Source organism: Aulostomus chinensis, chromosome 11, assembly GCF_037954235.1.
Source record: "Aulostomus chinensis isolate RoL2024-O1b breed Wild chromosome 11, RoL_Achi_v1.0, whole genome shotgun sequence".
NCBI lineage: Eukaryota > Metazoa > Chordata > Actinopteri > Syngnathiformes > Aulostomidae > Aulostomus > Aulostomus chinensis.
Window position 1 is genome coordinate 4,968,887 of NC_141330.1, and position 141,242 is coordinate 5,110,128.

General features: G+C 42.8%; 10 protein-coding genes and 1 long non-coding RNA gene across 15 annotated transcripts in view; 8 read left to right on the plus strand and 3 right to left on the minus strand.

Moving 5' to 3' along the window:
• Window positions 1–8,112: 8,112 nt before the first annotated feature.
• On the plus strand, window positions 8,113–12,916 carry rpz5 (rapunzel 5). Its single transcript, XM_086217857.1, has 2 exons — window positions 8,113–8,265; window positions 9,985–12,916. The coding sequence occupies exon 2, from the start codon at window positions 10,046–10,048 to the stop codon at window positions 11,225–11,227; it is 1,182 nt and encodes a 393-aa protein (XP_086073983.1). The 5' UTR covers window positions 8,113–8,265; window positions 9,985–10,045; the 3' UTR covers window positions 11,228–12,916.
• A 302-nt stretch (window positions 12,917–13,218) lies between these two features.
• LOC147252930 (protein rapunzel-like) lies at window positions 13,219–18,016 on the plus strand. The gene is made up of 3 exons (XM_086217856.1): window positions 13,219–13,354; window positions 15,006–15,074; window positions 15,182–18,016. Exon 3 carries the CDS (start codon window positions 15,199–15,201, stop codon window positions 16,387–16,389), a length of 1,191 nt encoding a protein of 396 aa, XP_086073982.1. The 5' UTR covers window positions 13,219–13,354; window positions 15,006–15,074; window positions 15,182–15,198; the 3' UTR covers window positions 16,390–18,016.
• A 287-nt stretch (window positions 18,017–18,303) lies between these two features.
• On the plus strand, window positions 18,304–23,996 carry LOC147252931 (protein rapunzel-like). Its single transcript, XM_086217858.1, has 3 exons — window positions 18,304–18,445; window positions 21,220–21,288; window positions 21,394–23,996. The coding sequence occupies exon 3, from the start codon at window positions 21,411–21,413 to the stop codon at window positions 22,584–22,586; it is 1,176 nt and encodes a 391-aa protein (XP_086073984.1). The 5' UTR covers window positions 18,304–18,445; window positions 21,220–21,288; window positions 21,394–21,410; the 3' UTR covers window positions 22,587–23,996.
• Window positions 23,997–29,969: 5,973 nt separating this feature from the next.
• On the minus strand, window positions 29,970–40,151 carry LOC147252932 (uncharacterized). Its single transcript, XM_086218662.1, has 14 exons — window positions 39,209–40,151; window positions 38,222–38,381; window positions 38,035–38,145; window positions 37,353–37,409; window positions 37,087–37,245; window positions 36,008–36,130; window positions 35,757–35,820; window positions 33,671–33,729; window positions 32,327–32,503; window positions 31,697–31,807; window positions 31,540–31,596; window positions 31,295–31,462; window positions 30,803–30,919; window positions 29,970–30,619 (listed from the first exon to the last, which is right to left on the minus strand). Exons 2-14 carry the CDS (start codon window positions 38,327–38,329, stop codon window positions 30,554–30,556), a joined length of 1,377 nt encoding a protein of 458 aa, XP_086074788.1. The 5' UTR covers window positions 38,330–38,381; window positions 39,209–40,151; the 3' UTR covers window positions 29,970–30,553.
• A 147-nt stretch (window positions 40,152–40,298) lies between these two features.
• LOC147252933 (transmembrane protein 176A-like) lies at window positions 40,299–46,005 on the minus strand. Its single transcript, XM_086217859.1, has 7 exons — window positions 45,863–46,005; window positions 43,935–44,118; window positions 43,299–43,418; window positions 42,969–43,025; window positions 41,208–41,420; window positions 40,570–40,692; window positions 40,299–40,366 (listed from the first exon to the last, which is right to left on the minus strand). Exons 2-7 carry the CDS (start codon window positions 44,109–44,111, stop codon window positions 40,310–40,312), a joined length of 747 nt encoding a protein of 248 aa, XP_086073985.1. The 5' UTR covers window positions 44,112–44,118; window positions 45,863–46,005; the 3' UTR covers window positions 40,299–40,309.
• A 3,498-nt stretch (window positions 46,006–49,503) lies between these two features.
• On the plus strand, window positions 49,504–52,730 carry lamtor2 (late endosomal/lysosomal adaptor, MAPK and MTOR activator 2). The gene is made up of 4 exons (XM_086217861.1): window positions 49,504–49,703; window positions 50,472–50,634; window positions 50,739–50,828; window positions 51,995–52,730. Exons 1-4 carry the CDS (start codon window positions 49,636–49,638, stop codon window positions 52,049–52,051), a joined length of 378 nt encoding a protein of 125 aa, XP_086073987.1. The 5' UTR covers window positions 49,504–49,635; the 3' UTR covers window positions 52,052–52,730.
• Window positions 52,731–53,647: 917 nt separating this feature from the next.
• On the plus strand, window positions 53,648–66,440 carry LOC147252935 (ras-related protein Rab-25-like). Its single transcript, XM_086217860.1, has 5 exons — window positions 53,648–53,969; window positions 60,347–60,542; window positions 63,423–63,616; window positions 63,887–63,967; window positions 65,204–66,440. The coding sequence occupies exons 1-5, from the start codon at window positions 53,933–53,935 to the stop codon at window positions 65,320–65,322; spliced, it is 627 nt and encodes a 208-aa protein (XP_086073986.1). The 5' UTR covers window positions 53,648–53,932; the 3' UTR covers window positions 65,323–66,440.
• Window positions 66,441–69,022: 2,582 nt separating this feature from the next.
• Window positions 69,023–82,525, plus strand: rab11al (RAB11a, member RAS oncogene family, like). The gene is made up of 5 exons (XM_086217864.1): window positions 69,023–69,340; window positions 73,884–74,079; window positions 74,702–74,895; window positions 77,771–77,851; window positions 80,371–82,525. Exons 1-5 carry the CDS (start codon window positions 69,301–69,303, stop codon window positions 80,508–80,510), a joined length of 651 nt encoding a protein of 216 aa, XP_086073990.1. The 5' UTR covers window positions 69,023–69,300; the 3' UTR covers window positions 80,511–82,525.
• On the plus strand, window positions 70,386–71,392 carry LOC147252937 (uncharacterized). Of its 2 annotated transcripts, XR_015118512.1 has the most exons (4): window positions 70,386–70,479; window positions 70,567–70,755; window positions 70,851–70,955; window positions 71,046–71,392. It is a non-coding gene; the product is annotated as an uncharacterized LOC147252937 (long non-coding RNA). The 2 variants fall into 2 exon arrangements; XR_015118511.1 differs by having other exon boundaries at window positions 70,851–71,392.
• On the minus strand, window positions 82,471–95,010 carry mex3a (mex-3 RNA binding family member A). The gene is made up of 2 exons (XM_086217863.1): window positions 94,568–95,010; window positions 82,471–91,523 (listed from the first exon to the last, which is right to left on the minus strand). The coding sequence occupies exons 1-2, from the start codon at window positions 94,986–94,988 to the stop codon at window positions 90,376–90,378; spliced, it is 1,569 nt and encodes a 522-aa protein (XP_086073989.1). The 5' UTR covers window positions 94,989–95,010; the 3' UTR covers window positions 82,471–90,375.
• Window positions 95,011–103,767: 8,757 nt separating this feature from the next.
• LOC147252939 (lamin-A-like) overlaps window positions 103,768–141,242 on the plus strand; it is a 40,994-nt gene continuing 3,519 nt past the window's right edge. The window contains exons 1-12 of one of the 4 annotated variants that reach the window (XM_086217866.1): window positions 103,768–103,937; window positions 110,033–110,261; window positions 112,150–112,527; window positions 135,336–135,492; window positions 136,727–136,852; window positions 137,465–137,635; window positions 138,125–138,250; window positions 138,538–138,758; window positions 139,992–140,286; window positions 140,630–140,737; window positions 140,878–140,997; window positions 141,096–141,152. In XM_086217866.1, the coding sequence (XP_086073992.1) occupies window positions 112,193–112,527; window positions 135,336–135,492; window positions 136,727–136,852; window positions 137,465–137,635; window positions 138,125–138,250; window positions 138,538–138,758; window positions 139,992–140,286; window positions 140,630–140,737; window positions 140,878–140,997; window positions 141,096–141,152 (1,716 nt within the window). In that variant the 5' untranslated portion in view covers window positions 103,768–103,937; window positions 110,033–110,261; window positions 112,150–112,192. Of the gene's footprint in view, window positions 103,938–109,354; window positions 109,472–110,032; window positions 110,262–112,149; window positions 112,528–135,335; window positions 135,493–136,726; window positions 136,853–137,464; window positions 137,636–138,124; window positions 138,251–138,537; window positions 138,759–139,991; window positions 140,287–140,629; window positions 140,738–140,877; window positions 140,998–141,095; window positions 141,153–141,242 lie in introns of those variants that run through there. The other 3 variants (XM_086217865.1, XM_086217867.1, XM_086217868.1) reach the window with 3 other exon arrangements.

Sequence of the window (141,242 nt, forward strand, 5' to 3'; positions counted from 1 at the left end):
ACTCATTCATCCGATGTTTTTTTGAGTTCGATTTAAACACAACACTCATGTCCCAGGAATTTAATGTTGTAGCTCTATTTTTTTCTTCTAATTTTACATTACAACCAGGTGTGTGAATTATTCCTGAGGTTTTGCTCCTGTGGATATGGAGAGCAGCAGCCTCCTGTTTTCAGTGGATTCATTAGTGGTTGTGCGGGCTTTGCCTAGGTAACAACTATTGATCCAAGAAGCTCTTCCCCTGCATAAAAGGCTCCGGCTGTGGTAGCCCGTCAATCCCCACGGTCATTATGGCAGGACTAAAGCATCTTGTATTCTGACAAGATCTACCGCACCCTTCTCAAGCTACAGGAGTGACCATCTTCTGTGGTCGAGGGAAGGTTAAAAGGAAGATTTTGTGATTGAAAGATTGAAATGTGAAGAGAAAATGGTACCAGAGGTCATTTGCAGACAGAGGGCGCTATCAACATACAGATGTTCAAAGTCATAGTTAACAAAACCAGGAAAGGGTTTTTGAGTCGTCTTGCAGTGTGACTTGAAAAAAGACACCTTTGCATCACAACTGCTCCATATTTTCCCATCCATCTATGAATTATTTTAGGTGCAAAGGAGATTGTTGGTCCTGCCTCTGATTTTTTTCAACCACTGTACAAAGACAGAAACTTGACAAGAAGCAGATACAGACCCTGCATCAGTGGGATGTGGCTCCATACAAACTAATTACAAAGGAAGAAAATGACACGAAGAGCTGCACCGAACACAAAAAGCACCATAAAACCTTTTTTTTTTTCTTCCCAGCATCCCTAAACACTCCTCTCAATCCAACCTCATGTCCAAGAGGAGATAGCAGCCAATATCAATATTTCATAAACAAATGAAAAACTGGATGGAGGCGAGCATCAGAGTGGCCCTGGAGGGGAGAGGCGATCAATGCTAGGATAGCTCTGCCCGCCAGTGTCTGCCAATCCCAGCTCAGGATAATGTCATTACCCATCAGTCCGAGAAGACCATCGACCAGCCTGCTGCTCTGTCAGTCGACTAATCCAATAAAAAGCTTTAAAACATTTGTTCAGTGACACACTGGCTGCAGGTTCGAGTCCAGAACTCAAGAGACTGGGTTTTAAAAGGCCCGGTTGCTCTGATGTTGAAATATTCTGCTGGGAATAATAACGCAGAACTTTGTGAAGTTGTAATTTTTGATTTATTTTACATAAAAACAGGAAGAGATTTGCAGACAGGTTAGGTCGGGGATGGCCTGCACAACTATTAGCAATCAAAAGTCACCATGTAGAATGACCTAAATGTATGTTGTTTACTTCAAGATGTTTAAAAGATTGTCTTTTTTTTATTATCATTATTAGGAATTCCAATGTTTTTCCTGCAGACACTAGTATGTGTAGTCTGAAGCTCTATAAAACAGCAACATTAGCAGAGCTTGGCTAAATAGTTGATTGTTCAGGGGATCAGATAACACAATAATGATCCAAATCCAGAAATCCAGATATGGATGTAAGGAGGAATAAGGAGGGTTGACTTATTCTAAGCTTCGTGGGAGGAGGGGGGCACCATCTCAAACCCCTGGTGTAGGTTATGGATTTCAGCCTAACAGCAGGAGTAGAGTTTGTGCTCCTTAAAGTGACCAAACGTCTGGAGAATCCTCCCGTCAATAAAGCCCTTAAGTGGACGTTGAGCGGGTGGTAAATGTGTGTGTCAGGCATCTGAAGAGCCTCAATATTCCCCTCCTGCTTTCCAACACTTCCTTTAATTCTCGGACTCTGTCAAGCACCCCCCACCACCACCCATGGTCCCGTGTTGCTCCACGGAGACCCCCCACCCCCACGCTGTTAAAACATACACACATGAACAAAGCTATCTTTGTGAGGACAATCATGATGCAACTCCTAACTCCCCAAACAAAAATGAATCCGTTTCGAACCTTTGTTTTATCCTTTCAACTCAAATGAGAAATGCAGCGCTGATCCAGTGCTGGAGAATCTCAGAACATCTCCCCCTCCCACCTCTCTGGGTATCTGCTGCGGACCCATCCGTCGCTCCTCGTTCATCGTCTGCAGCTCTGAACCTGCCTGTGTGTCTTCTCTCATCGTGTCCTTATTTGTTTTGAGGTTGTTGTTGTTTTTGTAAGGTCAAATTCCTACTTAATGTTCTTCAACTCACTTCTAATACTGTAATAATCAGTGAACTGGAGCTCATCTCAGATTATATATCTGCTTTTAATCTGATGTTGCAATACTTTTATATGACAAAAACAAATATTCCCTGTCGTGTGTGTGTGTGTCCCCTTGTTTTGTGAGACGATTTAATAGAAAAAATAACCCATCCAGTCAGCAAGGTGAGTCTGATGGTGACACTCACGGGGGAAGTGTTGCGCAGAGTGATCCAGAGGGAGTGGGAGGGGTGAGTAAAAGCATGGGAAAGAGGAAATGAAAGAGAGTCAGGAAATGCCACGTCACAGAGTGGCGGGTTAAGTCCTCATAGATGACGCCAACGAATTCAGAAGGACAGGATGCAAGAGCAGAATTCAGGATTCAGGACCCGGGGCACATGCAAGTGTGGGACCCCCAAAGTCTCAACTTTCAGCCAAGCTGAGCAACATGTAGGGCCGGTACTCCGGGAGAAAACATCCTCCTGTGACTCACAAGTCATGAACTCAGGATAATTTCCCACTTCTTGAAAACCCCTGCGTAGTAGAACCGATCCAAAGTCTACAGGGTGGAACCTCTGTGATGCGCAGCAGTCGTGTACCTGTTAACGCCGTCCTACCAGCAACACGGGCCCTGCAGAACCCCCCTTCCTGGAAATGATGCTCACCCGCAGTACTCTTCCACGAGAAAAACCACTGACATAACGTAACATGACCTCTGCGTGTCACTGCGCCCACTTGAAGTGCCACCCTACAGACTTTGGTTCTGCTGACTATTCTTAACATTTTACATTATTATTCCATGAATTATTTTCCTCCCAGCAACAACATATATATTCACGGTGGCCCCGAAAGGTCAAAAACACAACAGCATTTCACAAAACACTATGAGATTTCAGATTACGGAATTGCGTTACAGATTATGTTGTTGTGTTTTGTGAAATATAGTGTTTGTCGTAAATGTCCCAGTATTTTGTTTTTACCCTCCGCCACCGTGACACGTTGCTGAGAGAGGAACAGGAAGTGAGTTGGAATGGTTAAATTAGTATTGAGGGATTAACTAATTTTTAGGTTGAATTTTGGTCCTTGTCTGTAAATAGCTCAGTGCGGTTTCTCAAAGCAGCTGTATAATTTCCGGAGTCAGTCTGGGGGATGATGATGCATAACCTCAGCCTTCATGCAGCTTCAGGGAGTCGCCCCCCTCCCAGAGAGAGAATAAATAAGCTTATTTTCCTGTCCTGAAAATCATTAGTGAATTAAAGGTTTAATTGCTGTATTGATTTGCTCTGTAAAACAGGTTTATTCCAACCCCCATCTTTTTTTTCTTTTTTTTTTAGTTCCAGGAGTCTTTACACACAATTACACATTCCATTTAACCCATCTCCCTCGAGGATTCACTCAAGTTATCTCCCCTGACCCGGTTCACCAATCTACATTTATGCAGTCAGAGTTTTATGTTTATTTATGTTGGAGAATAACAGCAGGTCAGCCATAAAATCCAGTGGTAAACTGTAAACAAACCCGCTGAGACACAACTTTCATACGGGGCCCTTTTTGAGGCTTTTGGTGAATCAGGAGAACGTGGATGTAAAATGACTGACAGAGCAACTGGATTTCTGATTTTCCTGGAGGTTGAAGGCGGCTGGTGTCAGTTGTGAGAAGGGAAAGATGAAGTCGGGGATAAATTGACTCGAAATCAATAAACTGCCCTCTCCCAGCCTCTGAACCTTTATCTGTTTCCTCAGATCTTATACCCGAGTTTGTATTGATCAGCAAGTGACAGATAGACCCGGCAAACTCTTGCCCTTTCGCTGCTGTTGAGGATAGTTCATCATCAGTGTGTGACTCAGACCAGTCAAACTTCACTTGTCTTATGGGTCACAAGCAAACTGTAAACAGAAACTCAATAAAATAGAGTTTCGGGAAATGAAAGGGTTGGCACTGCAAATGTAACCAGAAAGATACCTTATCTGGTAATAATGATGCAAGCCTCAGTCTATTGGGATGATGTGACTAAAACAAGATAAAGTCACGGTAAAAGTAGAAATAACTTTCGCACTTGCAATGATATGATATCATAATTAAAATGTACGAAAATCGATTTTGTTTTACATATAAAAAAGTCTCAACGGTGTTTTGTTTTTTTCAAATCCCAACGTGTTAAAAGACAGACTCGCCTTAAAACCTGACGTCATGCCGCAGTGAGACTGGTGAGCTACGCAGAGGTTAAAGGCCTGATTCTACAGTTTAGCTGTAACGGTAAACAGCCTGTCCTAGCTTTGTGCGTGAGTTGTAGGAGTACAAGTTTATTCAAAGGTTTTCTTCTAATTAAAAAAAAAAAGAGCGGAGAAAGAGCAGGACATGGACATGGGGTCTGGGGTCCCCCCCCCCCCCCCCCCCCCCCCGGGGTCTCAACGTGCTCAGCTCAGCTCATGGGAGGATAAAACAACCCAGCATCTCTTAGTGTGTGAAAGTAGTGAAGTGAATTTTAAACATCAAAATATTTTCAATTCATTCTTGATTAAAACTGAGTGAACTGAATTTCCCTGCATGTTCGAACGACCAGAAAAACATCCCAGAAAAATAATGTTTCTGGCCCTTAGATGTGACAAAAGAAGATACGAGAACAAGAAAGTGGTCGGTGGTGTGAGTCCAAATTATGAGGAAAACAAATCCAAATTATGACGTAGTAAGTCAGAAATATAAAAAGTAAAATTGGAGGAAGTGAGATTTTGACTGTTTAAAAAAAACAGGCTTTTGCCCCCAGGAGTGTCTCCTTTAAATCAGAAGGGTTGGGTTATTTCACAAACTGCAAATATGTTTTCTTTGCAAGGTCAGTGCTTCAGTTGTTACACAAGATTATGTAACAACTGTACCGTGACCTGGAAACATCTGGAGAGGGACGAGTCAGACTGGAAACACCACCTCCAAACCGAAAGCAAGGAGGCATTTCTCTTGAAACGCAATAAATAACGGTGACTCTCTGGCTTGTGTGACGTAACATCGCTAAAGTATAATTATGTTTGCGCGTCATTTGTGTATTTGTAGCCAAGTTAAAGGAAGTTTTCAGGGGATGGTAGTGTCCGTCCCAGATGAGTGTCATTGTGGGCTTGTTCGCGTGGTGCAGCAGGTTTTAGTCACTTCATGAGACGTGAAGTAAAAGCGAAGTTTGACAATTTGTGTATCAAAATATGCCAAAGTTAGCATTGGCTTGCTAGATAGCCATCACATAGGAACAGTAACAGCCACAGATATGCTGTATCAGTGCTACAGTTTTGTCTTGATGTCTAAACCTTATGTATTCTAGTCTTATTAGGAATGGAGGAGGAGAGGACATTCCTGAACCCGAGGCTAATATGAGATCCTGCTGCCACAGGGAGTCAGCTACAGCAACCAAGAACATTGGGATCTGTGTTGAAAACCTTTACATTTTCAAGGGATTTCAGTCAATAGATCATTGAGGCAGTACACAAAAACAGCACAAAAAAAAATGAATATCCAGGAAACAAGTTCCAGCAGGTCCAACTAAACAATCTCCAAAACGGATATCTTTGTTTTGAATGCATCGAGCGCGTGTGAACACATCCTGCTGTTAGAACCAGCGCTTTCATGAGGAAAATGTTACAGTTGATCATCTGGACTTATCTCTTTGTTTTAGGGACTTTTTTTTTTTTTTTTGTCTTTTCAAGCCTGTGGCGATATTCCACAATTAATCATCCCTCACACCAGGAAAACACGTTCAGTTCAACAACTCAGCAACTTGTCAGCCCCGCCCACATTTGTTTTCCCAGGGGAGCCAACCGAATCCGGCAGGACTGGTTACCAAGTCCGCTAATAACTTTCTATTTTTTGAGGCAATCTTTCTGTACACTGATGTAGAACTGCAAATTGTTCATGGTTAGTTTTGCCCTTTTTTTTTTTTCTTTCTATCAGGTTTTGATTATTATGTGATTTTGTGCTTACAGCCAAGATGGTTTGGAAAACCTCTCACAAACTTGGCACCGTATGTAAAGTTCCTGGTCTTGAAAGATAATCAAGATTGTTCCTTCATGGCTTTCTTCTAAGAATTGCCAAAATAAAGCAGGGTAAGAATCATTATCTTGGTATTTTCTGAGCGTGTGCTTGTGGCCTTTTTGCGTGAATATACATTCTATTGTATTTTTGTTCTGGGTAAATGATACACAAATCTCCCCTTATGTACAAGTGCACTCCAGACAGCACAGCACATATGTCCAGCCATGGGATGAGCCACCGGGGGTTTTCCTGTGAGCTGAAGAGACATCTTGTGGTCAGTAGGAAACATTAGCCATTGGCCAAGGTCAAAAAAATAAAACGTGGTCAATAGCATCCTCGGACAAGGAAGTCATTCATCATTCCAGCAAACAGGCCCAGACAAAGACAACAACACACCCTATGTGACTGGGTTTTGTTATTAGGTTTATTGTCAAGAGAAAATAGACCCCGATGCTCATAAATATAAGATGATTTGTCATGGAGATTTGAGATGGAACAGCAACTTAAACTCTCCTGTCTTTTATTTGTACATTCTGCAATTTGTTTTTTATTATGCAATCTTCTTACATTCTCGGGGGCTCAAGGTTGCGCAATAATGCACTAAACATGGACTTCACAATCAAAATCATGCTGAGTGAAGCATGCGAAGGAGGAGAACAAAGCTGTGAGGCCGTGTCTCCCCAGCTGGCTTTCATTAACACACATTTAACACGTTTCCACCTGAAGCCACTCACAACAAAGGCAAAGCTTTTCTACATTCATTTTCCACCGTTGCAGAGGCCAAAGCTTTTTAATTAATTAAGGTTGATCCATCAGTTCACTTACACGCTTCAAAAGTTGGAACAGCCAATTCAAAAGAGCTTCAGATTCCTTTTCACAGCACAACAGCCATGGAAAGCAAATGAGGTCTCCTGGCTGAGTGACGTCACACTGCGGCTCCTCCAGAGTGTGTTTACCAGCACTGGCCTGTACCTCCCATCACACCACATACTGTTGGGTCCCTGCGAAAGCTGGTCTCCGCTTTTTGATTGTTCCAACAAAGTGCTGTGTGAGATGTGACAGTAGGACGACACAGGAACAAGGCGGTGGCGGGCGTGCCCTGTACGGCCAGCTGACCAGCATCTGTTTCCTGTGCTCTGCTCTTCCAGTTCTCACCTCTTTCTGATCCATTAACCGCACGGCTGAATGCACTGTGTGTGTTATAGACTTCTTCATCAAGCACAAAGGCCATGGGGAGCTCTGACTGTCATGGTATTTATACCAAAAACACAGACCGTCTTTCTCTGAGCCGCGCTGTGACTGACTGATTCTGAACACACTCCCTACAGGGCAAAGGAATGAGTCCAGTGACCAATAGCCTTCCATTGCTAATCAGTTTCAAAGTGAGGAGGATCATCTAAAAGGGCTCGTTCTCATCACGGAACAAGTTTGCATGACACGCCAACATTTGCTAGTTATTCACAGAACCTAAGTAGCTGTTAATCCCAACTGTTTGCAGACAGGAGGAGCGGAGTCGGCTTTCCAGCATGCACCGTGTCGCAGAAGTTGAGGGAACCAGTGCAGTGACCATGGCAACCTTGTTCGAGGCACAACAAGGGGGGTTTTGTCTTGAAGGGCTTACCCCCACTGCGGCTGGCCTCCTTTTTACTCTCTTTCTTGTTGTTTATACTCTCCCATCATCTTTCTTTCTGACACTCTCTGTCTCTCCCTCTCTCTCTCCCTCTCTTTCTCACACACACACAGACTTTTATTTAGATTTTTCCAGTGTGCGTTGTGTCCCAGCTTGAGGAGTGTTTACAGGATGTTATCTGTGTCAGTGCTGTCTCTCATCCATCTGAGTGGGTCTCTGTGGAATGCTGGAACAGGATGGAGGAGTTCCAAAGGGGGAGTGACAACAAGGGAGAGCTGGGAGACAGAGAGACAGAGAGAGAGAGCTGGGAAAAAGAGAGAGAGAGAGAGAGAGAGAGAGAGAGAGAGAGAGAGAGAGAGAGAGAGAGTATATATACATCCTAAGGAGGCTGGTGCTCACAGGCACAGCTGGACTAGAGGATAACTGGACTGTAGCCCATTGGACTAAATATTTACCTTGAAAGGTGAGTTCTTCTTATTCTGCTTTAATTCTTTTTTCAGCATCTGCAGCATTTCTTTCCCACTTAATCACATTTTTTCTTTCTCATAACACGTACAAACAAAAGAAACAACATCTCAAGGTTGTGTAATCAGCTTTCCTCACCATTACTGAGGCTGATCCTCTCTTGAAAGCTTTGTGGAGCTGTTGTGTTGATGATTTTGATTGTTTTTCCACATTAAAAATGGCCCACATTTGATTGGAATGATAGCAAAACATGTAGATAGGAGGGATGTAAAAGTATATAAGAATAAAGGTGCATAAAATGGAAATACTCAGGTGAAGCAGAAGTACCAGAAAATTTTACCCATCCTCCTCTGTATTTTATTGGATACTGGTGGAAATATGAGAGAATCTTTGAGTTTTATGCTTGGCAGTACCCTTATCCGAGCTCTCTGTCCCTGAGATATGATTCTGTGAGTCACTTATAGTTTGAGTCAGCTGCGTGAAGGTGTTTTACATGCACTCAGAACGCATTTTGTGCTCCAGGCAACTGTCTATGTCGCCTGTGTTACAGGACCCAGTAGGGATGAGTCCTCGGGGGGACGTGGTTTTGTTAAGCTCCATTACAGCTCTGCAGCTCTAAAGCATACTGACAGAGGAGAAAGGTGTTTGATGAAACGCTTTGTGGGACTCACCTTATTTTTTTCCTTTCCATAAAAATTATTTCACACGGAAAGGAGACAAAGTTTTTACTGCTTTTTTTTTTTTTTTAAGAAGGGAAGATCTTTTAAAGCAAAAAAAAAAAAAAAAAACCTTACACAGTTTGTGCTTGTATTCACTGTTCTTCACTATAGAATAGAACGGAATCTAATTCTTTAAGAACATGTTATTTCCATCATCTGGTTCACATAGAAATGTAGAAAAATGAACAAACTTGTGACTGAATAGTCAATCTAATTAGTAGAGTGAGAGGAAAGACTGTAAAATGACACCTCTGATGTCATCACTGCAGCAATTATTGGAACCATGTTCTGTTGTTCTACATATAAACCTGCGTTTGTCTTTTTTTTTTTCTCACAAGCCCTGAAAACACAGGGTATTTATAATGGGTTTCATTTATATCCGAGGCAGTGATGAGGAGGGAAATGTGATTGCATGGTTGAACAAGTGCAGTGGTGGGGGTTTTCTTCTCCCAGACTTGGGTGTGCCTTTCTTCAGAATTGGATAGGAACTCCAGGGAACTGAGTTAGATCATCTCTCTTGTGTATTTAAAAATGAAAAACCATTAAAACATTGCCAAATACCCCCCTTTCTCCCGTGTTGTGAACTTCCGTGTTTAATCTGGGTTTGGTTATTGTTAGAACAGTAAAAATGGCATCCCAGAGGTCCAGTGCTGCAATGTTGCACAATAACTCACATCATAATTCATGAGCACACATACTATGTTTGATATTTGTTCTGAATTGCCATCCATCTGTGCCTATGTGTACTTTCTTGAGCTTTATTGAATGCCACCAAGCTTTAAATGGAGTCCCTGTCATTTGTTGAGGCAATGAGGGTGCGGCATGAAACTGGATGCCTACAAGTGTAGACATGACCTGCCATTTGCTCTATTGTGTGGGTTTGTCAGGAAAATGTCCTGTGAGAGGAATGACTTCATGCCTCCTGATTACCTGAGCATCACAAAATGGAACTAAATCACACGGTTATGAACTTCACAAGGTTTCTCTTTTCCTTTCAGGTGCCAGCAAACTCCTTTCCAGGGGAATTTCTTTGATAAGTGTGCATTTGATAACGTAAAGATGAATAGTGTGGCGGACTGGCTCGTGCAGAACAAGGACAAGATCGAGAAGGGTGTGGAGATCATGGGGCAGGCCTCTGAAGTGCTTGCTTCCACAGTGGGCCAGCTTCATCCTATCTTGGAGGCTGTCTTCATGGCCTCAGCTGAGTTACTCAGCAACCCAGAAGGTAAAGAGGCTCGTTACCTGTGTAAACAGTTCGACCTGGTCAACAAACAACTCGAGGGGATCCAAAATGATATTGATAAAATTGCCCTGGAGCTCCAGAGGACATCGCTGAACAAGCAGAACTTCGATCGAGAGGTTCAGATGATCAGCCAGTATGAAAAGTTCCAAGAATTTGTCAACGCCAAGCCAACGTTCAAGGAGAAGAAGAGGGAGAAGTTTCTGAATCACTACGAAAACACGGATGGTGACTTGAACTTGGATGCCCTCTACAACGCTGTCACTGGAGACAACACCTCAGGAGATCCTATGCTGGAAACGATCGTCATCACGGAGCAGAGAGGCAGGAGGGCAGTTGAGGATTTCTGTGCCCAGCTGAAAAAGCTTTTCGTGATGGGCATTATCGCTGTCATGGGCCATGCCGCCCTCAAGGAAGGGGTCGTCGGGGAGGAGATGGTGAAGAAGTGGCAGAACCGAATGGAGGATGTGGAGAAACGAATGAAAGCGGCGGTGGATGACTGCGCAGAGAACTTTGCCGATCAAGCCAAGAAGGACACGGAGCAACTGCTTCAGGAGAATCCCGGCACAGTTGACTCGGAGTTTACGAAAACCCTTCTGGAGTCACTTGTTAAGAAGTATGACTGGGTGAGCTGGTCCATCAGAGCTTTCGCCGACAGGGAGCGCATCTTCTTTTTCAACTGGTTGGCAGGAAAGAAGTATCACGGAAGTGATGGAACCAACTGGTTTGACATTTTGACCAAGAACAAGATCAAAGTGGTGGTGTCTTTTTGTGTGAACCCGACGCCCATTAACAAGAGCCAGATCCAAGAGCAGATTGAGCAGCAGAAGCTGAAAGGAGACATGATGGCAGTGGCTCTGTCTTTGCGCAAGAACTTTCCTGACTGCTTGGTCCATGCTGTCAGCCATTACAAGGACGTGGTGGAGGCCAACAACTTTCAGCCCGATTGTTACTACTATGGCAAACACAAAAAAGCTTTCCTGTGTATTCACCCTGAATAGGCTCGAAGGTTATTGCAAGGTAGCTGCACATGAGAAGAAATCAGTTACAGCTGCCGATGAACATCTGTATCCTGGAATGATTTACAATTTCTCATAGATATTGTCGGTGTGGATATATAATCTCTTATGCCTGGGTCCTTGTATCTCAATCATTGTGTGACTTCAATTAATTTGTATACTCTCTCTTTTGCCTGTGGGTGAAATATAGAATTCATCAACAAACAAACAAACAAACAAACAAACAAAAACAATTGTGACTGGAAAAAAAAATTCAGAGCCATTAACATGTTCATCTCCATGCCACCTTCAACTCAATGCGTCAAAACACAGTGGCTGGCCATGACTGGGCTTGGGCGAAATGCAAAGCCCTCATGTATTGTTCTCCAAAGGTGACAAATGTTAAAAACATTTACAGAAATTTGGTGACGTCCTCAAAACACACCATTTGCATCATTAACATCCTTTGGTTCGATGTTTTCTGTATGACATAAGGAAAACATCTCGTTACGGGTATTTTAAGGTCTCATTGCCACATTCAAAAGACTTGGGATGGAGGATCCCATACGATTTCTATAGATTTAATCAAAGTATTTCCTTTGAGACCCTTTGAAGGGAAAATATTCCCCAGCTAGAAATTGTACAGAGGATGTAGTAAAAGACAATGCCTTGCAAGAATCCTTCCGTTCTTTAAAGGGTTGGGGGACATGAATTTTTTTTTAACACAAGGAGATTATTCAGGAAGTTATGGGAATGTTTAGGTGTTAAACCGGCAATCTTTGGTCGGGTTCACATTCCGTTTTTATTAGGAGGTTGAGATACAGGAACTCTCTATTGGAGACTCAAAAGGAATGTTCTGACTATTGCCCCTTGAAAGTCTCTCCAAAGAACCTTCCTCTAATCTTTGAAGACCGTTCAGATGTTCACATCATGAATATCTTGGAATGTTCAAGGACGGTTACAAGATAATGTTCTTTACACCAATAGAGATGTTCTCAAAATGTCTTACAAACAGTTTCTGGCTGGGGCTCCCCATATCCCAACAATCGTCCATGACTTTTTGCAATAATATGAGGTGGTAGAGATCTTTTTTCAACAGTATCAGCTATTTTTGGCTTAAATCTTCTTTGTTATTGTTGAAATGTTTCAATAAAACTACATAGTCTGTTTATTTTTTTCATTTTTAGGAGGGATTGGAGGATAAGATTTAATATGTTAGCAGGGGGCTTCGGTCGCAATTGGCACTCAAGCTAGCAGTTTACCATGCAAAATTAAGCAGGGAACAATTTAAAAAGCAAATAAGTGCATCTCTGCACAATCCCTGTTTGTCAATCCTGACAAGTCTGACAGAGAAAGTGAAAATAATGGAAAATTCAATTCACCATTTCAAGATGAATATTTTGCGAAATGGTGAAATGTTTCAGAGCAGGCAGGCAATCAGACTTCTGAATGTGGAGATCAGAAGAAGAAAACCTGTTTTTCAACTCCTTTTCCCAGACACCTAGTGGGTATATCTCTTCTCTTCTAGTGTGAAAGAATGAATTTGTGCTTAAGAATGTTCATGAGTGACATGATTCTTTTTCCCCACTCCTGAAAACGTATAAATCTCACATTTGTCCTGTTCTGGCTGCAAGACAAGCCTTTTGAATGTATAGGCCAAAATATTCATTGAAATAATTATGTATATTCTACTTTTATTTTGTAATAAACAAGAAGCGGACATTTCTGCCAACATAAGTCTTTATTACGTCTTTATTAAACCTGTTATTCTAATGAAACAGCAGCTTTAAAGCTCTTTGATTTTATTGATATCATAAATATCAATAAAATCAAAGGGCCACATGGCTAAAACGAAGAAAATTTAGTGTGCATTTCTTCCACAAGTGGGTGGTGCAGTGGTCAGCACCATCGCGTCACAACAAGAAGGTTCAGACAAGAAGGTTCAGAGTTCAAGTCCCGGCTCCAGCACGGGATCTTTCCTTGTGAGTCTCCATGTTCTCCCTGTTCCTGTGTGGGTTCTCTCTGGTACTCCAGCTTCCTCCACAGTCCAAAGACATCAAGAGGGGACGAGGCTGATTGATACTCTGATACTGATATGGATGGATGGATTTCTTCCACCGACTTTTCAAGGTGATTCCATTTCTATGGAGAAAGCGTTCAGACTTTACAGGAAAATACAGGTTCACTTGATCAGACACTTTGATGTTGGATTCCCTTTTCCTCTTCTACACACCCTGTTTAGTGTCAACTCAGCTCAGCTCTGTTGGTGACTCAGCTTTGGGTGTGAATTTGAGGCAGGCGATGAGTTAAATCTATGAATTTTAATGTCAATAATCTTGTAAATGTTAATAAAACTCTTGGTCCGAACTTTTCTGGGCGTTGGTTAGCAGCTCTGACGCCTCCGCTTCCAGGAAGTGTTCAACTTTTCATCCACTCGTGTTGCGCCGTAACAAACCCTCACGTTTGGTGTTTGTTTGGCTCTCTGTCATTCGGCTGTAACCCAATACAATTAGGGCCCTTGTACGCGCACGGATCGATGTAGTTTCCATTATGAGGACGCATTAACAGGCCGTTTAGTTTCTCTCTGCGTCGGTGGGCAGACCGAGTGGGGCAGGGAGGGTTTGGTTGATCTCTCCAGTCGCAGGAGGCGCACTGCCACTGACATACATGAATATACGGGGATTAAAATCACATGGTCAGATGACTTGAGTTTCAGCTTTGAGATCAAATATAAACCTTCCAAATACAGCTTCAGAGCTGCTCCCAGAGCCCTCCACTTCTCCGTATACATCAAGAACATCAGCAGATGGCGGTAACTCAGTTATCATGGAGGTGAAGCTCTTGTCATGTGAGCTCAGTCATGAGGTCATCCACTTTAAAGGCTCTTCATGAAAGTTAAAGTATTATTTTTTTTCTTTCTGGTGGCTATCATGCTGCTACTGCTGCTACTACAGACGATGCTGCTACTCTCCATGATGTCACTGCCACAGATACAATACTTTCAATCTTCCTGTTTTTACTACAGATAATATCGCTATTTTGCCACTGCTGCTGATACAAATAACACGTCCACTGTTCCCACTTTTATAACAAATTATACTCGCTGTTCAGTGGAAGGGTGCAGCTAGTACACTTAGTTTATCTCAGTTCAGCGAAACTCTGGAAACTGAGGGAAACAGCTACTAGCCTAGCTTTGTGTAAAAGGAAACAGCTACTACAAAACAAGAAACTATGTGAAGTCACTGATCAGGTCTAGAAAAGGTCCAGCTCATAACCTTGAACATGATCCCATTGTAATATTTCTAAACTGGGCTTGTATGGATTTGAATACACACACACACACACACACATATATACATACATACATACATACATTTTATATATATATATATATATATATATATATATATATATATATATATATATATATATATATACACACATAGAAAGTTACACCATATATATATATATATGGTGTAACTTTCTATTTCAAACCAATAAATACAGCAGTAATCCACTAAATATATGTGTTCAACTCAAGCTGGTCCTCCATCAGTGATGGCTTTTTTTGTTTTTGTTTTTTACAAAATAAATGACCTTCATACTACAAAAGTTAATCGGGCACATATTTGAATAGGAGATATGCAGGTTTGATATTAAGATTGATTAATTATTACTCAAAAAGGAGTGGGCAGAAGTAAACTCATTTATTACCACCCACTGCTAAATGGGCGTGGCCAACACTGAAGCTCACCTGGCTGTTTGTCTTCTTCCTAATCAGTTGCTTTGCTGCTGTGTGGCGAGAGGAGCAACAGAGCAGGCGATCGTCCAACATCACCAGGACAGAGACGTGAGTAGATCACACAGTTGCTCTTTTTTGTTTCGTGTGTGTTTGACGTTTTTTTCCTCCAAGGCGTTGCTTTAATGTCACGTTGGCTGTGTCTTTTCTCTTGTTAGAATCAGATTGAGTCAAGATGGCAAACCAGCTGCAAAAGCTTGTAGCAGAGAAGAAGGACATGGTGGAGACTGTGATGGAAGTCTTTGAACAGGGAGCTGAAATGGTTGCCAGTATTGCTGGTGATCTCTTCCCTGTTTTCTCCATCGCTGCCCCTATTGTGAAGCTGGCTCTGGACAATGTGGAGAGCAAAGAGGCTACGTACATGAAGGAGCAGTTCCAGAAGGTGCAAAAGCATCTGGAGGTGGTCTCAGAGGAGATTCATCGGATTAACGACGAGATCAAGAAAAGCGGAGTTGATGCTGCGTATTTCTCAGTTGAGGAAAACATCACTAACCAGTTCAGGAAGTACATGGAGATCCTCAATGCCAGACCTAAGTTTCGGGAAGTGAAGAAGTCGGATTTCCTGAAGCACTTTACCATTACTGGTGGTGAAAAGAACCTGAACGTCCTCTACAATGCGGTGACAGGAGATAACTTCTCTGGGGAGTCTGTGCTGGAGATCATTCTGAACTATGAGGAGAAAAGTCGGCGGGTGATGGAAGACTTCTGTGCTCGTCTGAAGAAGCTGTTCTGCATTGGCCTCATTGCACTGCTGGGCCACGCCACTCTTAGCGAAAATAATGAGGAGGATAATATCCTGGAAGAGTGGGGTAAGAATATGAAGACAGTTCAGGAAAAGATGAATGCTGTGATTGAAGACTGCATCGTCAGCTTCCCCAATCAGGCTGAGCTGGATTCCCGTCGAATTGTGAGGGACCATTCAACCTTGACCAACCAGCAGCTGGCTGATACCGTCATAGAGAAACTGAAGAAGAAGTATGACTGGGTTGGCTGGTCAGTGCGCATATTCAGGTCCCCCACAGGTTTTCCAAGAAAATACCTTTGCTTACATAAGAAGGAATTCCACTGCCTTACTGGGATCAACCGCTTCCGAGTTCCCTCATCGGATAAGAAAATAAACGTTGCGGTATCATACAGTGCTTCTCCTGAGCCTGTTGATAAAGATCAAATCCAGCAACTGATCCAGAGTCAGAAGAAGCTCTCACTGGCGTGTGTAGCAGAGCTGCTGTTTGAGAGGTTGCCTGGCAACTGGGTTGTCCACACGGTCAAATCCAGCAAAGACCTGGCCTGCTCCTGGAGCTTCAGTGATGAGCTTCACTACTGGGAGGAGCACAAGAACTTCTACATCTGTGTTCACTCAGCCTGAAGATGCTCCATTACTCTTCGCGACAAATAACAGCGGTCCGTCACTGCTCGGTCTTAGCAGTGACTTTTCCCTCAGCATGTGCCTTAACTGCACCGCTCAGGTGACGTTCTTAACTGGAGTTGGTCTCTTTTCCAAAATGGTCTTTCTGATCAGAGGTGCTGGTGTCATGCTTCACGCTGCATTACATTCTGTGACAGGTGGCCAGGTACTGGCTGACCCCACACCTCGGGGTGTTTTCTCCTGCTGCTGTTTTCCTCAACCTCCACAGGCCAGTGGTCAATTGGTAATCAGGGAATGAGGAGTTGGGGGGTGGGGACTGTGGTTCGACTCACATGCTCACTCTGGCAGCAACAGCAGCAGGGGAAGGGTTGTTTTTTTTTGTGCTTGGTTACTTTTTGAATGAACTTAACTCTTATGTACTTTGTCCTTGATGGTGGAGTTGTGTTGTTTTGGTTTGTTATTTTAGTTTGAGTTGGGGATAACCAGTAGTCCATTTTTTTGTTGTTTTGTTTTAGATTAAACCTGATTTTTCTTAGGGAGGCCACACTGTGGCTGTCAGCCCTGTGCCTCCCTCCCTTTTGTTCTTTTTGGCCAGGGTCTCCTCCTCCTTTTGGTTTATTATTATTGTTAAGTATGTAATTTTATGGGGCTGTAACACATTCCACCATGTGTTTTTGCTGAGAAGATGGGAGATTTCTATGTTATCATCTGTAGCCTCATCTTGCAGTACCTCTGATGTCATCATTCTGCTATAGAAAAACAAGGCTCGGGCATGTTTTTATTCCTATAAGCCAGGCATAGTCATCATGAGTGAAGCTAAGCCCAGGGTGCAGCCACGCTGCTGTTGCAAAGTCACCGTTGGGGTAACCACAAAGACCAGGCTTGTACCTGAAGCTTTTTCCATACTGGTGTCCCTGTTTGGCACAAAATTCATAGAACAGAGCAGCCCCTCCTGAGCTTGAGTGAGTTTGAGGAGGAAGTTGTTGATTTATAGAAACCCTCTGTCAAAAAGATTGTTTCTGTTCTCCATGGAAACCAAAGCCGTTACACAAAACCTCATTTGTTTGGAGTCAGGTGTAAGTTGTGGTGCAATTCACCACACATCCTGAGATAATTTTCTGTTCAGCTAAATGCAGCATCTGTCAAATCCACCCGTTTGTGACATTAAGGGCCTATGATGACCAACAGGCCTGCATTTAACTTCTAAGGTCAAATCAATGTTTTAACTGCTTCTTTCTTTGGGTATTTCATGAATGTTGTGAGCGCAAAACAAATGTCTGTCTCCACGAGTTTTCTTAAATCTCGAAACGAAACGAATGAGAAACGAATGAAAGCAGCGGTGGATGACTGCACAGAGAACTTTGCCGATCAAGCCAAGAAGGACACGGAGCAACTGCTTCAGGCTCTGCTAAATAAGTCGATTAACTTTAATCATCACTGGCCTCTGTTGCTGTTTTGTTCTTTATTTTGCTCTGTTTTAGCTATTTTTCTATCATATTGTGCTTGTCAATGTTGTTCTCTGTGACTGTTGGAGTGATTTAACCACGGCTGCTGCAGCAGCAAATTACCCCTCAGGGATAATAAAGATTCCTTGAGCCTTGAACTTGAAAAGCCTTCTGGAGTCACTTGTTGCAAAGTGTGGTTGGTGTCTTTTTGTGTGAACCCGACTCCCATCAACAAGAGTCAGGCTCAAGCCCCCCCCGCCCGCCCCCCCAACAATTAACAGGATGAGCGGTAGAAGATGAGTGGATGGATAGAAATGTGCCAATTTGCTTTATTAACAAGATTTTTGTACTTCAATGAACCAAAAAAAGTAAACAGTTTTAAATCTTTATTAATACTCAGTTATTTGTGGAAGAGGTGTGGTTTATTTTATAATATTAGCAGCAGCAAACAACACTATTGTCCTCATAACATTTTTCTCCAACAACCAAGCCTGTTTTTCTTCCACCATACCAGACCGACTGGGTGTGCCCCTTCTCTGTAACTCGAGAGTCACACGACCAATAGGAAGACAAACCGACGAGTTAATATTCGTTCCGCAGACTTTTACGAGGTGAGTCCATTTCCGTGAAAACGATTTCAGATTAGACCGAAACATTCAGGTAAACATCGATGTCACGATCGAACGCCTTTAAACGTTACATTCGTGACAGGATCTTGTTACACAACCCAGCGGGGTTTTTTTGGCCTCTTTTACGCGTCGCGTTTTAGTGTCAACTCAGCTCAGCTCTGTTGGTGACACAGCTTTCGGTGTGAATTTGAGGCAGGCGATGAGTTAAATCTGTAAATTTTAATGTCAATAATCTTGTAAATGTTAATAAAACTCTTGGTCCGAACTTTTCTGGGCGTTGGTTAGCAGCTCTGACGCCTCCGCCTCCAGGAAGTGTTCAACTTTTCATCCACTCGTGTTGCGCCGTAACAAACCCTCATGTTTGGTGTTTGTTTGGCTCTCTGTCATTCGGCTGTAACCCAATACAATTAGGGCCCTTGTACGCGCACGGATCGATGTAGTTTCCATTATGAGGACGCATTAACAGGCCGTTTAGTTTCTCTCTGCGTCGGTGGGCAGACCGAGTGGGGCAGGGAGGGTTTGGTTGATCTCTCCAGTCGCAGGAGGCGCACTGCCACTGACATACATGAATATACGGGGATTAAAATCACATGGTCAGATGACTTGAGTTTCTGTCCCAAGTGTAAGGATGTTGGATGTTCTTGGTTGGGGAAGAAAACAAGAGAGGTTTAAGGACATTTTATAACACTGCGCAGTCATGGATTGAATACACCGCTGTGTAAAAATACTCTGTTGCACTCCATGTGTCATGGCAGTATGGAAGACTTAAGTTTTCATGACTTTAGTCCAGAGGTTCTCAAAGTTAGTATCACTCATCATTATACATGACTGATGTATATGTTTGGATTAAAAATATGATTAAAAGATACAGTAGTTTTTTATTATTATCTGGAATTTCAATGTTTTTCCACCCTTCCAATATTTAGAAACTAACAAACGAGACAGACAGACCATTTTCATGAATTTGGCGAACTAGGAAGAATAAGTAAAACAGCCCTATTACGCAACAGCCTGTGTGATCGGATCACATCATAATGAACTGGAGAAGCATCCAGAAACTCCCAAGTCATGAAAAGAGGTGTGATACCAAGCTTTGTCTTAAGGAGAGGCCATCCACCTCAGGCTCCTGAGTCCAGTAGGCCCCAGGAGGTGTCGTCGCGTCAGGGACAGAGGGGCAGCAAGTGAGGGATATTTTCATCTCTGATAATTCTAACAACTCTAACAGCTACAACACTTCAATTCATGTCAGGGTGTTTTTCTTGTCAAGTGTAACAAGTGAAATTTGAAAATGCAATTTTTGTCAGTCTTGGAGCTTTTATGCTGAGCATCAGAATCGTCATGTGTGCAGATGCCTACAGATGTGTCTGACAGCTGCAGAGGTGTGCGATGCATGAGGCTGAGAAATGGGTGCTATCTCCCCACTGCATACCTCTGCAGCCTGGACTGCTAAATCTCCTGGAGGCGCCTCAGTGGAGAGAGACGCAAACCAGCTGACAAATTATTTTCCATTGTCTTGTTGCCTTGGCAACATGCTGAGTTTCACTGGAGGGAAAAAAAAAAAGGACCCCTGCCCAACGAGTTTAACCACCTTCTGTTAATCACTTCCCACGCCTGCTGCTGCAGCAGTGACAGGGCTGCATCTGCTTCAGCCAGAACACCACAAGATGAGAGCTGTGAACACCTCTTGCAGGCCCTGGGCCATCACGTTATTCTGCCTCACAAGCAATTAATGACTCTCTGAAACTCTGGGAAAATTTCGCCCCAAACTGGACTTTTTTCATGTGTACACAAAGACATGTCTGGACTTGTCCTGTAATACTGGGTCAGTCAGCGAAGGTTTAATTTGACTCATCTGGTTTCTGGCCGTTGGGAGGAGTGTTCCCAAATATGATCATTTTCAAGAAGAAGGAATGGCAAACAGGAGGCGACCGTTTATATTTCCCTCATTAGTTTTCACCTTCTATCACAGAACATTGTCTTCATCTCAAGTCTCAGTTATCATGGGGGTGAAGCTCTCGATCTTCAGTCTGGTGGCTATCATGCTGCTACTGCTGCTACTACAGATAATACTGCTACTCTTTATGATGTTACCGCAAATGATACAATACTTCCAGTCTTCCGGTTTTTACTACAGATAATATTGCTATGATGCCACTGCTGCAAATAATACTTCTATTGTTCCCGCTGTTATAACAAAGAATACTCACTGTTCAGTGGGAGGGTGCAGCTAGTTAGCTTAGTTTAGTTTGTCTTAGCTTAGCATAATCTCTTGAAGCAGTGGGGAAAAGCTACTGCTGTATCTGTTCCAGCCTAGAAGTCACATTAAAACATTATAACATTTGTAAAATAGGATTTTTGTCAATTTCAAATATATTTTTCCAGTTTTTCTATTTTAAGATATTAATATAAAGGTTTTTTTTAAGGTTTTTTTTTTTTTTCTAGACGTGGTTTGTTTGAAGCCAGATTTTTTTTCACATCAGGTTGTCTTGACATTCCAACAAGTTATACAGTACTGTCCTGGAGTAACTATTTCAATTAAATAGCAACTTCTCACTGTCCCCATCTTCAATAAACCTACAAAAGTTAACTTGATGTGTAATGTCATTTTTAACAACAGTCTTGATTTTCTGATTTCAAAAGTTCAACTCAAACTGGACCTCCTTTGCTGATTACTTTGCTAAACATTTGAGACCCACTGCTAAATGGGCGTGGCCAACACTGAAGCTCACCTGGCTGTTTGTCTTCTTCCTAATCAGTTGCTTTGCTGCTGTGTGGCGAGAGGAGCAACAGAGCAGGCCATCGTCCAACATCACCAGGACAGAGACGTGAGTAGATCACACAGTTGCTCTTTTTGTTTCGTGTGTGTTTGACGTTTTTTTCTCCAAGGCGTTGCTTTAATGTCACGTTGGCTGTGTCTTTTCTCTTGTTAGAATCAAATTGAGTCAAGATGGCAAACCAGCTGCAAAAGCTTGTAGCAGAGAAGAAGGACATGGTGGAGACTGTGATGGAAGTCTTTGAACAGGGAGCTGAAATGGTTGCCAGTATTGCTGGTGATCTCTTCCCTGTTTTCTCCATCGCTGCCCCTATTGTGAAGCTGGCTCTGGACAATGTGGAGAGCAAAGAGGCTACGTACATGAAGGAGCAGTTCCAGAAGGTACGCGAGCGTCTGGAGGTGGTCTCAGAGGAGATTCATCGGATTAACGACGAGATCAAGAAAAGCGGAGTTGATGCTGCGTATTTCTCAGTTGAGGAAAACATCACTAACCAGTTCAGGAAGTACATGGAGATCCTCAATGCCAGACCTAAGTTTCGGGAAGTGAAGAAGAAGGATTTCCTGAAGCACTTTACCATTACTGGTGGTGAAAAGAACCTGAACGTCCTCTACAATGCGGTGACAGGGGATAACTTCTCTGGGGAGTCTGTGCTGGAGATCATTCTGAACTATGAGGAGAAAAGTCGGCGGGTGATGGAAGACTTCTGTGCTCGTCTGAAGAAGCTGTTCTGCATTGGCCTCATTGCACTGCTGGGCCACGCCACTCTTAGCGAAAATAATGAGGAGGATAATATCCTGGAAGAGTGGGGTAAGAATATGAAGACAGTTCAGGAAAAGATGAATGCTGTGATTGAAGACTGCATCGTCAGCTTCCCCAATCAGGCTGAGCTGGATTCCCGTCGAATTGTGAGGGACCATTCAACCTTGACCAACCAGCAGCTGGCTGATACCGTCATAGAGAAACTGAAGAAGAAGTATGACTGGGTTGGCTGGTCAGTGCGCATATTCAGGTCCCCCACAGGCCTTTTCGCTCAACGGAGGGAATTCCACTGCCCTACCGGGATCAGCCGCTTCCAAGTTCCCTCATCGGACGAGAAACTAAACGTTGTGGTATCATACGGTGCTTCTCCTGAGCCTGTTGATAAAGATCAAATCCAGCAACTGATCCAGAGTCAGAAGAAGCTCTCACTGGCGTGTGTAGCAGAGCTGCTGTTTGAGAGGTTGCCTGGCAACTGGGTTGTCCACACGGTCAAATCCAGCAAAGACCTGGCCTGCTCCTGGAGCTTCAGTGATGAGCTTCACTACTGGGAGGAGCACAAGAACTTCTACATCTGTGTTCACTCAGCCTGAAGATGCTCCATTACTCTTAGCGACAAATAACAGCGGTCCGTCACTGCTCGGTCTTAGCAGTGACTTTTCCCTCAGCATGTGCCTTAACTGCACCGCTCAGGTGACGTTCTTAACTGGAGTTGGTCTCTTTTCATCACAATTAGAACAAATCATTCTTTAACTCACCAAAATGGTCTTCCTGATCAGAGGTACTGGTGTCATGCTTTATGCTGCATTACAGCTTTTTCCAAACTGATGTCCTTGTTTGATACCTAACAAAAATTCACAAAGGAGCATAGCAGGCCCCCCTCAATGCACGATTCAAATCTTGGTCCAAACTTGCCATTTTCAGCATGTAGGTTGCTACTAGTTTGCTAATTGTTGCATCAATTTGCAAGGGGACTTTTAAAATGGCAGCAGAGAAAATACTAAAAAAACAGTCCCTGAATTACCAGCCGTTACCGGTAGCTACGTTCTAGTAAACTAGGCTGCAGTATCTCCTGACTGAAGGGTTCGAATCCTGTACGCGGTTGACAGCTATGTTTTCCCCTGCTGTTGTTCGCGCAGCAGGCTTCTCATGTACGCTGCCTTTGAAAATAAGAAATACAATTTTCCATTCAGATTGACGCTGTCAGAGGTTTCAGAATCATGAAGTACAGCTAATACCTTCCTGTCAACAAAGAACTGAACCTGAGAAAGTTGTTGATTTATAGAAACCGGCTGTCAGACAGAGATTAGGAATCCTGGGTAGTGGTGAGCCGCGACGTCGCCGTGAGATAAAATGTTTCGAGACAGTTTTAGCCGGTGAGAAGGTGAGAGCATGGCTGCAAGATCCTGATCAGCAGCAGAAAGCACGGAGAGACGAGACCTTAAAAAACACATTTGCTGTGCTGAAAAGTTTATGAACACACTCCCACAAATGTGCTGAAACGCTGTGTCAGCAACGCTGTCTACACAGATATACGCGTGCTACACAAACTAGAATCTTGCCCCTGCTTTAAATCCTGAACTGCATTTTATGGTAGAGTTTTATTTCGAATTTAATTTTTAATTAAAACGAGCATCATATGGCCGCATCATAGAACACTGGGTGGAATGTGATGGAGACACTGGAACAACGATCTTTAAACGTTTTACCACGCTAATATAGTGTAAACCACTTTCATATGACATGTTTTATGGATTATTTTCCGGGTTTCTTATGTTTAGAAAAGTGTGTTGAGTATCTTGTCCTCTGAATTGAACAGTCCCTATCCTGACTGTGCCGTTATCAACTGATAATACTATCGTTTCACAACTTTTTCATGTTATTTCCATATTTCTGTATATTTGATGATTTCTGTGTCTGATTCTAATTCATTGTGGTAAACCAAAGGAAAAAAAAGAGTCTTCAAATAAAGGCTCGCATTCATCATCACTGATTCGTCTATTTATTTCTTTTTTTTTAACTTGAAGTTTATTGAAGTAGTACTGCCTCTTATTACAGGGTGATCTGGACTTCTTTGGTTATTTCATGATGGCATTGTAGTCACAATCTCTTGGCTAAATGCACCGTCCATCAAATCCACCCCTGTGTGACATTAAGAGGCGGGGCCTATGATGACCAACAGACCTGCATTTAACATGTAACCTCAACTGGATTCCCACCAGTTCTTTCTTTGTGTATTTTATGAATGGCAGACCCAAAAACAAGTGGATTTCTGTCACGATGTGATAGACAACAAACTTTTCTTGAATCTTAAAGCATTAATTGCCCTTCTAGTTGAGTCTTGAGTAAAAATAAAAACTTAGTGTTCCAAAGTGCTGTGTGTTTAACAGCGCGCTAACAAATCCTAGCTTTTGAAAAATGAGAAAAACACATTTGCCCCACCTCACATGTCAACAACAGACGATCATCTTGTTCAAAGGATCTTCAGCAAAGGTCAGCACTTAAATTCAAGCCCCGCTCTGTTGGACACGTCTTTCTTTTCAGCCCACCCTCTACCCAGTAAAACCTGCCTGGGAGTGGAAAGAGTCCCTTTAAAGGGAAAAAAGGAAAAAGGATATTATGGTTCACGAGTTTGGAAACACCCATAGTGCTCTATAATCATGTGGTTGCGGCTTTTCTATCTTCGGCACACAAAGACGCAGGTCATATTACAGCGGCAGGTCAAGAATGAGCAAGTGTAAAGAAAACAAGTGGGTCAAAGACCTCGCTGCAAATATCCTGAGATTTTGTTGAAGTGTACATGAACACAAAGGAAATAAAATTCAACACAGATGCCTTTTGAATAACTTTCGATCATTCAAGACATGATATTCAGATGTTGGATCAGAGGAGTTCCACAACTCAGATCCCGTCCTCGAAGCAACTGTGGAGGCCAACACAGAGAACTCAAGCTCAACGTGACCTTTGAACACTCTCGGGAAGGAGATGTCTCCTGTTGACAGCCGTGATTGTCCAACATTTAAGAAAATGTCTTCTACATTCAGCAGCTTCCAGCACAATCTCAAGAACCTTTGGCCTGTGAAATTTTTTAAACGGTGGAATTTGCCGAAATGCAAATATGACGAATCTCGGTGGGGGCAACGAGTTGACTCCAGTCAGCTGTTTATCTGCAACTGCGTCTACATTCTTTCAATAATGTATTTATTTTTTTTGTTTTTATTGCAAACAAATGATGAAGAGATTCAAAAGATTCAAAAGCAGAGATGGGAGAACAGAAGAGACATAAAAGACAAGGAAAATGCGACTACACCATAAATCCACCGGAAAGAAAGCGAGGCCTTAACGGCACACTAAAAAGAAATTGTAGAATCGCATGCATTTGAAGCTCATTTGAAGACTTTTGACTGGCTCTTATATCTGTGGGGCTCCAACAGTCTTTTGGCATCTTTAAAATGTTCCGATCACTAAAGTTGGCTTTTTGTCTGGTTACCTGTTTGCCAGTGGAAAACGATGGAAGGAGACAGAAGGCATTTTAACTTTCCCTTTCCTTCTTAATGAACCACATCTCTCCAAATTTCCACTGGCAGGTGACGCGCTCGGGCATCCATGGTGCTTCATCAGCAACTTTGAGAAGGGAAAAAAAATCCAGGATTATGCTGACTTTTCAGAGTACTTTGGAACTTATTAGGCTTACAGCACAATCTATGACGTGCAGTTAAGCACATGATGTGTGTAATAACAGGAACAGCCAGTAGATGGAGACAAAAGTACCACACTATATCTCTTTCATCACAAAACTTTGCAGGTGAGTAGACGAGATCAAAATGTCAAGCTCAAAGACAAATGTCATGTCTTCACCCGTCAACATGTTCACCGCCATCCTACCTGGTGTAATCCCATCACATGATTGCTTGGATTATGACAATGGGAATGAGTTTACCAGATTTATACCTCGGCCTTGACCTTGACCCCGTGAGTGCAGTCTAGGTGGCTATCGGTTGATTGAGCGGAAAAACTTTGACCTCTACAAGAAAAAAGAGAGAGTAAGTAATAAAAGATGCACAGAAAGGGGAACAAAATCACCAGTAATGAGCCAATGAGGATTTTATGATAAGAAGCAGTGTTTATCCAAATTACCAAAATTGTGGATCTAAATTAGACCTCACCGATGAAGACAGAGTAATAAAACACAAGTATCACAGTGAAAATGTGTTCGGTGCCAACAGTTTTTGCCGGTGCTGCTGTGTTCTCCTGTGTTCGGCTGCAGACCGGTTTCTGTCTTTGCCCAGGTGGGTTAAACTCGCTGCTCACATAAAACTGTTGAATGGGCGAAGTGCTGGTATTAATCAGACCAGAATTACTCTTCCGTGAATATGATTTAGCGACAGAGGCGTGCATTGAGCCCGGCCCATCAGGTGACCTCAGGAACGCAGAAAAACATCACGTGGCCACGAAAAGATTCGCCCGCCTTGCAGGAATACATTGTACTGCCACCCATCACCTCAGCGTCACCCTCAACTCTAATTCAAACTTAATAGAAAGAACAAGTTTTGGTTTAAAAAGAAAAGTGGTCATAACTTCATCGGGTGGTGCAGGTTCCAGGGATTTGCTGCATGCATCACATGGGCCCAAGACTCTCTGATGGGAGGAGCCAGGTCCCCTAAGTCTTAGGAATCATATTTACTTTTCTGTCATGAGGAACCTTAAACATTTTTGGCACTGCAAAGTGAGGGAGACCCAATGAAGTTAATTATACCAACGTTTGCTTCCTTGATCCCTCTTTGAGGAGCGTCTTTGTGGGTGGTCCAGATATGTCAAAGTTGTAAGTATGGAACAATGGTAAGGAAGATGGTTTCCATCAACAGCTTCACTCTGAAATGTGCTTTATTGGTTAAAATCCTGAAGTGTTCCACGGCTCTGGATGGCACTAATGAAAGGACTATTTCTCTCACTATGAAGAGGCTAAACTGCGGCGGACCCATAGGGAAGTCCTTAGTTAACAGCTTAATGAGAGTTTGGTACAGTTTTCTGCTGTATGATCCTTTTGGCCTGGTTCTAATTTAGTGTAGTTGCACTCGTGCTGCTTGAAAGTAGAAAAGAGAAGTATTACCAGCGTTAGCTTTACGAGCTACAGTGTAGTCCCTAACTTTTGTCTCCCTCCACAGGAATTGAGAGCAATCACAACAACAACATGGGTGGAAGTTTGAAATATGTGAGCGATCCAGGGAGGGATGTCAGGGAGAGTAAACTCATTTTGCCATGACAGTTTTGTTAGGGATTCTTTTTGTTAGGGACTTACCTGGCAGTCATGAGTTTCAAGGGGAACTTCTGTTTTTTTCAACCTTGAAGGCAGCCAGAATGAAATCCACTTACAGTACATTGTGCTCTGGGGCTACGGGCAGCAGCAGTCCCTTCTCCGGAGGGAATTTCAAAAATTTGATTTCCATCTCTCACTTCAAGATTGAAAAGTTCGGGTCAGAGTTGGGGAAAAACAAAAACAAAAAACAAAGCTCCCTTTTAATGAGCATTCTATGAACAACACACAACAGTAAGACACTGGAGCACACATGCTCCATAATAGATCCATACTCAGGAAGATTCAGTACATAATTTCACAGGAAGTGCAAGGAAATAATGTTAGTGTAATAGAGAATACATGAGAACAGGGAGGGACTCCCTTGCTGGTTCTTTTCACTATTGGAGGCCTACCAACAAGAGCAGGACCTTACCTGGGACACTTTTAGCAATTGCAGCTCCGTCACGGTACTGGCGAGTGCTGTGTGGGCCAAATGTGGGCCGGATTGAACGAACAGGGTTTGACTTGGATGTGGGCCATGTAAGGTGAACCTGTGGCTAAGCTAAGGCAGCCCCACTCACCCTGAGTTAAAAGTGTCATTCAAGGACGAATGAGGGCCAAAATGTGGGCCACATTTGGGCCAAACCCTCATGGCAGGTACAGTCTTTAGGGAGCATTAGTGACTTGACGAACCACCACAGTCTGGATCATCTGTAAAGGTTTCAGGTATCTTCATTAGGCTTCTAGGGCTGCTTGTAAAGCTGCTAGAATTACCGACTTTATATGTATGAGAAATGATCATCTTGTTGTTTTGTTGCTCTTCAGTAGATAAAAATATGTTATGTTTCAACCAGTGAAGTAAAAAAATCCGCCAAAAAAGTTCTTGGCTGGTGCAAAGACTGGGAGTGTAAATGTTGGGGCTCAATAGGTTCCAGCATCGCTGGGTAAACTGAGCTCCATGACAACGAGCAACTGAAACTGATTTCACTCAACACTGTTTGGTCTTTGTCTTCACCCTCCGCTGTCCTGGCTCCCCTCACATACCAGCAACTGGGGCAAGATCCAACAGGCTCACGTGGCACTGCTCTATCTTCTTCCATGGAGAGACGATGGTGTGACTGTTCACCGGTTTTCAGTGTGTCTTCTTTCACATCCTTGATAGGAACAATTCCAATATAATCACACCAGCTCAAACTAGGTGAAGCTTTGACCCAACATCTCCACCCCTTGTGGTTTTCGGATAAATCGTGCCTGGTTTCGCTCTCAGTGGAGCGGAAGATTAGAAAAGAATGGCTGTGTGAGCACGCGGGAGAAGCTGCATGATAACGCCGCCACCGAGCCTGTTGCAGCACTAGTACTGCATTCCTGCTTTGAGTGTACATTTCACTTGGTTGTAATGACGAGCTGCTGCTGTTGGTTCAGTTTTGAAAGATCAGTAAACAGAAATACACTCACGAAAACAACACACGGACATCGTTCAGTTATTACGTTAGTGTTTGGTTTGTATTAACGTGGCAGATCTTTAACTTGGATTACAACTCTGACTGGAAAAAAAAAAACGCCTACACTTCCAGTCCTTTAAATGAATTTAACTACAGTCACATATGAAACATGTATGTACATTTGTGTATGTCATAATAAATATAACGCCACGAAGTGCAAGTGTTTTTTTGAATGGTTCACAAAGGGATTTGTTATTTATCACATATCAGAGTTGATTCAAAGGTTGTTCCCCCCCCCAGCAGTTGTAATGCAGGACCTGCAAGTGTTTCTGAACTTTAACCACACAAATTTTTTCCTGCTGAGTTCAAGCACCATCATAATAATGTCGCGTAGGTTTGTGTTGTTTTTCTAAATTACCTGGATTTTAAACCTCAGCGCTCCACACACGAAAACCCAGACATACCAGCGGCTCCGCGTCAGGCCTCCCTGTTTGTTTGGAACTGTGTTGCGCAATGAGAACTCAACATGAATCAACACGTATGTTGGAGGCACCTGCTGTTGCTCATTTTAAGGAGATCAGAATATTGAAGGTTGAACAAGTGTTTCTGATGAACTCAAGTACTTTGGAGGGGGCGGGGTCTAAAACTTCTCAGCATATAAAGCCAATAGTTCTGCAAAAAGCGAACAATAATAATGCAGTCTTACTCATCTTCCCTCAACCAATCCTTTTCTCCAAGTATATACGAGGTCGTACTAAGGTACTCACCCCCCAAAATTCTATTTCTGAGATACAAACTTCATCAGCAACATTAACTGAACCAGTGCTTATGGAGATGAGCTTGTTTATTCCTGTGAGTTTTCTTGGAATGTTGTTTACATCGACCCCTCCAGGGTGAACCCCGCCTCTCGCCAGAAGGCTGCTGGGATAGGCTCCACCCCCATGACCCTTAACAGGATAGAAAATGGATGGATGGATGGATGGATGGATCTTGTTCACGTTACAAAGGCATCAAAAGCACGTTTGATGACAGTTTAAGGTTCCTGCAGTTGTATGAATTTGGGCGAAACAACACCACCTAGTGGTGATTATTCTAACCACAGGATAAAATTGTAAATTAAATTCATGTAACTTTATGATGAAGGAGCTACGTTATATGATAGGAGATATAATAATTCAAACATGGATTCCACAAACTAAATAAAGAAATTTAACAATGTGGGATTAAATGCCACTTATTACTTGAATGCATGAACATATCTCTTATCAACTAAATGAGGCGGTAAATGGTACAACGTGCAGACTGAGAATAAATATTACATCAAAACTTATATCTTCTGACTGTGTCATTTCCCAAATCACAAAAAAGCACATCTTGTAGTTTTGACTTTCATATCTCATGACTGTGATTCCCTCACCATCATGAACAGGTCTCCTCTGTCCTCTCAGAGGGGTAATTACGTGTGGCACGTTTAATAGGATATCAGTATAAAACGGCTGTTATTTCATTTTATTTTTTTTCCCACAAATTTAGAATAACCCTTTGCATATGTGTCCCGTTTCCTTTTTGGAAATGGTGAACTCACTGATTGGAATCTTTGAGCTCACCAGCATTATGATTTTTTTTTTTTATTATTCAAGCAAGTTTATTTTTACAGTCTTTTACAAAAACATTTTTAAAATATCCAGAATTAATGAAAATAAACACGAATGTGGGCATTGCAATATTAGATGATTTTCCATATCGGTAGGAACTTTTAAGCAGTGATCATTCGTATGACAGTGACGTGATGCTCAACTCGTTCGTCTGCGTTTGGTTGATTTCAGGCACCGGGAAAAGTCAGGAAGACTTCCTTCATCACTGCTTCGTGTCCTTCATCGTCATCACCCTGTCGACACAAATTAACTTTCATAGCGACAACATGGAGAAGTCATAATTATACTACAAATACTAAAACCTATCTTCCATCAGAAATCCAGCAGGGAAAACTTCTACACAACATGACTCGGTCTCTAGCTCCACCTCCTCGCCCACCCACCCTGCAGGACCAGTGGACTCATCCGGTTCCTACCTCGTACTTATCGCCAATGATCAAAGCCTTGATGCCCAGAACAGCCAAGCTGATGCTGACGCACAGCTGAAGAACAGCCAGAACTATCAGAGTGATGTCCATGGCCGTCAGCAACCTCTGAGAAATGGAGCAAAAATAAGGGAGTTCACTTTAAAATGCAACTACCAGTGCTTTAATCTGCTTTAAAGGTGGACACCAGCAACCCTCCTGAGTGCCTCATGCTGTGTGCTGCAATTCTTCTTCTCTCCTTTCTATTTATCATCCAGAAATGCCTTAAAAAGACATCAGCAACTGTCTGAGAAGTTCTGTCGTTATGATAAATGAGCCAGTGCTGTTTATCTTTTTCAATACTCAGGAGAAAACAAAAATTTTAGATGAATCAGTAGGTGGTCCTCAATAAGTACTAATAATACAAAAATATATATTTATATGTATACTATGGTAGCTGGGTGACGACATATAAATCCAGAATACCTTGGTGTGACTGCCTACCTGGGCCAAAAACGCCACCATTAAGCAGTTGTCATCATCAGCGTCAGCGCCGCTCTGGCTGTAGCTGCACAACAAGGCCACAGAATTCCCCAGGTCGATGGCGTACAGCACGATGCCAGTTACGGCAAAGATAGCTGCGACTATGTTCAGAAACACAGCCGAGCCCACCTGGAAACGAGCGGCGGCAGAGAATGATCCTCTGCACAGTTTGCTCTCACTCAGTTGAAGTTTCAGTCTTCACTTACCAAACAAGCCGAGGGGCAACAGCCAGACACAAGTGTCAGGAGTCCAGCTGCGAGGAACTAAAGAGAGGAGAGGAACAGGGAATTGAGGGCTGAGATTCTGCGTTTTATACTAATAATACAACTGAATATATTGTAAACTCCTTCAGTTGTATGTTACCACAGCACCCAGCCAGTAGGCAGCTCCCAAACTAGCCAGATCCCCGGGGTGTGTGCTTGTGCGTCCCAGCCCAAGACCAATGTTGAACAGGCCCACCATGATCTGTATAGTCTGAGAAGAGAAAGATTTAGGGCTTTAAATGATGTACGTGACATAGAAGAACAACGAGCCTCCTTTATGAAATCTTCCCCTGCACATAATTGATTGGTTCTCGCAGACTAAAGGACTTTTTAGCCCTCAGTGATGCCTTGCAGACATAAAGCATGGCCCAGTGCCTGCTGGAAGCCATTGAACCATGAAGAGGGCCAGCAGTCTTTATAAGATGTTAAAACAAAATAACAGCCCACATTTATTAACAGCCCCACATCATTACTACCACTTTCACCGATTCTTGATGGCAGAGTTTTTGGTTGAACAAATGTCTTATACAGTTCAAAATAAAAGCAGAAGCATATGTAAATGTCCTGTTGAATAATGTGTTTGATTTGCCTTTTTTTAAAATTCCTTTTTCCTGTCTAAAAAAAATGATTTCAAGTGTCTTAAAAAAAAAAGGAAGACAAGGTGGTGCATTCACAGGTGAGATTCTTCTTCGATTTTGGTTCTATTTCACCCCATTTCAGCCTGTCCTACCTGGAGAGCAGCTGTAGCGTTGGTCTGCATCCGCCCCCTGTGGGCTGAGCAGCACACGGGCCTGCAGCAGGGACTCTCCAAGATGTGACACAGCAGCAGCCACACGCTGTCAGCTGCTCCAGTCACCATGGTAACGCTCTTGTCTTTCATGACAGACACGGCAGTGATGGGTGTTCGCTTAAAGCATGAAACATTTTTATTTTTTATTAGTTTTATTGAAAGAAACAATAAAAGCTGTGCATGAAGAAATGGTGGTTATTTTTTATTTTTGAGTCTCTGTGTGGTAGAATCTACTCTGAAAATTACATAAAATAATTTCTGACCAAGTGAATCTCTGAATTTTGGCTGTTCCATCCTCCATGCCGTTATCAGGAACACTATTTCTCAGAAGCGCCTGAGAGGAAATTCTTTGAATTTTTCAGTGGGACTACCGGTACTTGAAAATACTCTAAAGGTCAAAGGTCATTGTCACCTCAGTTGAATGCGACAACACCAGAATGAGGGTATTTCGTCAAATTTCACACAAGCTGCACTTTCTGATGGTTTTCAAAGATGTTGGAGGTCAAAGGTCCCTCAGACAGGCACATATCCTGGTGGTGCACATTCCTGATTATTACTTCTAGTTAATTAATGGGTTTTTATTTTTTTTTATGCATGTATTTTTGTTGTTGTTGTTGTTGTTTTTTATCATCTGTATTCCAGAGGACAAGTCCCTGGTATTCTGCGTTGACCAAAATGTCCATGAAAAACTCAACACCTGCAAAAAAGTCAACAGTGAGTCACTGGTGTTAAGACCCCTTTCAAAACCAAATACCTTTTGGGTCGGTTCAGCATCTTGCACCTTTAAAAGGTCCCTGAGCTTCGTGATAAAATCCCTTTACATGACTTCCAAAGGCTTTGTTTGCCTCTGTGGACAATATTTGCTTCTGCTTTCCACTGAAAAGCTTTTGCGTCCTTTAAAGTTTGACCATGTTGGACAGAGAATAAGGGAACTTTGTAGCATCACTCACGTTCAAAGCTACATTAATGAGCGCTTGACGCGCGTTTTTGTTCAGCTGCAGCAGCACTTTATCATAATAATGATGATAATTAAAAAGGTTTAGTCAACCAGGAACTTGAGTTTCTCAGAAGGAGCTGCTGCCACCACAATCTTGAAGATTACTCAACCTCTCTCTCTCTCTCTCTCTGTCTCTCTCTCTCACACACACACACACACACAAAATAAAATCAACGTTAAATCTCAGAAATCTCAGTTCATAATTTACTTGGTATGTTTTAGCTCTGTATTGTTGCTTTTATCATGTGTTACATGAAAGTGTGTGTGAGCTGATATTTGGAACTTACCTGTTCCAGGTTTGGTGTCTGCGGCGGACTGATCCAGCCAGCGTTCAGGCAGCGGGAATGTCACTGTCCCCGTTCTCATATCTTCAAAATAAAAGCGTCACTTCTTTAAATCTGTTTTTTTTTCTTCTCCACCCACAAAATGAGTTAACAGCAACAGAAATGTACATTTACACTAAATAACAAAACTCTCACACACAAAAGAGGATTTTCAGTGGGATTGGTTTGTTTTCTTGTGTTTGGTGTGTCTGGACACCATCGGGTGAGTGTACATAGATATTAAATATACATTAAGTATCATACGACATGATTATATGCTGACGTCTGCGTACAGTGCAACTGATGTATAACTTTATACATGTGGAAGTAAGTACTTACAGTATATATACATGTATTTTAATTTCCTTCTCAGACTTCTCAGACCAGTAATTCTCTAAATGATGAGGAAGTGCAACTGCACAGTTGAAAAGTCTATAGAGAGAAGAAACCACGCGTTTGAGAGACACACTTCCGAATGCACCCAGTGGACCGCATCCATTCGAGGTTCTTCTGTTTAAATTTGCTCTTGCAAAGAGCACTTTTATTTCAGCCCTTCATTTAGTCTTACAGACACAAAGCAAAGCCTGATGGTGTTCTTGTAACACCATGCTCCTGACGTTAGGCTAAAGGCTTTTGCTTCCTGTCTATAAGACTAAATCAAGAGCTAAAAAAAAATAAATCAATAAATAAATATATATCTATGTGTGGGAACAAGTTTGTGCATAGGAACCTTTGATTCCTGAGACTGGATGCCATAAGCATGAAGCAAAATGCACCGAGTCCGTCTCTTCATGGTTGGTGGTGATTTGTGTAACATAAATATCCACTTTGTTCTGTTTTAGGGCCATTTTCTTTTTTTTTGTTAATGCACCAAATCAAATTTACATTTTTGACACTCCTTTTTGAAAAAAAAACAAAAAAACAAAAAAACAGCAGTGGCAACAATCAGTTTAATCAGATTTCAAATGATTCTTCTGTTGAAAGCGACAGGTTGAATATCTGCCAGGATCTCTGGATTCAGAGAAGAACTAAGTGGGACTTCTCAGTTCCTCCTACTGATGTGTGTTGAAAGTTCTGTGGGTTGTTTTTTTCCAGACTGACAGAGGGAAGTGTAACTGAACTCACCTCACCATTGCGCCACAGGGAGTGTCTGTGATTGTCCTCTTAATAAAGAGGAGAAAAACATTCCTCCGCCCTCCCCTCCCCCCCCACCATACCAAAGACTACAATATGAATGACATGAAAAGTATGTCAAGAAAAGCATCACATTTTATTATTTCATTTTTAATTTTCATTTTCATGGCGAAACTCTAACAAGACTACAGAATGAATTGACACATCTTTTTTGGGGGGGGGGGCAATTTCAGTTTTGTGATGCGTCCCATCCTGCAGGTTTGTTCTCACTTGAATTCTACATACAGTAGATATCATTCATTCATTTGCTGTGTGGCATTTCAAATACTTCTGGCATCGGTGAGAACATTGACAACGTATTAACAACACGCAATTAAAAGATTTAAGAGTAGCAAGAACTCAGCTAAGACTGGTGGGAAGTAATCATCTTTTCTTATTCATTCAAGTGAATGGTTTGCTTTTGCTTTTTTTTGCTTTTTTTTTACTCCACATTAAATACTGGAACATTTAGAATCTTAAGAAAATTAAGATGAGATAATTTGTAACGGGCAGCCACTCACGCGGCGCCACCTTGAATAAAACAAAACAAAACATCCAAATGAAAAAAAAAACTACGGCACATTCTCCATTACACCTGTCGCCATGACGATCCTTGTGCTTTTAGGATATTGAATCTCCCTTTACAGCTTTAAGTAAATCTTTTTTTTTTCTTTTTTTTTTAAATCGAAAAACTCAACCAATGTCTTTTTTGGAAAATCTTTCCCCTTTTCCCTTCAGTTATTAGTAAAACAAATGAATTCACCATCTGGAACAATTTCAACACTGAAGTCCTATTCTGGTAGTTTTGATTCCTCTCCGCTAAGAGACGAGAGATCACATTGATGCGTTGACCATCCGCTTGTTTAGCTGAGATCACCAGGAGTGTCCGGATTGACGACTTCTTTCAACTCTGTTTCCTGATTTTCAACATTCTTGACATCCTACGGAACAAAAAATATATAATTTTATATATTATTTAATATAATATATGTGATTCTTCACTAAGTATAATAATGCAGTGTGTCAAACTTCAGTTCCTGCTTTGACTGCTGCTGATATTCCTGTCACCGCCCCAGCAGCTACGAGGACTAAACCGCCCTGCCGTCCCCCCTGCACCCCTGTTCGTACCTCCTCCTCCATCTTTGTCTCGGTGGTGGAAGACATTGAGTCTATGAGAGCGAACGCTCTGGAGACAATCACCTGCAGTAGACTCACAAGGATCAACGTGACGTCCATGAAGATCAACAGCCGCTGATGGAGACAGAAACATAGCGATTTTTATTCAAATTCAGTTTCACATCAACACTTTTAGGGCGGCACGGTGGTGCAGTGGTTGCCACCGTCGCCTCACAGCAAGAAGGTTCCAGGTTCGAGCCCCGGCTGGAGCACGGGATCTTTCTGTGTGGAGTCTCCATGTTCTCCCTGTTCCTGTGTGGGTTCTCTCTGGTACTCCAGCTTCCTCCCACAGTCCAAAGACATCAAGAGGGGACGAGGCTGATTGATACTCTAAATTGACTGTAGGTGTGACTGTGAGTGTGAATGGTTGTCTGTCTCTATGTGTTGGCCCTGTGATGGACTGGTGACCCGTCCAGGGTGAACCCTGCCTCTCTCGCCTGAAGGCTGCTGGGATAGGCTCCAGCCTCCCCGCAACCCTTAACAGATCGAAAAATGGATGGATGGATGGATGAACACTTTTATATACTACTACTTGGAAAATACCCCAATTTCACTTTTTTGGGGCTTTTTTTTTTTTTTTTACTGAAATCCAAGAACTTCAAAACCATTATGTAACCTTAACTGTACAATATTAGGCAAAATTGCTGGAGAAATAAAGTGTCTTTGACATGTTTGCCTGTGACAGCGTAGCAGCATTTCCTAGTGCCTTTCTGCTAGCGTGGCCTGAACTATGTTGCCCTTTTTGACAAAGGTGCGTGACCCAACCTGCAACCGAGTCTGTGGTTGATGGTTGGTGATGAATCATAACGGTATAGCTGTCCTTCCTTTACAGAAACTGCAAAGAAAGTCAAGACGCCAGTGAAAACGCTTTACTCCAGCAACACAAGAGACAGAAACAACTCAATGACATCCAAGTCTCCAAGAACCAGTTTTAGCTGAACACAAGACAGGAAATGCACTGAGACAAGGTTTAATAAAAACATGTCAGCAGCAGCGGTCGTAATATGTAGTAACATTCCATTCGTTCTTACTTCGGCGAATTTTGCCACAACCCAGCAGTTGCCACCTCCACCAGTGGTGCGGGAACACATCCGGTGGACAGAGTTGTCTCGCAGGTCCAAAATGTACAGCACAATGGAAAGGAGAGCAAAGGCAGCCTCAACTCTGTTCATAATAGTGGCGAGTTTCACCTGAGAAGAAGGCACCCTTCAATCCAAACAACATTTGATGGCGATCTCAAGTGAGCTGCTGACAGAAGAACAGGCGTCTCTGTTCGTTAAGAACTAAGGGGACTTACAACGGAAGGAGTCTTGATCCGCGCCGCCACAATCGAAATGATTCCAGCTGTGATGAACTGATGAGAGGACAGCACGCAGCTCATGTCAGAGACACGCGTAACATCAGCAGGAGTTCTCAAAAGACAACCACTCAGATGCATAATTGTAGCGTGAGAGAAGAAAAATGAAGTCAAAATGTTGAGGAAAAAGTTTGAAATATTAATTTGAGCGTGAGGTCAAAATGTCAAGAATAAAATGTCAAAATCAAATCAGCGTGAGGTAACGCGGTTGCATCTTCAAAGTGATGGAGGACGTGATGAAAGCGTACTTCACAATCGCGTTTACTGAAGAGGAAGTTACTTCTTTTCCAGTCCATAAAGTGTGGTAATTACTGTGAGAACTGAGAAACCCCTCGAACGCAGAAGAAGTATTCGCATTTTTTCTCCAAATAGTATTTCAATTTTACTCTTGACACTTTGACTTCTTTTTTTTTTTTTTTTTCAAAATTGAATTCTAATGAAGCAACATCAAACAAGTTTTCCTCCTCAAAGTTTTTAGTTTTATTCCGGTCCTGAATACTCATCTATAGTTTTTGGACAAAAGCTTTAACAACCCATACGTTTGAATATAGCTCACTGAATCAGTTAGGGTTTGTTAAAACAACTGGTGAGTATGTAACGTAACACATGAACATTATGTTACCACTAAACCCAGCCAATATGCAGCTCCCATGCTGGCCACGTCCAAGGGCTTGAACCCTATCCGTCCTGGGCCGAGAGTAATGTTGATGAGGCCCGACGTGATCTGTAGAGTCTGGAGAAGATTCATCACAATGACTTCAGCTCTGGCTACCAGCTCATGGCTGAATGCATTCATTTCAGTTTCTCACCCCGAGAGATGTGAGCAATAGCTGCCTCTGGACTGAGCAGGCCTCTGGATGGAAGGAAGGACCCTTCAAGACTTTACCCACCCACGAAGACTTAATGCGAGCCGCCATTGTGACAACAGTTCCTCCCTCAGCCTGGTCCTTGATGGCAGTTACCTGTGTCCTGCACACAAGCATGGAACAGAGCTTTGTCTCTGTCTCTTTACGGTGCTCTTGACTCCGTTTTTAAGGTCTCAATTGCTCTTTTTTTTGGTCTTCCACGTGGATGAGGGGCAGGTGTTAACAGAGGATAAGGGGTTAAAGAATGAATGCCTTCAAGTTTCAACTCCTGCCAGAGTCAACAGAGTCCATGGTATCGATCAAGAACACTATCAAATCCAAATATGTCTGTGTATGTGCGACAGCCACGGCAAGGCTACAGAAACATCTACATAGTAGTAGTGACAATACTTTAAATTCACAAGTGAATCGATTATTTCTCATTTATATTATTCATCATTACAGCGGTGATATATCTAGACGCACACAAAAATACATGCCAGTATACACAAACCCACAAACCATAATCGGAGTTTTTAAAGCTTTAATGGACAAAGAAAATGTAAACATGTTTGTTGACTGCTAAAGGAAATTGTCACTTTGAAAAAATCTTCCCTTAATCAAAAAACAAAAACTGTTTCTTTCAGCGTTAATCAGTATAATTTTTAGTGCGGGTGTAAAGTTAAAAAAAAAACAAACAAAAAAAACAGTCTAACTTGTCATTTTCCCAAAACATGAGCTGTTGTGCTCACCGAAAAAATGTTGTCGCCTGCTTCTTTGCTTTTCTGTCACTTTCTTAAGCAGATGCTTCAAACTACTCTTCCTTCTACAAATAATTTCTATATATAATTTAGTTTTGACAATGTTTGACATGGCAAAACATCCATGACGCCCAGTTCAAAGCTCGCTTTATAAAGTTCACATGAATGAGAGTTTGAGCAGAGAACTCACCTTGCAGTGGCTTGATGCTGTAACAGTAGAATCTGACTCTTCCCACTGCTGCCTCAGTTCATTTTGATGCAATATTTTACACCTTAGCTTCCTCCACTGGTCAGCATTTTTCAGAATAAAAGCCACACTTCCAAAAATTTTGTGAGAAGCAGCACCAGAGGAAGTCGGATTCTTCCTTCCAGTGAACGCAGCAATGCCAGAATAGAAATAAGAGGACAATATATTAGTTCATCCTGAAGAAATTGATGACTAGAGATTGCGTGAGTGTGAGTGCATGCATAGCGTATAAACACAAGAGCTGATGCACATCTCTGTTTCTGTGAATGGGCTGAAACTCAGTAGACAAGCCAGTGCTGCTAGTCTGAGCCAGGACAGCGCCCTCACCTCCACAGGCCTCGGTGCCCTGTTCAGTCCGAAGTTTCATTGAAGATGTAAAAACCATCTGTTAGGATGATGAAGACAGTACTGAAACAACTGCAGGAACATTACAGTACTGTGTACATTCAATATTGGTATCCATGGCACACAGGTCAGACCTCATATTAATGGTCTTATGCCTGACTTATTATGGAATGATGATAAATATATGTCTTTGTAGATCCATAATCCATGCAGGAGAATTTAAAATAAACGTGAAAATGCAACATTTAACAGTAATGATGGCTTTATTTCTCAAATTGGCATAACACTGCAAAATACAGGCTATATGGAGCATAAACCATGCCAAGTCTTGCTTTTCTTTCACCTGATGATGTACAGAGCGTAAGGCACTTGGCACTAAAATTCATGACTGTCAATGAAATGTCAAGAAAAAAAACACACAGAATTAAACCAAAAGCAGCAGAGAAGACTCAGTTTAAAAAAAAAGAAAGAATACATTTACCTCTACTGGGAAACACACTGAAAAATGAGTGTAAATCAGTGAAATTACAATACACAGTCAAGGGTATAAATGCAGATCGCCACCTTGTGTTCCGACCAAATCTAAAGCAACCATTTCCCAAGAGGATTACATACAATCAGTACAAATACACAAGCGTAGATGTACACTAGAGTTTGTGTGAAGGATGTCATGCAGATACATGAAATAAGGCTGCAGAGTTAGTCAGTGGAGACTCCCTCCAGAAGTGGTTTGTATTTTTCTGGGTCCTCAGTGCTCTAAAAGTTTTAAAAAAACAAAACAAAAAACAGTTAAAATAGTGGTGATGGTGTTGCCACACTCATTTGGGTAAGAGTGGTACATATTTGGAAGATATTCACGGAAACCGGAACACAACCATGAACTGAACTTGACCTCATCAACTTTAAAACAAAAGAAATAAGAACCTCTTAACAGAGAACTAGACTTCTGCACACTCTACCTTGGCGCCTCCGTTGTCGCTCATCCTCAGGGCCTTGATGCCCATGACAGCCGAGCTGATGACGAGGCAGACCTCCAGAGCTGACAAGACGATCAGCACGGCGTTGATGCTTCTCAGGAGCATCTAGGGTGGAGAGTGACCAGCATTACCTTCGGTATATTTAGTTCATTTGTTGTTTAGACTTCATAAACGGAGAATTTTTAAAATATTTCTCAGAGAAGTTGCAGGGCTGCAGTGAATAATTATGAATTTGTTTTGGGGTTTTCATCATTTAAAGGGATGGTTTGGTTTTTTTGAGGTGGGCCAGTATGAGGTAGTCATCCATATTAAGACAGATACCTTCGCCAGATGGGTTTTATGCAGCGAGCCGACACCAGCGTCAGCTGTGTAGCTCAGAAGTGCACTGCCGAGTCAGCCAAAAAAAAAACCTCAGCAGCACTTAAATCTACATGAATGACAAAAACTGGACTTCCAGGTGCATTCCCAGAATGGATAACAACCTCAATCTACCCCACTGAAATAAACTCTAAATATTCCCTTCAATCAGCGTCACTGACGTAGTAAAAGGCCTCTGTTTTCTGTTTGTCAGTTGTACAGCTGGATTGATCCTTGACAGGGGGAGACCCTTCCACACTTACCAGAATCATTTCTTTCCCCTCCAGGCATCTCTCCTCCATGTACTTCTCATCAGGAGACTGGGTCGGACGTGGCGTTGAATCTCTGTACCAGTAATATTCGTCACGGCTGCACATTGACCACAGCCATATGTTTGCTATGTTGATGCTGTAGAGGACGATGGCTGCAATCGCCAAACCCACGCCACACAGATTCAGAATCACACTGATGATTACCTTAAAAAAAAAAAAAAAAAAGCAAAACTTGTCACTTTATGTAAAACATTTAGACTGAAATATCTAACCATACCAAGCATAGAAGCAAACTGTCAAAAACCAAAAGCCACCGCCTTTATGACAGCTGAGAGGCTCGCATTCTTTTTATGACCCCTGTACAACATTGTCAACATGTCCCCTGTCAGTGCAGACCGTACATTGATCTGAATCTGGAGCAGCTGAAATGGTGGAATGCTACCTAAAGACATTCCCGTTTTACTCAACTCAACTTTATTTATAAAGCACTTTAAAAACAACCACAGCTGAAAACAAAGTGCTGTACATAAATAGTCATAAAACATAATAATCAAGTGAAAAACAACAAAAATAATAAAACAGGAGCAAAGTCTCATGCTGGGTCAAAAGCCAAGGAATAAAAATGGGTTTTAAGATTAGTTTTAAAAATGGACAGTGAAGAAGCCTGTCTGACGTGCAAAGGCAGATCGTTCCATGATTTGGGAGCAGCAACAGAAAAGGCTCTATCCCCTCTGAGCTTCCGCTTAGACCTCGGTACCTCCAGGAGCAGCCGATCAGCTGACCTGAGGCACCGAGCAGGAGCATGAGGGTGAAGCAGCTCAGAGAGGTAAGGGGGGGGGGGGGGCGAGACCATTTAAGGATTTAAAAACAAATAAAAGAATCTTAAAATGAACCCTGAAGTGCACAGGCAGCCAGTGGAGGGAGGCCAGAACGGGTGTGATGTGCTCCGTCTTACGTGCTCCAGTTAAAAGTCGAGCAGCAGCATTTTGTACCAACTGGAGACGTGAGAGGGAAGACTGGCTGATTCCAAAATAAAGTGCATTGCAATAATCAAGCCGAGACGTGATGAAGGCATGAATCACAGTCTCAAAATGCTCTCGTGCAAGAAAGGGCTTCACTTTTGCTAACTGCCTCAGATGAAAGAAGCTGGACTTCACGACTGCACCTATTTGACCATCTAGTTTAAAATCACTGTCCATCTTAATATCAGTTTTAACTTAATACTCATCAATGGGTGGTGCTATCCCGTCTCCCTCTGGAGCTCCAGCGTGGAACAAGACGGACTTTTATTTTGTTCTTTTAGAATCAGAGAGAAACCGTACAACCAGGCTTGATAAGGTTGATGTTTAGCAGCCTCTGTTGACAAATGAGAAACCTTGAGGAAACCTCTACTGCTGTGGCTGCGCGTGTTTGGCTCACAGCTCGGCTTCTACGTTGCTAACTCGACCCAACGTCACACATGCAAGAACACGTCATTCAGACATCATCATCGGGCATTTCCTGCTGCATTCCTGCTAGGTGGTTAGTAGATGTAGGTCGTAGCAGTGGAGACACAACGAGATGCTTCTCCTGGGTCTCTGACAGTCATAGGCCTCACAGTGCAGCGTAGAGCCACCATTTACATCCACGACAAGAGAGATGGCCAAATTTAGTCATCTTTTATCTGAGGCAGCCCCAAATCGCACAGTGTGTGAACAGCTGTAGTTAGAGAGATCCTACGGCATTTTAAGATGGCGGGCGGATGCTACTCACCAGACACGGACTGGGGTACTTCTCAGACAGGATGCAAATGATGCCAAAGAATACAAACTGGAAAGGAACACACAAAACAAAATTTGGACCAGCAGAGACAAATATTCAGTGACAAGGTACTCATTAAAGTGGGAGTGGTTCAGTTTGGTGTGATTTGTATCGGATGTGAACAGAAGATTCTTTTCAAGGTGCTTGGAACTTAAAAATGACATCAAAGCGATTTCTGTATTCAGGCTGCCTTGTACAACTGGAAATACTGTAGCATTTATGTGCGCCTCCTCAAAGTGTTCCTTACAGTGACCTTGACCTTTGATCACCAAAATCTCTTACCAGTCCTCCTAACCAGTAGGGGAACGCAGTTTCATCCATTTGCCACCAAGAGCCACCACGACTGCAAGTTAAAATGACTCCAAATCCAATGTTGAGCAACCCAACCATGATGTGCAGCGCCTGTGAAGGAGGACACACACGTTATCAGCACACTGCAGTAACCTGCTGTCACTGTTTTTGGGAGAGCGACGTAGAACGTGTAGTTATAACATGTAGTTATTTTGAACCATATGTTTTTGCTCAAGACAAAATTGTTCAACCTGGGTGAGAAATTCATTTGATGCCCTGCCAAATGGATGTCCGCCCCCCCCCCCCCCCCCCCCAAGAACAAGCATTTCTGAAGTTGTTAGCTTGTTGTCTTGCAGACAAAATAGTTCAGAACAGATGTTTGTAACAGAATCTTTGCTGAAGAAGTCTGAGTCATGGAACGATACGTGAAAACTGGTTTGGCATGTGATCTGAGCTCAGCATCAGGCCCGAGGAGCTCACGGAACAGAGCAGTGAGAGCATTCGTGGTCAAATTATCCCAAGCCTGTTGATGAGACCCTCGCACATAAAAACTGTGTGAAGCCATAGAAGGAATCAAGTTTGTTCGAAAACAATGTAGAGCTTTAAAGCTCGAGAACTGCAACTCACCCCCAAGATGGACAGAGAAGCTCTCTGGGCGCTCCTCAAGTGCTGTGACACCGAGCAGCACACGGGGCTGTAGCACATACCCTTCAAGATTTGGCACAGTGGAGGCCAGCGGCTTTTGGGGTCAGAGGTCAAAGTAAACACAGTGACCCCATCGGCCCTGGTCATGGACACAGACATGCTGCTTCTGGAGACAAAAAAGAAGACATGTAAGGTTGCTGGAAAGAATCCTTCCCATCACCTCCGAATGGCCACATGCAAATTTTTTGAAGAAAATAACATCTGTACATGCAGACGTTTGTGCAGCATTTTCTGAATTAAAGAAGTCATAAATGGGGGGGGGGGGGGCTTAAATTTTCAGGTTCTACCGAGAAAAAAAGTTTCCCACAGAGATTTAAATGGTTCATGCTGAATTTGTAACAAGAAAACACTCAAGGAGGCAATGTGAATACAGATCATGGCTGAAGCCTTAGCAAAATCCCTCCATAACTTTTCTTGAGGTACATAGAAATAACAAAACAATATTTTTTAGGGAAGCAACAGAGAGAGAGAGAAGGAGAGGAAATGCAAGGAGAGACTAGGAGTGGCACGCAGCAGAGAGCCACAGGCCGACTCCAGCGAGCCACCTCTGCAGAGGACTCATTGCCTCAGCACATGGAGCAGATGTTGAGCTACAGCCCAACCTGAGACGTTTTACTTTTAACAATGGCACTAACTCAAAACCACTAACTGCTACCTTGACGGTCTTTATGAACACTTTGACCCAGCTCGCCTCCAAAATGTCATCACTTTTTCATTCAAATATCACCATCTTTCCACCAATTGTCTTCCAAATGTATCCAATCGCTTGTGTAAGAAAACAAAATCTCCGATGGCGTAGGCCATGAAAATGCTGCCTTGGAATGAGGTCATACCGAGGAACTTATGTAAGACACTCTTAACAACATCCATATGCATTAATATGAAGATTTCTTTTGCTAATACTGTCCTATTGGAACATTTGTACAACCAAAATTAAGAAGTCAGAGTTTCTAAAGTATTCTTACCTCTTGGAATTATAAACTATTAACAAACACTGCGATGAGAGTTCAATTCCCACCACCACTTTGAGCTCACTTGTGCTGGTTGTTGCTTCTATCCCGCCTCTAAAACTGGGTCGGATTTTATTTGTTTTTAAACCTGTAGATTACTACATGTGAATGAGCGGGTTCCTTGTTGGTTGGTCTTTTACTTCTCTCAGCAGCCATTTTAAGAGGCTCTGGGCACAACAATGGTCATAACACATTTTATTACTTCCACTTGTGTTTGCCTGTCTGTGTTTGCCACGTCAAATGGCTGCTGTGAGAAGGGCCTCCAAGCAGGTACTAATTAATGTGATTCACAACACCTGTGATTGCATGTCCTGTTTACCCCACGCCCCCCCACCCCACCCAACACACACACACACACACACACACAAACACAAAACAGGTTTGTCCCTCCCCCCTCGCACTTTTGTTTTTACACATTGCGTCTTCTTGGTACAACCTGGGGACAAAGACAAAGCTTCGTAACCTTTTTAAACGTCCTTCAAGTAAATGAACCGTCGCACCAGACACACCAGCCTGCTCCAGGTACTGGAGAGGAGACACACGCTGTTAACGTTAACTGCGCCATCATTGTCAACTTCCGGGTACTGCCGCTTGGGCTCGCGCTGGGGTTCTTTTTTTTTTTTTTAAAGAGATTTCTTGTCAAAGAAATCTTAATTTATTCAACAACCTTCGGGAGCACTTTTTTTTTTTTTTTTTTTAAACAAAGTCAAACACTCAGTGAGTTTCACTTGGTGATAAAATTAAAAACAAATGATATGCAGACCGTGCAGCTGTAATCGAAGCCTTTAGCTTTACTTTTCTAAAAAAGAATAAAAAGGAATTAATAAACAGGCTTCTTACCTGATGGTATCTGAATGAAAAGAGTCAACAGTGAAGTGACAGAGATGCAAGACTCAGCCTGGCAGAGTCCAAGATGTGTTGCGCAGTTATTTGGAAAACAGGATCATTACCGTCAGGACCTCCCCTCGACGTCAGCGTCATTAACCCTTTACTGATACTTCCTCTGCAACACCATACCTGGTTTAATTCCTAAACTCTTGAATTTTCCGTAAAGGTAGCATGTAGCAGATGGGATGAAGGCGGAGATATGGAAGTGTTGAGCATATAATTCATAATGTTTAGTGTTCGACTTAATGTTTGGGACTTTCCCAAAATGATGAGCAAATATTCAAAATGGAGAAGTCTCTATTGCTGAAGAATGTATTTGTGTAAAAGAGTAAATATTCTAGAATAGAGATAGACGATAGAATTTATCAAAATTGTTGGAAACAGAGATGCCCGAGATCGAATCGCCAATAGAGTTACAATGTTTTCAGAGTTGACATACGTTACTTTACATATGGAGTATTTCTTCATTATTTTATTGGTGATTCTTCAGTCTGACGTATTTACAAGGAACACATGTTCTGCAAAGACTACATACAAAGAGACGCAAGACCGCTAATTGAGGATACGGTTTATTATTGTCATGATTATTTCCAGAGGAAAAATGCTTCAGAGTTACTCAGTTGAAGACATTTGCGTGAAAAGTACAATGTTGAAGTTGTGTGTGATGCAAAAGATGCAGGAATTTTTGCTCAAAGATGCTCCTGGTTTAAGCTGCGATCCTCTCGAACACACGGTTCACTCCCTGAACAGCTACTTAACCTCTACCACCAGTTTAAATTGATAACCGTTTGAATGAGATCAAAACCTGGGAAGTCCATGGCAATGATACCAAAGCATGGTCGAGGCCGATTGGGGTAGTACTGCCTCAAATATTGATTGAGCCATGGGTCAACCCTCTCAGCAACTCTTCTGGGAGTCATAAACATTCCCCAGAAAGTACCGAAGCCAGTGCCGCTGGTGTAAGTCATGGCAATGTTATCACCGCCACAGAACCCACTGGCTTGGTTCAGCTGCTTGATTATTCTGTTGTCTTTATCTTTAACGTCGCTAACCTCTCCTTTATCTTTGCCACTTGTTTCTATGAGGGGAATTCCTATTGTGAAGGTGCTTTTCTGCAAAAAGACGATTTTCCCCCTCACCTGACCTATGTTTGGCATTCCCGAGTTCACCCAGACATGTTGGTCATTGCCAATCAGACTCTGCACCATTTGATTGACTGTATTCTTTTCAAAAGACTCAGGTTGCAGTCTTATGAGAACGGCCTCGCTCGGGAACTCTGACAGGAAGGCTCTGACGATGTCCAGGACCTCCTTGAATGTGCTGTGCTGGTACATTATCCCGTGCATGACATAGAGGGTATTACCCAGCCCAAACACTTTCAAATCAAGAAAGCGAATGCCGGCCCTCAGCTGATCCTTCAGGGACAAGGCCTGGCATTCGGCCTCTGGGCCTCCGTACAGTGCCATGCTCTCATGGGTGCCGGGGATGGTGATGAGAGAGAGGATGCGGAAATCTTCAATTCCCGCCATCCATGGAATATTGTAGGAACCCGGGAGCACGAGTTTCCCCTGGTCACTGAAGTAAAGATTGTGTCCTTGGCACAGAAAACTGTTGATTCAGAACAAGATTTTGGAACGTTCTAGTTAGTCCAGTCAGCCACCAGGCTGCAGCCCAGAAACAACCATTCAAGCTCTTATATCATACTTACATGACAGAGAGGACAACGTGATGGAAAAGCAGATACTTTTGTCCAGCCTTCATTCTCGCAGGAAAATCTGCAAACTACCAAATGATTTTTTAAAACAAAAATGCGTTTATCACACAAAATTCACCTTGAATTATCCATGGTAACTATAAATTTGTTTGAATTAACTGTCAGCTAATTCGTACTAACATCATACTATACCTCCCAGCAGAGATGATTTTGCTGCAAATGATTCCAGTGACCAAGAGCAACATCTCAGGAAAAAATCCACAATTTATAACGTTTGGTTATCAGAAAAGTTCTGGGTGGGGAGCGCCTGATATGAGTTCAAGTGATTGTTCATGACGCTGACATTTGGACATGTTTGTTCAGATTAATTTGTTTGTTTCCATTATGTTTGAGAAGGTGGTTCCCTTGGCTATAAAAGAAAATTGGTTTGGATTTCTAATTAAAATGCCGACATCTGACAAGATTTATCTCCAATTTGGACAAATGGGTGACGTCAGATTTGGAACCCTATGACTGGAAAGTATGGGGCATCCAAACATTTGGCAGAGATATTAAAACACCCCAATATCGGCTTTCTCGTGAGGTGAAAGTTAAGTTTAATCAAAAGTGATAAAAGTTATCTTTTAGATAGCAGTGCAACGATCATGGCCTGAGAGTTGCACAGTAGCTGGGCGGAGTGCTGTTGACCCTCATTACCAAGTAGCCTGAAGCGCTGATACTGGTCACCCACTCCTTAATGTCATTTGCTAACAACAGTAGTTACACAGGACCAACAAAGCTTGTGCATTCACCTACACTTGGCTCTGGTACCAAAATTTGCTGAAAAACAAACTGTTGGCAGTGTAAATGTATTGCACAAGACACCAATCGTTGTTTCTATTATGCAATATTTCTGTTTGTCTTTGTGGTCATTTCTTATAACATGTTCTGTGTCAGCACAAGTGTGACTTAAAACTGAAGTGTCAGAGCTTTTTGTTGGAATGAATTGCATTTTTGAGTAGCTACAGCAGTTCTTAATACCTGGTAAACAGCAGGATTGGGTGGGCATTCCTAAGCCTATGCGAGTTTTTCTTCTTTTTTTTTTTTAACTTGTCCGTCTTCAGTTGTTTTGTTTTTTCACTTGTCCGTCTTCAGTTTTTACGGACATGTAGATTGTGTTGGAGATACTAGGGTTAGGGTTTACAAGTAAGAGTACGCACAAGCTCATTTGTACCAGTTTGAGGATAAGAGAGCAGCAACCAGGGGAGCTGAACCTTGTCCTGGCATTAATGCTATAATGGAGGCTGAACTTTAGACATACATGTATGATGAATCCACAAAATATAGATGCGAGAACGGTTGAGCAAAACCTGTCAGGGAACTCTTGATGGCTATCAAAGTAGTTTCATTGCAGGGTTCTTACTCTAGGGGTTAAGTGAAGCAAGGAGTTGCAATCACCAAGTCTACCACTAGATGTTGCTAGATCTCATACACTGGTCCACTGAGGGAGTTGAAAATCCCAGTCGGATTTAAAGAGCAAAAAGAAAATTAATTCACTTAGCAAGTAACGATGAGGTATCAGTTGAACTATTTAAAAAAAATAATTTTAGAAATTAGTGCCAATCAAGAGTCTCCATTTTTGATGTTGTTTTTTTTAAGCTCTCAATATTAGTCACATATTAGTGGAGCACAGCCTAGTGCTGACATTCGTCCAAGTGATAAACCCACTTTAATTTTCGATCGAAGTGCGAGTTAATAACAGTCCAGTGGCTCACCTGTTAATTCTGAATAAAAAAAAATAAACACAATAAAATGAGAATAAAGCATCTTTATTTCATTAAATATCTTGGCGTCGCGCTTTAATCCAACCGCCTACACTTCCTACAATGCATTGCGAAGGCACCCGGAAAAGGAAGAAAACATCACGATCACCTGACCAGTGTTGATGAAGAGTTTTGTGACAGTCAAAGGGTAGTCGTTTAGTCCTAAGCGAATATACTTTTGCGTCACCGTCGGTAGTTAGTAGGTAGCTATGTTACGACCAAAGGCTTTAACGCAGGTTCTCAGCCAAGCGAACACAAACGGAGTCCAGAGCACCCTGTGAGTACTGTTAGCTCAGCTAGCAGCCAGGCGCTAACCACCCAGTAACGTGATGATACCCTCTTAACGACACTTAAACGTGGAGGATAGTAACATTTTCCACAGCTTTTCACGGTTTGGTGTTACATTCATTTATGCAAGTAATTACACCTTTACTTGACAACAACCCTTCTCCGACTTACTATGATACAACTGATAACGTAGTTGGTTTAGCTGCTAACTTGGGGTTTTTGTGGAATGTAGTCAGTTGATATGCTAACAAATCCTCTCTTGATTAGCTGAAAGTAGTACGGTTTTGATATTTTTCATGAGAAATTTTACTGACTGATCATGAAAGTACTGTCTGTAAGTTTGCAAATGTTTTCATCCATACTGTGGTGATGTGTGGATTCCCTCATTTCCACATGGATTGTTTTGGTCATCAACATGTATGTCTAAATGTGTCCAAATATTCTTGTTGTATCTTCGGGGTGCAATCCAAAATAGTTATTTCAAAGCTGGAATTTAGGGGATTAAACTTTAATGTTCACGAGCATTTTATGATAAGCATATCACGCATTGTTGTATTCTTACTTTACATTGCACATCCAGCTGTTAAACACTTAATATTTTGCGAGTTGTACCCTGGTGCTCTTGGTGTGTAACCCTAGCTGTAAATGTTGTAGCATCACAAGGATTCATGAATTAAAATCCATCAGTTTGTTGTAAACCATCGTCACATGTTTATCTGCTGAGTGGTCAGACTTTGCCGCCTTACTTCTCCACCAGTTTGCTGAATAACGAAGGATCGCTTCTGGCTTACTCTGGCTACGGGGACACGGACGCGCGGGTTACAGCTGCCATTGCTAGCAACATTTGGGCAGCCTATGACAAGAATGGTCACCAAGCTTTCAATGAAGATAAACTCAAATTCATCCTCATGGATTGTATGGTGAGAAGTGGATTTCTACCGCTTGACCTGTCGCTAACGCAAAAGGAAAATACTTCATAATCTCAAACTAGGATGTCTGATATCACTGTCTTGTCTTCTCTCAGGAGGGAAGAGTGGCCATTACTCGTGTAGCCAACCTGTTGCTGTGTATGTACGCCAAAGAGACGGTGGGCTTCGGAATGCTAAAAGCCAAGGTGAGAGACGTAACGCGGCAGTCGCTGCCGACCTGATTAGCTCCCCACACTCCCACTGTCTACCATTCACTGACATGGCTTTCATCTCAGCTCCTGTTATTTCATTTACACCGATAACCTCAGCTTGTCTGGTTATCTACTTTGTCATGGTCGCTGCACTTAATAAATCTGATGTTCATGCAGATGTTGAGAGAGATTAGTACCGCCAACTTGCCACTGGAAGGATTTTAATATTCCTTAAATCAGCCACCAAGGTTGGCCACACCGCCAGCCGTTTGATCACCAAAAACATTCTGAGCTTACATTTGTCAGCTTTAGCCTCCATCAGCTTTTCAAGATTGAAGATTCAGCCGTTAGTGAACAAGTCAGACAAAGTTTGGTATAATCAAGATCGTCACAGTAGTATCCCGTACTTAAACACGATTCTTCACATGACAAAGTTGCTGGTAATTTTTTTTTGTGGGGAGGTAGAACAGAAGTCTGGTATTTGAGTCAATACACGCATGAAATCAGTTTTTTCACTCTATTAAGAACATCATCACAAAGATAACCCTAACCCTTTGCATTAAAGGGAACTGAACTCATTATGGCAGGGCTGGTCAATGTGACAAAAATATATCATAATTTTATCATGTTTCTTTTTTTATTTGGATTTTGAGACTGTTTTGGAATCTACTGGTGTGGTTTGGTAACACTGGTGGCATCACTCATTGGTCTGGTGTCGTTTTATTATACTGAGCTTCAGGCATGTCAGCGGAAATGAAGGAGGGCGAAGACGCCGGTCAGTAAAAAAAGCTTTGTTAGTTTGTGAACAAAAACTAATCCTCACATTCGGCTATTGTCTCACCACACACTCCTACGTTGAAGTTTTCAGATTAATCTGGGGCAGTAACGTTCACAGCACCACCGAAGATATCAAAATGGCTTTTATGGCTCACGTTTCAAAGTTTTCCTACGTTTTAGAAGCACCGAAGGACACTGACAGTCCATCAGCTGCTACAATAAGACACACACAACATCAACGCTTACACCATTCCAGCATTACCCCCACTCTCTGAATACAGCCTTTGTTAACACTTTGTTGCGTGTTGTGTGTGTGTGTGTGTGTGTGTGTGTGTGTGTGTGTGTGTGTGTGTGTGTGTGTGTGTGTGTGTGTGTGTGTGTAGGCAGAAGCTCTGGTGCAGTATCTGGAAGAACCATTAACCCAAGTGGCTGCATCGTAGGAGAAATGTGACCGAAGCTCTGGTCCCGGTCATTGATGGACTTCTCTAACATTCTGTCAGTTCATAAGTCTTTGAATGGATGGTGTGCTGTGAAGGGGTGTCATTGTATTTATACTTATGCTATTGAAATATTTCATTTGTGTGGATTTTAACCCTTTGCAAGTGCTTGTGAATCTGTTCATCTTTTTTTTTTCTTTTCTTGAAATCAACACATTTTGTCTGCGTACACAACTGCCAGAATTATGACCTGGTCCTTCAGTCTGTTCTTTCATTTGTTGTTTTAGTTCAGCTGTGCAGAACACAGAATTGATTCCTGTCAGAAACTGCAGTCAAAATGATTTGCTCTGTTTTGTTTCTAAGCTATAAAATAAACAACTTATGGATTTATAATCAGACAATTTTTTTTCGGGTTTTTGTTTGTTGTCTCTGCTGTGGGCGCAGAGGTGGCATGGTTGTGAATTTATTTGAAGGGAAGCCTGGAACAATGTAATTTGAAACACAATGAAGCAGTTAAGATATTTTATCACTTTTTTTTTTTTTTTTTTTACAGTTCATCAGCAAATCAAACTGCAAGGAAAATTGTGTGAGATCCAAGAAATACTAGATGTACTAAATAGAGATGTGAAAGGTATCAGATCAGGATTCTGCTTGGATGGCTTTGAGGTTCTCTAACATCATCCGGGGGTCAGAGGTTGATGTAAGAGAGGCTTTATATATATATAATAATCAGTTATAATAATCAGCTCAATATACTACAGTAATGAGTCGTGTGTGTGTGTGTGTGTTGGGACTGTTAATTCTTGCACTGTGAATTTACGTGTCAGTCACAAACTGGATGAATCAAGATTTCTCTCCTATGTCTTTATTGCATGGGCTGTGACAGCGTTTACAAAAAAAAAAAACAAGCATGACTGATACTCACAATAGGAGATTTTTATAACATACCAGTCGGTGTAAATGATGAGAGGCATTTTGAAGAATTCATTTTTTTTAGAAATAAAAAAAAACAACCCTTTTAACTATTTTTTTTTTTTCCAATCCTGAGTGTCATTGAGATTTGAGAGGAATATGATGGCTGATTAAACTAATTCAAATATCAGTTGGCAAAGTAGAAAAACCAGGAAAGCATCTCATGAAAATGCATTTTTGAAATAGTTATGACTGGGGTTACCACATGTGATGAATGTACATGCCTCTGTGACGAGAGAGCCTTAGCAACAGCAGGGCAGCGGATGAAATACGAAGCACGGTGCTGCTTGAGAACAAGAAAGTCAGATGCGTTCAGCAGAGCAATAAGGAAGTGTTTTTATATGACATGCATTTAGGTGCGTGTCTGTAAACTCAGCGCGGATGTTGTCCAAGGCACTGCTTTGTGGTGGACGTTCACACGTCCCGATCTTTTCAGTTTTCTAGTGCTATGATCGATCCTAAATTGTTTCTAATTTAGTACTGACACAAAAACACTTCCGTCTTGGCTCCTCTTCCTGGATGCAATTAATCCAGCAGGAGGCGCTTGAGAGTCCCAGTCTGTTAGTCACTCTACCTGAACAACCTGCCCTTCACCTACTCCATTGGACACACCTCTATTGTTGCCCCACCACTCCCTTACACAAGTCCCGCCCGCTTCTACAGAACAACCTGGATACACTCAACATGTCCTGTTCAAACAAGCCAGATAGGCAAGGGTAGTGAAGGACACGGAGCTGGCCACCCATGCCTCTCGCGCCAGAACGTAGGCATTTTTCCTTCCTGGGGCCTGAGGATCTGAGGAGCAGGTTGTTTGTGGTGTGAGTCTGTGTCGTCTTACAAACCTGCAATCAGTCTGTGAGGGTTGGAGACGTGCCAGTGAACTGTGGGTCAGCAGCCCTGAATGGACATAGCATGGGGTCAGATGAGCTCTACAATTTTGTCTTCAAGGGTGAGTCCATTTTTTTTCCTGCTGTTCACTTAACTTCCTTCAGGAAAAGTCTTACTTTGTAGTCCTCCTTTGTCCTCTAGGTTATACTTCCTTGTTTATTATTAACCTGGCGGTGAACTCCATCTGTAATGTACAGTAATACACAGCACAGAGAACTGAGGATCTGAATTCATGTCAGGTTGTTTGTGGTGTCGTCGGCTGTTTGTTTTTTGTCAATGTCGATCTCTTCAGGTGAAGGAGTTGTGGTACTGCAAGGTAGTGGGAACTTTGCATGAATTCTACAGATTTTTGATTAAACCAGATTGTGGACTGATTCCTGATTGTATCTGTCAAATCCTGAGCTCTACATCAGACAAACCCAAAGGACCATTTTCATTTCACCCCCACATTATATCAGCAGGGTTGTCAGGTCTTTGGCACTGAATTGAACTATGAATTTTTTGTTGGTGCACCTTGGGCTCCTATATTTATGCTTAGTTTGCAAAGAATCAGCATCTATTTTAAGATATAAGGGGACCAGTTTTAACAGACCAAGAAAGTGGAGGGGTGGTTCGGTTCAGGTAGGTTGATTTGACATTTAGGAATAAGAATGTATTGTTGATAAAGGGAACTACAGGGGGATGGAGAAGCCAGAGCTCTCCAAAGACAGCAATTAGCATGGTAGCTTCATCCTCACGTGAGGATAAGTCGGCAGTCAAAGCTTGTCAGTGACGTCCTACACAAGGCGCTGATTTAAGCAGCCCAAGGTACCGGCAAAGGGACTGAACGCTGTCAGGCAAAAAGAAAAATCAGTCAAATCTGATTAATTTGATATTTTTTTAAATGAGGAACTGTGATACCACTCAAATACGACAGTTATAATAAATCTGTTTGCCTTTTATGATTATGAAAGGCTACTGCTAGCTTAGCTTAGCTTAGCTTGGCTCAGCAGAGATACTCAAAGCACCTCTTGTATGTTTGTTGAAAAAAAAAAAAAGCAGAAGGGTAAAAATTTAATATTACTGTTGTCCATGCCCACTCTTCATTCAGCAACTTCTCAGTGAGTTATCGCACCTGGCTAACTAAGCTAGCTGATGGGTAGATAATCTTTTTCATTTATCCATGCATGCATCAGTGTCATGTGAGCTACTGACTCCATAACAATGCAAGATAAGAATAGATAGATAGATAATAAGGCATTCCTCTTTTTACAAATATAGATTTCTTGCTTCTTATATTTTATATTAATACTTTAAAGCTAAATAAATCTTTTTTTTTTTTCCGGTAGCTTCCATGTCGTGTGACCCAAATATTAAAGTAATGAGAGAGATAGGTAATAGATTGGACAAATAAGACACGCCACTTTATGTATGATTTATTGTTTTTTTTTGTGTTTATAGAACTATTTTGATCTAGATCAACACCACCGCGAGTTGCAACCACATTCATAACCTTGTGGTTAATACCATGTCAATCAAAACTTAACATTACAGCCTGTGTGTAGCTGCCTGCAAGTGTTTCAGTCGGGTTGTGTGCATGTATACTTTTACTTCCTTCACATTCACAACGTCCATGATGAACACTACATTAAAATTTTGTTTCATGTTTGCAGTCATTTTATGTCATTATCACTGCTTGATATGGGAGTTCATCAAACAACGTGCACTGCTGAATAAAAGGACATGGTTGGAAATGTAAAATTAGGTTGCAAACTAATACAAATATGTGTAATAATGAATATTTTAGAAAGTGCATTTGTCATTCTTTGGATATCAACCAATTTTTGCACGATTTCTCTCCAAACTCAAAGTGTTAGGCTAAATTTTCTATCAGCAGAATATATTTCCGTCTTCCATCGCTGCAAGCAGCAGCAGCAGCACCGTGCTGTGTGCTGCACGCTAGCTACAGTCCAGCTGCAGAGCACATGAAAACAAGCAAAGGGAGAAAGCAAAGCCATCAGGCTTCCTCATAATCGACACCTGGCTGGCAGAAGGCTTGACCCGCATCACCATAGACACCAGGAGTATTGTTTGCACAAGAAGTTACTGAGTTGTGAAAGAAAAGAGGGGCAAACCAAGCATTTACATCTCGCACACTGGAAAAGCTATCCAGGGATCAGGCGGCAGAGTGAACATTTACCTCAAATAAGCCAAAGTAGAAGATGTGTAAAACATTCTTTGAGGTTACCGCAGACGTCAGGTTAAACACATCACAACTTATTCCAGCTTTTTGCCTGTGAGAAGGTTGTGAAGGGAAAAGAGCTGACGCTTTTTGTTTGTGGTTGTGTGACAAGTGAATAATGCAAAAAAGATATTCAGTGTCACTTTTTGTGGCAAAGTAGTTGAAAACCTGTGACTCCACAAACGGTCTAAAGCAGATTCTTGTGTGTCCGTCAAAGATTTTAAACCCTCTTCATTTGTGGTTTTAACCACTGGAAATCCCACACGGTGGCTTTGCTTTTTGAGTCTGTGAAAGCTATGACATTTTTAAAAAAGGAAAAAAAGGTCAATTATTAAAAAAAAAAAAACAAAAAAACTACTTTTTAGTAATTATCAAAAATCAACCTCCTTTTGTTTAATATGTCCAAAAGAAGTTCAGCAATTATTAAATCTATAAGCACCCACCTACCTTCAGTGTCTGTCCTTGCACGTATCAGGTAGGCTGGTGAAAATCTACGCACGTGCACCTCTCAGGGTCCCATTTCATGTGGGTTTTTGCATCCATGTCTAAAACCTTAAAGTCTGTATACACCACAAATCTGATCGGGGCTTGAATTCTGAATAAGGTTCCTCTCTTCTACCAATCCAAAAGTACCTCAAGGATCAGAGACCTACTGTCCCAACGCCATCTAGAGAAGCGTCTTCTTATCTCCAGCATGCTGGTCGACGACGATGGGCTGTTCCAGGTCACAGATAGCAAATAATGCTGCCAGAATTGGAACAAAGACCTTAAACGCTCAGCACATAAATTCAGTTTTCACATCACTTTATTGACATGATCTGGAATAATTCATTTCAAAACTCTTCTCCTCATCCATTAATCATATTGTGGCTTTACTTTAAAATACTTTACACTATCTGTGCCATCTCCTGAACGAACCTTGAAGAACGCTCAGGATTATTGATGGTTCCCTGGATAAAAAAATAAAATAATGAATAAAATATGCCAGAAGATCCTCGACAAGGAACACTTCTTAAGTTTAAATCTAAACTCAAGATTTATCTTATTGCAATCACTTTTAACTTACAGTCATTTGTTATTTGTAGATTACCGGCTATTTTTGTAGAGTTTTCCGTTCTCTGGCCATTCATCATCCTATTGTTTTCTTACTCTATGTTTTTGCTTATCTTGTTATTTGTATTTCCAGGAAGCTCTTTGCGCTGCCTTGGGTAGGATAAGGTGCAGTAATGTCTTGTCTAGCTGATTGCAGCTTCATACCGCACGAATATGACAGACACCAATTTTAGAAAATAAAAATGAGAGAGTATTCTTTTTTACACTCGTCACGCCAATACTCCATATTTAATAGCTGCTGAAATGTCATAAGAAGCTGTTATCTCATTGTTCAGAAGCTCAACTGCCTGAGAGTAATTAGCTGGGAGTGTGTGCAGCTACTTGACGACGCTGTATCTCATATGTGTGATCAAACTTTCCTGCTCAGCCAAGCCCTTTTTTTTCTGTCGGAGTCAGCGACTGACAAGTGAAACCCAAACATTAGTCACTGAAATGCACAGAGGGGGTGTCTGTTTTATTTCTTTGCCAGTTTACTCAGTGGTTATGCAGGCCGCTATGACCAAGATGAAAGGCTGTAGCAGCTTGACCCGTTCCACCTGATGTGGAATCAGCTCACACTTTAAGAGGCTGATTTATGCCCTGGAACAAAGGTTCACTTGTGATTTTGGGGTGAGATTCTACGTTTCCTGGATGAGGAAGGTTGTGCCCTCTCCATAAAGTGCATTCATATAGAATCCCATGCAAATAGTTAATAAATGTGGCCCAATGTGCCATATATGAGTATTTTATGTTTAAAATATTAAAAGGAGTCAGAACTGAAGAAGCTTCTTGGATGAGAGGCGAAACGTCTTCACTTACAAGAGGCGAGTCCAGTAGCCCAAATTGATTATTCTTGAGAATTAGAAAGACTAAAGCTATCAAGAGAATTAGAGGACAGGGCTCTTCTCATGCTGAGTAGGGCTGTCAGAATGTATACATCCCTATAAATTTCCTTTTATCAGGCTGGAAAAATACCAGGCGGGGCAGCAGCAAAGCCCATGTGACACAGATGATCTGCCTTTGGATTTACTATTATGTCACTAAAAACTGAGCTAAGCTAGCAGCTGGTTTTACTCATGAAGATTTGAATTGTGTGTATCTTCGTCATGTTGCGTTTATATCTGATAATTGTAAAGTTAGACCGTCTGGAGCCAGTGGAGGATAAACTAAAAAAAAAAAAAAAAAGGTAATCAGCTGCAGAAGACATTTGACAGGTGGCGAATTCTTTCACATAGTACCTTTAAACTTCAACCAGTAACTCCAGTTCGGCCTGTTTTAAGGAGGCAGACGGCTCCACTAATGCTGTTTGCTGCTTTACATAGACTGTGAAAGCGCATTGTGATGTCAAGAAAAGATTTAATTTAAAGGGTTTTTGTGTTTCTTTAAAGCTGTTTTATGAATCTACATTATTATTATTATTATTATTATTATAAGTTGCTGGGGGATTGAAGTAAAGGCTGAGCGCCTAGATTTGATTGACCCCAGTGACGCACGTTCTTGGGACCCCAGCAATTCACCCAAGTTTGAGGTTGATGGGTCTTTTCCCCAGCAGCCCTTCTGACCCGTCATTGCACGTTTAACAAGAGTTTTATTAACATTAATATTGCTCGTGCCTTATTTAGGCATCCCAGGATTCTGACACTGTGAATATTCATATGCACTCGTTGGACGGCTGCAACTCACTATGTAGAACAGAATCACAATCAACTTCATCAGTTCCAACTGTTTTTATCCTCTCTCTTATGAAAATGGTCTACTGGATGGCAAGAGATTCCTTCCTTTATTAGAGCCATTATGCACACTCCAACTATGACCGACTAAAATGTTTCAAATGATGACACCCCTCACATATCACCCCAATCTCACAGGCAAACACTTCACATTTTCTCATGTAAAAAGTCACACTTCTGCAAGCACAGCTCGCCTGTGTTTGGTTTTTTGTTTGTGTGTCGCTCCGCTTTCAGCTTCTAAAAGCTTGACCCGTGGAAGGACTTCACAATGTCATATTATGTCTTTATTCATCAATACTCTGGTGTATTTTACTCTATATATCTTGTCGCTACATTCTGAGTGCTTTGGCTAAAACTATTAATTAATTTACCATGAGGATGGTGCTGTGTTTAAGATTGAACATGCTATCCCTAATGGTGTAATTAACCTCAGTGTCAGGCAGCTAAGAGTGGAGTTTTATGGGACAACAACGACAGCCGTGCCGAGATGAGAGGCTTCAATTAAGAATCGCTGTAAAAGCGCACAAGTGGTCATCGTAGGATCGGATCATGTTGGGCTCTCTGAGCTTGTCTTCATTATTCATATGTCGTTAGCTAAGATGCTCCATGGGAAGTCATTTACCATCTGACGTTCTACGGAAGATCAAAATACCTTGTCCAGAGGTCCTCCATCAGTGTCCTTGGTCTAAAGGGAACTTTTTGCCATCTTGACCACATTCTTAATGCACTGAAGACCCAAGGCAGTGTATTTTCAGTTTGTTTGGTAACAGAATACCTCTGGGACTCAAGGATGAACTAACAAAAGTCAAGGTCACCTACATGATATCTATAAAACACCTTGAGGGAATTTCTCCAAATTTGCCACAAATGTGCACTGGGACCCAAGGATGAACTGAAGGGAACTTAGCTTCTAAAGGTCACTGTCACCTAAAATGAACCCAATATCTCTAGAATGCCTTTTGGACATTTCAACCTGTAAAAGTCTGGTGGTTCAAAGGTCAAGGTCACTGTGACGGACACACATCACGGAGGCATACAACTGTGAAGCTTGCTTTCTATTCTGGAATAACTTCAGTTCTGCAAGTTGAGCTCCACCTGGGCTGTTTTGACACGCACTGCTAACACTGTCGATTTATAGAGCCATAAAGCCAAAAGAAAAATACAATGAACCTTTGAATTGAATTATGTAGTCTACTTCCCTTTAGACTAAATTATATAAATGACTCAAATCTGTTACAGAAATATTGTGAAATATAACAAATAAGTGCATTCTAGTCCTCAATGACTGATTGAGAAAGATTCAAGAATTCCAATTTCATTTGAGGCAAGTAAATCAGACACCATAAAACGAGAATATATGTTTTTAAAATCTTCTGCATTTTCTTTCCTCTTCAGTTGTTCTAATAGGAGAATCTGGTGTAGGAAAGAGCAACCTGCTGTCCCGCTTCACCAAAAATGAGTTCAACCACGACAGCCGCACAACAATCGGAGTGGAGTTCAGCACGAGGACAGTACAGGTCAACAGCTTCACCATCAAAGCCCAGATCTGGGACACGGCCGGGCTGGAGCGATACCGGGCCATCACGTCTGCGTGAGTGCCACGACTCCTCACAGCTTTATTAGATACCGTACATTACAACATGTGCACACAGTTTATAAAAAATGTTTTATTTGTAACACAACACAGTCCTGCAATTTTTCTACGATTAAATATTACACCAGAACATTTATGGTGTTCCAATTTTTTATTTTTTTATTTTGGTGAATGTCTGCACAACAGTTATTGGTTACCTACAGTAACGTTCCTGAGGTTACCCAAAGACAAGGGTTCTTTCTGTGTTGCCTTTATATAGGAAATATTAACCACATGTGCATGCAAGGGTCAGAACATCTTTCCTAATTCAACATGTACTGTGGTAGCAGGCCCATTATTTTATGGTTTTACAGGCAGTTCATAGAGATGTGAATGTTTATGTACTCCAGGATGATTTCTGGCTGTGGTAATGTTGAACCTTGCCACGAAAGGACATTTTTTTACTGCTGTTAAAACAGGTAAAGACAAAAGAAAAGTAAAAAAAAAAAGTTCAAGTAAATAGATGAGTTCAGCATTATGAAAAAAGAAAAAGTAAAACATATTTTCTTTATTCCTAGATGGCTATATTTATGCAAACGCCTTGTCTTCTTCTTAATTAGCTTAGCATTCAGCAGTCGAGCTTCCAGCTATGACACCGTGTCCAAGTGTCCTTGAGCAAGATCCTGAGCCCCTAATTGCTCCTGATGACCCTGCGACAGACAGGTGACCTGTCCAGGGTGAACCCCGCCTCTCACTCAATGTCAGCTGGGATAGGCCCCAGCACCACCACCACCCCCCCCCCCCCCCCCCGCAACCTTTAACTGATAAGCGGTGTAGAAAATGGATGGATGGATGGGTGGATGATGGATATTTAACTGACAAAATACAGTGTGTTAATCAGCTGTGTATAAAGTCAGGCTAACTTTTACACGTTGTCATGTTTATGCTAAACTTAGCTAACTTAGCTAACTTGCTACTCCATAGGTACCAAGTATCAATATTTGGTCCATTACCAAGAATCTGAATTGTAATATTTAAAAAAAATGTCTTTTTCTGAAAGTATCAGCTCAATGTGAAGCATTAAATGCCAAATAGATATGCAGCACTGATAAAAAAAATTTAGTTTGTGCATGAAGACCTGTAATTTCAGATAAAAATGTACGTTTTCCAAATGTGTACATGACTGTCTCAAAGTAGTTTATCGTGCAGCAACCGTGCCTAAACATGACATATGCAAAAGGTGAAGACAGTTGTTAAAAACCAGCAGTTAATGCTTGTTGTCTTGGTCCATAGTTGTTGAGCAACTTGTCTGTCGTCATCGTAAGGTGGTGCTGTTATCAGCCCAAACACATGCAGGGACAGGCACTGAACCACAGTGACCTCCCACATTACCTGAAAAACCACCAGCACAATCTCATCTCTAGTCATCCTGCAAGTTGCACACTTGGCTTCTAAAATCCTGTTGGTTATAGCCGAGACCTCCGTTTGAGCTCTTGGCCCTTTAGGTCTCGGCTCAATCTCAGTGTGCCCCAAATTCTTTCTCTCTCTTTTTTTTTTAATTAAACTAGAAGGATTAACGGTGTGAAAACTGGTTTTAAAACAATAGAGCCATGTCAGTTATATTTTTACATGGAAAAATCTGAGGATATGCTACAGTGCGGGATTAGCTCTTCTCTGACAGCTTGGCTTTTTGAGTAATTACTTGCCGACTTATTCTAGTATGCAAATTCTCCCTCCCATGGAATTTCCCATTTGTGCTCTAACAAGCTGCTAAAACCTATTAAAGTGGAATTAATTACGCCGCTGGAGGAGGGGAGCAGAAATATAATTGTGGGGGAAGTATTGATTGTTCCATGACTTCTGAGCAGTTGTCTGTCGTGTTTTGTTTTGTTTTCATAGTAACAGTATATGCTCACTGCAGACTGGACAGTGCTTAAAATTAGTACAATCAATATTTTTATAATAGCGATTCAATGACTGAACTAAGAGGAAAGGGGGTCACTTGGTGAACCCATTAGAATTCTTGCTTGCCACACACACACACACACACACACACACACACACACACACACACACACTCTCTCTCTCTCTCTCTCTCACTCTCTCTCACTCTCTCTCTCTCTCACACACACACACTCTCTCTCTCTCTCTCTCTCTCTCTCTCACACACACACACACACACACACACATACACAGTTAAAACCGTAAAGATTACTGCAACTGCATTCACATAATGGCAACATATATGATAAATTGATGCAGTACATGTCCATACTGTGTTGAAAGCTTCTCAGATCTTTAACGCCAAAAACTTGTCTTTTTTTAAAATTGTATTGCAAACTTGTTACAGGGCGGCACGGTGGTGCAGTGGTCAGCACTGTCGCCTCACAGCAAGAGGGTTTCAGGTTCGAGCCCTGGCTCCATCACAGGATCTTTCTGCGTGGAGTCTCCATGTTCTCCCTGTTCCTGTGTGGGTTCTCTCTGGTACTCCAGCTTCCTCCCACAGTCCAAAGACATCAAGAGGGGACGAGGCTGATTGATACTCTAAATTGACCGTAGGTGTGGCTGTGAGAGTGAATGGTTGTCTGTCTCTATGTGACGGCCCTGTGATGCTGTGAGAGTGAATGGTTGTCTGTCTCTATGTGACGGCCCTGTGATGGACTGGTGACCCGTACAGGGTGAACCCCGCCTCTCGCTAAGGCTGCTGGGATAGGCTCCACCCCCCCCATGACCCTTAACAGGAATAAGCAGTAGAAAATGGATGGATGGATGGAACTTGTTACAATAGGCGACTCCACACTGGAAGCGAGTTAAAGTAGCATCGCATTAAAAAAGTTAAAAAGTAAGACACTTTAAACACCTGAGGACTAAGTTGTGAGGTGAATCTCCTCCTAACAGGTATTACAGGGGAGCAGTTGGAGCCCTTCTGGTCTACGACATCACCAAACACCTCACGTATGAGAGCGTGGAGCGCTGGTTGAAAGAGCTGTACGAACATGCTGACCAACATATTGTGGTCATGCTGGTGGGCAACAAGCTCGACCTGGAGTCCGAGAGATCTGTGCCCATGGAGGAGGCCAGAGACTTTGCAGGTACAAGGTTTAAAATGATTTCCTCTATGCTGCTCTACATTCTGTTACAATGCGGTAGAGCCCAAAATTCACTTAAACTGCATTAATACATTACGGATTCATAACAGAAGTTACCTCACCGCACTTTTCAGAAAGTCCAGTCCAGGTAAGAAATTCCCCTGTGAACAAGCACTTGGGACAGTGGCCAGGAAAAACTCCCTGTGAACAGAAAATAACCTGAAATTTTGGGGAACCATAAATTTATTGCTTTTTTGTCTCTGTTTTGTCTAGAAAAGAAAGGGCTTTTGTTTCTGGAGACCTCCGCTTTGGCGTCGACTAATGTGGAGGCCGCATTCAATAATGTCCTCGCAGGTAATTCATTTTCAGGAATTTTACTTTGAAATACTTTTTACTGGAAGTCTGTCTTTAAGTGGCAGTTTGAATTTACTGATGTGGGGTTGCATGAGGTGGTCATCCAATAGATCAGAGTCAGTGTGTCTGCAGTGCAGCCGGTTGACGGTGGTGTACTCCTGCCGACGGAGTCCACAGAAAATGTTTTATCGTCTCAATGAACGGCCGACTGAGAAAAATCAATATTCAGTCACGTCTTTGATATGTTTGAGGAATTCTCATGGCTGCGCTTTTTTCCCTCGGACAACTCTTTCTTTCGGCTTCCTTCTTAATCCTGTGCGTGCCTCGCACTGTATTACACCGCAGCGCCGCTGCTGTGTGGAAGACGAGCTGACCTAAATCTACTGACCTGCACCATGCAGGACTATCTCACAGAACACCACTTCAAACAATCTCACCTTTCCTCCCAAGAGCAGGATATTCTGTGAAACAGTGAAGTACAGGTTATCTACCAAGGAGGTAGTGTTTTTTTGGTGTTTGGGGGTTTTCCGCAACAAAAACTACCTGGCTGATTTCCATTAAACTCAGTTGAAGGGGTGGAGCATGGGTCAAGGAGGAACCCACTAAATTTAGCATCAGGTCTGGACAGCTTCATTAATTTCTCAGGAAATTCTACGCAGAGGTCTGCCCTCTCTGAGTGCCCTTCTAGTTTAGGGAGAGTGAAGGTTTCAGGGTGAACTGCCAAACAAGAAGCGGGAAGTGGATTCCATTCACTAACCTGTCTGTTTTTTTGTGTGAAAATTTCATGTGGGCTCGTCACCACACTCGAAACTGCAACACTGAATCTAACCTGATACAACCAGACCTGCTTCTCCTGAGCTCGGGGAAGTCTGGAGAAAAATCAAGGTCAAGTGTAGTACGACCTGTGGAGGTCCAGAGACAACAGTTAGATTAGTGTTGATCTTAAAAGTACCCCCCTCCTCAAACCCTGGTGGGAGTCATAGACTTTATAAAACGGTTGGTGTCTAACTGGGAATTGACACATTTACCATGGTGTATTGTTTTCTTTTTTCAGAGTGCTTTACCAACAGATATTTGTGCAGCACTGAAGACTAAAATGAGTTTCATATGAATGCTTTGTTGGAGTGCTTTAGGGCTTTAAGGCTTGTGCTACATTTTTCTGTCAAAGCCTGAGAATATTGCAGCTGCTGTCTATGGCACTATTATGAAAATCTACACATTCAATGTGTGTTTTAGAGATTCACAGGAAGGTGAGCAGTAAGGAGGTGGTTCAGGGCTCAATCAGCGCTGTGTCCTTGAACAACTCGAGAGCAGAAAGCACAGAGGAAAAGAAACCCTGCTGCAGAAACATCTGATCACATCCTCCGCCATGATCCCAGGGTCCTCGGGGTGGGTGGCTTTCAAACATCGTCTTAACCTACAACCCTGAATTCAGTGAGAGGCAAGCGGCTCAGCAACCTTGGCTGCTGATTTTAACGGTCCTGTTATGCCACTTAGAAAAGACTGATTTGAGTTGTACAAGCTTCACAATGGTGTGAGGTATTCAAAAGGTTTTTTTCATAAATGTGAATGAATGTTGCTGGAAACCAAATTCCTGATGATAACATTAAACTGTGTGACCTGTGAGATGATGATGATGATGATGATGATGATATATATACATATATATTGATAATCCATCCATTTTAATGTTTTAAACGTAAATGACACTTTTTTTTTTCACCTGAAATGAACAGCTTGTTCGTGGCTAATATTTAAAAGGAACAATGCAACTATGTGATACATGTGCTGACTTGAAACCCTCTTCAGAGCCAGACGAGAAGACAGTTGCCCTTCTCTCAGAGACCCACAGGGACCAGAAGGCCACGAGTTAGCTTAGCACGATGAATTGTAGTGGGTGGGAAGTGTTAGCATACCTCAATCAGATGTCATCAAATACACACTTTTCTTCAAAGTCTTGGACTGCATTAATATAGCTATAGTTGTGTATAGCCTTACTTATGATATAACAACATAAAAATTCAAGAGTTTTTATTTGAGAAGATTCAGAACTGCGATTTCACAAAGCACCTCAGAAATCGAACAAAATAAAAAAGACTGTTGACGATAAGAGTATTGACTGCCGGATGAGGACGACGACTTCTGGACAAACCAAAATTCTCGACCTCATCACTTTTAATAGAGATACGCTAACGTTTCCCATCCACTGCCATTCATTGTGCTAAGCTAACCAGTGGTCAGCTGGTCCCTGTGGGCGTCATCTCTCACATGCAGAGGAGAAAAGGGCATCTGCCTTCTGGTCTGGCTTCGCAGACCAGAAAACCGGAGGAGAGCAACGAAGCATAGTTCCTAAAAAGTTGGCACGTCCCTTTAAGTTTTGACATTTCCTGTTTGATGCCTTTAACCCCTCCCCTCAAGAGGCTTTGCCTTTTTCCAGGCTGCTTTTGTAAATAAGACTGAGTCTGTAATAACTTGCCTGGTTAAATAAAGGTTAAATTAATAATAAATAAAAGCACTGTCTGTGAGTTTTGTTGACACTGCTGTGCCCCAGCTGATGTTCTATACTACTGATTTAATTCTCTTCAGAAATAAATGATTCATGGAGATAGTTTGCCTGCTACTTGTAGTTGTTCTTTTTTTTTTTTTTCATCAAATATATTGTGCCATGGCAAACTAGGGGAAAAATAATGAGTGTAAATAAGAGATTATTCACTTCATATCACTGGTTAACTGGGAGCACCAACTGGTTTTGAGTGAAATCAGTCACGCCTGGTGTGAAAAAGCAGATAATTTGAAATACTATGAAATGCCGGACTCGGTTTACCTCGTCTTCATCATTTCCAAATAAAACAACACTCAACATCAGACTGGAAAATATTTTCCTAGGGTAATGTCACCTCTGAAAAGCCACAATCTCTGTCTCAGTTATGAGTGTCACTGTCTCTGTGTCACTGTAAGTGCTTCGTATCAAATATTCAGCTGCATCAGATGCTCAGAAACAACCATCCACGAGAATTTAACATCGAAACATGTAGACGTTCTGAGGGAAAAAAGACCTGAATTTTAAACATGCACTATCTCCTGTCTGACAGAACAGGCAGTCGGGGTGGGTTCACTTCTCAAGCTTGTGATATCTCCTTTCCTCCTAAGATGATTAACTTGCCCAGTTAATGTTGGCTGAACCTCAGCAGAATGATGATGTCGACGATGACGACGACGATGACGATGATGATGATGATGATGATGACGCCGTGGCGGTGTGAATGCACAGGCCTCTTTAGAGGGCTGCAGAGATACGACCAACTGTCTCCTCTTCCTGCTGCAGATTTAAAAACCACTAAAACCAGAGCGGTTGTAAGGGGGACCGATGAGGCACCTTAATAGTGAAAACAAGCGATGAGTCAACATTGGCCTTTTATGCAACTCTGATATGAAGATTTTCTACCACAACAACATGGCAATTGTGTGGGGGGGGGGGGAAGAGGAAGTTGTTTCAAGGTTGTTGTTTTTTCACTCTGCTATTGTGAGAAATACCAACTATTGTTCGGCGTGTTGTATACAAGTACTGCTCAGCTTATGTGTTATGATCTTGTTTATTCCGTTTTTATTGTATAAGCTGAGTTTGTACAGATGAAATGGTACATTTACATGATGCATGCATGAATCTAGTTGCTACTATTGAGTTCTGTCTGTTCAGTTATTCTACAGTGTTCGTTATGACCTTCATGGCTCTTCTTTAAGGATGCAATGAAACATTGACTTAAACATAGTTTGGGTGTGGCCATAACACACTTTTAAAGCTAAAACCGTGCTGATGGAAGGAGGAATGGAGCCTTTGAAACACTTAAATGTCTCATAGGAATATCTGTTCTTTCTTATTATCCATCTGGTTGGAGGGGTTACTGTGTGCACTGTATCTTATTGGTCTTTTATGTGTTCTTAATGCTCCTTGCATTAGACAGTTTTTCAGTCATTTAATATGCGATTAAACTTGTTACCGGCAATTTAAGTAGAACATAGCCTCGTATCTTACAAGTAGCTACGGCATGGATCCTGTAGCTGCAGCTGGTCATGATCTTTTTACACCAAGAGGAAGATTTGATTAACTCTTGACATCGGCCTCACTTACTAGTCGTCTGAGCTCCTTCCAAATCAAACACCTTTTTCTTTCAAATGTGTGTGTTTCTCTTATTTCTCTTATTTCATCTGGCCTGCTTGAAATCAAGAAAGTACCCCCAACTACTGTGTTTCTTAATCGCTTAGATCAAATACGTGATGTTCTTTGGACAACAATCTCTCACTTCCATTGACTGAACTTCCCCATGTGAGGCCCGCCTCACGCTAGTAAATCTCTGGTCCGTAAAACATTAGAATACAATTTTTTTTTTAAAATAACCATCACAGCTTTCCGAATAAAATGTGAACATTTTCAAAATGTGATTAGCAAAAAAACAAACAATAAAATTGAACCAACCCTTGTGTATCTTTACGTATCCATACATTAAGATACATACAACATACATTTAGGCTGATATATCTAAAAGTCTTTTTCAGAGCTGGAACAGTAAGGAACCAAGCAGACCCACCTCACAATCTTGAAAACCTAAGCATACATGACAAAATAAAATAAATAAAAATACAGTTCGACAAATTAAACCTCCAAACTAAAAAGGGGGGGGGGGGGGGGTCTGACACATCCAATCATCACTTTTACAAAAAAAAGTCCCACTTGGATAAATTAACAAAAACAATGTTGTGAATGATATATATATATATATATATATATCGCTTGTTTTCCCCTCCTTGGGAGCTCCGCGGGTAGACCGCGTTCTGTCACGGCGTATGAGTGATACCACCGTCTGCCTGCTGCCTTCTGCCTCTGCTGCTGCTCACCCACCTGAGGCTTCGCGTTACCTGTTGAGGCTCGGAGCAGCAGTAGACGTCATCCAAGTCGACGTAATCATGAAGGACAACACGGCGGACCAATCGCGTCAACGCGACTGACAGGTGTCGATCAGCCATTGACCATTAAGAGCTAGCAGTGGGGCGGGACGGTAGCGCTGACGTCACGTCGCAACCCCGGTTATGGCAAGTGACAGAGGGTGAGGAGGAAGACGAAGGGAAACTTTTGTCAGCTAGTAGTTACTGCTGTTTTTTCCAGTCTGAGAACAACAATAGTATCGTATTACTTTCCTGTTAAAGCGAATTAAGGTTTTTTTCTGATATATAAACATACATATACGTATTTTTTTTCGTTCTGTTTGTCGCGTGAAGCTAAAATTCTCGAAGTAGGTGAATTCACCCGAAGTTTGTTCGACTAAGAGTTGAGGAGGATGACTAACAGAGAAGACGAATATGACTATCTTTTTAAAGGTGAGTCGCTTTTGTTTATTTATTTATTTTTCTTTCTTATTTCCTAGCTAGGTAGCTTAATTTTTCTACACCGGCGTCACCTGCGAGCCGAGCGTTCGTTTGATGGCAAGTTGTCAGGAGTGTCTGCCTGACAACAAGCGGTAGACGACGGTTATCAGTCCCGGAGTCGGAAGGCACCTGCAGGTGGCTCCTGGGTGTTTATGGTGGAGAGAGGAGACGCCGCGGAAGTTAGGATGTGGCGTTAAAGCTGGTCAACCATACGATTGCAACATTAGCAAGCAGCTTACACGGAATCTTGGCGCTAAGCAGCATCAGCCGTGGAATCATCATCTTGCAGGCCGATGATGCAATCATCCTCGGATGCGGCGATGGTCAATAAAGAGTCCTCAGCTGTGACATGACGGGATAGCGTCATAAAACAATTAGAATAGTTTGATCCAGTGTTTTCTTTATGCAAGTCTTTTACCTTACAAGTCTTGATAAACCTATGTAGACAGGTAAAACTTGCTCCAGGGTGATCTAACAAGCCTGCCAGGTTATTGATTTTTTTTTTTTAAACTGAGGAACACATATCGCAATTAAAATGTGCAATCTGGTACAAAATAAACTGTTACTGTTTCAAAATGTCAGTATTTAAACATTGAGCGAACCTAAAAAAAAACAAAACCTTGATATTGTGACACTAATGTCGGGATGATTACTGGTTCTTTTACTAAAATTAACAATCAGATTTTAGATAAATACCCCTGTTATGTGTATATAATGATTTAGAGGGTAAAGGTAAATATTAGCCTTTATAACCAGGGAAAAGACAAGGGTATATTTTGTCTTATACCATGATGTGGATATTATCGATATATTTTCAAGCCCTCATATCAACTGAAGCCCATTTAACTAAAAGGAAAATTATATTATCATTGTACATTTTTAGTTTTGGGCTCGCTGTCATTTTCACACACTCAGTTGCACAACATGAACGTGTTACCAAAACTTGGTTTACTTAATCTGTCTGTTAATTTAGCATTTTTTTTTCCCCTTTAAGCAGATTTACAGAAGTTAGATGTTTACTCTTCTGGTATTGAGGTGCCACAAAAGTATGGAAGTCAATACCCAGCCCTAATAATTGGAGTTTCTTACAGGTATCTTCTTTTGTAACTGTAATTCTTAGTTAAACCTTGTCTATAACAAGGGTAAATGAAGAGCTCATAGTCCTTTTTTAAATATAGAACCTAAACAAGCATGTGTTGTCAAACTGGAAATACTTGCACGAAGCGTGCGTGTGGCCACAGAGGAGCTCTGTCCCTGAGCAACAAGAACTTGTCAGTCACCTACTCATTCACTTTCAGACCAACTCACGTGGTTTCAAATGGCAAATTTATCTGAGTCATGTGCAGTAATGCAAGGACACCGATAAGGTACCGGCCCCACTCAATCTTTTCCTTAAACCACGAGAGCTTTTAGTTTCGGCACTCCTTTTGTTCATTCAACCTCCTTTTGTCCCTCGTTGTAGATAGCATGAGTCAAGCTGGGTGAGCTCTGTGAGTCACATGAACCTTTTCCTGACGGGGACATCAGTACAGGAAGTTAATCTGCTGAAGCATACCATACCATACAAGTTATTAGCATTTTATGTACATGTATGAGGAACAAAACCCATCAGTTTCCTGGTAGCTGCTTTAAATTAATCTCTGGCCCTTCTCTCTAGACACATCTTCCTTGATTGGAGGCAGAGGAGACATTTCACGATTCAGTAGAGTAAATTACAGCCATCTGCTTCTTCCACATATTTCTTTTTTTTTTTCTTTATTGAAGTCATTGTAAAACAGGAAAATCATCATCATCAGAACCAAAAGGCATCTCTTTAGATGGCTTTCCTTAGACAGTATAGTGGTGCAGGAATCACTCCTAAAACCTGCATGTAAGTGAATATTGTTGAACATCCAATACTCTCGTCTCAAAGAAACGCCTGAAATAAGGTCAGAGGTCAACACTGCATTTTTTGTTCTTTTAAAAATAATCTTTATTAACATCTCTCTCGTAAGTTTAGAAGCTTTAAGGTGTCATAAAGTGGCTAAACAGAATTAAATGTCATAAAAAAAAACCTACAAAGGCTGACGCTTAGTGGTGATGACGCTGAAGTCATGCTTCCGTGATGTAGTTCTTTCACAGGAGAACATCGGCATACTTCTAAAAGTTGCATTTGCGCTTAAAAAAAAAAAATCCTGAAGTAGTTTTCATTTTTTATGTCTGGTTCGCAAAACTTGAGTGTCATATAGTCTTTGCTCGTTACAGTGTTTATTTTTGTCAATAATCCAAAGTCCAATGCAAAAAATCTCATGGGTTTTTGATGGCAAACCCATGGCAGTGCTTACTTTCAGCTAGTCATGGTATGTATTGAGGTCAGTGATCAGAAAAATATTGTAGTTTTAAACTCTCAAGACTTGGATTTACTACACTCAAGCTCAGTCTAGCTTGGCTACATCTTGTAACTTGGCTCGGGGTTGTGTAATGCAACAGATATGTCTTTAGAGCTGAAGGATGCAAACAATAGGTTTGTGAATGGGGGTGTAAAGCAGCCATCATATTACCCGGCTGATGGCAGCAGACCTGGAAATTGTTGCATAATGATTTTTTTTTTTTTACTCAGCCCAAAGATCTTTTGTGCTGGACAAAATGGTGAATGTCAGCATTACATTTTTTTGACATGTTGGAAACGCACTGTGTTGTACTCAGTAGCTGCCCATTTTATGAGGACACATCCATTTTGTTTGAATAACAAAATCTAAATAAGGCTCCTGGGAAAGTAGACCTCTGTCTGTTAGCCTGAACCTGTCCTTAATGTGGACAGGTTTTTACCTGTGACACCATAGTTACACTGACAAATATTGTGCAGGCTTCCTGTAGAATGAGCAACGCTGTTTAGACACAGTGGATGGATTGTTATTTCAATTTCAACAATCCCTAACAAGTTCCTATTTCCTAATAGAAGGGTGGTGGGTGCTTCAGTTGGTGTGGTAGGTTCCCTCTGACAAACTGACTCATCTGACAATTGTGTAAGTAGTTTGCTTACCCAACACTCATGTCAGTCTCTTCCCAACTAAGTTCATTTAATAATCTAATCGAGGAGGGAACACAGAATTAACTTCTCTGTTTTTATTGACTTGCTTTATTACTAAGCTTTAAAGGATGGCTCACATTAAAGCAACATTATGCTGCATTGTTAGCTTAAGGTAGTTTCAACATCAAATAGCACCTCTTTCATTCGTCCTCTGAGCTTTATGTATGTTTGCATTATGTAATTAAAGTTAAATGGACATGGAATGGTCGTTAACTTGTAGTGCAGCTTTCAGGTAGTAGAAGAAGAGACGATTAAGAATCAAGTCAGTGCACTGAACAGTTGTTTCCTGCGTGACTGCTCTGCCCCTTTAGAAGACTAGCAGGAACTCCTGAGTCTTGGTTTATGGAGGAAGCTACAAAGAGAAATACTCAGTCAGCATAATGCTAGCCATATTAGCAACATTTTAACACATGCACAACTGCTGTGGGTCCAGACTGACAGAAACAGTTTTGAGATTGACCATAAGTGTGGTAGAACCAAAAAAGTTTTAATCTCCTCTTAAAACATCTTTTGGTTCTTCTCTTTCCCGGTCTTTTTGTCAAAAACCAGTTATTTCGTTTCAAATGTTATTACAGCAGTGCTGTACTCTGCCAATTCTCAAATTAAAGATTAGATTGCTCCAGCATTCCGTATTTTACCACGTAGTACCAGCAGAGACGCCATTGCTGCTCAGCAAAACTTCATAATACTGATATTAAATGTAAATGGAGCTATGTATAGTAGTAAAATCTGAGTTTATACTGTAGCTTAATCAAAACATGGCCAAATATAATCCGTGTTAGAGCAGAGTTGAGGTTATTCAGACTTTGAAAATTGTAAGATTTTTTTTCAGCAGTTCGGCATCACACTGACTGCAGCAGCGTTTTAGCAGAGGTTTGGATTTGTACTTAGTTGTCATGTGTCTTAACATTTATTTTTGCATGAGGTTTTTAGTGTTACAGCCTTATAAACAACATTATAAGGAGCCACCATGAGTATTCATCTCATATAGTAAATGTCTCGCTTCTATCAATGATTAAAAGTCTTCTCCTTAACTGATTCACTGCCTTTCAGTCAAATGTTGTCATGATGGAACTATGTTTGACAGGTGAGATCCGCAGTGGAGTGCGTTAATGATTTCACCCGAATAGAAGCAGTCAGACTGTGGAGCATATACTTCCTGAAAAGAGCAGATGGTTCTTGTATTTGTAGCCTCAGTGGGAGTCCCCTGAGTTTCTGCTTCACCTTGGCCTGGAGCCACACATATTCGTCATTTACGAGGCAGGGAATGAATTACAAATGAAAATCAGATATAATTAACGAAAAAAAAAATTTGTTCAGTGTAACTTCCCCGAGTCTTGTTTGAATCGGGTATCAAACAACTGCAACTGTAATGTTGATAAAAGTTTTTGTTTCTTTGCCTGAAATCCTACTTTTTTTCTGTAGTGGTGCTGATTGGAGATTCAGGTGTTGGGAAGAGCAACCTGCTGTCCCGATTCACCCGGAATGAGTTCAACCTGGAGAGCAAGAGCACCATTGGGGTCGAGTTTGCCACGCGCAGCATCCAGGTAGAAGGGAAGACCATCAAGGCTCAGATCTGGGACACAGCTGGACAGGAGCGATACCGAGCTATAACTTCTGCGTGAGTACAGCCCACCATTGAAGCTTTCTTGGAAGAACAATACAATGTTATGGAGCTCTGCTTCCTCAGTGTCTTTAGTTAAGTATAGGTAACATGCACGCGCACAGCCAAGTCACCTTGCACTATTTAAATCGGGGGACAGGAGATTGAAGAATAACTTTTACTTCCTCATGCATTTACCATAATATTGTATGTCTCTCCTGTCAGAGCTATCACACATTCTGGCAAAATTGTTGGCATTAAAGGTTGGTAGCTCACAGACAGAAGAAACCTGAAACAACTTTCTTAAAATGACTAGGAAGAAATAATCGGAAGTGATTAATGCTACAAAATGTGCCTTTGCCATGGGCTAGGAAGCGTTTGTTAATCAGCTTCCTCCTCATCCCCCAGTCATGTTTTCATCACTACCAAACTGTCTAACATGGAGGTATTACTACATCAGTCTCTCACAGGCTGCAGTTTGCAGTAGGTGAAGTCAATAAATGCTCTCTTGTGCTATGACCTTTTGGCTAGGTGAGCCTGTATGACACACCTTCCAAGAATCCTTAAGTCAGTAGTTTACGATGAGGAAAATTTGTCTGCTCCATTTCACATTTTCTTCCTCTCCTCTGTTCTTGTCCAGGTACTATCGTGGAGCAGTCGGAGCTCTCTTGGTTTATGATATTGCCAAGCACCTGACATATGAAAATGCTGAGCGCTGGCTGAAGGAGCTCCAGGATCACGCAGACAGCAACATTGTCATCATGCTCGTGGGAAACAAAAGTGACCTGCGCCACCTACGGGCGGTACCCACAGACGAGGCCAGGGCATTTTCAGGTATTATCACTGTACCCGTGTTTTGTGTGATCCATGAGCCTGTGGGGTTCTCAAACTGTACCACGTTTGCGGATAGCATGACTAGAACTGAGAGAATGAACATACAGGACCGCCCCCCACCCCCTGGAACTTTAGTCTGATGTGTAAGGCACTTGTTGAAAGTTTCTTTCGAAGTGAAGTATGTGTTGTGTTGAATTCTTAACAAAATTGTTGTGCATCTGTTCCCATTGGAAACACCCATGTTAGAAATGTTTGCAATGTGTTGTTGGTAGGTGTGCTGCATCTACATAAATGCCTCCACCAAATGGCAGGTGTCCTTGGCTCCTGTGTGCTTGAGTACATGTAAGGTGCTCATCAGGAGGAATGCCTATAGATCAGAAAGCCATGATTCAACTTAATTAAACTCGCATTTATCTCAGAACTTGAGGGACTTCGACGCTTTGTTTCAATACAACTTTACTACACTTAACAGCAGCCTTGAGGAATGACATTGTCAGCCTTTTGACATTCAATAGGTTGGGCCTTGTGTTTATTCCTGACCTTGGATGGTTTAGCTTGTCTGATGCCGCGTTGTACTTGCTCCTGTAAATGACTCTTGATTGGGCCATGAGAAAGTCAAATACATTACATACATACCACAGATCCACATCAAAGAAGGTTATTTTCATTGCCAGGTAACTAACATCTCCACTAGTTAGGGCTCCTGGATTGTACTTATTAGTTTTCTCTACCATCTACTGAATTAACCTACATTTGATGTGGTGAAATCAATTCAAAGTCTGTTACAATGTCACAGGTGAAGGGTTCTCCCCGAACAAACAGTGACAGTAGACCATTCCAATGCTTATTTGGGCCACATTGTGACATTTATTCAGACAGCCTGTATCGGGGAAAAGCTGGAAGTGAATCAGAAAAAATCGATGTGTCACTTACCGTATGGATACATCTCTGCATTACACACATACATTTTATATTTGGCAACCAGGAACTGCTTGGAACTCCCACTGCACCACTTCCTTCTTTGAGTGACATGATACTCGATCGTGTTTTTCCTCCTCAATTCCTTAAAGCTGGATAGTGAAGAAACTGACATCACACCAACAAACAGACACAATTTTAAGTATTGTTTACATATCTTTGTTTACAGAACCTCTTTGCAAATGAGATTCCTTGAGAGATTTTAACCTCTCTCTCTCTCATGGATTCAGTAAATCTATCAGGATTTCTCCCTGCAGTAGTAAAACTGTGTCAGCTGAAATATAAAGATTCACTCTGTTTTATTGCATGAGATTGTATGTAATTGTGTCCTTTGGTATTAGATCACATCAAGTCCTGTACTTGACAGTTACTCGGCTGCTTTGTATCTTTGAACATATATTAAGATGCATATCGAATCAGTCTCGGTGGGTGAGATGTACTCCTAGAGCCGGGGTGTCCAAACTGGTCCAGTAAGGGCCAGCGTGGCTGCAGGTTTTCATTCCACCCGAGCAAAAGCAACACCTGATTCTACTTAAATCAACTAAGCTGTGTCCACACAGCTCATTTGTTGGATCAGGTGTTGCTTTTGCTTGGTTGGAATGAAAACGTGCAGCCACGCTGGCCCTTACTGGACCAGTTTGGACACCCCTGTCCTAGAGTCATGATATGCATGAATGGAACTGGGCCTGGATGATCAAAGCAGTAACACTCTATATAGATGATAGGTACGTCATCACAAGCAAGAAGAAAATTGTTGAATAAAATGTTCAGTAGTTTCATTGAATTGATTTAATAAAATTGGCATGATGCTACACAAAAAACATGCTGCACTTGGCTGTAGTAACCCCAAGTGTGCTCCCTCCCTGGCTCTAAACAGCCCTACACATCCCTGAGTGACAGAGCTTACAAGCAGTGACATGCAAATGCATGCTTGATCAATCATGTAACAGGTGTCGTTCACTTGCACTGTTGACATGTGGCACAACAGCGTAAAGCACGAAAATGACTGCAGAAAAATATTTTGATAAGGGGTTAAAGCCTCTTGATCTTTTTTTTAGGAATTGGTAATCAACAGTTACTGATAATCATCTATCATTTGAGGTGAAATGTTGCATCATGATCATTTTTCAACCACAGACAGTTGACAAAAAAGAACATACTGCCTGTTATGGCCTTAGGAGTTGCCAGAGCTTCATCACGTCGAGGAGATCTTGGACTGATGAGACTGTGTTCTCCATCACCATCATCAAAATAACAAACTGGAAGGTACTTGGAGAACCCATTCCTCCGCCCAGGCCTCAGCTAGACCCTATGTATCACAAATGCAGTTTTTCTCTCTGTCCCAAAACTTAGCCTCATAGTTTTTGTGTAATCCTGCTAACAGACAAACATAAAGCACTGAGGAACATTAGCGGGAGTATCCTAAGAGGAATGGTGTCAATCCCCGGGGAAGACCCTTGAAGGATCTATGCCAACGCTGACTGAACACGTAGTACTTGTCTTTCCTATAATTTGTCACTCATCTGTGTATCCTCAGGCGAACATTTCATATACTTGTATAATCATTTCAAATAAAATGCACACCTCTCAGCAGATTCTGATATGAAAGATTCCCACCAGAATGTGAACCGTTACGTTGATTTCATTTTTAGTCTTTTAAGTTCAAGACTGTTTACCTGCAATGGAGAGAACAGTCAGCTGTCGACAACTCAAACAACTACAGTTGTTGCAGTTAAACATCTCTGGAGTGAATGTGAATTTTTTGTGCTTTGACATGACATCCTGCTATCACACCTTAATTCAGTACTCTTAGTTATTACGAAACGTAAACTAATAATGAATGTGGGCCTGTTTTATATTTCATGTTTGTGTATATTTTTACTTTTTTTTTTTACAGAAACGCATGGCTTGTCTTTTCTGGAAACATCAGCATTAGACTCCTCTAATGTGGACCTGGCTTTCCAAACTATTCTCACAGGTGAGAGCAACATTGGTGTTTATGTCTTAACCCTTTTGTATGTGTGATTAGTCAGTTTGCTGCAGGAAAGTGTGTTTGATCCTGAAGGGCAGTGATGTCTAACTCTCCTAAGCTATGTAATGATGATGTTCTATATTTAAATCATTTGTAAATCGCTCTTATATAAATCACAGTCTGTAGGTGTTACATTTCCATTCAGCTTGTGATGGTTTACGTAACACTGTCTCTTATCAGCCACTAGATGGCAGCAAAATCCTCTAATCTGCTCTCTGTGTCAGTCAGTCAACTGACAGCATGTCAGTGGCAGCAAAACCACCTGAATCTTTTTTGAGGTCAAAAACACAAGTGATTGGAACAGTCAGCCAATCAATGCTGGTGAGTGCGACTGTGAAGATGGCCAATCACCAGCAAACCACAGAGCACTGGTCTCTGTGGGGGCGTTCACCTGTACCCCGCTATACGGCACAAGATGCATTTACTTGTTCTATAAATTCCGGTCGTGGTTCACAGATATGTTTTCTTAAGGAGACATAAGTGAGCACATCCCCACGGGGCACATGACCACACTAGCAAGTGCATTTGATGTTTGAGATTTGGTAACATCAAGAATAAAGCAACTGTTTTGGTTTATTCAATCTCTGAAGTGCCTCAAGGGGAAATTCAGTTGTGAGGGATGCCTCCACTTCAGTTCCTCCAAGGGCTATCAGGCTGAAAAGTTGTGCCTCGTGCTCCATGTACAGTCCCCTGATGCCTTCACATAGGTGGCTTAAGTAATTCTGCCCAAACCACAGCTTTATGATTTCTAATTCATAAAAACTTCAAACCAACAAGCCCCACTGAGCGAACTCTGCTAATTGAATCATTAAGGGAGGGGAAGAGAGCAGGTTAAGGGTGAACTAGTCGGCCAGTAAAAAGTGAACTTTAGACTCAGTGGAGCAGAGAAGACATCACACAGGAAGATAGCAGCAGCAGACAGATAGATGGATAGATAGCAGGCCAGAGAGTCGTCCTGCTTGTTATGTCTGTTAGGGATGTCACAAGAACTGATTGATTCCAAGTCAATACCAAACTCTTAACACGTGACAGTACTTGTGCTGAAAGTACCAAAGGTAACATAGATGCAGTGGAGATAATGGACAAAAACAACTACAAGTAGAAAGGTGGGAATTGTACATGGAGCAGCTGCAGCTGCAGCAACAGGTCTGCTGTGACTTGAGGGGGAAAAACATGTTTTATATGTGCACAGCAGGTTTTTATTAAATGAGGGAGGGATGCACGATAATGGAATTTTTTTTGGCCAATATTTTACAATTGATTGGGCCCATACCTTGTATTTATAGATGTTAATTTTATCTGTATAAAAACAAGTTTGTATGATAATCACATTTTCACATACAGAAAACGATAGTAGTTGTTTAAGATGTCAGTCTCAGTCCCACGGCCGATATTTATGTTGACCCAGTTTTATTGAAGTCTCTTCTTATTTGTTCATGAATTATTCATGATTAACCGCCTGAAATGTTATCACCTGCTTCAACCTGGCCTTCTGACGACTGTGTACACAACTGCTATGTTTTAGTTGAACGGTAATATTCTCCTGTTTTTGATCAAAGGACAAATTTCAGGATGAAATCAGACAACCAATGTATTTGGTCCCCTTTCTGTTTCCAGCTAGTGAGTCCCAGCTACAGTCATCTGCAAGCATCTGCTTTAAAAATCAGGCAGAAATCAGCACTTTCTCTTTCAGTGAGTTCTGACTTCTAGTACAGTGGCACAATATAGTTATGGATAAAACTTCAGTCTCCTTTCAAAAGAGGCTAAATTCATGCATTTAGTGGAAGAAGGTGGGGAACAGTATTCAATTCACCGTGAATGTGCCTCGGAAGGATGTTTTAGGCTAATTTGACCAGAGTGCTAAGGAGTTAAACTTTTCAGCTTAATAGGCAGTTTTTATTTCATGACTGTTTAGTTCCACATCTGGCTGTAGTTTAGAGTTAGAGGCAGTGTCCAACAGAGATGTGTTCACATTAGTCCTGCTCTAACAACTGACCTCTGCAATGGCATCTAAGTTTAGGTAAGAGGCATTCAGACACTCATTCCACTTGAGCCAGTATTTAAAAAAAAAAAAAAAAAAAAAAAAACGGCACTGAAAACACTCGTGCATTTGAAAAGCTCTTGTTAGCGCATCTCTGTTGTAGTTTCTTCTTACCAGCATGCAAGGCCACAGAAGCAAGTCACAGACCCATAAACGTATTTAACCCATGTTCCTATTGCACTTTCATGTAACACACATTGTATTTTGTTTATTTGGAGAATGACTAAAGTGAGACTTGCTCCTGCCACATGACATGCCCGTTTAGGAGGAAAGAATCCTGCGCTGCTGCCAGGAGTCTGGATAGAACAGTTGTTGTTCAGTTTCTTCATTCTGTTTGTCCTTATCACAATATGTCCCACTGTTGCTCGGATTTATAGGCATCTACACATAACTCATTCTCTTTCACCCTTCTTCTCCATCACAGCCATCTACAACATTGTGTCACAGAGGCAGATATCAGGACGCAGCGACTCAGACTTCTCACCAGCATCTAACGTAGTGCCCATCACAGTCGAGCCCACCCAAAACTCAGCCAGTAAGGGCGTCTGCTGCCAGACCAACTGAGACCTTACCACTGACCTCTTCCTTCACCTCTGTGGCATTTGGAGGAAAAGCCAGATAGACAAGAGAGAGGCAAACAGGGAGAGATATCACACAAGGACACTTGTATGGGGTTTTATTTGTCAGATGTGTGGTACAAAGCGGGAGATCAGTGAAGGAAGGGTGGTAAAAAGGTTTAGGTTACCAGATGGGGGTGTGGTGAGAGTGGAAGGTAAACAGGTGAGCTACACTCTACCAAACTAACGCGTGAAGTCCCACAGCTCTGCTTGGTGCTTGATCAGCTTTCCAAAAATAAAAGAGGTTCACCATCAGAAGTGATTCACAATCTAATGAAAAATTTAACAGGTTGTACGGCCCCCTTTTGTATCTCATCATGATTTCTGTCTTTTCGAACTGTCCTTTTTGAAAGCTCTATATTACAAGCCAGTAAACGCTCCCCCCACAGTCTCCCACGACCAAGATACTGGGCTATAAAATCCACATCCAAGACTGAACTGTGACCCCACTGTCACCACTGTCATCCCCATTTTCCCAAAACAATCTTAGGAAATCCCTCGCAATATTTATTGAACACTATACTATATATTTTGTTGTTGAGTGGTTAAAGGGTTTGCATTTTAACACTGGCTCGTTTAAATTTTCCATTTTACTCATAGCTTCACAGCAAAGGAAGCTCTCTTGCTGTTTGATGATTTTTTTTTTTCTTCTTTCCTACAATTGCATCTCTGTGTAAGGAGCTTGTAAGGGGCAGCTACCTCAGTAATAGAGGAACCAATGTCATCTCCCCCAAACGACATGCTGGAATTCAGTGGAAGCTGCTGGCTTTAAGTTGTGCTGCAGCAGGCCACTTGGAGCAATAACATCCCTCCCTGACAGTGACATGTAATTTCTTTTTGATTGCTTTTGATCTTTGTTTGGAAGGCTTTCCTGCTCTGTGCACACTTTGTACTTTACAGATGAGTCATGCTCTTGCAAGCTTTGCACAGTGTTAACTCTAAATGAGATGGGATAGCTGCATCACTTATGGTAGGGTTAACTGTCTCCCATCACGCCATATTGGCTCCGCTGATGACCGCTTCAGCCTTGTCATGAACAGTTTTGGGTGTAGTGGCAGAGATTAGGGAATTGGTTTTTAAGACGCAGACAACCATGCACTGCTACCGCTGCCTGCTAGCTGGGTTAGCTGGATGGATGGATAATGTTTCAAGGGATGAGGTAGTGAAGGCACTCAGCCCTTCCCTGCTCATGTGGTCTCTGATGGTACCCAAGATGGCTTGTTTTACTGTAAGTGAAATCCTTTACTGCCTTCTCACCTACTCCTTTCTGTCTCTCTTCACGATATGTAACTGGAACAGGACTCTGCCTTCTGGGATCTCCCTGAGGTCTGCCCTCGCTCTCACTTGTCTTTATTTCCTGTTGGGGTGGGGTGGGGGGGTGGGACTTGCATTCAGGAGACAGGATTTGGTTTATTAGCGTCTAATAGTTTAATAGAGGAGGACAAGCAGAAAGGATGGTAGCGTTGGGATGGGGTTGATTAAATTCAAAGGTTATGCACACTGACGGTGTTGATCCTGCTGATGTGTTTCCACATCAACACTGACTTCTGTTGACTTCACAGGTTTTAAAGTGGGTGGTGTAAGTCGGGGCTTTTTAAACATTCTAATATATGTATATTTGAACTGCATATGTATAATAAACCTCATTTGTTATAGCCTGTCTCTCATGTCTTAAGATGCTTCTAAACAATAAAAAGCTGCAAGTAGCAGGCCTCTTCATGAGAGCGTAATTAACTGAGTTTAGATTCTATGATTTTTAATAACAACATTGATGCAATGCTACTGGTTTGCTCAATTTCATTTGGGAAATCCGCTGTAATTCAACAAGACAGTGGCACTACACTAAAAAGTGATACTGTTCTTTTGATCGCCGGATTAAAATATGCATAAACTTCTTAACACAGTTTAAGCTGCTTCTTTTTTTTAATGTTATGAATCACCCTTTCAAACAAAACACACAATTCATTTCAATTGGAGATCATTTCATTTTTTGTTTTTATTAGAAACATTTACAATACATCTTGAATCTTGGAAAAATAACAAAGAACCAGAACTAACATGGCGCAGATACAATAATAATAAAAATGTCTCCAAAAAATGTAATTCACAAAAAAACGTGTGCTATAAGAAATAAACCTGCAATATCACATGCCTTGTAAGGGCATGGCACACTGTAACAGAGTTCAAAGACTTCTTTTTTTTTTTTTTCCATCCATCAAAGTTGACGGTCAGCCACAGAGGGCCACATTGGCAACCCTCTTTCACTGTTCACAGAGAAACCAGAAACTAACGCCAGCTGCTGCCGGCCCAAAAACTAATGCACTACGACCACTATTAGACCGGTATGAAACACCTCTACTGTGCTGGAAATATTGGAAACGCTACCAAAGACAAACTGTCAGACTGTATCGGCCTCTTCGGAAAAGGTTGCGAGTTTCATCAGCGAGCGCCACTTCAGTCCCCATCCTTTACATGCAGCAGAAAATGTGCCATTGTGGGGTTTTTTTTGTCAAGTTTTTTTTTTGTTTTTTGTTTCTTAATCATCTGTTACGTACTCTGATACAAACTTCAAGTTAATTCATACGGAGTGCAAACTCTTTCAACTCTGACAGGTAACTGAGGAATCGTTGAGATGGGGACTGGAATGGTGTCTTTGCCTGGCTTTGTCAAACTCTTGTCAACATTCTAGTTTCCAAAGAGACTCCCCACTATGAAAATCTACAGAGGAGAAAGAGCCCAGGTGGACACAACCTGCACCATTTCTCCCGTCTAAGTGACCATACAACATACATGCAAACTAGTACAGCAATGAGTCTGTTGTGTGTGTGTGTGTGTATATGTGTGCATCTAGTTACATAGATCTACTACACAGTGCGCTGTTGCCCTCTAATAGATGCCTCCGCTCAATTTGCACACTTCACCTAATTAACGCATTAGGGAAAGTCTGTCATAAAAGGCTTTCTTTAAGCTGATTATGATCCGTCGCTATCGATCACAAACTGAGTAGTAGATGTAGAAAATGTATGAATGAAAGTGTGTACAAATTACGTGTGGCCCTATTTGCAAGAGGGCCACAGCTGTCTCATTCATTCCAAGCGTTGCAGTCGTAACATGTTTTATACGTTTGATAAGTAAAAGCGAGTTTAGATTACAGAGGAAATGAGTAATGAGTTTCAGTCAGTAACATGGGGTTAGTTGAAGGGGGGAAAGGGGGGTTACAGCAAGCAGCACTGCAGAAAGAATGCTGATGCAGGAAAAATATATAATTGAGGCACAAAATTGATGCTCTGTGACTAAAATATCTCCAAATTCTAAAAAATATTATATTATTTTCTGTCATTATTCCACTGTGACCGCACTGATGTTGAAGTGGTGCACGTCCGAAGTTAAAATTTAAGCTATGGCGAAGTCTTGTTCCATTTACCTAATCTGCAGTGAAGTAAATGGTAAAAGACTAGCATCCATAACTTTCATAAATAAAACTTCTAAACCTCTTTTCTCATTATTTGTAGAAACTGACCTCCCTGTGTTTAGAAATATATTAACTTCTTGTCATTTTAATTAAAAAACAAAATGTCTCGATTACTCATAAATATGTTGCTTCATTTTTTTTAAGCTTTTCATAAATAACATCCAGATACTGACTTTTTTTTTCCTCTGCTTTCTACGAAATAATAACCCATGTTAGCAAAATAGATTTGAGAAACTGTAATATGTTTTTTTTTTTTTTTATTCATTTTAAGTTACTTTCTATAAATGTATGCGGAAGAACTCAAATATAGTTGAAAACTTGTCGCAAATGCTTTCCAAAAAACAAACAAAAACTTAAAGCTTACTTGTAAATTGACAAAACAATAAGCATAAGGAGTGCATTAAGTTGAGTGGTCTTTTTTTTTTTTTTTTCCTTTTTTTTTTTTTTTTTTACATTCAAATGCATTACTTGCTCAATGTGTGATTTAGACAGGTTGGTACAATTGCTTAAGTGCATCCATTGAAAATAAGGATTTCCTATCACTCCTTAAAAGGGATTCTACATAAATGCATAAAGTCCTTTTCATATCAAGAGAAGAAAAACATCAAGAGTTCCTACCGTTACTATAATAGAAAGCTTAATACAATATTGTAAATAATACTAACAAGAAATTAATGAATCAAATGTCACTGCGAGTCACCCCACCCCTTTGTCGCTCCACTGAATTAAAAAAGTATTTCATACCGGGTGAGTTGGACAAATGAAACTTACACCTTAGCATATTCTTAATTAAACTTTATGTATCAATTAAACTACACGGCAAATATATGATTTGTAAAACCAATGTTCACTTTAAGGTCTTTAAAGCTTTTTTTTTTTTATACACTTCAGGTTATCAGGCGGATGAATTCTTTATGCAGTCTTAACTTTTTCAGATAAATCTTAACTACTGTACTATAGTTCACTAACATGCAGTCAGAACTTAAGGATAAAGTCAATGGCTCTCAAAAGAAAAGAAAAGCACAGTGTTTTGATCACGATTACACTGTCGCCTTGTTTACATCTCGCGTGGAGTTTACTCTGAGAATCTTAAAAATTCAGTCTGAATTCTCCCTGGCTCGTCACTGTCAACACAATTCCTTCTTAGTCATTTCTTTTTCCTCTCTTTTTTTTTTATTTTCATTTTTTTGAAGATTACCCATCCCAGTCCACTTTTATCCCAGCAAAAAAAATTTTTTTTTTCTTCCCCCCCAAAAAAGATGAATGCATTATACCCCCCCCCACCCCCACCCACCCACAACAACGGTACAGCAGACACCTACACAGGGGACTGGAAGTGCCAGGATGTGCTTGAAGCTGGTCTCTTTGGGGAGAAGTCAGTGTGTTACCGGCACCTCTGTCGTATTCATCTGATCTTACAACACTGAAACATGATATGCTTTCATTTCACAGATATCGATTGAGTGGCCTCGAAGACTTTTGGGTAAACAGTGTAATTCTAGCCATGAGATTATTACCTAATAATCCTGATTCAACAAACCCGAGATGAGGTTTTTTTTTTTTGTTGCTGTTTTTGTTTTTTTTATTATTATTTTTTTTTTTATTATTCCTGAACACTAAAATAACTCAAGTTAGCTCTCCTTGTATTTTGGTCTTTGGCTATGTTTGACCTTTCTTTCTCTCTCTCTCTCTCTCTCTCTCTCTCTCTCTTTCTCACTCAAAAAAAAACAGAACAAACAAAAACATAAAAATGTAGGTGCAACACAAGTATCAAATAGAGCCATGAGATCAGAAATATAACGACTGGAAACACAATCTTAAGATATGCTCTGAGTTACACGCCTGCCTCTGGGTGTAATGGAACGCAGAATAACGAGAGTAGAGTCCAAGCGCGTGTCATCACGACTGAGAGTGGCTGGTACAGTGCGACACTGCTGTTAGTGCATTTTTGACCAAAAACTTTCAAGATACCAGTCGGTAAAGTCACTAGCACCTGGTTTGTCTTTTTTTTTTTTGTTGTTGTTTTTTTGTTTAATTTTAGAGAAACCGGAAAGACCTTCTGCTCTGGCTTTTTCTACTTTGTGATCACTTTGACAGCAACATCTGATTTTCCTCTCACAGAAATTTGCAGTTTCATCACTTCAGCGCGACTCAGCAGTCCTGAAGTTTGTCTTGACCCACCCTGCGATCTGATTGATATTCAACACAAAAATTAAGCAGATGACTAAGACCCTGATGAACACAACAAGAACAATCACTTATCCTGAAACTGTTACTAATTAATTATCTCTCCGTTTCCACACTGACATGAATCCTTAATGAATTGCGAGCAGATATGAGACAAATGGTATCATCCAAATAATCAAGGTCAATGTCTGAATAGGATATTTAAAAAGAACTGACTTCTCAGACTCCTGTTTATTGCTTTTCATCCTAATATACATAGAGACTGATTTATTCATAAGGGGTTAAGTTATTACATATACAATTCATTGGAGCTTTTATTTTAGCCTGGATTTATACAGTAGCGGCTTCATAAAGGATATTCATTATTACAGTTTATAGTAGTGTCTGATTAATTTTGCATCTATATATTTGGATGAAATACTAAATTAATCAGTTTAAATAATATTTATTAAATGTATGGATCTATCTTATACTATTATAGTCAGAAAGAATGATGGGACGCATATATAAAAGATTTACTCTCCCTAAAAACTCAAACATTTTTAATTCCATATGCTAAAACATTGACAATGACACTTTCAGTTTGTAAAAATAATCAAAACTTCACTTTACGCAGGCCTTTGTCTGGATGTCCGTAACTGATACACATACTGTATTTACATAGATGCTCAGAGTGCTTTCCCATAAAGTACAATACTCATAACTTATACAGCGTCTCAACAGGGAGAATCTCCAATAAGCCCTCTCTTCATTAAACCAGTGCAAAACTCGATCAAGTCATCAGCATTGACTAAATGGATGAGAGGTCTCCCAAATTACCACTAGTACTAGTATTAAGAATAACAAGAACCACCATTATACAAAAAATGATAGGGAATCCTTATGTGCATGTCTTTCAAATTCTATGAAATATATTTCACCATCAGTGGTCGGTTTGGTATTTATCAGATGCGCATGTTTTGTCATAAGGTGCTTTACTCTGTATTTTAAGTTGAGTGTTTTAAGAGCCTAATTTCCTGAATCCCTCTAATCCCCAACCAAGTAGTTTGATTCACATTCGTTACTCCAAAAATAAGGACTTTACAGGTTGTTTCAGGGGGTGGTACTATCAAAAAGGCCAAAGATGCTACCTTGTTCGCCAAAGTAATGGCAGTCTTTTCATAAAAAAATATTAAGGCAGGAAAAAAAATACTACGTTCAAAGAACAGTGTCGTACTGCCTTGAATTTGAAAGCTTAGGCCGGACCACTGTGCAACTTCTCCATCTATAAAATGTCTTATTCCTACATTTCATAGAATTTCGAGTACTTTTTGCAAGTGCAGCGCTTACGCATTCCACGAGTACTGCAGGCGGTCAGCTTTATACATTAAGGAGGGGCATTTGCGTCTTAGTGAACAGAATTTGTCATTATCTTTTTAAGGGTGAAGCTGAGTTTAATTGTTCTCCAATACAACACGAGGGGGGCGAGCTGAACCACCGGTGTTCCTGTCATCACCGCTAGCCCACATGTGGCCACAGAACTTGCTGCAAGACTTGAGTGATCGTTAAATTGCCAGATTTTCAGAGCGTGCTTCTCTCTTTCTCCAGCTGAAATGACCCCCACCACCACCACCGCCACCACCACCGCCATCACCACCACCTTCTTATTATTCAACAGCTTTAATCCCTACCCCATCCGTTCTCCTCTAGCCCTCTCAAATCCCCAGGCTGGGGCTACAGCAGACGCAGAGGGTGTGTAATTTGATTCAGCGTGAGTGCTGGTTAAATGGGGCGTTTCCTCCGCTTTCCTGTCAATTACAATTGCGTGATTTCATTCTGGGAGCGCAAAGTGATGGGGGGGTGGGGGTGCTGCCATTGGCTGAAGCCCCAGTGTCCATAGTGAAGGGGCAGCTGCAGGATGTCCCATATAGTAGCGAGCTGGGGGGGGGGGGGGTCTTGTGGGTAACGAGAGGCGGGGGTTTGTGGAAACTTCGATCTACGCTGCTGTTGTCACACAAACAGGAGCCCTTCCAAATTTCAAGGCGGTGGGAGTGGGGGGGGGGGGGGGGGGGCTAATGATGCACCCCATGTGATGAGATCATATTTTTGGGGTGAAAGAAGTCGTTGATTGTGACAACTGAAAAGGATTCACGGCAAATTGTTTGACATAAACACTGAAAATAGGTAGGTGCAGGTCCTGATAACTGTAGATAATTTATGTATCCCCAAAGCCTCCCCTCGTTTCACAGGCGCTGCCAAATTCAGCTAGTGTCTTTCAAATTTTGTGTGTGCGTATGTGTGTTTTGGACAAAAGACGCCCCCTCTCCCCAGTAGGGATAGCTCAAAGCAGCAAAAAAAGAGGGGGGTTAAGAGGGAATGGAAGGAGGGGGTTCTGTTCACCCAGCTGCATCCAGACCATCCAGCCCTCTCTGTGCTTGGAACAGTGGGGCGGGGCAGGAAGGGACTCGCTGCGGGACCCTGCCGTACACCCTCATACAGCTCCAGAGTCCCCACACGGTCCGCACCTGGACCAGCCCATTTGCCTAATTATCAAAGAGCAGATCCGGGCCGTGTCCAGGCACTCTGCAGCCCACGCCGCTTGCGGGCTCAGACAATACGCCCCTCTCAGAGCACCCTTCGAAAGCAAATGATCGAACTGTAAGCGGGGGGGGGGGACATAAAAGCCACTCCCAAAGAAAAGAGAGAAAGAAAGGGGGCTAGACGAGACCTCCAACTTGGGGTCACAGCCACAGTGTGCCATGGAACACCTGCTCCTGTACAGCTTTGCTAATTACAGGGGAGACAGCAGGCCCCTCGGAGCTCTCACGTAACGCTCGTGGTATTGGAGATGTGCTGATGGATTTGGGACTCTATTTTACAGTTTCAACTATTTTAATCCGCTGCTGATTCAGAAAAAAAAAAAAAAAGAAAAAAAAACAACATTTTACAGGTTGACTCAGCTCCTGTCCACAGTCTAATTCTCCTCCTTATTTACAGTGCACACCAAAGTGAGTAGCGAGTTGACGAGAGCTCTTGTTTTTTTTTTGTCTTATATCGTTTGGCGACTGTGGCCAAATGACCACAGAAGACAATAAAGCGTGGTTAAGGTGGCTTTGAAACAAGTCCATCGGGGGGAGACAGATATCAAGAACTAGCCAACTGGATGAATTCCAAGGCTTTCGGCCTCACAAATTAAATCAGTGCTTTAAGCCAACCGAGGAACCACATGCTTTTCAAGTGCCACGAGGAGCGAGCTTTACTGAATCTTTTCAACAAGCTGTAGTGACCAAGGTGTAATCAATGGCTACTGGAAAGAATTTTGTACATTATACAACTGTTCTCTATCTCTGTGAATAATGGTACCAATAAAATGTATCCAAATCCTATAAATAAATGATGTCCCATCCTTTTTTTAAGCATTAATCTGGTTTATAAGAATATAAGGTATAAGAGTCACGTTTTTCTTTTTTTAGTTGTATAGAGTATGTATAGGCTGGCTGATGTTTAGGCTTCGACTACAACCAATCTATTCACATTTTCTCTTCGCTAAAATTAATATCTACTGTGGGCCAATTATATCAAACCACAATCACAGTAAAACTGAGGCTAAATTCACCTTTAAATCACCTCCCAAATTTTCTAGGTATGATTGACAATCCTATTTTAAACCCAAGATGATTGTATGGTGCGGTGCAAAGAAAATTATTCTTTTTTTTTTTTTTCTCTTCCTTCTAATAACAACATTGACTTTCTAGGTTAGTCCGGTGCAGATTGGGTACCTCAACAATCATCTTCTTCCTTCCATATAAACCCACTTCATGGTAAAATAAAAAATTTGAATAATAAAATGTTCACATTACTGTCTACCTCTGCCTTCACTGTGATTCATGAATGAAAAACAGCAGCAGTCAAAAAACTGAAAGGTACTATACTTCTCTTATAAACAAAACTTTTATAAAATATATATGCATATATATATATAAAAGAAAAACTTAAAAATATTTCTTATACTTTTTAGTAAAGCAAGCAGTGCCTTCTAAAATATCTGCTTGATTGTTTTTAAATTTTCTGAAAAACAAAAAAGTACTTGTGTATTATAATAATCATAATAATAACAGTAAATAATTATTGAACAAACACTGACAAAACTAATGATAAAAACTGATGTGGTTCCTTAAGAGAATATTCGGATGGCCTGTGTGACCTGCGTGTGGCACACCGGGCACTCCGGGTGGTTGAGCTCACAGATTCGGATGGCACACTCCATGCAGAAGAGGTTATGGCCACAGGGCACCAAGGCAGCCGTCACTTTGCTCTCAAAGCAGGTCATGCAGTCCCGCACAGTGGCCGGTGGCGAGTCCGGCACTGGCAGACGGCCTGGGAAACCCTCGCCGGCTGAGGTGGGCTCGCTGTGGGCGCGGCGAGCCTGGGCATGAGGTGAACCGGCTACGGGCACAATGCTGGTGACTGAAGAGTTATTGGTGCTTCCACCTCCACAAGGTTCGGGTAAACCTGGGGAGAGTCTGGTCAGGGGGAGTGGGAGGCCTCCGAAGCTCTTGGAACGCTGCTGGGCGTAGAAGGCCACCTGTTTGGGGTAGTCGGGGTCACCCCAGCTCTGGGTACCCTCTGATCCAAAATAAGAGCAAGGCTTTTCTCCAGAGCTGGAGAAGTTACTCTTGTTGTAGATTCCCCCTCCCTCGCTTCCCCCTCCCCCCCCAACCATGGCATCTGAGAAGTTCTGGCGGTAGCTGCTGGTGAGAGGCTTGCGCTGGCCCCCCTGCAGCCCCCACACCTGCTGTAGCCGACTCTCCAGACCACCGCTGCTGCCCGCTGGGCTGCTTCCACCATTCGGCCCCAGACAGTCATTCTCATTATTGTGGTCGTGCAGGCCTCCCGTTCGGAAAGCAATGTGTGCTTCAATCTCCTCTCGGGCCCGCTCGGCGTTGCTCGGCGACCCCGTGATTTCAAAGACGGGGTCACGGTCCCGACTGGGGGTGACGATGTAAGTACAGGTTTGCTGCTGGATGCGCTTGATGGTGGATCCTTTAGGCCCCACCACTAGCCCCACAACACGGTATGGCACTCTCACCTGAATCGTTGTCTGACCTGGCAAAGGTGTGGGCGGGGAGCCGCTAAAGGACACTCCTAGCTTGTTGCGAGATGCCCGGAGCATGGAGAAGTGCTCAGCAGCAGAGATGATCTCACGTCGAGCCAGAGCAACATCCTCCTTCCGGCCTGTGATTAAGAACACAGGCTCCTCTCCTCTAACGGGGGTTTTGATGTAGGTGTTGGTCTTGGCCCTCAGAGCTTTGATCTTGCAACCTGTAGACACAAACATTTTAAAATAAGTAAATATTTCACACTAAAATCAATTTTGTGAATCATATAAAAGTTTACAGGTGAGAAAACTAATAGGGAGCCTCAACTCTCCTTTGTAAAGTTTTGGTTTAATCACCGCTTATGAGCACATTATGTTGCAGATTTAACTGGCAATAGATACACTGAGCTATTACCATGAGGAATGAGGTTTCCAGACACCAAAGCACGAGTGTACTTATTTATGAGCTTTAAACCAGACACACAACTCACTAAGAGCTACAATGATGGTGGAGACATAATAGCCAGCATAGATGTGACTGCTGTGGATGGCTGTAGGAGCTTTAGCAGATTCATCTGCAGCATGTGGCTCACCTTCTGACCTCCCCTTGAACTCACGAGACAATACAGATGAGCCACATATGCTTCGTTTTTGGGCCGTTTACTTCCCTACATCTGCCCTGTTTTTGATCGGTGACGAATTACCTGACATTGTAATGGAACAGAGCAGGATATATGCAGTAAATCAGTCATTCCTTAGGAGGACTGCCAGATACATTTGAAGCCAAAGAGGATATGTAGCAATTTGGTTTATATTGCAAGCATTCAGGATGTTTGCACCACAAAACTGGTCGCTTTCCATAGAGGAATTCGGGCGGCATCCCCAGTAAGACTTACTGAAGAGAACTCTGCGTCTCTTTGGAACCAGAAAGATTCATCAGGTCCATTCAGGAGGCTAATAGGCGCAGCTACGACAGACCACGGCACACCACTGCATTACCTATCAGATCGTCAGGTAGACACTTTAAGTTGAGGACGATGTCTGCCGTAATGTGACTAAATAGGCCAATTTCATTCAGGAACACTTACTTCTCAGGATTCAGTGGCAGGGACAGAGGGACAGCGATACTCTGTTTTAGCGCTGCTCAAACTCCAAATCTGAAAATACCCTTTGTGGCCATTGCCCGGTATGAGGCCAATAGATGTGTTCATGACCCAGAGGCTCACGGTGCAACTGACAAAATCCTGATCTCAATTACACAGCACCTCTTTATTAGTCCAAATTAATGTCTCAATTAAAGAATTATCCGTAAACAAAATAGACAAAGATTAATTACATAAGAAATTAGGGTCACTGGAGATTTTCAAATGTTATAGTACAAGTAGGAGATGGGGATTTCAAAACAAAGCCACACTTGATGAGAAGAGCTCCAGAGGAAGACACAAAAGCATCCTCAGCAATCAATGACTGTGATTCTGACAGGAGCGAGCAATCATATCCAGCCCTTTCTTCATAACAGGAAGCTCCGGTTGCCAGATTCACCAGGCAGGCAATGAAGCACGGTCCTGAGGAGAAGGGGGTGTGTTCGTAGTGCCAGCTAACGAAGGGCCTGAATCAAAAGCAGCTCAGGCTCAAATCCCCCCAAATCAGCACTTCTTCTTGGTTAAGGCAAAAGGGCCCTCTCGCTGCACTTGTGCTCGCTGGATCCACCCTTCGGCTGTCTTCGGATACCCCCATTAAAATTCAAAACTTAACACTTCAGAGTAAGGAAGAGGAACCGCAGTGGAAGACGAGGTGCACTTAGCTGCTCAAATCAGCACAGCGGTGGGGCGAGCAGAGGAACGCAGAGAGGCATTTGAGCCACCTCTGACATTTGTTTTTGTTTGCAAGACAAGTTAGCTGATGGTACCCTACCCACCATGCACTTTGCAATCCCGTCTCTGCCCGGCCCCCCTATTCTCCCCTCTCCTGACTTGGACAACCATTGAGAGTGTGCAGTGAAGTGGGGCTCAGGAGGAGCTCCAAGGCGTGACTCCCATTCAGCTTTTAGATGCCCCGCCACCCCATCCTTGTTGTTTCTCCCCCTCTAACAATGGGTGCCCCCTACATAAACACAGAGCGGAAAAAACGTGCTCATGTAAACTTAAATTCAAGCACAACTTGCATCCAGTGGAAACAACAATAGGGAAAAAAAAAGGCAGACACCAGACAAAGATTTGTCTGCAAATGAGCCCAAAACAACAGAATATTCTGTTTTTAAACATTCCCACCTCCTGGTGCAACTTCTCGCTGAGTCACCCTGAAGACCATCCCAAGTGCCAGGCAGCAGCACTGTCTTAATGCAACCCCCCCTTCCCGTCCCTCCCCCGACTTTCACACCTTTGTTTGACAGCTGCTGTCATTCAACTTCAAATCTTTCATAAAAATTAGAAAAAAAACCTCAAAGAAAATAAAACTGGGGGGAGGGAAAGGGGGGGGGGGTCTGTAATGTGTCAGGAATTGAACTTTCTAACTCCCTCATTTCAAAAAAAAAAAAGGGAGGAGGAGAAGGGGGGGGGGACCACGCTGGCTCTATTGTCCAAATGTGTCAGTGGGGCAGTGCGCAACATAAACAAGCTGCTTAAATTTCTGGAAGACGCTTAAACATCTCCCCTTGTTGAGAGCAAATGTCTAATTTTTTTTTGGAGGGGGGGTGTTTTCTTAGTGAGCAATTCGCAGGGCGAGAGACATTCCTCATCTCACCAACAGCACGTTGCCTTTTGAACAGTCTGGCGCGTCTCAGACGACAAAGGAAGCAAGTGCTCTCCCTGCTCCAGTGTGTCTGTGCGCTGACATTGATGGCGTGGATGTAGAATAATTCGCACAGGAGGGAACAGGGCTCTCTCTCTCTCTCTCTCTCTCTCTCTTTCTCTCTCATGCCTCCTCACAAATCCCCCCCCCCCCAAAAAAAAAGCTGAAATAAACACAAAGCAGCGACCGAGGAGCTTCAGTGTAATGATGATGTGAACTTGCAACATTGAGGCAGGAAAAGTGGGAGGCTGATGTCTCGGGGGAGTACAAAAAAAAAAACACGCGAGCACACACACACACACACACACACATACACCACTCCCTTTTCTTTGTCAAATAACACCAGGTAACAGTTAGAGAACAAAAAGCAAAGCGTACGGGAAATCACGGTGCGAATAATGCAGCACTCTTGGTGCAACAAAATAAAAAAAAAAAAGCTCAAGTTTGGAGGGAAATTATTTGCAAGCCAGCGGTTTACCTTGTCTCCCCACTATTTCGGCCACATGTTCAGAGCTGGGCACTGGGACGCATTCTGTTATGTTGCAGCCTCGTCCTTTCGTCTCACTTGAGGAGCTCTCATACAGGGCGCACAACTTGCTCTTCCCTTGCAGAATCGCCGAGTCCCCGCCACCGCCGACGCTATTCGTGTGGTTGTGGTGGTTGTTGTTATTGTTACTCCGGTCCTGTACTCCTGTTGTTGGGGCTCCGCCGCCGTCCTCGCCTTCCCCGAGCCCCAGCAGAGACAACTGGCCCAGCGCGACCCTGAGGGCACGGGAGTCGTCTTCCTCCTCATCGGGCGGCACAAGGAGACCTTCGCTGCCGAAGCCGGAGCCGGCCAGATCCCCGCCGTAGCCCCCATTTTTCTCCATGATCCCTGCTAGAACCAGCAGGCTAGGCATGGCTAACAAAAGAGTGTGTGAGACAAAGACAGGGGAAAGAGACTGGAGAAACAGCACCCGTGCCGCCTCCTCCTCTCCCCCTCCTCCTTCCAATTCCCCCCTTTGCGCTAGTCCCTCCCATAGACCGGCCCCCTCTCTCTCCGTCCGCCAGACTCTCAGTACAGTAGTCTCTCTCCGAGCTCTAGGCAAACGGGACACAAGGCCGTCTGCACGATAGATGGGGCTGGGCGATGTGTTGCTCCACCCAGTCTGGTTTACACAGCTCCCCTCCTCGCCGAGACAAAACGAGCCGCCCTCCCGTTGTACCATTCCGTCTCAGGTTCCCGAGCCTGTGGCACATCTCGCCGAGCTACCTCCCGTCACCTTATTAACCAGAAGAAGAAAAAGGGGGGAAAAATCGCTTCCCTTCTGCGCCTCGCTCGCGGTTTTTTTTTTTTAATTTTAATTTTATTTTTTAACAAAGCTCGGTCGGTTGCTCCCGAAACCGCAGAGCTGCCCGAAAACCCGCATTTTTTTGCCGACTTATGTAAGAAAATCCATCCAGGATGTAAACAGTTGGAAAGGTGCACATGGTCATGCTGAAAAGATGATGTCAGTCTCTCACAGACAAAACTGCTGCAGCTCCTGTGTATTATGGGGTGGGGGGTTAGGGTGGTGGGGGGGGGGGGGATCGTGGACTATCTGATTTTGAAAGTAAAAGGAGTTAGTGACATTTTTTTGGGGGGAGGGGGGGTGAGGGGGAGGGGGTCCGCCCACCTCTATGTAGCCGTGCTTTGCGGCAGGTCACCGCGTTGTTGTCTCCGGCGCCGTTGCGCATGAGGTTGTTATGTATAGAGGGTGTCTGGGGGTGGGGGGGCTGTATACTAGGAGGAGAGGAGAAAGGGAGTTGTCAGACACGCGTTGCAGACCCTATGCAGTGAGTGAACACCAGAAAAGCCCCTGCACATTTCCCGTTTAAAAAAAAAAACAGGTTTTGCAGCAGCAGCCAGCCCCGGTGAACAAAGAACAGCGCCGTTGGTTTCGCGTACAGACTCCCCAATATGTCCTCGACAGAAGCCACGCCTGACGGCATGCTTTTAGTGCAACACAAAGACTCAAACTGGAGTTATAGTAAAAAAAAAAAAAAAAAAAAAATCATTATCAAACACAGTGACTGAACATGATCAGACGTTTTCATTTTTAACAGATTTACATGGTTTCAAACGTTTTTTTTTTATTAAAAAACATGCAATTTTACACCTATCTCCAATTTAATAAAGAAGGGAGAAAAAAAACAGCAGGAAAAAATCATGTTACTTCTGGATGTTACTTTGCTTTACAAACAGCAAAATGAAGCTATAAGGAATGTAAGACCTGGTGTAGGTTTTTGTTTTGTTTTTTTCCCACAGCGAAAACACAGATTTTTGCTTCCTTAAAGGAAGTCAAGGTGCGTGTGTTGTTGCCATCCGTGCACACGCGTGGAGGGATGAGCGGTGCCAGTCTACCTGAAATTCTTGTGAATGTTAAGAAAAATGTAGAAAATACTCCCAACACTTTACCGCCAGCCACACTCATTCTCCATTCACCTGAGGAATAAAGAGGTCTTGACATGATAACCGATGAGTTCAAATGGCAGTGAATTGCTGTTCAATGAAATGTCTCAGGAATCTGTCGCTGTGCGCTTTGTGTTATTTATACGTTTTATCCACAGCTATAAAATCAAACGTATTATCCTCCATCATCTGCAGCATGTCCCCCCCCCCCCCCCCACACACACACACACACACACACAGCTTTTAACTGGGTTCCAACTTTCACACCAAAAACAAAAACACACACAATCCTCCATTTGGGCTTGTACAACAGACTGAGCATGGCATGTGACTCCTTGAGAGATTCATTATGAATATTTTAGCATTTCTTGTGAGAACACCTTCTGCCTTTTAATAACGCATAGAATGGAGCAACAATATAATCACAAATTTCCACGCCGTAGGAAAATAGAAACAATATATAAATGCGATAAAGTGGTAGAGCAGGTGTGTTTATATGCATAATCATGGTCTAGACGCGCTCTCAGGGTGCCAATCAGGAAGGGGCTCGTTCCCCAAGGGCGTGCGTGTTGCAGATGAAAACTCATAGGGAGACTCCTGCTATGAGGCCAGGATTAAACATCCCCCACTCCTCCCTGTAACATGGATGAAAAACAGCAGCAGGAGGAGAGCGGGATGGCGTGATAGCATGATGGACCAGAGGGTGGGCCCAGGGGGTCTGCCCCCAATCCTCACCCCACCCAGTGGAGAGGCCAGAGGATTGGGTGGGGAGCACGATCAGGATGGGGACAAGCGCTACACAGGGGCCAGCCTCTCAGTGGTGTATACTGTGTCCAAGAGGTTGTCTGGCTCCATTAAAAGGGTCCACTGGGAGTCCAGAGCCTCAATCAATAAAAAGGATGGATCTGGGATCGTGTTTCCCCCCTTTCACAGACCTCTCTCTGGCTTGATGTGAGAGTTTTGAAGGCCTGATTGGTGATACTGTTGCATCATGTGACCTTTGTGACCCTGAGTCAAACCTCTGGTTCTGAGCTGGACCGGGCAATAAAATCATGACAGCAATACACCACGATATTTCTTTTTAACCATATCGATATTCCAGCCGCTGGTATCGACACCGTATCGCAGTACATTGTGATATAATGGTGTGTTCATAGGGTGGCACGGTGGTGCAGGGGTCAGCACTGTTGCCTCACAGCAAGAAGGTTCCGGGTTTGCGTCCCGGCTCGTTCACGGGATCTTGGTTGTTTGTCTCTATGTGTTGGTCCTGTGATGGACTGGTGACCTGTCCAGGGTGAACCCCACCTCTCGCCCGTAGCCGCTGGGATAGGCTCCACCCCCCTGACCCTTAACAGGATAAGTGGTAGAAGATGGATGGATGATGTATGTTCATCCATGTATGTTTTGCTAGCTACTGAGTGTTTCAGTCTTACTGCTCACTGAGTGAAACAAGAACTCATGTACACGTTGAGTGTAATGTACGGTGGACACACTTGTTTGTTTGTTTGCTGCCTGACAGTAGTTTTACTTAGTTTTTACTTTTGTTTTGATTTTTTTGTTGTTTTTGTTTCCTGCTTCGCAGCAGGAAATATGGACCATGTCACGGAAATTTTGAATAAAGTAGTTATGATTGCTCAGTTGAGTTTTGAAAGGGTAGCGTTGTGTTGGTACACAGATTTTCAGATCCTTTTTTTTCCCCATTAAGTTGTGTAGAGTATTGCAATATTTATCGTGACAAAACAGCAGTGTGAGGTCCCCGCCAATAGCCCTCGTTCTGAGCGCACGCACGTCCAGCTGGCTGATGTGGTCACTTCATGTGTCTACAGGCTACAGTTTTCATTCATACTGTTTTGTGTGTGTATGTTACAGGGCACTTGGGAAACTTGGAGTGAGCTCATGTTTCCTGCTTCAAAACAACAACAAAAAAACCTTCGATGATCTTGACCATCTGGCCGTCAGAGTGCCCCTTTGTCCCCCCCCCCCCCCGTTGAAAGGCATCTTTGGGTTTACTGTGCCGGAGAGACACACACACACACAAATCTCTTTGTCCAAGAGCTCATGCAAATATTGCTTTCACCTATGGACAGTATCCATCTTTCAAAGGGGACAGACTTAATCGGCTGTAAAGACATCTCTGAGAATCCCAAAAGGACATCCCTTTGACTTCCACAGCCAGATGTCCTTTTCAAGACTTTTCTGGTGCCCCGCTGTCACATGAATGAGGCGTCTGCAAGCACAAAGGGATGTGTTGGCTAACCACCACGTGCTGATGCCAGTGTGAATGGGCTCTCAGGGATGATGTAAGACTTCATGCAAATGATACCACATTTTGTAGCTGACGACAGCCGTGAAGTCCATCAGCTGGAACCGTAAATCCAGAGGCCACTTTGTGTCTTTCGTCCTGTATCATAAAACTATTTGCCTTCCTTGGGTCATTTATGTTTGTTTTGTCTGCAGAACATTTTGCTACGATGTTAAGGTTTTTTTTCTCTTTTTTTCAAAGAACCGTTTAAAGCAGCGGACTGAACTCAATGTTATAATTAGCAAATATAACAGCACAAACTGGAAGAGTGTTCTAAGAAGAAATCAGTGACTTCGTGCACAAGTCTCTCCTCAAAGTGAGTGAGTCCCACCCTGGCCCACCTTCCGTCCGTCCGCTGTGTTTAGCATGTGACAGCCCGGTGGTTTTTCACGTAGACCTGCTGATCGACAGACAGACAATAGAGAAAAGATGTTGGACCACATCATCAAGCAGCTTGTTGCTTCGAGATATTTTCCAGCATCCTTCATCATAGCGCTTCTCGCTCTTCAACTCCTCCATCACTGGGGTGAGTGAGGAAAAAATAAACCTGTTAAAAATGGCGCCTCAAATGATCAAGAGTTGACTCTGAAGGACTCCAACTCGAGCTCAGACGTATCCCATAGAACTCGGCTCATAATGATGTACCTCACTTCATATCTGTTAACAACGGGGTCGATGTTATTGTGTGTTCTCTCAGCAGATCACGTGACCCACTGTTACAACACTGCTGCGTGTTTTTGCAAGTAGAGTTTTGTCTGATACCCAGCGGTGACAGTCGTCAGAGCACTTTGTACTCTTAGTGATTATTTTCATCACCAATAAACCTGCCAGTGTGCTCTTATTAGCCATGTTAGTGGCCTGGCTTTAGGGAGGGCAGTGTCAGTCTGTCTGTCTGGTTGGTGCACCAGTTTGGTTCAGAGCAACTATTGGACGAAATGTTTTGGAGACATTCATCGTCCCCAGAGGAGAACTTCTCACCATCAGGGCAGAGACAGCAGTGAAATTCCCATCAGCCTCAGCTGGACTTTGGAACAACGCTAATCAGCCAGCATGAAGCACAACGATTCTGAACACATAAGTTTTTAACCAAGTGCATATTTATGGATTTTCAAGCGTCAGAAAATTGACAATGTAGGCATATGTGTCCGTCTCGGACTCAACACAATAGTGTGTGTGCCTAAAAAAAACAACAACAAACAAACAGTAATGAGAACATGGGTCACATGCTAGAGCCTGAGTTTGAGAAAAAAAAAAGAGTCAAATATGCCAAAATACTGAGATAAAAATAGCGGAGGGTAAATAGAATCAACAAAATAAAATCTTTATTTAGGCTATTTCACATATAAACATTTGTAGCTACCAAAACAACTGTCCAGTTTCAAACTTATCCAAGTTTGACCAACTTCTACCAGCGATTCAACTCACTTTAATCATGAAGTGTCTATTATTATGTATAAGGAAGACATGCGATATATTAGAAATGAAAAATGAATGTTCCCAGTACCTCCATGACTTCATACTGTTGTAAAATATGGGATAAATCATTTTGACTGTCACATGACCTTGTTACATAATCACAGCTTGACCTATTTGGTCTGATAACTTTTGGAAAGTCTGAGGAACTGCACGATTAAATTCTTGATCCACATTTTTTTTTTTTTTTTTTTTTTTAGAGGAACTGCTAGTTTGGCCTGCTTAAGTCTCTGGTGCACGTATCATGCTGCTGGATGTTAGCTAACGTCTACGCCGGTCGAAATCTACAGCAGGTTCCTTCTGAGCTGCTTTATTTACCAGAAACATATAAATATGCAGAATCAAATAACAGTCTGACTTCTTTTTCACCTTAAAGAAAAAAGTCCTAAACACACCCACTATTACTGTCCTCATAGAGGCTGAATTTCTTCAGACGTACACGGATATTCAGATCAAAATAAAATGAGTTTGGTTAGTAAATCTTATTCTGAATTTATTCAAGCGGTGAACATGAACATGCACCTGTAGCATGTTTAATCAGCACATTGACTGTTGGGTGTATTGAATGTGGAAGAATCCACATCGCAGGTGCAGCTTAGAACCCACACAAGGTCAATTTGACTGTAAGGAGGGAGGAAAATCCTGATATTTGCTCAACAAATCACTTCTTGACCAAGAGATGAATCAGCTTTGTTTCAGTCGACTCGTTGGCAACAAATCCCTTGTTGTGACAAGCAGGCCGAGCTGCACGTTTGCTACCTTTAATCTCCATGTACTCCAACACATACACCTGCTGTGACATACGCACATCCATACAGCTCCAACACACACACACACACACACACACACACACACACACACTCTCCCAGCTCATCCTCAAACAGCAAACACACAAACAGAGATGTTGTGACTGGGAGAGCTGGTGTCAGCTGGGAATATGAGTCAGGTAGTATGACTTCATTGCTTTTTGCGGGTATTAGGTCATCCTTGCCTCTCTCTCTCTCTCTCGCTCACTCTCTCTCTATCTCTCTCTCTCAACTCCCCCCCCCCATCACATTGATGCCTGTATAGCGAGTGACACGCCTAGTGATGAGTAAGGCCCACCTCACCACTCGCTTCCCGTACGGTGGTGACCTCACACACGTTGCAAGGAGCTTTGAACTCAGAGAACTGCAGCGCTTCACTTTCTTCTCTGCACCTTTTCTAATTCTGTTTAATGGATCAGAGATGATATAGCATATAAGATGCTCTGACTCAGGTTTGGCCACTACTGTCCACAATGGGAGGGTTCAGTTATAATCTGCAAATTAAATCATGGCATCAGTATCAACTGGTAATCGGTTGCGCATCATTTGAATCATGTATTATTCTTCTTTTGATGGCCTGTTGACTTTACACACATGATGCAGCAATGACAAGCATTTGAAGTGAGGGATGAAATGCTAATTAGAGGACAATAAACATTTTGTTTCATCATTAATAAAATCATTTGCGTACATTCACTCAACGACTCCAATCAGAGACAATTTGTGGTGTGCAGGTTTACTTGTGTATTACATTTAATGCATCTTAATACTTCTACTCAACTGAAAAGAGTTGTTGTTTTTTTTTTCACTCTTCTACATTTATTTGACAGCTATTATTGCCAGCTGTTTAGGCGTAGATTAAGATATTTCTCAAAAATGTCTCTTATCCATGGAAGAAGGGGGATGCATTTGATAGATTAATTGCACAAGAAGTTAAAATTCTCAAACCGCAAGATTAAAAATGCCGTTTAGTTAAAGTTTAAAGCAGTATTGTAGTATAGAGTGTATCTAATGTAATACAATACCGTACCATCCTGAATGGAGCCTTCCTGCGCAGTGAGTGTTTAATTTGTAGAATTTCGACCTAAAAATTAATAAAGAAGTTCCTCAATAATAAATGGTCTGACTTCCAGTTTAACCAGCTCCAGTAAATGTGGTTACATCCTCATCCATTATTGACAGCGCTGACGTCGAATATCTCATGACTGATTTCACTCAATATTGACTTCTGCCAATGTTACAAGTATAAAAACAACTTTTTTTTTATGATATTCACATTTTGTTCACATGTAAACTGAATTCCCCGCCCCCCCCAAAAAAAGAAAACAGTAACATCCCATTTCCAAACATTTGGGAAAACTCATAAATTTCACATTTATTGTTTCCTCGTCATAGATGATGAGCACTGACACCAATTTATGTTTAGAAATGACAAATATCTACCAATACTGAGCTGATTTTATCGCGCACCCTTAAAATACAAGACTACACCCATGCTTACTGTACGAGGCCGCTGCTCCGGACAAGTCTGCTTTGAAAGCTTCATCCTTTTGGTCACTTTTCCGCCAGGTTGCGTCGGGACACATATGTCCTCCGTACGCAAGCATCAAAAATATGTATCTTTTTAATTTTGCAATCATTTCTTCCGAGTTCCGGTACAGATGAGCACTCCCCTGAAGCCGCAGTACTACAGAAGTCTAATCACAAGTCGCACAAGTTTGCCAACATCCTCGGGCCTTGTTTTCTTGGAGATCATGATGCCTCCGAGTGACCTATTGTCCTGTTCCATCATTTATGAACATCATGAATGTAAACAAACCATTTACAGCTCGATAACATAGGTCATGTAAAATTCATGTTCAGCTGTTACATAATGATAAGCTGGGGTGCAGTAAAGAGGGGAGGAAACCTCAGACGCCCATCGCTGACAGAGGTCCTAAAAACATATTAGAGCATGACACTAAATGGCTGATGGTGGCTGAATATTATGTGTTATTATTATTTTTTTCATGGGGTCTAAAATCTCTAGCCGCACCCCAGATGAAATATATATGATAAGCAAATCCATGACGGGCTCTGTAAAATATCTCTCGCAGCACACTCCGGTTTGGTTTTAATTTGTGTTTTTGTGCGTGTTTGGATGGATCACGGGGAATTTAGCTGATGCACCATTCAACTGGGCCATCTGTACTGCTTGATAGTGGCAGTCATGCTGGTAGTTGCCTTGAGGAATGAGGCTCCCTGGCAGCCACTTTAATTAAATTATCAATTCATATGAAATCCAGCTCGGGTCAGTATATCAATCACAGTGAAAGTGGGGTCAGGAGGGGTCTCGACAGGAGGCCCTGTCTAAATAATGCTGCTGTTGTTTCATTCATGTAACATTTTTATGTGTTGATTTTTGTGATAACAGGCATCTGAAAGGTGTTTTTCTCCAGGCAAAGAAAACCTCTCTCTTTGTTTAGATTCCTGCAGCACAAAGATTACTCGCACTCCAAAGCATTGTTTCCTAATTTCTCAAATCTGCATCTGCCTGCATTGAAAATCCTCACCCAACTAGAAATAATCTGCATACGAGGCGGGGCGAAGCTTTAATTACTGTCGCCAGGGGGCGCCGGTAGGCTGCGCTGTAATTAGCAGAGATTGACAGCCTCGTCAGGAGAGTTTGGTTTGCAGGTGGCTGCTGACTAGAGGCGGTGCTGCCCACGTTCACGGAATATCAGGAGAAGAACCAGCCCGTGGATTATAGCATGAGACACGGCGCTGTCCTCAGGTCGAAAGGTCAAAGGGCTCGTGGTGCAAACGACAGAAAAAACTTTATTTACACAGCAAACCGGTAAGAAGTTTGAACTTTTGAGGAAACGTGTGCGGTTTGTGGCTGTCAGAAAGGTTTCACGTCGGTTCTGTCGGGTTCCTGCTTCGGGTCAGAGGGACACAGAGAGGGGGATGAAGTTGGTCGTGAACTTTGTGACCCGAATGTCGAGACGTGTCACTCCCAGGTGTGATTGTCCACCGGTGGGTGGCGCTTCTCATCGTTTCTGTGCTTGTGAGTGATTTGAGCAGCAGGGGAAGACAGGGGGCGCCAGAGAGACACTGAGAGTCATTCATGAGGACAGCAGGCTGCAGGGATGTACCCTCAATTACCAGTTAGTACACACAGCTAAATATACATCCTGCTGACAGTGTAAGAGAACTTAATGGACATTTTCTGCTAGATTAGATGTATAACTGAAGACTACTCACCAGCAATGCAAACAATCTTCTCAATCTTATTTGTCTTTGCCTTTTCAGGAAATACTCTTCAATATGTTTCTGGATTCAGAGATAATATAGATCTTTGTTACAAAAACGACTGATTTCTCACATTTGACTCAGTTTGTTTTTTGGCACTTTTGTTGTGACCTCAGATTATTCATCATTTTTCTCTTTTTTTTTTTGTACAGAATGAGCAACAAGGGTTTGTCAAACAGTTGCTGTTTTATTAAAATTATTGCTTTTTTGAGCAGTAGTTCTTCATTCACGCGTTTCAGCATCTTTAATGAGACTATTTGATTCTTAAGGTTATTGTTTTTAAACTGAATAGATAGTTTTCTTCTTTTTTTTCCCCCCAATTTTTTTTTTAATCTATGAACGTAAAAACAATGCAAAGTTTAGAGGTAGAAAATGTGCAGTCCTGCTTGTTGTAACACGGATTCACATGAACAGATTACAGGAGAACATGTGCGACCACTTTGTTTCGCGGAAAACACGTACGATTATCAAACCCAACTCGCCATCCATCTCAGAACTCTATTTTTCTTCCTGCTGCTCCACTTTGATGCCTGTTTACTGCGGATGAGTGATACACAACCAAAGTCTGACAGAAGATTGTTGCCTTCACGATCATCTTGTGAAGTTTCTCATCATAAATCAGAGTTCCCGAGGGGTTTGGGTGCCGATCATGGCCGGCTGTTCAGATTACACATGTTTAAAATTGATCGCCTCCTCGTAACTTCTAACCTGAATGTCTTCGGGTTTTGTCGGCATACAGATGTGAGTCACACATTTGGAGTTGATATGGTGGGGCCTGTTAGAAGGGGCGTGGCAGCATATCCTGACATACTACATGATACTGTATGGATAAACTGGTCACAGATGGTAATGTTTGTGTTGAAAATGTTAATGTAGAAGTGCTGCATCATGATTCTGTCATTCTTGCGTACAAGACGCTGTGATATTGGCGTATTGCGGCTCCCACCCCTGGTTGTTTGGAAGCAGATGCTTATGTCGCACGTGTAAGAGCGTGAGAAGCCACACTAGTGAGAAGAGACAGTCCACAAAGACCGTAGAGTTTCAGCTGGACAGAAACTCACGGTCAAGCTGGGAACGGAGGGCAAAAGCAGCTCATCATCATCTGTGTGCTCACCACAGCCTCTAATGTGGCTTATTTTTTGAAAGTGGAATTTTCTTATACAAAAATAACTCAAACGTGAAAATCCTCAGTTCAACGCTTGACTCCAGAAGCAGGCCCCGACCGGCCACAGGGACCACCAGGACTTTTCCCACTTGCCTGGCCTGCCAAATAGCCTGAAGGCTGTAACCCATAAGATAAAAAATAAATAAAAACCAGCCCCATGTGGCCGACAGAAACAAGGCAGCCAGCCAGACATAGAAGGCTGAATTTATGTTACTCCAGTATTACATGGAAGCAGAATAAGGATATCTCAAAGATGGATGGATGAGGAAAGAGGAGGGGTGGAGCAGAGAGAGGGAGGAGAAGACCCTGGACAAGGGAGGGACCCCCAGTAAATCAGTGATGAGTCGAAAGCCTGCTAATGTTGCTAACGCTAGCGATGCATCGTCGTCATCGCCTGTCGTCAGTCTCCCGATGCTGGAGCCTGAGGTCATAATTCACACCCAGTCCTCTCGGGTGAATTACTCACAAAGCAGTGATACCAGTGAGGTGCATCCTCGCATCAGGATGGAAGATGGATGACAGGGAAGTGTTTATTAGAGGAAGAAAAACAAAAACTTTGAATTCATCATAGTTTTGTGTTAATATCCGCACGCTCCAGCCTTCAAATAAAAAGCCAGAGCCAGAACGAGCCGGAGCTTTGTCATGATGGGAGACACGTATTTGTAGACCAACCTGAACGTGTTAAAGAGGAAGATTAAACCCTGCAGACTTGAAGTTTCCTCTCTTTTTGTTTTTTAAACCAATTGTCACACTCCTGTTTCTTAGTTGAATTAAATGCTGACGGCCTGTGGAGGGAAATGACAGCAACACTTGCTGTTGATGGGTATCAATTGATGGGTATCAATTGATGGGTATCAGTTGATGGGTATCAATTGATGGGTATCAGTTGATGGGTATCAGTTGATGGGTATCAGTTGATGGGTATCAGTTGATGGGTATCAGTATCAGTAAAAGGGATGGCTATTGTGTTCTTGCTCTGCTCTCTTTTTGTCAGAGGGAGTGCTCATTTGTCTTGTTATAAGACATCAACTTGCACATTGTAAAAGCAGCTTATTAGTTTGGGATTCACAATCACAGATCCGGGAGGAAGAGGCCTGAGTGGGCAGATCTTTCTCGCTGCATTTCCAGGCCTGAATTATTCGAGTGTTAACCGCTGCACCACGTAAGGCTTTACTCTGACCTCCAGTAGTTACCGCCAGCTGGGTCTGGATGAGTGTAGTTTGGTCACTCTGGTTTCCTCAGAATTCTTGTGGGGAAATTAGTTACTTCTAAGTAATTAAGGTAATGAGTGAAGCATCTGATCCTCCCTGACATGAGCTCAGACACGCCCATGAAGGAAGATAACGCGCGGTATCTCGCATGTACGTCGCTCATTCCGCTCATGCACGTTCTATTTAAAGGCTATTTTGATGTGTTTTGGGGAGGATTTACATCACATTTTAAAGGAACAAGTGTTCATCTGTAAAATTCAGACCTTCAAACTGAGACGCTTAACATTTCCAGGGCATATCATGCTCTTGTGCATCGGTAGATATGGAAACAGCCTTTTATTAATGATTAATGTAAATGTGTCTCTTGAGCAGCAGAGATAAGTGAGAGACTGAGAGTTATAGCTGCTGCCGAGCTGCAAAGCAAGCGCAGGTGTTATTGTGTTCCTGATGAACTGATTATTCTAGTTTGTCAAATGAAAGATTAATGCTTCTGTGTACTTTTAGATTATACAAGGGGATCATTGTTGTATCGCCGCCTTATCTGAAAGATATTGTACATCTGTGCAGGAAACGGACTAGCAGGGATGAAAGGGAGACGCGGTTGCGTGAGCAGCTCCTCGGGTTTTGAGAGAGGAACGGGTTCACGACACCCTTTTTAGTGCTTACATGTCATTTCAAGGAGTTGTCAGTTTTCCTCATGCTGAAATTCCTGGGTGCCATTGCACAGCAGCGAGTCAGTGGCTGGTGATGGAGAAATAAAACCTTTAGGTTGCACAACGGGCACGCCTTGTGTTTTCTGCTGCCTGCTTGGAATGCTGCGAGGGCAGAGAGAGAGAGAGAGAGAGAGACAGAGAGAGAGAGAGAAAAAAAAGCAGCCAGGCAGGGACAAGAAGAAAGCACTGTTCAGTACTTGTCCTGTCTGGTGAGTTGCATCACATGTGTCAGGCCCGCTCCTGTCTTTGATGACTGATTCTGGGACTCGTGCTCCTGCCTATTCTGGGATGTGTTGTTGGAGCAGTACCAGCAGTTAACCACCAGAAAAGAATAGTTCGATTAGCACAGTTCCTTATTCAAAGCAGCATCCAAATAATCCACAGGATTCATTGGGTTACTCCCCCCCCCCCCCCCCCGTGTCTGTTACAAGATGTTTTCTTGTCACGTGTTTTAGCCCTAAGACAGATGCAGAACAGGTTAAAACGTAGTCACTGCAAATGTGTGTCCACGCTGACGGGAATGTACAGAAGCTGAGATCGGCTGTGTTTACTTGTCAATACCATTACCTCAAGAGAACGAGGCACTTTTGGAAAGACAACACTTGTTTTCTCCAGATAACCAAGATCGTTTGTTCTGGCAATGACGAAGAATGTTTTCTCGTCCACTAACATCATTCTCTCAAGACACCCGCGATCGTTTCTCTGAGATAACTAACATTGTTTTCTCTAGATGACTAGGATCACTTTCTCACAACATTTTCTTGAAATAACCAGGATAGATCTCCAGACAACTAGGGATAAGTGAACAAGCTTATCTGAATTGTTTCAAGACGATGAGATAAATGCTATCTCAGAAGAACAAAATAAATGTAGTTGTTATCCCAATGAAACAAGCTTTGATGCAGTTAGTCGCTGGTTAACTATTCACTAACTGGTTAACTGGAGCTGTTCGATGGCACTGCTCCTTTTTTAAATGTGACTATGTTCTGCTTTTCTGTCTCACGTCCTGGTAAATGAAGTCTTTGGCATGTAGACTGGACAAAGTGGCACCTTTTTTAAATGTGAGTGTTCTGCATCCTTGTGAACCAAACATCTTCGGTATGCGGCCTGTTGTTTAGACAAAGCAAGTAATCGGAAGTCCTGCATTTCACTCTTGGATGTGTTGGGTTTGTGTTGGGTTTGGCTCTTTGAAACAAAACAAATGATGGTCTGTAGACGCCTCTTCCTGTTCTGATCAACCACCAGCAGGCTCGTTCCACATTTGCGTCTGTTCCAGCCGTGCTCCTGTTGGGGATGAAATTTCGTTCCTGTTTGTGCTCACAGTCGAACACAAGAAAGGGAAACTCAGAGTCGGTAGGCAAGCTTGTTGAAAGATTTTTGGACAAGCCAGGCATTTTTGTGCAAGTTCACAAGACTTGTTTTTCCTAGGAAGAAGAAAGAAAGAGAGAGAGAGAGAGAGAGAGAGAGAGAGAGAGGTAGGGAATGAGGAGGAGGAGGAGGCTGAACAAGTGAGCTGTTTTAAAGGGGACGTGTGACTCAAAGTCAGCTCCAGACTCTGACGGATCCTTTCCACTGGAAGGCCACACCGAAGCCAGGATACTCCCTGAACCACCAGGCCTGCCCCATGCCCAAAAACAGAGATGCTGCCTTTGCCCTTGTTTAACCGCACATGAATACACACACGTCTATTGCTATGGTGAGGAGACACAGACACACACACACTGAAAATGTCATTTTCCCCTGCATCAGAACTTGATTGGACCTGTGATTCCATTAACTCCACCCAGAGACAATAAATATAAGGCCTGAATCAACTCGATGAGAGTCAGACGTTTATAAGACCTTGAAGATGACCTGTGGGAATTATTTAATCATGAAGTGGGATCAGAATATCACCGGTTTGTGGACATTTAACACCATGGATTTAGTGGATGACCACGTTGGCAAGTTATTTTTCTGCCACGGATAACTCTAGAAACCCCGTTATGAGGTGATGAATCATTTATATTTTGGGGCTTATTTATTTATTTTTATCCTGCAACATGTTGGTGTGTTTGTTCTTGTCTAATTTAGAGAGGATATTTGCTGTGTAATCACACTTATCACACAAATTGCAACAGAAATGTTCCATGTATTCTCTCCGGAGGAGAATTTCACGGCCACATTCAACCATTAAAAAAAGAAAAAAGAAAAAAAGGCTGAGATTGTAGTGTTCAGAGCAGCAGAGAGGAGCAGGAGACTAACACACACTTTCACCCACCTGGGGAGCCGCTGAGTATCATCAGAGTCACCGTGCTTTATTGACAGAGCACTTGCACCATCGCTGAGGTCAGTCCGTTTGCGAGGGCTCAGTCTCAGTGAAATGAGAGAGGAAAAGATAGGGCCAGTGCAGTGAGAGATAAAGCTCAGCAGCTGCTTTGTATGTGTCCACACACACACACACACGCACGCACACAGATAAACACACTCTCTCTGTCTAGCCTGACTCCTCCTCGCCACCCCACCCTCCTCTCTCATGCTCCCGCCTCCTCACTCCTCTCTCCCTCTTCAGCAGTAGGTACATGTGCAGTGAGCGACAACTAGGAAAGCAGTTCAGGGCACGAGCCAAAGGCACACAAACCCACCAGCAGAGAGCAAGACTACATTATTCAACAGATCCTCTTCTCTACGCTCCTCAGGGGTACGGCACACACACCCACACCAGCAGATAGCCTTCCAGAAAGGTCCTGCATACTCTTTTATTCCAGCAGGCTGCAATTGAGAGGTCTCACATAAGCGAGGTAAGGTCCACAGTCTCTGGTCAGATTTTTGTCTTCCTGTGAGAACTTCTGCTGCTACACTCACACACAGTAGAGGCAGTGCTGTCGGTGTTGTGGTGACAGTATTGTGCTTGTATAACTTGTTCAGTCCGTTAGCTCTCTTCGCTTTGGGAGGGAGTGGTGAGAAATAACTTTGTTACGCAAAAACTTGTAGCTCATTTTCATGTCGGCTGTTGAAAAGTAAAAAGTGGAACCTCAGGCAGCACCTGTGAGGGCTCGACATATTTTTGGGAGCTTAAATGCGAGCTTCATTTATTCAAAGTTAGTTTAGAGAGCACTTGTGAGTGTACTGCTTCTCTTGTGTGGGCGTGTGCATGCATGTGCGCACCATCCCACCCGCATGGGTGTGCATGTCCTTACGTGCACTTTTGGTAATGGGCGGTGAGGGAATGGATGGCAGGGTTTGGTGTGTCCACCCACCGCCAAACCAGTTGGAGTAGGCTTTCCCGCCATTTACTTGGAGAGGCTTGCGAGTGGAGCAGCTGGGAGTGGAGCAGTTGTTAAGCCACCAGTTTAACCACAGTTTAACCACAGTACCGATACATTTACTGATATTGTTCAAGGCCCTGTTTGCATTTGCAGTGCGGAGAGCGCCTGTGGAATTCCTCTATCACATTTTCGCAGTGGCCATCCGAAATATGTATTTGCATTTTTAAAACTTGTTTCAAAAAGCAGTGTTTATTATATCTGTTGAAAGATGCCGTATGCAACGAGTGTGGATTGTTCACTCGGTGAAACAAACCCTTTCAGGAATTTTTATTGGAGATTCTACACATTTTGTGTTGTGTGTTAAGCAAATGAAGTCACTCAATAAAAATATCAAAATCAGCATTTGTTTTTCAAAAAAAGAATTGATTCAAATTTGAATGATCACCAAAGGTGGTGGCTAGTAAGACAAAGGTGGCCCGCCTCTGAGCTCGCCTGGTAAAACTCTGCTCTAACGCAGCACTCGCGTTTTCATTCCGTTACTACACATGCAACCACCGCAAAGGGGATGTCCCACCACATCAGGATGTCCCGTGGTTCGATTTACAAAAAAAAACATTTTTAAAAGATGAGTCAACTCTTCAGTATTGAGAATGATTCTGAAACTTGTGGTTGGCGAGCTGATCACCGCGGTAACATAATCAAAATAAATGAGGAAGCAAATAAGAGCTTTTTTTTTTTTTTTTTTTTCCCGAGGGGTTTGCCTCCATTTTGGTAAAAATATTTTTCTCTTTTGGGCTCCCTCGTTGCAGCTCTACATTTCAGAGTAATTATGCTGTGTTTGATTACTGGAGGTGAGGGTGGTGTTTGTGGGAAATATGTTTACTCAGGAGCCAACTGTGCGAAGTGGTTTAACTACTCTGGCAACAATTTAATGGAGCCAGAGGAAAGAACAGCAAGGCATGTGCTATTACAGTGTGTTACACTCCGATGTGAAAACACCAGTGTGAAAAAAACGGGGCTTTGTTAGAAACAGTAAAAGCAGAAAAAGGGCAAGCTAGCTGTTCAAGGCTTCTCTTATAAAGTAATAGTGGTTTAGCATTTTATTAATCTGAAGTCATAGAAAGCAAGAATCAAGAAAAACAGAAAATGTTCGGATTAAATGGAGGATCGTGATTAAATGTCCTTTCAAAGGGGCTTACTGGCTATGGAGTGTATAATTGTATGGAAATGTGAGTAGACCAGCGCTGGCGGCAGGTTGCCCAGACAAAGATCACGCTTATGCAAGACTGGAAAATGTCTTCAGTGTAAACGCCATTAAAGTGTAATTCGGCTGAAGATTTGCTGCACTGCGTTTCTAGGGAAGGTGCCCAGATACTGTCATTTACTTCAACTCTCCTTTCATTGTCCTCCTCCTCCACAGCCAGTGACTCATCTCCCCTCTGTAACGCTGAGCCATTATCACCATGGAAACACCGAGCCAGAAACGCACCAGCCGCAGTGCCGTGTCCCCAGCCCGTATCACCCGGCTGCAGGAGAAGGAGGACCTTTGCAACCTCAATGACCGGCTGGCTGTCTATATCGACAAGGTGCGCTCGCTGGAGGCGGAGAACGCCGGGCTGCGGCTGCGCATCACCGAGTCAGAGTCCTCTGTTAGCCGTGACCTCTCTGGCATGAAAGCGGCCTATGAAGCTGAACTGGCTGATGCCCGCAAAACTCTGGACCAGGTGGCCAAAGAGCGAGCTCGCCTGCAGCTGGAGCTCAGCAAGATCAAGGAGGAGTACAAGGAGCTGAAAGTCAGGTAGGAGGAGCTTGTGGGAGGTGGAGCTTGAGCGGGAGGGGCTGTCAGTAGTGGATGTGGCTTCATACATGCTTTGATAGAGCCTGCAGTTGATACATGAATTACCACAGGCAGTTAAAAGTATTCCGCAGGAGAATGAGGAGTCATCCATAACCATGTTGCTCCTGTACGATCACCTTTGTTTGCCGTGGTCTTGTGCCTTGTTGGGAGAATTCCGAGCTTTTTTTCGGCAAGTGAGCTCACAGTAACCCGGGAATGTTCCTACTGCTCTGATGCACGTGAGGTTTGAGCCAATAACGGCTGAAAGATGTTTAAATCGTGGCACAGTTCAACATGAGCAGTCAGATGAACCTGTAGGAGGTACAGTGAAGCTGAAGAAGTAAACTAATAGGATCTATGTGGTCCGAAAATTCCTCCATCCGTCCGTCGTCAGCCACTTGTCTTGTTTCAGGTCGTGGAGGGCTCCAGCCTCTCCCAGCTGTCATTGGGCGAGAGGCGGGGGACAAATGTGTATTATTCATAAATTTCCCAGAGATATCCCTCATGTCATTCTGTTAGGAGTTGAACACTTTTCTAATCTTATCATGTTTCCACAACATCTCGTGGTGCTAGTTAAGACAGCACAGCAGTCAAAACACAACGTGTGGCTCTGCTGCAAAGCTGTAATTTTATGTTTTGTGCCTCCAGTTCACATCTTTTGTTGTTTGATAAAACTAACATTGTGCAACACCCTCTTTTTTAGCAGGAATGTGGAGTGTGAAGCCATACCCTTCATTATTATTGCAGATCACATTCTAGGCGGTTAAGTGTGTATGCCTCGTCAGCTGCCAAGTAGAGTTTTGTCACTTTAAACCCTCGGGGCTGCCTGATAAGTCACACCTCCAGCCAAACAGGCCCCACCTTAAACACACAGTCTGTTCTGCTAATGACAGAATGTGCTTCATGAGAAAACTCCTAGAAAGTGTTGCTTAAAGCTGTTTGTAACAACTTACCACAACATTGGCACCGCGCGCGGAAGCTTATTATTGATGCCTGCTGTCTGGTGGTAGTTATAGCATAAAAAAAGATGCCTTACCCGCTCCATCCAGGCGCATAAAACGTGTAGGTTCACGGCAAAGACTGTGTCATGAAGGTGTATAAGCAAAGGCCCATTCTTTTGGTCAGAGTCACAGCCGTGCGTATGAGCTGTCCTCTTTCATATATCATAGTCATCATTGTGAAATTGGAAGCACGTGCCTGAGCCACAGACACTGCTGAAGTTCATCACCTTCAATTGAAAAATACCGTTTGCGCCTCATTTGTTTCGACGTAACGATGAGGACGAGCAGAGTTTTAGAAGATTATGAAATGGGGACACCCATGGAGAGATGTGTGTGTTTCACTTGGTGTCGCAGCAATGGAATCACAAACGGAACAAAAACCACCAAAGGGAAATAAAAGTAACAGGAGGATCCGCACCCTGGCCGAGGAAAAAAGAGAACGGTTGGACCACAAACGAAAGGCAAAAAAAGTGACAAAAACTCACCTGTTCAAAAAAAAAAAAAAAACACACCTTGTGCAGCTAGCTGTAGTTCACACCCTTAAAAAGAACTTACAAAAGTCCATTCATCTTAATCTTCAGGGTTTGATGAAATATCTACCTGAACACTTCTCAGATCAGAAGAATGCCAGAGAACCAAGAACTCTCACCTGCAGGTGTGTGTTAGGAATAGGTGTGTCAGGGGTTTGGGGCGTATACATTGTTTATATGGTGTGATGAAATTTATTGTTTCGCTTGCACTTTACTTTATCTGCAGAACATACAAGGAAATCTGAGATTAATTACTTACAAAGTAAAGGTCACATAAAAGTGCGAATGTCCTTGAGCTTTTAGAAGAGGTTTGTTTGGTGCGGTGGATGGTAACAGATGACTTCCACTATTTAACTTGGAGAGTCAGTTGCAGTTATTAGCGTACAATTATATCATCTCCCCCGAAATACTTCAAAAATACTTGCCTCTTTCACCCGATGAATGCTTGGAGTCTCACCAGCAGGTTGACAGACGTTGCTAATGGTGTTGTTTTGAGGATAAAGAGAGAATGGCAGGTTTTCAGGTGAACGTCTGTAGATTAGACTGTAGCTGCAGGCCTCCACTTGTGGTAGCGGCTTCCAGAGAATGTGTCAGCATCTCATAAGAGTTCAGCTGGGGCGAGAAGGGGGTCAGAGAAAATGAAACTACTAAATATAGTGTAGTATTTGTTATCGACACGTGGTCACTTTAGGACGACGTGTGCTCCTTTGCAGGCTGCAAAGATTCCCTGTTAGCAGCAGAATATAGAAGCAATACAGTGTTTTTATAGTCGTAAGCGGTTACAAACAGCTGGGGGAGTGTTTTTTTAAATTAGCACTGTCCCTTTTCCTGAGGTTTTCCAATTTCCAGAGGACACACCCTTGTGAATAGACCCAGAACACAGGGAGGATATTTGACATGGAACCTGCCTCTGATAGCGTTTGTGCTCTGCAGCCAGGGTTTGGTGTGTTATTCTGGTGACAATAAGCCAAACCCGTGCCTCTGTGGTTCATTAATTTGCTTTTGCTGGAGGTGGGTGAGATCCAGATGAAAGGTGATGCGTAGCACGCAGTTGTTGATAGAATAGTATTGAACAGATCAAAACCGCCTCCTCCTCTACCGGCAGGATATCTCTCATTTTGCTTCTGGAAACTCCCCAGCTGCTGCTTGAATAAAGCAACAGCTCCTGTAGTGATATAGTTTTTCAAGGGAGGAAATCTATTGGTGGGGGGGGGGAAAAGTCAATCCAGCCTGCGCCGGCTTTATCTGCTATATTTGTGTTTGGTGTTTGGTTGCCATGGTGCAGGGAGCCTTGGCAGGACCGTGTGACGGGGTGGTGACTCAGAGGTTTTTTTTCATGGCCTCTGGAATGGGCTGACTGTGGACTCCTCTCTGTATCTGGAAGTCCTGTCTATTAATACACACTGACTCGCTGCTTTGACTCGCCGCTCAGCGTCAGATCCCGACAGCAGCCGACTACAGTACATTAACTCTTTATTTGTGTTCCGCTTGGTAATTCCTCCCATGTTTGTCGTGATCACGCAGCAACAGGTGAGGCTACAGTTGAGTGGACACGCCTGTTTAGCCCAGAGGCACGACACATGTGTCTCTCCACACACAAACACATCTTTATATGTGTAAATGCTACAAGGAACACATGCTCTCTCCCCTCAGGCAAAACCCCAAGCTGTTTGCCCGTTGTGCCAGCCATTCTCCCTACAATGCTATTTGACATGTGAATTATTCAAACTTGTACAAAAATACACAACAGGTGTAGGTGGAACGTGGTCTGATAAAGGGAGGTCTGAATTTGGAGGCATGCATGTATGCAAGGTGAGGAAAACCCCCCTAGATATCATCCTCAGAGCTACAGCGCCGCGCTGTCACGTTTGCCAAGGCCTTGTTTAGTCAGTTTTCCTTTTTAATACTGAAACAGAGAGCTCGCCTGGTGCCCAGACTAACCTCCAGCTGTGCCGCTGGCTGTGTAAAGCGAGTCTTTATGTGGGGTGGGGGGTGGGGGGGGCTGGCTGGCTGGCTCATCAGTATCACTGGCAGGACTCATTCCCTTAATCCTCCTTTAATGCTCCACCCAGACAAACAAGCAGATACCAGCTTGTTTAAAGGGAGAAGTTCATCCTACACATCCAGATTTGATGGCACGGTTTAGTCCGTCTGCATGTTTTTTTGTTTTTTTTTTGTGCAAAAGTTGTGCTCATACCTAAGTTACATTAATGGGTCGGAAATGTTCCAGCTCTTTATTCACTTGGGACTCGCAAGAGAACATTGTCACATTTGTAATTGCCACAATTACCACAGTAAATCCTGACAACCCTACCCACGCGTCTCCCTCATTACACGTTCCAGATTATATGAAGTTACACATATTTTTCATGACGCATGTTTAACTGCTGGACTCCAGTGATCCTACTTCTCTGTAACTTTACCCGTTCGGCCACTCTGGGCTTTAAAGTTTCTACGTTTCACTTGTGTACGTTGAATTCTGGTCCAGGATCAGCTTCCAAAATATTTGTGATGTCACAAATCCAAACAGACTTCCATTGTCGCACTCTGCACAGTGAATCTCCAACTTTCCTCTGTGGGAACAAAATGAAACACATGAAGGTTCTCCTCTATTTGTGTGATACGGCTGCAGCTCGAGAGGAAGAGTTGAGAGAGAACAGCCAGGCGGCTCCGGATGTCAGCGTGGGACGGACGAAAGCAGGGATTTACCTGCTTGGCCCCACCTGTCGGCTCTGTGTGGTTTAGGGTGTGGCTGCAGGACCAGCTTAGTCTGTTGGTACAACGTGTTCACAACCTGAGGAATCGGACGCTGTGCTAGACAAAATGTGACAGAACATAACTTGGTGGTACTCCAAAGTACACCGAGATAGAAAGATCCGGGAAATGTTCTTAGTGTCTTCACGGTTTGACAGAAGCCAGAATTCGCTGCGGTGGCATTCTGAAGTGCCCCAGAATTCAACAGGAAGTGCTGCCAATCCCTTTTCAGTATTTCTTTTATTGTAACCATGCTGTCCCCGCTTTTAGGCCTTAATATGACCGATGTATTGTAACGGTGATTTGTTTAGATTCAGGTTTGATGTCTTTGTTGCTCACAGAGATTAAGCTCAAATTTTATTGCCGTAGTCAAGTGTTTTGGCTCCATTAGCTCATAATGTCCCATTAACATGTGAAGCTGCGCTCTGACCTTTAAGTGTTACAATCTGGTGACAAATATTATTTGTCATTCCTGATGCTGTACAGCAGGCACTGACATTTATGGCACAAAGAACGTGGATGTCACGTTCTGTGCCCCCACACTGCCGGTCGGGCCTGGGAGCAGCAAGATGATCCCCAGAAATTCCCTTTTTAAATGATTAGAACTAGAATGAGTTGCCGTATAGAGACAACAGGTATTTCTTGAGACCCCAGATTTAACTTTGTACTTTTAATTTTTCCATCTCGGAGCAAATTACAGTCATATCTTGTGGCTTCAAAGCATATACTTTTCTCTCTTTACTCAAAAGACAGAAACAAAGCAAAACATGTGTAAGCAGTGTCTATGAATCAACCACCTTTGAGGTGTGTGTGTGTGTGTGTGTGCGTGTGTGTGTGTGCGTGTGTTTAGGGTGGGGGTTACCAGTTTGGCACCTTTTTATTGTAAGGCCTGGGGGGGTGGAACTGTACTTTTGCACATCGTGTCATAGAAGCTTTGTTTATGTGGGCAACCTGTACCCTGCTGTGAGGGAAAAGAGCAGCGCGATGGAGAAGTTGCCCACGTGAATGTCATCAGACGAGGTTTAATATTAGTCACGGTTTGACTGTCTGTGGCTACGGTTTCTACAATTAACACGTCTCCAAGGTAACACCCCATACACCCCTGGCTGCCATTAGTGAGCGATGTTATAAATAAGAGTAGGAGTCATTCAAGCTGCTCATGTCAGATTTGTTGTGATAAGATATTTATCTCCAACTCTTCCTAAAATGGCCATGAGTGCGTCTGCGCTCTACTGCCGATGAGGTAGTTTAGCTTCTCAGATTCCTTTGCTGTTCTATAAGGTGGATTTCTTCCAGTAGTCTGGTGGCCCACAGGGAATCTGCATATTCATTTTCCTAAAGCAGAACTATTTTGTTCGTTTAATTCCACATTTGAATCTGTGACTCCTCCTCCTCTGCAGCTTTGCAGGGTTTACTTTTTAAATGATTCTTTGTCTACTACTTTATGTAGCCTCTCGGTTCATTCTTTCTCTTTAAGAACCCCCTTTCTTCAAGCCCACATTCTTAATATGGGCCGGAAGCCTGCCTAGGGGCAGCTTCCCTGGACATGGTGGGTGTGGTCAGCCTGTAGAAGATGACCATATAAAGACATCCGTGTCAAAATGACATCACCGTGACACTAAAGTAGAACAAAACATTGAAACAGAGTTATGTGGTTCAGTCTGAAGCCTGAGATTTACGAAAAATGATGTTTTCATACCACATTATTTACCGTGTTTGTTTGGAAGATTCAACATTGTACAATTATTATTGTACTTAACAGGGCTCCTGTAAGTGATATGACTGCATTCAAAGCTGTCAATAAATACCAAACAGTTGTAGGGTGCTAGTGATGAACCATGGATATTACTGTAATTGCTCATCAGTCAAAAGTACTCACCTTGTCTGGTATCTCAAAGCAAGTCTGGCAGCTTTAATCATCCTTGACTTCATCGCTGCAGTAAAACCTCAGCAGCCTCTGAGACATCCGCATTCATCCATTTACCACAATAATTAGCAAATCAACAATAATCATTGTTTGGATGATAATTTGGCTCTTGCCAGTAGAAACAAGCTAGGTGGCCTCATCACAGTGGGAGGAATCGCAGCCAGCGTAGGAGCCTCCCTGCCTCTGAGGTCAGCGTTTGATGTCTTCCCCTCAGGCCGCAACAGAGATGTGAGGTTTCCTTTGTCTTTGTTGCCGTACAAATGTTGGATTGAGTTTTACCGTTCTGGAGATTTCCTCTTTGCATAGACTCCCTGCTTGGCTGAAGCCATAGGAATCTCTCTGTTTGACGTAGGCCATCGGTGATTTTTCAGTTTTTCTTTTGTCTACTGTGGTTTGCAGCAAAAACACACAAATCGCACGATTTCCCTATGAGGAGCAAAAAAAGATTCTTTGAGTAAGCAAACTCATTTCAAGTATGGCGATGTTATTTGTTGATTAAAAGGCCGTTATCAGGAGCATAGATTTGAGGTAGGATGTTCCCCCGTCTACCTTCTGAGTGGCTCAGTGCTCATGATCTAATAACACACGCCCTCTAGTGGCTGCAGCAGTTATGACCACAGGAAAGAAGGGCATTGAATGTCGATGAGCAGGCGTGAGCAGGAAATCAGGGTGAAAGGATGGTGAGCGAGTAAAACTGGACTCTTCCGTGGAGACTCACAACACGGACTCAAGAATTACCTTTAAAAAACTTTAACACAAGCCAGTAAGTTTTTACGACTTCTACTACCACCGTGCATAAAACTCTGTAATACTGTTGATTCGTCATGAACAGACCTCGTTCTGACTGATTCTTTTGGAACATGACATACTTGGAGATGTACCATCATTCCATGGATGGGAGGGGTTTCTTCCTGTTTATCAGTGATGATAATCACACTCGTAGGTACAGTTTAATAACCACAATAAAGCCTGTTAATCGACTGATACAGTCACACTATGCTAATGAGCTAGCGTGGACACCAGAGGACGCTGGGATTGAAGTCAATTATGTTATTAATTACACCTGCGCTCCTGGTTGTGACATGACAAGGTCCTCATCTGTCTCAGCTTCACTGGCACCTCCTCAGGTCGTAACGTGAAGGAATCTTTAATTTGTCAACTTTAATTAAGTGTTTGCCAGAACATTAGCATTTAATTATTGTTAATTTTTTTTTTTTTTGAAGATTTAATCACAAAAATGAGCTCAGCTCCCTGAAAGACGAGCAGCCCACCATCCACCACCAGCGACACATTTTCACGTCGCTACTGTACATCTTTCTTCATGTCGACTGAGCACATTCCCGTCTGTTCCTCTGGCTGCCTCAGGGGGAAACCTTCTGTTCCCCTACGATGATCTCAGCTTGTATTATGTGACAGCAGGCAATTGTCTGTCACATTGAGTCATGCCAGGGCAGATAAGAGCTCAGAAAAGAGTCCTGATTTTGGTTGTCATCCAGCAGTGATGCAAATTGGATCACATCGCTGTGTCACAACACTGAAGGTCCTCGCTGATGTTAAATAACTTGTGAAACTGTGCAACAAAAAAAAAATGAAATTGCATGACAGCAATGAATGATTTATACCTGATATATTAATCATTCTGTGGACACATTTTTCTTTCAAGGGATTTTCCCTCAGGAATACTGAAGAAAACTGAAGCACTAGTGTTCTTTTCACTGGAAAACGTAAAAAAAAAAAAGAAAAAAAAAAGGTAAAATTCATGCTAATATTATTATATTGAAGAAAAAAAAAATCACATTTCCCCAGAGCCAAAGACGGTGTCTTCATGATTTGTAATATTTGAGCAACAATCCTATGATGAAGCAACAAATTTAATTGGTTCTGGATTGCAGTTTTAGGTGGCTTATGTTATTTTAAAGGCAACCTTTTGTTTCATGCCTTTGTTTTTTAGTGAGGCAGAACTTTTCCAATTAGAGCACAGTTTGATTAATGGTCCGACCGTAACTGCAGCGTGCAACGCAAACGCACAATATTTTTAGGGCTGACTCAGATCAGTGATTTACAACCAGAATGGATGCAACTGGCAAAACTCCAAGACTTATTGATTGGAAAAGTTCTAAAATTGGCCACCAGTTACGGTTCCTGTGTTTCCTCCTGTCTTGTTGGGTGGTGGTACAGGTGGGTCAGAAGCCAGGTGAGGGGACGTTGCTGCACTAGCGCCTCCTCTGGTCAGTCAGGGTGCTTGTATGGGGGGAGGGGAACTAGGGGGGCTAGCTTCCAAAGCGCTGCGTCTCCCTGGTGGGGCTCCTTGCTGTGATGACTCCACGTGATGAAGGAGGCATGGTGGCAGTAGAGGGGCAGCCCGTGGCGTGAACTGGTGACATACAGTTGAGAAAAGGAGGCTGAAATGAAAACTTCAATGCCTAGAGTTACAAAAGGTCGTTTCCACAGTGGCTGCAGAGCTCTGGAGCTCCCTACTTCTGCATTAGAGCATTTTAGCAGGTGGTTTAGCTCCATTTGTCTTTTCATACCGTTAACTGACAACCTGGATTATGGTGACAGCAACATGCTGGAAATGTTTGCATTGAAGACGGCAGGCTGACAAACCAAGGACAGAGTGCTGTGCCAGTTTATCCGTGGAGCTGGAAGCCAGGGATAAACTGGCGCTAACTGATTTTGATCACCTGTTTCCTGAGCAGTTTAACTTGTAACTTTTTTCTGCAGCATTATGAAACTGTTTGGTTTTGTCGGGAATCCTTCATCTGAACTGATCTTTACCCTCTAATTCATTGTCTTCAAAGTGCTATCGGTGATCTATTTGACTGTAGTGAGAGTATGGCTGCTATGCTGGTGACTATTTGTTCTCTTCGCTTTTAACAGAATACTTTTCAATGTAAACCAGATGTGGCAGGCCTGTAAAGAGCTGGATGGCTGCTGTGTGGAGCCGTCTGTGGGACAATGTGTGTGTGAGTAATGAGAGAGTTGGTCTTGGACGTCAGCGGACCAGAACTTGGTACTGAGTGGAATTTTTGTTTGTGTGTGTGTGTGTGTGTGTGTGTGTGTGTGTGTGTGTGTGTGTGTGTGTGTGTGTGTGTGTGTGTGTGTGTTAGTTAGTGGAGTTTATAGAAGAAGAGTTTCCATGGAGCCTTCAGAGCCAGCCAAGCCCTGATGACTCACTCGCACATGGTCGAGCTAAATCACTCAAAGATGGTGGGACTCCACAAAGACTCTTGCTCTCTCTCTGTCTCTCTCTGTCTCTCTCTCTCTCTCTCTCTCGCGCGCGCGTTCTTGCACGCTCTCTCCCCTGCACCAGTTCTCCCACAGCCCGAGGATCTTCCCATAGGGAAGTGGGTAAAGTGGGTGCCCTGTAACCTTCATTTCCATATTTCCATTCCATCTGGTTTGTTATATAAGACTTCCTCAGTTCAAGATCGGTAAATCAATTTGCACTTAAAAGGAGCAGTTCTGGTTTGTGAAGGACCCGTTTAGGGGGCGTCCAAAACCGTCGTCCTTTAGGAGATGCGACAAGGTGGCGCAACTTTGTAAAACGGGATGATATAAGACTTTTCATCATTTGTTCTTCTTTGGAACAATTTATCTAATCAAAAAATAATCAGTAGCATTTTGTATGTGAGAGCTGCACTTCTCTCACGTGTCATTGTTAATCGCTAGAGACACTGTTAGGTTCGTTTGTCCTCCATCACACTCTCCTCTGGCCCATCAGGTGTTTGGGTAGTCTGCAAGTTAGTGTTGTTAATTTCACGTTGCCAAGTTGGGTGGAGTTTGCAAGAGAAAACAGCCTGTGCCACAGTTAAGACAATCACAGGAAAGTCAATACTGCGTCATTTTCAGTGTTTTATAACTCACCTGACACTACATGAATTTTCCTGTTACATTTTGTCCTGAACACGGGAGTGTCTTTATTTCATCTGCTGCAGTCTCACCGGTGAGCTCTCGTGTGTTTCCTGTCTGTCTGTGTTCAATCCCGGTCCTTTGCACATGCAAATGCACCTCTATCTCAGTCTCATAAAGCCCACAAGGGTTTGAAAGCTAGCACCAGTCGCACTTGTTTCTACCTGTAAAGATTTCATTGTAACTCTGCTGCTGTAGGGAGTCTGGCTCAGCTTTGGAGAAGATGCTACAATCTGTTGTTACCCCAGGAGTGTGAGGGGGTGTGGTGATTCACCCGAGAGTTTTTGTTAATGCAAATGAGAATTAAAGATCACACGGACTGAGACTCTGGTGAAATCACAATAATGGAAATTGCAAAATGAACCCTTCTCTTTTAACGTGTGCGACACCTCAGGCCCTAAGACATAACCCTGCAGCCTCGTACCCTCGTTTCTCCTCGACAGCACCACCTAGTGAATTGGATGACCACAAAAGATGCAACCAAATCACTATACCACTGAAACAGAACTGTACTGGGGCGATGGTCAGCACTGTGGCCTCACAGCAAGAAGGTTCAGGGTTCGAGTCCTGGCTCAAGCACGGGGTCTTTCTGTGTGAGTCTCTGGTACTCCGGCGTCCTCCCACAGTCCAAAGACATCAAGAGGGGACGAGGCTGATTGATACTCTAAATTGACCGTAGGCGTGACTGTGAGTGTGAATGGTTGTCTGTCTCTATGTGTTGGCCCTGTGATGGACTGGTGACCCGTCCAGGGTGAACCCTGCCTCTCACCTGAAGGCTGCTGGGATAGGCTCCACCCCCCGGCGACCCTTAACAGGATAAGCAGTAGAAAATGGATGGATGGATTGAAAACTGTACTGTCCAAGTACTTTTTAATCTATTCTATGTATTCTACTGAATCTATTCTATCTCCAGTCTATCTATCTATTCTTAAGTTTTAATCCAAAAAATTTCAACTTACATCTGTTGTTGAGTTATTATTATAAGTACAAAACTTACAAAATGGGAAAAATTGGGTGGAATAAACATAAAGTACTATCTGTTTCACTCGTTGGTGCTGAAAAACTGTGGCCCCTAGGAATACACGTAGGACTGTGTGCCTGAAAGACACTTTATACTATATTTTATCCCCTTTTCTACACAAAGCTCACATCCCTTCATAAATCTGTTGTAGAAATATTGATCCAAGTATTAAACAAGAGTTTTTCCCGTCATAGAAGACGGGAACGAGCTGATAGGCTGAAGAATTACGATGAACGTGCAGCGCGCAGGATGTGAGGGACGTCCAGAGAGTTGCTGCTTATTGACAGAATTCTTTTCTAGGAAGAAGAATGTGGATAAGAATGAAGAAGAATGTGGTTGCGTTTTCTGAACGCCCTGACACTTAGTGGCATGGCGCTCAGAATGTTGACTTGGAACTGCACACATGGATGTGTGTCAGGCCTGTGTGGGGTTTTGAAGATAATGCCCACCAAGTTAGGGTTCAATCTGGAATTGACAACAGCTCTGATTTTGTTGTTGAGTTGTGTTTGTTTATATGATGTACTGCCCATAACCAGGCGGGAGCGTTGCATGTCTGAGCTGCCAGCCGATGTAGTAAAATCTGAGAATCCACGTTTGTGAACGGGGGACAAGGTGGAAGAACTCAGAACGCGGACCAAGTGGAGCTCACGTTGGGCGCCTCTGTGCAGAACGCCCAGCTGCAGCATTACTCCATCTTTGGTTGGTTCTGTGGAAAGAAGCAAGGCGTAACAATGGCGGGGGCCATTTTTATTGCAGTGTGTGTGTGTGTGTGTGTGTGTGTGTGTACAGGAGGCTTGGAAAGATATAGTGAAGCTGCTTATTATCATTGTAGATATTGTGATTCAGTATTAGTGAAAAGTAGCGTATAAGCTCAGAGTCCAGGCAACCAGTGCCGCCTGACTCACCCCCAGGATGAATCATCAACTAACCATGCAGGAAGGAACAAGGGCTGGTTCATATGCCACACGCGCGCACACACACACACACTCTCATTTTATAATGGGGGCTATCAGTAGGGGAGGACACGTTCCTTTTCATCAATTGTTGAGTGACACCGCGTTTGAGGAGCAGTAATAATGAATGCAAATTCTGCACGATGAACGGGACAAAGAATCAACATATTCCAGTTTACTCTGTTTGCTCTGGTGACAGCTTAAACAAAAACTGTTGAGTTTGACATGGGAGAACATTAACCGCCCTCTCTGCCCCCGTCTCGTCAGGCACAGTCGGCATTTTCAGACTGTAAACACTAAGAACTCTGTTCCCATCCGACACATGTGGACGTGTACGGGTGGCCCCTGGCAAACACTGAGTTGTGTTCGGTTCCTGGTGATTTATCACACTAGAAGATACACACACACACACACACACACACACACACACACACACACACACAATCCTTGTTATTGTGCTCCTCAGCCCAGAAGAGACACAGGAAGCGCTCATGTACCAGCCTGCAATGTTTATTGTGCCACATATATTTTTGTGAGAGTTGCACTTGGAAAATACCACTTTAGTTGAACTAGCAGGCCTAAAAGGCGGCTGTGTTATTGTCCTGTGATTCGGCTAGACGGTCCTCACCCAGCGGCTGGGCTAAGCTCATGTGAGCCGGCTCTCTTCTGCCACACAGGCTGCTAGTTTGTCCTCAGACTGGATCTTTTATCTACTGGAAGTTCAAAGTAACAAAAAGTTGCATCTACTTTTTTACTTATCAGCACAGAAATGATTACGAGAGACACATCAACTTTAGAATAGACAAAGAATTTGCTCTTTATGCACTTTTTCACTGGACTGGTTTTCTGTTCTGTTACATGTGTGTGTATGTAGCAAATTTGGATTTTGTTTGGGCAAAGTCAACAAAATAGAGCTGCAATAATAGATCAAGAAATTGGCAACAATTTTAATTGGCATTAAATGCTTGAGGACTTCTACGAAACACTCCCTCGATCTCATTTGCGAGGAGTTGCAGCTTTTTTAGTCGCTTGTTGGGACTCGACGGCTTTTCGCCCTGACTTTGGCCTGATTATCAGACCCAATATTCAGCCTTGTTTCTGTGATTTTTTTTTTCTTCCTCAGATTGCTGATTAAAATAAATGCAGTAAAATAAATCCGCTTCTTTTGCTCAGCTGCAGCTGTCTGTCTGCAACAATATCAAAATAATATGAGAAGATGTTAAGTAATTATATACAGTTTTGCCTGACCCTGAACCTTCACACTTCACACTGGACTTTCATTTTACTACAGACGTCCAGATGTCTGCTTGATCTCTAATAATCCCTGTGGGCCCTGGAAACACATTGGTCAGCCCCTGTTTTACATGATATTGAACAAAATATTATATATTTTGTATTTTAGGCTGGTGGTTTGACAAAATAAGACGTGAGATTTTACATTGCAGCGTTAGGAACCTCTCTGTTCACTGTTTTCAATCATGTGTAGACCAAACAGTCGATATAAATCATCAGCCTTCGGGAAAGACCTCACCTGAGGAAAATGTGATGGAATTTATTTTTTTTTTCTGTTTGTACAACACAAACTGAATTAATCGGTTTAAAACAATGCTAGATTATTTTCTCAGGAATCGCCAAGGACCAGCTTGTTTTGTTGTGTTTGCCCATTAACACCGTGATCTACTGTACGCTGCGTAGCTCGGTGCCAGTTCTATTCCTGGGGTCCTGTGTGTATTCAGCAGCCTTCCTCTTAGTCACCTTTTCCCTCCAGTGTTCTCCACATAAAGCGGCACTGTGGATGTTGAAACTCAATGCGGTGAGAATGGAAAGAGGAAAGGGGCCTATAAATGGGGAAGGGAACATTTAAAGACAATCTACAGGCAATTTAGGAAACCCCTTTTTTTTCTCTTTTTTTTTTGTTTACCCTCCTCAGTGTTTAAACAGTGACTCATCGGGAAACCCCACCCTCACATGCCCACACATGCTCAGCAGACAGGATGTGTGTGTGTGTGCGTGTGTGTGCGTGTGTGTGGTTGTTATAGGAACATACCATGTGGATCAATGATCACTTATAGTGCGAGTGGAGCAGCACCACAGGAAATGAGCGAGGTGATGAATCGTTTGTAACCATAGCCGTCTGCTGCAGCGCGGCACTGATGTGAACACGCTGGCAGGGAAAACCTTGGGAGGTCAACTGGTTGAGACCCCCCCCCCCCCTTCTAGTTCTCCATAGCTTCAGCAGATGTGGCCCCGTGCAGAGCGTTGAGCCCCCCTCCTGCTTCAGGGGAGCCACACAGTGGTAAAGAGTATAAGACTGCATCTGCGCTGGGCAGCTGCCAGGTGTCAGTGTGCATGCACTAATCTTGATTCCCTCGCAGCAAATGGGCTTCTCCATGCAACAACCGCCATAAATAGGAGCATGTGAGTCAACGTCATTTGTGAAATCAATCAGGCTAAAGTTGAAGATTACAGCTTCCAAAACAAAAAAGGAAAAATCGCACTCAATGTCTAGTGGTTACTGATGATGTGGGTACTGTTGGCCCGGGATTTTACATCTTCTGCCTCCATCGCTCAGAACGTTGAAAAATGCACAGTGCAGCAGCAGACATTCTTCTCAGGAGTCGTCTCTCTTTTTTAAGTGGGGAGAAAACATGCTTGAACCAGTGTTCCTTTATATTTAAATCTGCATAGCAGCCGCGATGGTGCATTCATGAAATGAAAAACATGATTGGTCATTCAAATACAGCTAACAACTTGTCTCGCAACAGCTTCATCGCGGGTTTCATGTAACATTGCTTACAAAATTTCATCTGTCCATTGATTTTTTTTTTTTTTTTAGATATCCGTCTAACAAACAAATTTCAAAAGTGATTTTTGGTTGTTGTTGTTGTTTGTTTTGTTGTTTTTTTTTTATTCTGATCTTCTCTTTTTACTTTGACCACCTCCAAAAGCTGGGAGGTTCTTGGTTGGCCCATGACCCGTCCTCCCACCAGGCCTCAGGAAACTGTTCTGCGTAGTCCTGCTAACAGACAGACGCGCAGCATTAAAAATATTAGCCCCCTTCTGTAGAGATAATAACACGAGTCAGAACTAAACTAGTTAAAGCACAAAAAAGGGGACAGAGAAACCGTACGATGAGCAGCTGAGATACTGCTCCTTTCCTAAATTGGAGCGGTCTTTCCTACAATTAGTGCAACTGCTGCAACAGGAGAAACCAGCCTTATGATCCCTGTGAATTGTCCCCAGAAATAGTTGGACTGAGGCCGGGAATAGTGCAATTTTCCAGTGACGTGAGCAGTGGTAATTAAATTCATTTGCTTCTGTTGCGCCCGCGTGGCTGCGGAGATCTGAGATAATGATCTCAGAGGCCGGTGAAATAAAACCAGGACTATGTCAGGAATACGAGGGGGGAAGAGCACGGACCGTTGCATTTGGTTTGCAAAGTAGTGCAGTTGATCAGATGATGAAGCTTTAGTCACAAATGTTTCATGCTTGAAAGTCTGACAAAGTGGCCATGAAATATGGTCTGCACATGGATTTAACCTCTGTCAGACTGTTGAGAGTTCAAGATCAAGAGGGTTTTATTGTCATGTTCACAGTGAAATCGCTGTTCTATGAAATTCTGACTTTGCTGCTCTCCTTCTGTGTGAAAGGAAATGATCACAATACCAGGTCGACCAGTATGGAGTAAGAGAATACGAAAAGTTGCATGCACAGTATTGTGGATCCATAGGTCTGAACGTGCACTATGCATGACTGTAAATGACAATAAATAATCCAGTGTAAAACAGCCACAAATCCTGCTGAATCTTAAAAAGTGTACACAGAAATATTCAATTCTTTTTCCAGCTTTCTGAATGTAAACGTGCATCGTTTCGCCAATTGCGATTCAGACTGAGCTTTTATTTGAGTAACTCGTCGGCATCAGGTCTTGCCGAGGTCTTGTAAACTTGTTTTGGTCGTGTGGTTGCAGTAATTCTTCCGCCATGTTTTAAAAGAAATGATGGGTTTGGAAGGGCCTGTAGGGTGTAGGAATAATCCCACCTCTCATTCTTGGGATGTTTCAAAAACGGGCTCAGAAAAGCCTACCTTCTTTTATTCCATTGCGTCCACAGCTTGATAGTGGAAATAGCTTGCTAGCAGGCCTGACGACGAGGCCTTGGTTGCCTGGGCAACGTCATAGCAAAACAGGGGGTGAGGAGTGAGGGGAGAGGAGGGGAGGGGGGGGGTCTTTTTTCTCTCTTTCACTCCACGAGGCGGGGTTCGTTTCTCGTTACTGGGGTGGACAAAGATAGCTGTGAGTCATCCTTGAGGCTGGGAGGCGAGCCAACACATTCCTCCTCCTCAGATTCTTGTCTCTATTCTTTCCCCCTCTTTCTCTTTCTCTTTACATTTCCATTTCACACTCCCCCTCTCCCCCTCGCCACCTCTCCCCCAACCAACACTGTCCAACAGCTCCCATTTTGTCTCTGTGAGTCCAAGAGTGTCATTTACATATTTGCTCTGTAACAAAATGCTTTTAAAAGCTTTTGATATCGCAGTTGAAAATGCTGATTGTATTTCAGTTGTTGTTGGGTTGTTTTTTTTTTATTTTTTTTATTTCTGAGAGCAGATATTTGAGAGAGAAAGAAAAGAATGCCAAGTGATCTACACACACAAAAAAGCGAGCCAAAAAAAAAGAAGAAAAAAGAATCGCACTTCTTTGTCTGTGTTTAATTCCCTTCGCTTCCCCGATGGCTCAAAGGTCTGCAATTTCACAAACAAGCCGGCCGCCGTCTTTTTCTTGATTTCATCTCATCTTGATGAAACTGGCCTTGCTCTATTACCTAATTCCCCAAATGTATTCAGAATTTGTTTACTCATCTGTTGGCTCTCAGCCACACTCCCTCACTTCCCTCTCGTGCTCACAGGGTTGTATTGTAAATATTAATAGTTTGATTCTTAAAATTAACTGCTGAGCGACTCCACTCACAGGTTCTCCGAGTGCAGATGGAAAGACTTCAGAGCTTCACGGAACTGAGTGTAAACAGAGTTCTGAGATATTTGTGCTGAGCCTTCTATAATTACACAACTCTGATTGGATCATATAAACAAGTATAGGAACCCTCTCTCTCTCTCTCTCTCTCTCCTCTCCTCTCTCTCTCTCTCTCTCTCTCTCTCTCTCTCTCTCTCTCTCTCTCTCTCCTCTCTCTCTCTCTCCTCTCTCTCTCTCTCTCTCTCTCTCTCTCTCTCTCTCTCTCTCTCTCACACACACACACCCTGTGCTGGATGTTGTAAATACTGTAGGAGAAGATGAGTGTGTAAGGATGTACAGGTGGTGTATGTGCCAGTTTGTATATTCCATCATGCACACAGACACTCAGACTCAGGCTGTACACAGCCGTGATTTCGAGTATACGACAATGCGTGACGGGAGAAAGAGCTTTTTTTTTTCTCCCCACATGTATCGTTTGTTTCATTGTATCTCAAAACACACACTACCCTCTTGAGCCTTCATCATGCGGATGAAGCCGCGCGTTCTTCCAGATGGCACCGGCGCAGGGAGGAAATGAGCACGAAGGCAACACAAACAAACACAGAGGAGGGCGGACGTGACAGAGAGGACAGACAAAAGTGGGTCCCAGCACCTTAAAGACGGGCTACTTGTGTCTGACGCTGACCAGGAAACCGTACTTTGGGCATAATAATGTGCCGCAAAGACGCCTGTGTCCTGGAAGAAAGTCCAGAGTTCCATTTCACAAAAAACAAAATTTAGAACCCTTTATTAAATTCCTGTTCTTTCCGGAACAAACGTAGTTCTGGATCGTGGTTTGATATGTTGTGGAGACTTTATACTCTAGAACTTTATACTATAGAAATGATTTATTAATTACTTTCACTTTATTTCTTTCTTTGCTAAGTGACCACCGTATGAGCAGGATGATGTCCTGTGAGAGGTGCGTCATCAGGAAGGACTCAGTGGAGGTATTTTATCCCTAGCATCTTAATCAGGTTTGGTTTTGTTTTTTTAAAAGATTTTTGCAACCAGCTCAGGTGTGAGAGTTCACCCCAGGAGCCGCCATCGCTCTGTCTATATATATATATATATATATAATTTTTTTTTTTTAACCGTTCCTTCAGCTGCACACAGCCGTGACTCTGGGTGTAAATACCGGCAGTAAAGGTTTTCTATGATATGAAATATACGAGAGGTGTTACCCCCAGATGCACCTCCATCAGTTTTCAGATCGCCTCATTGACGTTTTCAGGTTCCCTCTTAGCTTTGGGCTTAAATCTCATTTATCGCCGAATGGGTTTTTGTTTTATGCTTTTTTCTCTCGGACACCAAACCCTTGTCTTGTCACCACTTCTCCACATTGTTTGAATAACCTTGTCACACTGTTGGATTGAAAGCTGCTAGTGGTGTCTTTTTCTTTTTTTCTTTTTTTCAAAAAACAGGGACGGAATGTGTTTTATTCGGCCACGTATAGATGACACGATGAGAGCTCTACTGGTGCTAATTTGCTCTTTTTTAGACGTTGTGTTTGTATGTGTAGCAGAGCGTTGGAGCTTGCACGTGTCAGCGGGCCGGTTATCTCCTCGCTCAGCTGCTCAGCTGATTCCCGCCCACTCACCCTGTTGGCAAATGTCCTTCAAAGCATCTTATTTCCTGCTCCCTCTGTATGTCCTCTTACAACCCACACTCACTCCAAACTCCTCCCTTACATTCTATATCTGACTTATCAATGTCACTTCAGTTGTCATTGATACAGACTCTGCTCTGTAGTCTTGTCGGGGGGGCTGGTCTGTGCTGTTGCGGCTGCTTTCCATATATTCACATAGAAGGGCGGGGAGGTCGCAGAAGGGAGCCACACTGCCAAATTAAACCTACTGCAACAGCAATCAAGTGTCCTTTTGACTGTAGTGGTCCTGACTGAACTGGGTTTCCTTCAAAAGCATCGGTGAGTAACGGGGGGCCAAGTTAGGTAACCTGTGTATGTGCCGTGCGTGTCTTTTTACATTATTAAATACTTTCTTTCTGGCCTTCTATCACGAGCATGTGGCTGCTGGGCTGCCAGTCACAGCCTCTCAGGGAGCCTGGCTCTCATTATGTATGTGGAACTGTGTAGTTTAGGTGACAAACCCCCCCGGGGACACTTGTACAGAAGCCACAGCAGTATAAGAAGTTTACATTAAAAGCTCTCATAAAATAGTTACGGTGCATGTCAGACGTCCTCTCTCAGGGGTGTATGAGGAGAATACAAAGTACATGGATATCCTAATGCCAGTCGTGTGCATTGATTCACTGTTTGAGCTGATGCACTGGACCCATTAGCCCTAATGTGAGCCACAACCGCCACCTACTCACCCTCACCAGCCTTCAACTGCTTATTCTGTTTGATTCAAAAATGTTCATGTGGGGAAAATCAAATAAGAATGAAAGTATAGACAAAGAGGAGAGAACATTTACCTTGAGTGTTCACGCACAGACCTGTTGTGGATGTTTTATGCGACTTCGTAACACGTTAATGACCGGCATTGTGGCGAAAATGTTCCACAACACCGACGTGGAGACACCTTTAGAGTTGTTTGTGAGGGACCGTGGCCCAACCAGAGGTGGTTAAACCCTATTACCTTGTTAGAGTCATTAAAAGATTGTATAGCAGCAGCCGTGTCTCATTTAGCCGAGGGACCATCTGGCTGTCCTGTAGGCGTCTTGACACTGATTGATGGCTGACATGTTCATTTGGGGCGGCCGTGTCGCTATGTGTTCAAGGATTCTGGGAATTTTCATAGGTCTTCACACATTGGTGTGGATTTCTAACCATCGTCTGAACTTCCTCTACACCTGGCGTGTAAAGAGTCACATTCTTGTCTTTCCGAATGAGTATTTTAACAAAGAAGCTAGAGAAAAATCTCATCTATCTTCTCCAGCCCTGTGATCGACGACGTGCATTCCTCCAAAGAATGTTAACAACCTACTGAGCTGCTCTGCATTCAGTCGAGCACTCTGCCCTTGAGCAAGGCTTTTACTACCAGCTGTGAAACGGTAAAGCGCTGGGTTACTAGTGCAGTTTTATAAATGGGACTTGGTGCACTGCTGCAGAGGAATGCATGAACATCTGGTCCCAACAACTGCTCACGAAAGGGCCACATTATCCACTGTAATACAAAGGCTCTGCATGTATTGTGGTCACCTCAGTCACATGAACCGGGTATTGAAAACGCCTCAGTTTAAAGCGACAGCACAACAATCTGCAGCCTACAAAGAACAAAAAACAACAACTTTAAAGCAATAAGCAAGGCAACGGTTACTTTTTTAGCCACGTGCTCTGAAACAATTCGTACAGGGAAGTGATTTGAATAATTTCATAAAATGAATCACAATGATATCTTGTGTTTCATCAGAGTTAATCGCAATGTTAAGGTACTGGTTTTAGCTGAATTATTGGGGAGGGGATAAACAAACCCAGGAGTTTTATCTAGATAGTTGCTTGATGTGCTTTGACCTTAAGAGCCTTGAACACACTGTGATGAGCCTCTCTGTGTCACACAGGGTAAACAGGCGTGGCTGTGATGCTCTTCTGCTGCCCTGCTGAAAGGAGGAAGTAACGGTCACATCGTGATCATATGATTAACTAACGTTAAATCGCCTTAATGGGACTAATGAGTTCCATTCCAACTCTTAAAACTAAGTATTTCTCGTTGAAGTCTGAACGGTGTACAGTATGTGAATGAGTGTGGACAAACATGGAGGTGAACTACAACTGGCGGAGATATAAAGCCACCTCCGTGTGACTTAGATCATCTACATATGATGCTAAAAACTGGGAGTGTGTGTGTGTGTGTGTGTGTGTGTGTGTGTGTGTGTGTGTGTGTGTGTGTTGGCAACCATGACGGCGCTTTAATTTGGACTCCAAATCTGGGTTGTCCTTTTGTCTCTTTAGTTTGAGCAATGAAAAATCTGGTAGACATTTATATAATTTTCTCAAAGCATCATTGTACATCTGCAAAACATCAAGGATTTGTTTTCTCTGGATTTTATTTTAGATTCTTTTTTTCTTCCCTGGAATAAAAGTCCCATTCATTTTTTTTTTTCAGATTATCCCTGAAGCTTGAAGCGAGCGTAGTTCTGCTGTTCCGCTAGTTCGATACGTCTCTTTGTTCTGGCTACTTCCAAGATGTAGAGCTGTTCTTTTATGTACTGTAGAACTTGTGACTGTGTGTATTAATGTTGTTGATTGCTGCATCATAAAGCGATGAATCAGAGTCCTGTAAGATTATGATTTGATCGTTTTCGAGTTGTGTGTTTTTTCCGGGTCAAGGAACTTATGTCTGTATTGGCGTTGAACAATAAATCTGTCGCTGACTGCCTGCCTGTCCCTACTCTGGCGGCCCTCACGCCCTGCTGGCAGCGACTAGAGGACCTCTGAGGTCTGTGTCAGACGCCTGGAAGCCATCTCCACCAGCAGATGGCCATTGTTAAGAGACAATGAAGATTTGCCCGCAGGACCAAACACAATAACAGGGAGCTCATTTCCTTCTTGGCCCTTCGTGTACCACCTATGCTGCTAACAATCTTCTACTCCTCCTCCTCCTCCTCCTCCCTCTTCGTCTTCTGCTGGGAATGTTTACTTTTTTTCCATAAGCATATCCAAGTTGTTTTTTTTTCCCCCCACCAGGACTCCAAATTGGTTCCTGTAGCGATGTTAGAGAGGCGGCGCAAACGAGCACATGTGCAATAAACGTGCATCCCTTTAATTGAATGCAGGTTCCCTTGAGACGGAGCTTAGTGGGCACTAACTGTTGTCTGTATGGGCGGCTAATAGCAGCGTTTTGTTGGTGTTGGCCTGAGTTCAGGTCACATCAGCTGTGGACAACTGCTGCACTAACTGTATGCTATTAAATTGTCTCGCACAGCCTCTGGCATTGTTCATCAAGTTTCATGTTCAGTAGCAAATGTTCTCTCGTGTTTGCATTAGAGATTTAGGCTTGGCAGCCCCTTATGATCATGCAACCTTTATATATTTCTCCTCTTATGAACTGTTTCAGCATTTCTGTGTTTCCCTCAGAGCCCATCAGAGCACACTTTGAGATGTTTGATAATGTTAATTGATTTACAAAATGTTAAGTATTTGGACAAAGGAAAATTAAAGCTAAAGGGTTAAGCTTTCAAGGAGTTTTATTCCACGTCTCTATTAGCTACAGAAACTGAGAAATAAAGGTTTAATGAATATTGACATTTTCCAGAAAAGCCTCAGGTTTTATGAGGTTGTTTTCAAACACTGCCTGAGGTTTTAGTCTGTTTTGCAAAGGGCAAATTAGGTCACGATGAGTTGAATCAGTTGAAACACACAAACACGGAGAAGACAATCGTGTGAGCTCCTCACAGCGAGCTTCACTCATTTGTAAAATTTGACTACTATGGTGAGTAATTGTAGGTTAAATGCTGCCGAGCCGCATTTTTCAGCTCCAGTGGATGTCTAGAAATAAATACTGTAGAGGCAACAGTCAAACTGGTGCAAATTTATTTGAAGCATCAAAGCAAAGTGTCTCGACAGCCACAACGTGGACCGAACAGAAACACTTGCAATTAGGGAGCCCAGTCCACCGACAGGGATGTGACAGACGTAACGCAGGAGACGGCGTGCTCTGTAATACCGTCTAAATCTCATCCGTCTTGTTTCCTCACAGGAATGGCAAGAAGGAGTCTGACCTGGAGGCAGCTCTGGCAAGGCTGAGGGACCTGGAGGCCCTGCTCAACTCTAAAGATGCCTCTCTCACTACTGCCTTGGGGGAGAAGCGAGCCCTGGAGGCTGAGGTGAAGGACCTCAAGGCTCAGCTGGCCAAGGTAAGAAAAAAAGAAGAAGATTGAAACGGAGGGCTTATGTAGGTGCTTGAAGTGGTGATGGGCACATCTGATGGTTCAGAGCCTATTAAAAACAAAAAAATGTCATAAATTATGCAGTTGTGGCTATGGGTATCATAACACTAGAGATGTGCTAGCCTGTTCCGATACCACTGAATTTACATGATTCTCTGTACTGGTTTGGTCTCCATCGCTGCTGTTGTAAGAGCATCGTAGCCAGTTTGAGAACATGAGCATTGTGTGCAGAGAAAAGAGGCTGTGGCTGCAGACACTGCTAGCTTCAGGGTGACTAACTAAACTTTAAACAGTTGACGAGCAGAACAGTGGAGCTCGGCTGCGGGAGTCTTGAGGAGTTCGAGCATTCACTCACCAGCAGCACGCTTTAACCGTGCACGTTCAGGTCCGTGCAGGGCGGACGTCTCACTTGTCATCTACCGTAGTTTCGTTTCAGGCCGAAGGAAAAAACTCTGCCGTGCTTCAGCTGGAGAAATTATCCCAGCCACACACACAACCACGGTCACTCTCCAACAACCCCGCGAACACTGCTGTAGTACACTGGTGAAAGCGCTGCCGTCTCCATATTCTGGCTGTTTTGTTTTGAGGGTGTTTGTTTTTTTTTTTCCACCACAAATCCACAAGCAGACTTGTTGCTCCACCCGTCGCTGTCATTCCGGCTGTTGCTCATGTCCCACATCTCAAGCACCTTTTATATCTGTAATGAAGCATCGGTTTTGTTGACATCCCAAGTTGTGGCACGGCAAGCGAGACTAGCATCAGGATTTTATCAGCTGAAGAGGGAAGTCATTCACATGTCACGCATTGTGTATAGAAACAAGACTGATGTTCAGATCTGTTCACCAAAGATGATAATACTCTGGGTTCCCAGCTGATAAAAAAGCAATCAGTGCAAAACTCACAGTGCCGGATATATGAAATGACTTGGAGAGGGTGCCCTCTCTGCCTTCTAAGCACAAAAATACCTGAATGGAAAGAGTAATTCTGTGTAAACCCTCCAGGCAGTTGATTATGAATGAGGACAAGGTGGCGAGGCAGACAAGGCTGCACTCCCTGTTGTTTTATCAATGAATTTCACCACAGGACTGATGAGGATACAGTTGTGGCCTTGCTCCATCTAATGGCAATTTTCAGGAACTGGCTGCATCAAAGAACCTTTCTGATTCCTCTCCATCCTCTCTTCCCTCCTGCCCCCTCCCAGTTGGAAGGCAGCTTAGCCGATGCCAAGAGGCAGCTGCAGGATGAGATGCTGAGGAGAGTGGACGCCGAGAACCGCCTGCAGACCCTGAAAGAGGAGCTGGAGTTCCAGAAGAACCTCTACAACGAGGTGCAGTATTTCACCTTAGCCTTTCTATTTTCATTTAGCTGCCAAGTCATCTGTCCTACTTTTCGTCTTTTCCACAGGATATTGATTCACTTCCAACCACCTACTTGTTTGATTTGCATTCCCCCCTTCAGATCCACCTGACAGAGGCACTTTTCTGTTGCTTCTCACCTCCTTTGCTTTATTTTATCTTCAGTTTTTCACAAAAATAATCATGAAAAAACATTGCTCGCAGAAATAGGTTTAGCTCTCAGTCTGCTATAATAAAGTTAGTCTTTATTTCTTCCTCTAGTCAAGCTGCTCCAAAGTGTAACATTGATCAGCATTTCATTACAGGTTCGTAGAGAAGTAGCTTCCTCTGCTGGAGGTCTGCAAAAATGACCTCACAGCATCAAACTAATCAAGGGAAATGTGTCCATTGACCACAGCAGGTTTAGAGGCGGAGTCTTAATGTTTATATGAACTTTTGAATTGAAGACGTTTTTTTTTAAATGCTGTTTTGAAATCTAAAATGGACTTCTCTCACATCAGTGTTTAATCCCTCTAGCCTGACAAGTCATGTAACAAAGACAAAAGAAGTGTTTTTCCAGCATCTTTTCCTCCGTCTTGTAACAGGAGCTGCGCGAGTCTAAGCGCCGGCATGAGTCTCGCATCGTGGAGATCGACAGCGGGCGGCAGCTGGAGTTTGAGAGCAAGCTGGCCGAGGCCCTGGCCGAGCTGAGAGCCCAGCACGAGGAGCAGGTCAGCCTCTACAAGGCAGAGCTGGAGAAGACCTACAACTCTAAGGTAATTGTGGATGCTGCAGCAGATGCTGCTCTGGCGCCCCCTAGAGTCATATTAGTAGTTGTCTAAACTGTTGCCTTGCATTTGCAATTAAAATACACTCTTATGACAAATTCATTGTCAGTCTGTGCCTTTCATCTACGTTCAGAAGAGAAATTAATTTCAAGGGTGTAATTGTTATCCTGTGAGACACTTAACGAGCAGTGTGAATCGCAGTTTTAGTCTTTAGAATTTGCTTGTGAATTAAATCATTGCTAAAGAGTTCTTCTCTTAGAACCCTTGAGAAAACCTAGTTAGGTTTTCATTCTGGCCTCCAAATATTCAACCTAAACGGAAGAATGGAAATTAAATATGAACTGAAGAATTTTGAAATGGGTGAAAGATACCACTCAGTATGATGGGAAACAAAACGAACACAACTGTGATAGAAAGTAGTTCACTATAGTAGACCGCCGCTGTTGGCTGACTGCGCTGCCTCTGTCTGTCGGTCAGTTGGAGAACGCTCGTCAGTCAGCTGACAGGAACAGCCACTTGGTGGGCGCCGCCCATGAAGAGCTGCAGCAAACCCGTGTTCGACTTGAGGGCATGTCAGGCCAGCTCACCCAGCTCCAAAAACAGGTACACACACACACACACACACACACCATCTGGCTGTCAAACCATTGTTATATGTCTGGTCAAGGTTTACTGGCTACACTGCTGTGACCGACCTGATGGCTCCAAAGCAAAGTTCTACCAGTTCTTCACCTCTTAACTCCTTTGTAATTGTTAAATACTGAGCTTCTCATGCTCAAGAGAAAAAACTGGTGCTGCCAAGTCTTAATTGTCTTAACTTTTGTGTGTGTGGCTGTGTGTGTGTGTGTGTGTGTGCGCGCGTACTTGTATTTTAATTCACTTCATGTCAGCTGTCAATGAGCGAGGCCAAGGTGCGGGAATTGGAGGAGGCTCTGTCAAGAGAACGCGACCTGATGCGGCGGCGGTTGGAGGATAAAGAGCGGGAGATGGCCGAAATCCGAGCCCGCATGCAGCAGCAGCTGGACGAGTACCAGGAGCTTCTAGACATCAAGCTGGCCCTGGACATGGAGATCAACGCTTACAGGAAGCTACTGGAAGGAGAGGAGGAGAGGTGAGCAAAAGCTGTCCTACAGGCTGAAACTTTATCTATACCAAGTACACAAAGGTCAGACTCCCCTACTCCATAGTTCGGACGGGGCAAGTGCGACTGGTGAGTCCAAACCCTGGTGGACTTAGAGGATGATGTAGCTCTGTAGATTGTCTCGGCTCATCCTTGCAGTACGTGTTCACCCAAGTTATCTGCACTCAAATAAACCATTCACAAGATGAGAGGTGTTGCCTTTCAAACATGATTGTAACAGATTCACAAGAACACAAGTGCAGACAAGAGCCAGAAAGAGGAGGGAGGTTCCTTAACAAGTCTATATAATCGGCTACTGAACCTTAAGGAGGCACTGCTTTAAAACATGTTCCTCATTACAGAGATGGGATAGAAACAGTAATGTCATTATGATATTTGCTTTGCCAATTAATCAGGAGTTGATATGATTAATAAGCACCAGCTCCAGTAGAACCCTCCGTGCGGACATCCGTGGCGGAGATGGAACACATACTGTGTGGTTTTGCTGTGAGGGATTCTTTTATGGTGTGGGTCCTATAATCCAGTAATGGAAAATCTCTGTTTTACAGTCTACAATTAGAGGACTTTCCAAGCAGAAACTGCAAGGGCTGAAAAGTTGCTTGAGAGACCAAAAGTGATTCAAAGTTAAAATTCCCAAATTGACAGCATAAAAAATAAATCATGTTTACAGTTTTATGGTTAATTTTCTCTTGCATGACGACACGACAAATTCAGCTGTCGGGATTATATTAAGGCTTATTGTTGTGCATAAATTGGGGTGTGGCCTCTTGAGTTGTAGGTGGGGTTGCATCTCATTCAGTTCAGCTCAGGAGATGGTTACCGTAGCCATCAGCCAAGATGGCCATGGTCAAAGGGTGACATGACACTTGCTGTGGTTCTTTATTACATTCGATGCGTCAAAATTGTACCTAAAAATACTTGAAAAAAAAATTGAGGACACAGCAGGGACTGACAAGCTGGAAGTTCAGCAAAGACAAATGAGGAAAATTAACTATAAAGATCTGTGGAAGTGGTTTCCCACTCAGACAATTAAATATATGATCAACAGTCTTTTATTAGTTACAAGAACGAGATGTTTCTCTTCAGCTCCTCATCAGGCTCATGTTGACATTTGCAGCAATACAGTAATTTAGAACTGTCTCACCTGGTTACTCCAGCTCCTTTTTAAATATCAATAATTCAAATGTTCTCCTCTGTTCCCAGGCTGCGTCTGTCGCCCAGCCCTCCACCCACGAAGGTCATAGTGACACGGACCTCCAGCCACGGCAGCCGCCTCCTCCACTCCTCCGCTAGCGTCCCCAGCAGCCGTAACTCCTCCGGCACGGGCAGCACCAAGAAGCGCCGCCTCAACGACAATGACAGCGAGACCTCCAGCCTGGCGGGGGGCACCGTGACAAAGACCCGCATTAGCCAGCACGCCTCAGCCAGTGGACGCATCACTGTGGACGAGGTTGACCTGGAGGGCAAGTTCATCCGCCTCAGCAACAAAAGTGATGAGGTAATTGACTCAGAACCTTCATGAAAGGTTATTTTACAGAACTCGAGGTTCTCTTTCAGAGGTAGCAATGACTTGCTGCTGCTTCTTGAAGTGACACACTTGGGCGTTCTTGTATTTTTTTCTGGGTTGAAAAGAAACTGAGCAAAGGGGAAAACCAACTCACTTACCTGATTCGGACCAACTGTTTTCACAGCTATAGTCTGACTAATCCAAGTCAGATTAGAACCAATGCCTTTGGGTATTTTTTTCTACTTAGTTCCAGGTGTCTAGCAAACGTTGGGCCTCACGTTCTCATGATGTCTTCAGATTCTCCACAGCTGTAACTGCCTTTTCCCCTGTGCAGGACCAGTCACTGAGCAACTGGCAGGTGAAGAGGCAAGTGGGAAACGCAAGCCCCATCACCTACAAGTTCCCCCACAAGTTCACCCTGAAAGCTGGTGCTGCTGTCACCGTAAGTTCAAGAGCTTTCCTGAACTCCGTTTTATCCGTGCTCTGATTCTTGTGCTCCTTTTGTGAATGAGTTGGAGCTCAGCAATTATTCATCAATCATGGGATCTCTTTCAAAAATTACTGGCATTCTGACTTTTTTAGATCTGGGCTGCATCTGGCGGTGGAACCCACAACCCCCCCACCGACTTGGTGTGGAAGAGCCAGAACTCCTGGGGCACCGGGGACCTCCTGCAGACCATCCTCATTAGTGCCAACGGAGAGGTCTGACTTCACATGTGGTTGTTTGGATTTCATCTAACATCTCTTATGCTTCCTAACTACATTAAAATGTGATTTTCCTTCATTTCATCCACCACCAGGAAATGGCCATGAGGAAAGTGACTCGCACCCTGTTCCAGGATGATGATGAAGACACGGTAAGCTCTCCCCTGATTTGGCAGCTCCTTAATAATCCAACAAATCTAACACCCACCACTCTGTGAATCAGACACTCGACATCCCTGTCA

Excerpts from the sequence above, each read along its gene's own strand:
- LOC147252931 (XM_086217858.1), top strand. The coding sequence starts at position 21,411 with ATGGCAAACCAGCTGCAAAAGCTTGTAGCAGAGAAGAAGGACATGGTG.
- rab11al (XM_086217864.1), top strand. The coding sequence starts at position 69,301 with ATGACTAACAGAGAAGACGAATATGACTATCTTTTTAAAG. Across the intron at positions 69,341-73,883 it reads ATATGACTATCTTTTTAAAG|TGGTGCTGATTGGAGATTCA; the intron begins GTGAGTCGCTTT and ends TTTTTTCTGTAG. Across the intron at positions 74,080-74,701 it reads TACCGAGCTATAACTTCTGC|GTACTATCGTGGAGCAGTCG; the intron begins GTGAGTACAGCC and ends GTTCTTGTCCAG.
- LOC147252935 (XM_086217860.1), top strand. The coding sequence starts at position 53,933 with ATGGGGTCAGATGAGCTCTACAATTTTGTCTTCAAGG. Across the intron at positions 53,970-60,346 it reads CTACAATTTTGTCTTCAAGG|TTGTTCTAATAGGAGAATCT; the intron begins GTGAGTCCATTT and ends TTTCCTCTTCAG. Across the intron at positions 63,617-63,886 it reads GGAGGCCAGAGACTTTGCAG|AAAAGAAAGGGCTTTTGTTT; the intron begins GTACAAGGTTTA and ends TGTTTTGTCTAG.
- lamtor2 (XM_086217861.1), top strand. The coding sequence starts at position 49,636 with ATGTTACGACCAAAGGCTTTAACGCAGGTTCTCAGCCAAGCGAACACA. Across the intron at positions 49,704-50,471 it reads AACGGAGTCCAGAGCACCCT|TTTGCTGAATAACGAAGGAT; the intron begins GTGAGTACTGTT and ends CTTCTCCACCAG. Across the intron at positions 50,635-50,738 it reads TCATCCTCATGGATTGTATG|GAGGGAAGAGTGGCCATTAC; the intron begins GTGAGAAGTGGA and ends GTCTTCTCTCAG.
- LOC147252933 (XM_086217859.1), bottom strand. The coding sequence starts at position 44,111 with ATGTCTGTGTCCATGACCAGGGCCGATGGGGTCACTGTGTTTACTTTG. Across the intron at positions 43,419-43,934 it reads CTTCTCTGTCCATCTTGGGG|GCGCTGCACATCATGGTTGG; the intron begins GTGAGTTGCAGT and ends CCTCCTTCACAG. Across the intron at positions 43,026-43,298 it reads CCTACTGGTTAGGAGGACTG|TTTGTATTCTTTGGCATCAT; the intron begins GTAAGAGATTTT and ends GTTCCTTTCCAG.
- rpz5 (XM_086217857.1), top strand. The coding sequence starts at position 10,046 with ATGAATAGTGTGGCGGACTGGCTCGTGCAGAACAAGGACAAGATCGAG.
- LOC147252930 (XM_086217856.1), top strand. The coding sequence starts at position 15,199 with ATGGCAAACCAGCTGCAAAAGCTTGTAGCAGAGAAGAAGGACATGGTG.
- mex3a (XM_086217863.1), bottom strand. The coding sequence starts at position 94,988 with ATGCCTAGCCTGCTGGTTCTAGCAGGGATCATGGAGAAAAATGGGGGC. Across the intron at positions 91,524-94,567 it reads CGAAATAGTGGGGAGACAAG|GTTGCAAGATCAAAGCTCTG; the intron begins GTAAACCGCTGG and ends TTGTGTCTACAG.
- LOC147252932 (XM_086218662.1), bottom strand. The coding sequence starts at position 38,329 with ATGGCGGCTCGCATTAAGTCTTCGTGGGTGGGTAAAGTCTTGAAGGGT. Across the intron at positions 37,410-38,034 it reads CATATTGGCTGGGTTTAGTG|TTCATCACAGCTGGAATCAT; the intron begins GTAACATAATGT and ends TCCTCTCATCAG. Across the intron at positions 36,131-37,086 it reads TTGTGGCAAAATTCGCCGAA|CGGCTGTTGATCTTCATGGA; the intron begins GTAAGAACGAAT and ends TGTCTCCATCAG.